Below are 143,654 nucleotides of genomic sequence, written 5' to 3' on the forward strand. Positions count from 1 at the left end.
TGACAGAGCTGGTCTTGCTTGGGTAGGTTGACACCATCGGGAATTCGCCGGACAGGCTTCCTGAGGGCCCACTCACCGAGCTCTGCTGTGTCCTCACACCCCTTTACAGTTCCATGTGGACAGTTCAACTCTGAGCTATCTGGAGAGAGGGAAGAGAGAGCTCCCATCCCATCCCCAGTCCTCACAGCACCAGGACTTAGCCTGCTGCCCTAAGAAACTCAGGTCTTTGCAGGTGGTACATGGTACCCCTTCTCCTCAGCTGGAACCCTCTAGGGCACTGCCCACTACCTGCAAAGGAGGCCAGGAGGGGTTAGGAGCAGCCGCTTTATTTACTATATGCCAAGGAAGCATCATTCTTCAGCTCTGTGGCTAGACCTGCAGTTCGCTGTGTCCCTGGGCTACTAGGGAAGGAATGTGTCCCTCTGGCTGCCTGGGGATTCTCTGGAGAGGGCTGTGTGCTCTGTTCAGACCCTGCCCTCTAGTGGCCAAGGGGGTTGGCCATGCAGCCCCAACTCTCCCAGTCCACCCTGCCAGCCTCTGGGAACCTGGTCCCTGTCCCAGCGTGGGTGAAGAGAGCAGAAAACACCCCAACAACAGGCTGGTCTTCCCAGGTCTTTCTCCCCATCTGGCTTTTGAAATGTACAGTTCACTGAAGGTGGGGTGTGGGGTAGGGTGGCACGGCCCACATTCTTAATTTTTGAAGTAAAGAACCAAACTAATGTCTGAGATCTTGAGAGGACTGGTCTTGGAGTCGCGAGCTGTGAGTTCAAGTCCTCCCTCTGTGTGAGCTATCTGTGTGGCTTTGGGGAAGCATGTTAACTGCCTGTTAACAAGCCTTTATTCTCTGTAAAATGGGGCTCTGAGATAGCACTTCCTCACAGAATTATCTTGGGATCTCCTAGATTAGGGATCTGAAGCTCTTCAGAGTATGTAAAGTGCTCAACAAACAAGGCACGCTCACGTTATTGTCAGGAAGGCCTCTTTGTGGCTCCTCCAGAGTGGCCCGAGGCAGCTGGGGCAGTGGGTCCCCAGCCCTGGAGGCTGTGCCATCAGTGGTAAGATCCTGGCATTGTTTTAGGGGTGCTTGACCCACATGTGGGATGGTGAAAGAAGCACCTACTGTGGAATAAAGAGCCAGGGTTTGGGTTCCAGCTTCACCACTTTCCTGGGCCCGTGGCCTTGGGCAGCTCACCTGACTCTGCAGGTCTCTGTACATTGAGGAGCAAGAGGCTGTCTGCAGGGGGAGGGTTGAAACTAGAACTCTGTGGCTCACTGTCTGCCCAGAAGTTCAAGTTGCTCCGTTTGGTGCAGATTTAATTTTTTATTCATTTATTGATTTTAGGGGTGAGGGGAGAGAGAAACGTCAATTTGTTCCACTCATCTATGCATTCACTGGTTGATTCTTGTGTGTGCCCTGACCAGGGATCGAACCCACAACCTTGGTGTATCAGGACGATGCTCTAACCGAGTTACCCAGCCAGGGCGGTGCACATTTTTAGAGAAGACTAGTATATGCTTTGAAATCAAGGGTACAGCCAGGTAAACCAGTAAGTGAAGTATGGCAGGAGGCTGCAGCCTGGGGGGAGGGCTGTTTATATTGGTTGGAAGGCAGGACATTTTTCTCTGAGGCAGGCTTTCCACAGAGGCAGATCTGGATTCGAGAGAGATCAAAAGTCTCAAAGGTAAAGGAAGGATCTGAGGACGCGGCCGCCCTGAATCACTGCAGAGGACAGAAGTCGGCAGAGAATTAATTTGGGAGGAAGTAGAGTGTGAAAAGCAGCCAGGCTTTCAACTCTGGGCGCCGGGGCCTTAGACACCAGCCTGGGAGCTGCCTCCAGAAAGCAGCTGGGGTTCCTGGAGACCACAAATTGCTGAGCTCGGGAGGAGTGACTGAGTGTGTAATTAAGGGGACGGTTGTATAACACTTGGGTAAGTAGAACTTGATGGGGTCAAACCAGCGGGGCTTCCGGGAGATGAGAGCAGTCCCTGGAGCTGTTAGCAACCAGAGCCAAAGTTAGACACAGCGTACCTGGGCCTCGGAGAGAAGGAGGGAAGAGGCCGGACGGGTGACTGCTCCCTCGGTCAGGTGTCCCACGTGCTCCACTCCTTAGCGGTTCCCTTCTAGGGGCGAGTAACACGGAGCAATGGGGGAAATCCTCAGAAGCTGAAGACCTGAGAGGCTGCGACTTGGCCACATACTGGAGCGAGAGGGAGGTGAAATGGATTCTGAGCCTGACTGAGTGCCCAGAGTGTCTTACTGTACGTACCCCACTGACGGCGACAGCTGGGGGCAACTGCTCCAAGTGTAAAGGGGCTTCTGGGTGTAGGGACCAGGAAAGGAAATCACTCATGGTATGTTTGTGGACAAGGTGGTTATGTGTAGGCTGGATACTGAGTCCGTTAGGCTTATTTACAACTTTGAATTCTTGTAGCCCAACGCCTAGTATCCCTGCGTGCACAAGGCCCGTGTGCTAGGCCCCTGCCCAGCTCCAACGCAGCGCCTATCGCACTTCCTCTTGCTCGTCCCTCAGATCCTGAGGTGCTGGCTCCTCGTCATTCACACCTCAGCTTAAATGTGACTCTGCCTCATGAGAATATTTCCTTATGTGTTTATGTGTGTGTTTGATTTATGTTTATTTCTGCAGAGACACAACAGAAGCCAGTGGTTAACACACACGACTCTGCAGTCAGATTGCCTCGGTCAAGGCCGCATCCTTCTGGATCTTTGTGACTTTGAGCAAGTGACTTAACTCCTCTGTGCCTCAGTGTACTTAGTTTATAAAATGGGAATAATGATAGTATTTACCTCCGATTTTTGTAAAGAATAAACATGTAAAGTGTTTAGAACATTGCCTGGCACAAAGAAAATGTTCCATAAATGTTAGCTATTATTATTACTTTATATTTCTCCGTCTCCCCCACTGTAATCAGCAGGAACCTCATCTGTTTTGCTCACTGCTGTGTACTTCTCCGGCACATGGGTCACGGCCAGGCACAGAGTAGGGCCTCAACACATTTATTGAATGAATTTGCTGAATTAAAGAAATTATTCAGTGCTCATCTGTTCTTCAGGGAGGTGTTGTGTGTTATGTGGTAGCCTCTGCCCTTTGGGACCTTTTCAATGGTGTGCATGAAAATACAGCTGAATAAACATACGGAGTACAGGCTGGTCACATTGACTGAGGACATAAAATGGGGGGGAATAGCTACTGAATGAGTGAGGGAGTGAGTGGTAAGCATGCTAGATAGTCCATGTCAATGTCTCTTTTTTGTATCTTGAGCCAAATATGAGATGAAACTTACTGAGGATAAACAGAGTTCTTGATCTCAAAGTCAATTGCTCACAACAGGATAGAGGTTGTAGTGAGCAATTTGTCCAGTGTGATGTGTTCCTCAAAACTCAGAATGTGCTGTGGCCGCGCCGGTCCCTGGAATGGGCGCTGGCCCTGCGCTGCGCTACCCGGCGGGGACACACGAGGGCGCTGGGCGGGACGCGCGGGGGCTGCGCTGGGAGCTGCGGGCAGGGACAGCCGAGCGTGCCAGCCGGAGCAGGACCGCCCAGGGGAGCGCTAAGGGGCTGCGGGCACATCTCATACTTTATTTCTGTGGGCCCCAGGCCGCTCGCAGACCAGTGTGGAAGCTATGGGGACATACGCACTTTAGATCAATATGGGGAAAATCTCTGAAATTGTGAGCCGGCCATGGATGACTTGGGCTGCCTCAGAGGTTTCCTGTCACTGGAGGACTTGGAGTTTCCTGCCATTTAGCTAGTGTGTTGTAAAGGGTCACACACCAGCCAGGTGGTGGAATAAGTAAGTGTTTTAAAGTCTCCACCCACCCTGAGAACAGTGGCTCTTTAATTCCACGCATCCTGGTTCCCTGTGGACAGTGAGTCAGAGACAGGCCTCGTTTTGCTTTTCATGTGGTCAGGAACAGGGCTCGGTCCTCTAATTTGACGATTTTGATCTCTAAAGGAGGAGGCAGGGAGCGCGGGGGAGCCCGGTGACCCCAGCATGACCCCGCGGGGAGGGCGCTGCCCCCTCGCGCCCGCGGGGCGAGACCCGGACGCAGCTTGAAAGCCGCCGCCGCCGCCGCCCCTCAGGCTCCTCCGCTGCCTCGGGGCCCGGGGAGCAGCAGGGGCCCCCCGGCCGCAGACAGGCGCCCGGCTCCGCAGGACCTTTCGCTGCCCAGCAGCGGCGCGCGGCCTTCCCTCGCGGGAGCAGCCGCCTCAGACCGGCCCGCGTGGGAGCCCCGGGCGGACCGGAAGCGCCGGCGACCAGCTCGGACGCGGCTTCTGCGCACGTCCCGGTCCCAGGCTCCCAACCCCCGGACGCCCGGATGTGCGGCAGCTCCGGTCGGTCGGCGGCCGGGAGCGGGGGCAGCGCGGGGTCGGACTCCACCTCCGGCCCCGGGGTCAGCTCGGCTTTCTCCCCCCCACACCTGTCCTCTGCGGCCGCCCCTCGTCTGTCTCCTTCGCCTTTTGTGGCGCCTTCCTTTCGCTTTCCAGGGCCTCCCTCTCTCCGCTTGCCTCCATGGTGCTCTGGCTCCTTTCCGGCCTCCTGTGACCGGCATCCTAGGGTGGCAGGAGCTACCGCCTGCCCTCAGTTTCCACTCAGCTGGTCCCTTCCACTTCCACTTTCTGAAACGCCCTTCGGCTTCCTTTCTAGCCATCGCGCCACTTCTCTCGCCTAGAGCTGCCAAACCAGCCGAGTCTATAGCCCGCAGCTGCTTTCTTCCACAGCCAGGCCCTTTCCCCCGACGGCTGCCCTCGCAGCCTGGCTGCCATTCCTTCTGCTTCACAAAAACTGCTCCGGGAGACCAAGGCGCCAGTCAGTCAATTTGGGGACCATTCTTGGCGTCCCCGCCTTCCTGATGCCTCAGGAGCACTTGGCCCTGTGGACGGCCTCCTGCTCCTGAAGGCCACCCTGCCACCCCCGGGTTATACAGCTCTGCACTCCTGTGGGCACCCCGCACTGATTCCGTATCCGGACACCCGTTTCCTTATCGGTTACACGAAGGAGGTGGGCTAGACCATGTCTAAAGCTTCTTCCTCCTCCGGGAATTTCAGTGTCTGTTGCCGGAACTTCCTCCCCTCGTCTGCTGATGCCAACCTGTCACGACTTAGCTCTGGGCCCTCCATTTGGCGCCCTCTTCTCTCACTTCCATGGAGCGATCGTCCACCCTCATCTCCATATCGCCACAGCTAGCCCAAGTCCCTGGTCCCCCTGCCCTGTCTCCAGCTGTCCACACGGGGGCCGCACCGCCACTGTGCACTCTGCCCCCGCGGCCCCCAGCGGGCACCTCCCCGCTTCCCCAGCTCCTACCAGGCGCTTGGATCAAGGGGCGGGCAGGGGAAGCTAATGAAGCGAAAAGTCAGTCCAGTGTCTGGGGGAAAGGAGTCAACAGAGGAGAGAGACAAAACCAGACTGTAGCCTCAGAAAGCCACGATACGAAGGCAGATATGCGCCTAGTTTTTTAAATCCACGAAACTGAAAACTCCAGAATCTGAACACCTAGAGCTACTTGTTCCTAGCGGAGTGCAGAGTGGACTCAAAAGTCTGTGGACACTCAGGGAGGAATAACCACGGGTTACATTGGGGTATCGTTTAGTCTTTCACTTTTTTTAGAGAGAAAGAGAGGAACACAGGTGTGTTGCTTCACTTACTGATGCGTTCAGTGGTTGATTCTTGTACGTGCCCTGACCAGGGACCCAACCCGCACCCCTGCCGTAAGGGGGTGACGCTCTAACCCACTGAGTTACCCGGCCAGCGCCTAGTCTTTCACGTTAAAAAAAACCAGCATCTTGTTTTTTGTTTTGTATATAGGGATTTTAGTTGTTGCTATTGTAAAAGCAAATCAAAGAATGGTCATTGTAGAAAGTAGATTCCAAATGAGGAAAAAGAATTGAATGATCGCCCTCAGGCGAGCCCGGTGACCACCAGTGTTAACATCTGGGTATATTTCCCTCGCGTCTTTGCTATTTCCCTCTCGTTTAGCTTCTGATGTAAAACAAAATAAAGCTCCAAAGTTCCCTCCCCTATTTTGGGCCAAATTAGAAAACACAAATAGGCAAATGAATGAATACAAATAAAAAGAAAAGTGGTCTGTTTGGATCGATAGACCAAGAGATCAGAGATTCCCAAGAGATTTGATCAGGTCTTTCTGGGTAGCTTGTTTCTGAATCTTACATGTCAGCGGGTCCCTTCTCTTTTGTATCACATCCGTGCTTGTGACCACTTGTTCAGTCTGACTTCTCCAGCATGAGCTTGGTGAGGGCAGGGCAGGACTATCCCCGACCAGCTCACCCCTGTGGCCAGAGTTCCTAGCTCTAGGTACTGGTGAAAAAGAATAAATAAAAGAATTAATTGCTTAGTGGGTAGATGGAATATGTGAGCTGGATAATAATAGACTTATAAGTGCATTTTAAAAATTAATAAATTGCTGTCACTAAAGATTAGTTGTAACTATAAAATACTTAGAAGAAAACATAAGGGAAAAGCTTCATGACATTGGATTTGGCAACAATTTCTTGGATGTGACACCAAAAGCATAGACAAGAAAAGAAAAAATATATACGTTGGACTTCATAAAAATTTTAAAACTTTTGTGCATCAAAGGACACAACAGGAGCCCATGAAATGGGAGAAAATGTTTACAAATCATATATTTGATAAGGGATTGATACCTACAATATATAAAGAAATCCTACAACTCAACATATACACATGAAACAACCCAATTCAAAAATGGGCAAAGGACTAGAATAGACAATTTTCTTTTCAATCCTCACCTGAGGATATTTTTTCCTTTGCTTTTTAGAGAGAGTGAGGGGGTGGGGGAGAGAGAGAGAGAGAGAGAGAGAGAGAAATTCACATGAGACACATCCATTGGTTGCCTCCCAAACGTGTTCCAACCAGGTCCAGGGATTGAGCCTGCAAATGAAGTCCGTGCCATTGATGGGAATCGAACCCAGGACCCTCCAGTCCCCAGGCTGACGCTCTAACCTCTGAGCCAAACCTTTAGGGCTGGAATGGACAGTTTTCTAAAGAAGATGTACAGACGGCTCATAAACACATGAAACGATTTTCAGCATCACTAGTTACCAGGGAGATGCAAACCAAAACCACGAGATAGTACCTCACAACCATTAGGATGGTTATTATTTTTTTAAAACTCGGAAAATAATGGATGTTGGCAAGGATGTGGAGAAATTGGAAAACCCTTGTATACTGCTGGTGGGAATGTAAATGGTGCAGCCACTGAGGAAAAGTATATGACAATTCCTCAGAAAGTTAAGCTGAGAATCAGCAAGTCCACTTCTGTAAAGAAGTTAAAAGAAAAAAGAAATTAGCCCGGCCGGGCGTGGCTCAGCGATTGAGCGTCGACCTGGGATCCAGGCGATCGGGGTTCGATTCCCGGTCAGGGCACATGCCCGGGTTGCGGGCTCGATCAATGACTCATCATTGATGTTTCTCTCTCTCTCTCCCCCTCTCCTTTCCTCTCTCTGAAATCAATAAAGATATATTAAAAAAAAAAAAGAAATTAAACAGGCTAAAAGAAGTTAAAGCCAAAAAAATAGAAGAAGTTAAAGCGGGGACTCAGGCAGATATTTGGAACCCCGCGTTTATAGCACGCGACTCAATAGCGAAGGCGAGAAGGACCCGAGGTGTCCGTGGACAGAGCAAGGCTGAGCCAACCCGGGAGATTCGGGCAGCGGAATGTTACGCTGTCTTTCAAAGAAGGAAACTCTGACACGCTACAACATGTGTGAGCCTTGCAGACGTCATGCTAACTGAAATAAGCCAGTCACAAGAGTCCAATCGGTATGACTCCGCCTGTGTGAGGTACATAGAGTGGTCATGTTGACAGGGACCAGGGTGGTGGCTGCCAGGGGACGGGAGCTGTTGTTTATTGGGTTCAGAATTTCAGTTCCGCAGGATGAAAGGATCCTGGAGATGGATGGGGATGGCTGTCGCACAACAATAATGCACTTCAGGCCACAGAACTGTACACTTAAAAATAGTTAAAATGGTAAATTTTATGTTACTTTTTTTTTAAAACACAATAAAAAGAAATGGGTAAAAAAAAGAGGCTCTAGTTGTGAGTTTCAGGGCTTTATTCTGGGCCTTTTCATCACTTGAATGAAAATCTTAACAGCTTTGCTTTTCATAGAAAAATTAGAACCAATACAGAAAATGTTAGAACTAGTTTCTAAGGACTTCAAGGTTTTGGAATAAGAGAGAGAAATTAAAGAGGAATAACCTTAAAATTCTGAATGCAAGATAAAAAAAAAATAAGCAAAAGTATAGAGAATTGGGGGAAGGACTTATTTCACATGAGAAATACGTGGGGGGTTTAGTTCCTAAAATTCCAAAGTAGCCCCATAGCAGAAAAAGAAAACTTTCACCCATTAGTAGAACCGCGTCCAGATAAAAGGAAGTAACGGTGTCACTGTGCTGATCAGACAGTCCTGGGGCACCGAACACTCTTCAGTTCTGGGGATCGTGCCTCTAAGGGGTTTGCTTAAAGCTGTGAGAAAGCGGGGGAAGCTGTGAGGCTCTTAGGGAGCCCAAACCAGCTCTCGTGCGTCTTGACGGAGGGCGCAGGACCGTGGCCCGGGAAGGAAGTTAAGGGACAGCTGCTTCCCACCGCCCGGGAGGCTGGCCTGTGACCCCAGGAGGTCCCTCTTCTGCACTGGCCCCTGCGTAGACGAAAAGCCAAAAGCGGCCGACTTGCTAAAAACTAGAACTGATGACATTCACAGGACAGCCTCCCACCCGGAGGGCCACCGCCGGGAAGGCGATAGCGCAGCGGGCTGGTCCCTTCCAGCACCAGGATTCTCTCGGTTTCTCCGGCCCGGAGCCCTGCCCGTGCTCGCTCGCTTCCCTTTCCCCGGTATCTGATGCAGTCTTGGGCTGCCCCCTCCCAGCGCCCCTGGCTTCGCCCCTCGCTCTCCATCGCCTGCTCAGCCCCGAGTGACGCCCTGCGCCCGCCGGCCCGCGGGCCCTGCAGCCTCATTCTGTAGAATGCTTAGCCCGCGACTCTCCTGCTCAAGACCAGAGTGGCTTCCCCCGCTTCCCGTATCAAGAGGAATTTCTTGGCTTTGGGGACAATTCTTTCCCTCTCTGTGTCACCCACCGCCAGCATTATAGTAGGGGCCGCCTCATGTACCACAGTCACCTCGAAATCTTCCCTGGCCACCCAAACCCACACATCCTTCCTTTCGTTCACTTACCCAACACTGACAGGCCCCCCTGAGAATGCAGGCGCTGCGCCGGGTGCCGGTGAAAGCGATGGGCAAGGGGAGTGGGATCTTCATGGAGCGGGTGAGAGAGAGAATCGCTAAAGGGACACAAACAGGATGTTGTGGCACAAAATGTGTGTGTGTCGGGGCTGGTGGGTAACAAATAAGCTGAGACCCGCGGGGTGTAAAGGAGCCAGCCACTGGGAAGGGCTGGAGTCGCGAGCGCGGGTCCAAGGAACCCGAGTGTGTGGGTCCTGACGCGAGAAGAGCTCGCACCCTGGAGGCCCTGGGTTAAGGAAGGTTTGGCTGAACAGAGCGGGTGGGAGGGCAGGAGGTGAGACTGGAGGGGGTGGGGCCATGTCAGAGATCTTGGGTTTTATATGAATTACATGGATAAGCCATGAAAGAGTTTTAAGGAGGGAAATGACTTAAGATTTATATGATCCATCCTTTCTAAGACCACTCGGCTACTATGTGGAGAACAGGCTGAGGGAGAGCAAGAGTGGAAGTAGAAGTTAAGAAACTAATGTAGCCCGGCCGGTGTGGCTCAGCGGTTGAGCATCGACCTAGGATCCAGGGGGTCAGGGTTTGATTCCCGGTCAGGGCACATGCCCGGGTTGCCGGCTTGATCCCCAGTCGGGGGCGTGCAGGAGGCAGCCGATCAATGACTCTCTCATCATTGATGTTTCTCTCTCTCCCTCCCTCTCCTTTCTTCTCTCTGAAATCAATAAAGATATATTTAAAAAAAAAAAAAGAAACTAATGTAAAAGGCTAGGTGAAAGGTGGTAACTTGAATAGAGTGATGGAGAAAAGTAGACAGAATTAACATGAATTTTGGAAATAAACATAAAAGGAGTTGTTTATGGTTTTACAGAGAGTAAAGAATTGATGGGGAGGAAATGAGCTGGCAGCGTAGGTAACAGCTGCACCCGCCGCCTCCAGCAACCGCATCAAAATTACAACTAAAATACAGAACAACCATCGCTCCGAACCTCCTGAAATCTGGCTGAACAGAAGCCCTACAACCAGGGAACTGGAAGAAGCACCGAGTCCGGTAGGAGGGGCGGAGATGCGGGCGGATCGGGGCTGAATCCTGAAGACTCGGCTGCGGGCCCACACCCGGTGCCACGGGTTAAACCCAGGAGGACATCTCGGCGGTGGAGGTTTCCCGGAGGAGTGAGCGGTCTCAGCCCCACACCTGGCCCCCAGCCCAGGGCTCCAGGGCCGGGAAGAGAAGCCCCTACAACTCCGGGCTGTGAAACCAGCGGGGACTGTCGCTGAGGGTCACGGAGGCTGCGGGAGCCCCGGCAGCTCCTCTTAAAGGGCCCGGCACCGACTCACTCGGACGCTCCCTCGGAGCCCAGCGCCGGGAGCAGCCGGAAAGGACCCGGGACACTTGGGGAGGAACTAACCTGCCTGAGATCCGGGCGAGAGGCGGAGGGCGGCTTCCTCCCAGAGAGAAGAGCTGGCAGAGGCCATGGCTCCTGTGGCGAGTCCTCCCCGCACAGCCGGCAGGCAGGCGCCATGTTTGAGTCGCCAGCACCTGACTCGTACCTTTGGCCCCGCCCCGTGACTCCCGGAGGCCCCGCCCCTCCCCACCTGCAGCTCATCCAGGCCACTTCCAGCGGCTTCTCTGTGCAAGTGGCCTCTCCAGCCCCATGCTTAGGACTTTCCTAAAATCTCTCAAACAAGCAGCAGCGGGCCCCATACGGCTGGATAAGTGGCCCCAGGCCTGGCACTAGCAGCAGCTGCATTGCTCATAGCTTGGCCTCTCCTGGGCACCTCCAAGCCCAGCACAAGGAGCAGCCAACTACAGTTTGCTGTGTAGCTCATGCTGGGTGGCCCTGGGCAAGGCACTGGCAGAGGCTGACTTTGCACATCCCCAGGAGGCCCCAGAGACAGTGCACCTGGTGCTCAGACTCGACCACGCTGGATTACAACCCTACCACATCCACAAGTGATACTTAAGGGGTGCACTTGGTGAACACCAAAGCCCCACTGAAGTAAATCCTGATCCATAGGGGTGTCTCCAGCACAGCAGCTCTCTGGCTGTAGTTGCAGCTGGTCCTCACAGCCGATTGGCCATGGGGTCAATTCCTCCCAGTGACGCCAACAGCAACCACAGCTCAACTACAACAAGACAGTACACACAGCCCACACAGGGGAGCACCTGGAAGGCCCAGCTCAGGGGACTGGGGAGGCTGAGCCACTGGACCCTACAGGACACCTACTACACAAAGCCACTCTACAAATTCCAGGAGACAGAGCAGCTCTACCTAATACATGGAAACAAATACCAGGAAGCAGCCAAAATGTGTCACAAGAAACATGTCACAAAGGAAAGAACAGAAGAAATCTCTAGAAAAGGAACTAAATGAAATAGATCCAAGCAAACTAACAGATACAGAGTTCAGTATATTATTATGAAAACAACTGAGAAAATCGATGACATAATAAAGTACCAATTTGAAATGAAGGCTACATGAACTGAAATGAATAATTTACAGGGAATCAACAGTAGAGTAGAGGATGCTGAGAATCAAATCAGCAATTTGAAACAAGAGGAAACAAAAACACCCAACCACAAGAGCAAAAAGAAAAAAGAATCCAGAAATATGAAGATAGTATAAGGAGCCTCTGGGACAACTTCAAGAGGCCCAACATTCGTATTTTTGGGGTGCCAGAGGGGAAGAAAGAGAGCAAGAAATTGAAAACCTATTTGAAAAAATAATTACAGAAAACTTCCCCTACCTGGGAAAGAAATAGACTTACAAGTCCAAGAAGCACAGAGTGTCCCAAACAAGAGGAACCCAAAGAGGCCCACAGCACGACAGATCATAATTAAAATGCCAAAGGTTAAAGATAAGGAGAGAATCTTAAAAGCAGCAAGAGAAAAGCAGTTAGTTACCTACAAGGGAGCCCCCATACGACTGTCAGCTGATTTCTCAACAGAAACTTTGCAGACCAGAGGGGAGTGGCAAGAAATATTCAAAGTGATGAAAAACATGGAACTACAACCAAAATGACTCTACCCAGCAAAGCTATCATTTAGAGCTGAAGGTCAGGTAAAGAGCTTCACAGATAAGAAAAAGCTAAAGGAGTTCATCACCACCTGACCAGCACTACAGGAAAAGTTGAAGGGTCTTCTTTAAGAAGAAGCTAATGAACAAAAGAATCTGACGAACTAAATAGATCCAGAGACATTGACACATGCAACAGACAATCATATTTCACAGGGAAGAGGGAAGGGGGGTGGGGGGTGGGAAGAGATTAACCAAAGAAGTTATATGCGTATCTGCATAACCCATGGACACAGTCAATAAGGGGGTGAAGGCCCGGGGAGGGGGGTGGGAGCAACGTGGAGGGGGTCAATTGGGGGGAAAATGGGACACCTGTAATACTTTCAACAATAAAGATAAATTAAAAAAAAAAAAAAGAATTAGGAATGACTCCCATGTATCTTATATGAGAACTAGGTGGACAGACATTTATTAGTTACCATGACGGGGAGGAGGGGTATGGAGATTAGACTTGGGGGAAATTCAGAAGTTAAGTTTAGGACTTGTTAAGTTTGAGGTGCGTGCAAGTCACTCAAAAGGCAGTGTCAACGTGCTAGTTGAGCAGGTGAGTCTAGAACTCCTATGACTAGGCTGAGAGGGAGATAGTAACTCTAGACTCACCAGCACATGGATAGTATGTAGTAATTTGTGACTGGATGAATTAGAAGTGAGCAGAAGGCCTGGGACCAAGCCTAGGGCATGCCATATGCTAAGGGGAATGATCTGGTGGAAGGGGAGAGACCAATGCAGGAAGCAGGTCAGAGGTCTGATCACAAGACCAATACCTTCATTCTAACTCTCTACATGGATGCGGCAATACTGAGTGAGAACTGAATACACTTCTGTTCTGCAGTCATTGCTAGTACACACACCTTTGTGTAGATGCGGGTTCCCTGTAGGCAGCTATTAAACCTTCCTTGTGCTCTCCTGGGCCAGTTCAGTGCTGGAGAGAAGGTAGGTGCTCAATGCTTACGTAACCGTGAGACCTTCTCGTGAAGGCCTGTGCTGGAACCATGAATTCTGTTACATGCTAAAGGTCTTCCTTTCCTGGGCCGAGTGATGCCTGGATCACACTTTGTATGGAATGTGATCCTTGTATTTCTTTATTGGTATTATTGTTTAAATAATTATGATTATATTTTAAAGGTTTTGCAGGCACTACATACATAGAAATGAAGACAATTCTGAGGATTTTCCAGCTTCATTGACAAGGAAAAAACTAACCTTCACGGCCGTGTGCTGACATTTCAGAACTGGCATTTAATTACTTGGATATCTTAGTATATTAAAGATACGTACACACTTGTATAAATAAATCTGTGCATATAACAGTTTTTAATCTCTCAACTGCACTGGCAGCTAGAGAATTTCACCAAAGCCTAGGAGACCTTTTGCAGTTTGGAGAACAAAATAAGTCACAGCATGGTCCCCTGTAACCAAATGCTGGTGGAGCGCAGCGGTGATGCCTCCCCAGCAAGGGGCCGGGCCCCGCCTCACTGCACCTGACGCGGCGCTGAGCTCGCTGGAGGCCAGGCCAGCACCGCAGCGCAGCTGAAAGCCTGGGCTTAGAGGGGCCGAGGCGCGGGGTTGGGCAGGAGTCCCCCAGGAGGGCAGCTCCCCAGGGAGCCGTGGAGTCTCTAAGTTGAAAGCTCCGGGAAGCTTGGTAAAGATGAGAAATAAACACAGGCTCCCAGGAGTCCTTAACAGAAAGAACTTAGGCTGTGGCAAAAAAATAATGATTTAAAAAATCTTGAGAACTTAAATCTACCCTCAACACTAATTAATTAGCTACCCAATACCATTGAGATTTAGGGGCTCCTTCTGGCCCCCGACCCTAGCTCCCACACTAGAGAAAGGAGGCCCTGCCTTGCACAAAGCTGTGGGTGGGCGGCAGGGGGAGAACCAAGGCCCCAGAGCCAGTCCCATCCAGTCCCGTGCCTCCTCCCCACTCGCCTAGGGCTGGTTTTGTAAACCTGTTCTTTGGAAGCCCCCGGTCCCTTGTAATTGCTTTGGGCTCTGGGGGCATTTCCCAAGGGGAGACTGAGCTCCTGTGTGTCTGGTGAACTAACTGGTTTCTTCCACGCTTTCAGTGTGTGAGGAAATAGTTTCTGAGCCTTCTTTCTATCTCCTCTCTCTGTGATCAGCACTATCTTTCCTCCCCTAGCAGGACTGGTTGCCAAGCACAGCTAAGCACCCAGCCAGAAGTTAACAGCAGAGGTGTGGTCACCTGTAGGCAGCAAGCAGCTCACGTGTCACCGTAACCCGGATCAGGAGCCTGTGAAAGAGGGAGACAGTTTTCATTTATATCATTCTCATCACATACCTTCTTCTTAACCTAGCTTATTATTTAACATCCTCCAATATGAACTGTTTGGTCACAAACCGTTTTTTTTGTGTTTTATAAACCATTTGCCTTAAATGTGTCATTCAAGTTTCACCACCCAATTAAGATTCCATGATTTTTCTTAAATACAGGGGTTTGTGACTTTGAAAAATATTACTGGCCTGGGTTAGAGAAACTTGGCAGTAGGGCTCACGTTATTTAAACAGCATGGGATATATAATTTGATGTATTTTAAAACAAAAGAGGTGAGTCTAAGGATTTTGTAGAATAAGCCAGTGTTTGGCAAGTGGTTTCCTGTGGTTCTCACCCCCCCAGCCTATCTTCCACACCCCAGTGCAGTAGGTTTCTGAAGAGCCAGCCTGATCACCCGATTCCCTTTCTTAAAACTTTGAAGTTCATACTCCTTAGAGGTTTCCTCTCACCTGAGGCTCGTTTCTTCTCCGCCTCCCTTAAGCCCATCCAGGCCTTTGCTTCTCCCACCTCCTGTTTAAATGCCCACCACCACCCCCCACCCAGGAAACATTCCCTCAAGAGTAAATTCACAACCCACCTTCCCCTTGGGCTTTGCTGTACCTGCCTCTCTGGCCTGTCGCACTGTCCGCACTTCCCCTGGAGGGCCGATCGCACAGCCCTGTACGCGCGTCCCCCTGGGAGCGTCAGCACAGCGGACGCAGGAGGCGCCCTGATGGTTGCTGAGTGCATGCGTCCTTGTGTGAAACACAGCTTTCCTCGGCTCTCGGCACTTTGAAAGTACTCAGGAAGGTGAAGGGAATGGCTAGAGTGCAGACGGATTAAATGGAACCCAGCGATCACGCGGCCCGAGGTAGCCCCCGGCCACTGGGAAGGGGAAAGCAACAGAGACTAGGATCCCAGCGCCTCCTTGTAGCTGCAGTGGTTTTGCTTGCTCACGACAGCCAGCACTGCTACATAATTTGTGGGACCCAGTGCAAACGGAGATGTGGGGTTCCCTACTCAAAGATTATTAAGAATTTCAAAAGATGACATCAGAGCGCTAAAGCAAACCAGGACCCCGTGCAGCGCAGGGCGAGCTCACAAAGCCAGCTCCAAGGACCAGAGTGGGGAGCCCGGGAGAAACTTTGTATCACTTTTTTAGAGTAGGTTTAAAATACCGGGGTGGGCAAAAGTACATTTACAGCTGTAATACAATAATCAATCCGTAATACAAGAATAAACTGTTTTGCATACTCACAACTGTAAGCCTACTCTTGCCCACCCCTACATGCAAAATTGTTTAAAAATTTATTTTCTCATGCCCGCCCTTCATAAGACCCCTACAACTGTTTGGTTGTTTTCATTTATAAGCGCAGATTCTTTTAAAAAGCCAATTATTTTGTTTCAAATTGTTTTAGGGAAAATACCACAAACTCCTCGTTAGTCCTTATGATCCACACCCCTGAAATGAAGAAATACATCATTATTACAGCTCCGTGCAGCACCAAAACTTGGGGGGCAGGGGATGGCTGGGCTTTCACAGGATTATGACACAACATCACCTTTTCACTGACTTTTTAAAATGTAGCATCATTAGTTCTCCAAGAAATAGCATCATTTCTCAAATCCGATTTTATTTCATAGCAATCTCAGTAAATTAGAAAGTTATATTTAAACCCCAAATAAACTTAAGTTTATCAGGTATCATCGTGATGAAATGTTGTTGGTATATGCTAATAAAGTACATGAAGGTTTATGAAGGGTTTTTTCAAACCTCAATTATTGGGGAAGCTGATTTGCACTGCTGCAGGCTCTCCAGCAGGAGGCCGCGCCGGGAGGGCCCCATCCCCAGTCTCTCTCAGTGGGGTTCACCAGCTGCCAGCCCTTGGCTTTTTGGAGACAGTAGCAACCGGGCCACACACCATTAGTGACCACAGCACTATTATGTGCAGCAGGGAGTGGGGCTGCCCAAGAAGCCAGACCAATGAGTGGAAAAAGGCCAGGTCCCAAACTTCCTTAGGGCTCATCTCATGCTCCCCAAACTTAGCTGTTTCCACTCTGTTCTATATACGTCAAATCCAGAGAACCTAGGAATAGAGCTAAATTCATGAAACAAAATCCTCACTTTGCTCTCCCAATTTCTCCACAGCATAACATTTTCACCACCTAGGACCATTTGAATAGATCTGATTGGGTCAGAATTCTTAAACTAGTGAGCTCAGTCTTCTCGTCTGCAAATGAGGATTACCACCTGCTTCAGAGGGCCCCTCGGAATGAGCAAGACGCACATAGAGGTGACTGGCAGAGCAGGTGCTCAAGTGGCCATCTCGCTTTGTTGTCTGAGTAGACAGGGCTGCTGAAGGTGAAGGAGAAACCAGCTCTCAAAGCCACTTTGTGGAGCCCTAGCCAGTTAAAGTGTCGGCCCGTGGCCTGAAGGGTCTTGGGTTTGATTCTGGCCAAGTGCATGCATCTACCGGGGTTGCAGGCTCGATCCCCGCCCCAGTCAGGGCGCTTTTGGGAGGCAACCAATCGATGTCTCTCTCTCTTCCTCAATGGGAAAAAATATCGAGTGAAGATTTAAAAACCAAAATAAAAACCACCGCGTGGAGAGAATACAGGTAAAGCAGACTGGAACACCAGCAGAGCCCAATTTGTCCGAGTTTGCAGATGACTCTGCACCTGCTGCTCCTCACTGAGATTCCCACCTAAGAACAAACATGCTCACAGCCACCCACTCACTCAGCTAAAAACACCTACAACTCAAAGGAAATGCACACGCGAGAGCAAATCTACCTGCCAGAAACGCAAACAACTAGTCCCCTAGACACGGCCCTCGCAGTGTGCTGAAGGCACGCGTGGTGGGAGCTGCAGCCTGAGTGGGGCTCGGACAGGGGCACGGCGGGCGGTGAGCAGCCAGGGAGGCGGGGACAGAAAGGACCCCAGAAACCCACGGACTGTGCAAACCCGTGATTTTCAAGGTATCGTAAGAGTATTTCTCCTAACAAGATCCAAGATGCAGGGACATTTCCTAACTCACTCAAATGACTAGACCTTTGGCCTTAATTACTTCACACCATTGAACTGGCCCTCAAAGCAATTCCTAGACAAGACCATTAGCAGCCTCTAGCTAGAGGTAGCTCAGCAGAGGGACCGGGGCTGCTGCTCTGCCTGCAGCTAGGATTTCGGGGCTGAGAGCAGCAGTGCGGGGTAAATCTGCAGCAGCAAGGCTATGCTTCCCCCGTGAGGCCTGCACAGCTCTCCCCTCACCTGCACCCTACCGGTCAACTGAACACAGGCGCTAGGCTCTGAGTCACATGGCAACAGGAATCCAAACAAACAAAAAGGCAGCTCACTTTTGTAAGAAACAATATATTTTATTTTTCTGACACCACAGCTCTGGTGAGTGGTTTTGTACCAAATTTAATGGAGGTTACACAGAACGTTTTACGCATGGGAGGGGGGAGAGGAGGAACCACAAAATTAAAAACAAAATCCTGGGTAGCTTTTAGCATCTGTTCCACTCTCACGTTAATAAAATTCACTTGGGGATTCTTAATAAAAGGAGAACAAAAAAACAGGTATATTGGGGAAAAAAACGACAAAGGGAAAAGAAGACCCTTGAGCATCCCAAAGACAGGCCTCTCCTTCCCGAAGCCAGGAAGATGCCCAGCATGGAAGGTGAGTCTTTGTCAGATTATTTCCCCAAAATAACACCATGTAATTGCAGCTGCCAAAGGGAAAAAGAGAAGAGGGAAGCAGGGGTCACCCACGGGGACACGGAAAACACGCTTAACCAAGGAGGCTGGGAAGGAGAGGGAAGGGAAACCGAGAGGAGCGCAACGGTGGGTTTGCAGACTGGGGGGGACAGTGCTGAAGAGCACTTGAACTGAAAAACAGAATGTCCTAAACGCCATTGTTTTTAAAAAGAAAAATTATTCCCTCCCCCCGCCCCTCACTGAACTTAGTTCCTTTTTTGTGCTTTTCATTAATACTCTGCTCTGAGGTCGTAGTTTGGTTTTTCTATACACTGGAGTTGAAAGAAAATAGTCCAAAGGTCTGAAGATGGATTCTCCACCTAAAGTAAACAGCCCAGCATTCCTGTTCTCCTCTCGTCCCAAAGACTTACGTCTCTGCTAAAATCCCTTTTACAATATAGTACAGTACACACAAAAAAATAAAGCCCAAAGCAAAAAACAAAACCAGAAAAGAATCCTGGGAGAAGCCAGTCCAAAGGACGTAAACATACAGAGAATGGTGCAACACATGACCGATGGCAATTCTCAAAGCACGGCTACAGAGTCCCAAAAGGAGGCGCCATCATGGGATACCCAAGTCCACAAAAATAATTTTTAAAAAATAAATCTTAAAAAAAACACACCTGTTGATTAAATGAATCATTTGTTTTCAGGTAAATCCATACATTCTCGAGTCCCCCCTCCCCCACAGCAGCCCTCGGGTCTCTGCCCTCCTATTGCATGACCGTCTCTGGGACTCCCCTAGAGCAGCCCTCAGGACCGAAATCTCTTCTTGACAAGGATCGGCATATCCAATCTTAGCAGCTTAAAACATCATGTTTCCTGGGTTGCCAGGTCCTTGACCAAATCCACCCATGCCCACATCAGCGGCCATGCCCCGGGGCCGCATCTGAGGGGGGATCATGATGTTCTGTTGGGGTCCCATCATGCCCTGCATGGACATCATCATGCCTGGAGAGCCCACGGGCCCCGGGTGAGGATAGAGCCCGGCAGGTCCCCGATCCTTGCCAGGAATCATGCCCACGGCAGCAGCCGGATTGCTCATCAGGGTGGGCTGGCCAGGCATTGTAGATTGTGCTGGTGACATCATCCGATGGTGAGGTCCCATCATGCCTTGCTGGAGAAAGGCTGGTGGTCTCATTGGATTGTGGCCTGGCATGGATGGAGCTGTGCCAAGAGGGATGTCTGGAGTTCCCACAGGCCCTGGGCCTCCCATGCCAGGTAACGCTAGTCCCATTCTGGGGCCTTGTTCGCCCATCATGCCCTGCATGTGCGAAAACCCAGGCCCGGGGCCCTGGGGCTGTTTACGGCCAGGGACTTCCCCTCGAGGGAAATATTGCAGAGTCTGGCTAGGCTTCTCCGATGGAATAATGCGAGACAGATCGAACTCGGGGATCCCGGTGGCTCCAGGCCGGATGACCTCCTGCAGATCTGGGTCTGTAAACACTGAAGGCATGCTGTTCCCCAGGACAGCGAAGGAGTCGGGACCCCCTGGGCCTCCAGGCTTACAAAGTGCTGCGTCTGCTGAACTCTGGGGCAGGTTGCTGGGGCGGCCGAGGGGACCTTCTCCTGGGAAACCCATACCTCCTGGGAAGTTGCCCTGCCCCCCACTGGGGCCATTGTGAGGGAAAGGAACCTGCTGTGGAGGAGACTGCACTGGAGGGAAGCCCTGGGGAAAGCCCAATCGTCCTTGAGGTACCATTGGAGGCTCCTGGGACCCATGCCCCATGATAGGATTGTGTGACATCAAGCCTGGCCCCATCGGGACGCCATGGGGAGGTATGTTGGGTCCCATGGCATTTGGAGAGGGCATCTGATTGGAGTGAGAAAGTGGCTGGGTCATTCCCATTGGGCTGAGGGTTGGCATCGGGACCACGGGGTTTGGACCTGAAATTCGAGGATTCTGTGTATTAATGCCCATTCCTAGAAAAAAAAAGACATAAAAGGAATCAACTTAAAGCAATTCAGAACTATAAAAAATCAAATTAACAAAAAAATTACTATGACTGTGCAACAATGTGCATGGTACTATGCTAGGAAAACATACACCAAACAAACCCTGCCCTCAATAAGGTTATAATACATTTGGGGGCACACAAACCAACAGCTCTACCAGGCAATATATTATCTTACACTGTACGACATAAGAGTATGCAGAAGACACTGGGAAGAAAGTCTCCTGTGTGAAAAGTTACAAATTAATATGCAAATGAGTATAGTCGTCTTCATTGGAAACATTTAATATAGAAGCAAACAATCTGCCTAAATGACTTAATACAGTCCATCCTCAGAAGGATTAAGCCGTCCTCAAGTCCAAGAATCAGAAACAACAACAGGAACCCAAGCAGGCTCCATGGACTGACATCTGGCACTGTCACTTCATACCGCCCCAGAGAGCACTCCACACCCCAGGTTACGTGAAATGTTAGAGAAATGGTAACTTTCAATGAACACGCATGGCAGGCAGGTTCTACTACAGTCTCTGGGACATGTCCATACTTGGTGTCTGTGGAATTAGCACTGAGGGTGTCATGATGCTGTGCTGTCCGCATGGCACACCTGAACCTGCTGATAAATAAGGAGCATTCCTAATACTCAGAATGGCTGAAAAGTCAGTCCCTCTGCTGATCACCTCACCACCCCAGACTATTTCCTTTGGGGGGGGTGCAGGACAGAGAGGGGTGAAGGAGTGCAGGAGTACAGAAGGAATTTTCTCTCTCTAGTCCCAAGGACAGTGCTTCTCTAGGAAATAGGGGCTTTCCACTGTCTGAAATCCTGTGGCTGCTTGTGGTTTGAGGCGGCCCTTTCAGGAAAACACTTCAGAACTAGAGACACGCCAATTAGCATGTAAAAAAGAAGCTGCATCCTCAGGTGAGGATTTTTTAAAAAAAGATTTTTTTTTTTAAAAGCTGCTTTCAGTGCTGCTCCAGGAGGACCACGCCTCCCCCCCCCCCCCCCCCCCCCCAAAATCTAGGTAACAGAAGCATCAGAACTTCTGTAAGCAGCTTGGAAAACCTGCATTACCTTCCTCTAGTCAAGACACTTTGATTCTGCTGAAACTTAGATGGAATGTATTTCAACTTGTGGAACCTCCATGTACTGAGGGCCACAGTTACCAAGGAAACATGCAAGAAGTTTCTCTTGTCCAGCACTAGCTCTGCGTCCCATCTTCCTGATTTCTCACCTGGCATGTTATTCATTGATGGCAAGTTGGGAGAACGGGCTGGAGGGGAGTCGTCGTCTGAGCTGGCCACGGTCTTGATGGCATCGTGGTATAATGGGGTAGAACTGGGCATTGCAAACTTGGACATTCGAGACATCATAATGGACAGTGGGTTCTGGGACAGGGTCGGCTCTGGAGGCATGGTGTAAGGTGTGCTGGACGGGAGACTTCCCGGGATATTCACAGAGGCAGACTGGCTGGCTGTAGGAGGTGGGGGGCCACCTAGGAGAAAGCGGAACAAAGCCAGGCAGGGAATTAGATTCCACCGGAAGGCCAGGGGGCCTCTGACTGAACGAGCAAGGCCAGGAGCGAGGCGAGGAACAGGACCGTGTTATTAGACCCAGGACGCAAATCATCCTTCTGGTCGAGCCCCGTGTGTGCACAGAGGGAGACGTGGAGGTGACAGATCCGCAGAGGGGACAGCACACACCAAGAGTGTGTTAAAAATATTAGTTCAAGCTTGGGAACGACATGGTTTACAGACAACTACTCACTGAAGAGAATGGGAAATAAGCGGATAGTTCCCTCGCCAGCTGCAATTTAGAATGCCACTCAGGGATTGGTATGTGAGGCCAGGCTAGTGCCCCAACCCCGGCTACTAACCCATCACCCTGCACCCGCGCCTGATTAATTTCCGCAAGACGTCCGAACGAGAAAGGTCCGAGGGGGCTGCTCCACTGTACGGCTTTTGTGAACTGCTACCCAACAGAAACACCTTGACTTATAGGGTGAGTCTCCTGTCTTATTCTGATTCTAATCTTTCTCAAGTGGAGACAGCTCGGACCCAGTATTTACAGCTCAGTGCTTATCTTCCACTGACCACCTCTGGTCTCATTCACAAAACCACCATCATCAGTGAGAGCTTCTCCTAGGAGGAAAATACCAATAAATTGTAGCTGATCTGCGAGAACAGCAGTCTACCAAGAAGGTTTCGGTAACCGTTTCTGTGGTCAACAGGTGTTTACAAGAACCACTGAGGTCCCTCAGCAGCTCTCCCCTTTGCTGACTATTTTCAGAATCTCTCGACACGAGGGCAGCCCCTTGAAGTGGGCAGGTCTTCTTTAAAGAAGCCACATTTATCCAATGTTGACCTTTTATTTGGCAAATGTAAATTATTCTGCAAAGTGACACAGATTTCCCATTTCCCTTCTCCTGTAACAGTCCTATCTGACAAGCACATTGGGCACTAAAAGCCCGAGTCCTTCACCAGGATCGGACACTTGTGCATAAGCCCCAGGAAGTACTGGTCACACACCTCACCAACAAATACGTCCATCTCGGCAAAGGCCGCCTCCTCTGGCTGCATAACCGAGTCAGGACAGCAGTTTTCTTAAAGCAAATAAAACTGGCCCTTGCAGTCCAGCTACAAGGTGCAACTGTGAGGCCGCGAGCATACTGACCTGACTCGACACTTCCCAGCATGGCTGGGGAGGCCATGGTGAGGGGCGCTTTATGGTTTGGAGGGATCCCAGGACTCTGAAGGGGAGGTTTCGGGGAGGAGGTCCATCCAGGTGACGGGGCAGGAAGTGATGGAGACTTGAGGTGAACAGGCGAAGCAGCGGCAGACCCCAGGACAGGGGGGGACTTAATGGAAGCAGCAGCAGCTGGGCCCGCCAGCATGCCTGCCAGCTGCGACGGAGTCTGGGGGGACTTGAGATTCCCGGAGGGCGAGCCCAGCATTGGTGACTGGACTTGGCGCATGGTGGGCGACTTCAAAGGGTTGATGCCTGGGGAGTGCACCTGGCTGCCTGCCACAGACACATCCAAGGGCTTCCGGCCCAGGCCGCGCTGGGCTGGGGGAGCGGTGCCGAGGCCGGTGGGGTTACTGGGAGGGTGGAGAGGTAGTGGCGGCATGTGACTGAGCCGGCTGCTAGTCCTTTGGTCGGGCCCAGCTGATTCTCTGAGATTCCGCAAGCCACTGCTGCTGCCTGGACCCTGAGACACGGGAAGGAACGGCCTGGGGCCCATGCCATACTCTTGCTGAGGGTGCTCCCCAAAAGGCAGGGGCACCATCTTCTGCTGAGCAGGCAGCATGTCTGCGCCGCCGGGGCGTAACTTCATCATCTCCTCAGGGCCCGCCCCGGCCTCTCTCATCTTCTGAGGTATCATCTGAGAGCCGGATCCCATGCTGACGTTGAGACTGACATCTCCCTTCATCCCACTTGGAACCATCCCAAACTCAAGTTCCCGACCAGGGCCCATCTGAGGGGGCATTCCTTTCGGAAAGTCCCCCCTGGAGGGGCTCAGAGGGCCCTCAACCGGTATCCGAGGGAAGATGGGATTATTCCCGGATTCCATGTGTCGCTGGGAGCCAGGGATCATCCTGTTCATGTCCAGGCTGGGCCTGATGGCCTCCATGCTCATCCCCGGAGGGAGGCCAAGCTGCTTCTCTGCCAGCTGCTGCTGAAACATCTCTTCAGACAGTCCCTGGGGGTTCGGGAAGCGCTCCCCTCGGCCCGGACCACTGAACACTCCCTGGCCAGGTGGGAAGTTTCGACCATCCGGGATTTTTGGCACATCATCTGGCCAACTGACTCCAGAAAGACCTGGTCTAGATGCTGGGTTGGGGACATTTGGCGCCTCCATGTCAGAGTTTATCATCCCTGCAAAGCCAGGGAGGCGCATCTGGCTCCCTGGCATATTGGGGTGGGGAGCCATGCCCCTCGGGGGCAGAGAATGTGGCATGTTGATCCCATCAGCAAACGGCTCCGTACCTCCAGGCCCCCAGCCTTCACTGGGGGTCATCTGGTAAGGAGGGGGAGGCCCCCGGACCACGCCCCGGGGCCCGTGCGAATGGACCATCATGTCCTGGAGGGAGCACTGCTGCACCACCACTTGCTCCTGCTTCCTCCTCTTCTCTTCGTAAAACTCCTGCTGCAGTTTCAGCCACGCGATCTGCTCGGGGGTCATATGATCCAGGTGGTCGGGCCCCATGGGCCCAGACTGAGAGTTCATGGAAGGTGGAACCATTTCATCTGGAGAAAAGGGCACATCTCTGTGTCCCTGAGGGCCAAATGGAGCTCCCACATCTGTTCGGGGCCCAGGTCCCTTACCTAGGCTTTGGGATTGAGCCATCATGGCCTGTATCGGCCCTTCTGGTTTTTTCTGAGGTCCATCTAATACCCCAGTACTCTGCTGGGGTCCCCCACTCTGTCCGCCTGTGAATTCTTTCTCATCAGGGAAAAGCATTCGTTGGATATCTCTGAGCGTTTGTAAGGAGCGCTCCCGGTGCTCCAGCTGCTCCTGGGACAGTCCATCGGGGTTCTCTCCCAGTGTGGGGGGCTCCCCACTGGACAGTGGTGCAGGCGGGGGGGCTTTGGGATCTGTTGAAGAGCTACTGCTCCCCTGCGAGACGGGGGTCACTGCTCGGTTGTTGGGCGTCAGGTTGGGCCCAGCACCATCTGGGGGCAGTGGAGTGGAGCTGGCGGGACTGCCTACGGAAGGAAGCAGTTTGTTTTCTACCCCAGGACTGTCCCGGTCCAGGGGCCGCGGGGGCGCGGCAGGCTTGGGTGCTGGTGCCGAAATGGGTGGAGTTGGCTGCAGTCTGGTGTTCTGGGAAGAATTCTGGTCCTGGTTGGCTGGAGTGGGGGGCTGCTGTGGGAGAGGTTTCAGATCGTTCCGAAGGGCAGATATCTGTGTGTTCTGAAGATAAATGAGATTTAAAAAATCATTGGTAAACAGAAGGGCAATTAAAAGAGCAAGATGTGCTATAAAGGACCTGTCCCAGTCACACGAATCTATACTGACACGTGCTGTAGGAATTGCTCACGTACAACCAACGCCACTTCGGACGTGGAGATGTTTGATTTTTTCTTCCACTTTGCTGTCAACTGGCACCCTCTTCCCCTCGCTGAAGGTTAGGTTTCCACAACTTACTGGGCATGCCAGGGAGAGCCACTCTGCCGCAGTGAATACATCTGAGTATCTATTTCGAGGAACAGGTTTGATATCACATGTCTACTATGTGTTTCTGATTCAGAGCAAGATTAGTTTCTTGGTGTGTGGGAGGCTGCACCTAACACCTTCTTCTTTTCACTGAAAGTACAACTGTGTATGCAGACGTCTCACTGTCAATCAAAAGGCCTGATGTTTCCCAGTGAGAGAGAAAGTGCTCGTCCCAGCTCCATCCCCTACCAGCCAGAGGCAGCAGGCAAGGCCGCCGCATTTCAGGTCTCCTCTGGCAGGGTGGTGACCACGTACTCCTCTCCTTGAGTTTCCAGGCAGCCTGGCATCTCTGGTTTCTGTTTTCAGTTTGTGATCACTGATTCTATATTTGATAAGAATTTGTACATTAACTGCAGTAAGATAATCTGTAGGCAGGAAGCATCTGTGGAGAAATCTGAGGCTATCTAGCTCGTGGTGTCTCCTGATCTGTTCTTTCCAATAGAAAGTAGACTGCCCTTTTTACAGGCTGATGGTCACCTAATTATTATTTAATAAGTACCAACGCTATGCTGAGTCCGGGGTGAAGGCGCTCACCCATAGCAGGTGGCATTGGTACTGTTAGTGTTGGAAGAAGGACATGTATGTTCCGGGCCTAACCCTTGGCAGTGCTGAAGGTGCTAAAGAGCAGAAGGCCCAGTCACAAACTGCCTCAGGGAGCTTTCCCCAGCCTCCAGGGAGCCACGTGGTCCCTATCTGATGTTCATCTGCTCCTACCTGTTCACTTAATCCAGTTTGTATTTCCAAAACCCTAAGGCTCTTATTTACCTCTCCACCTCCCTTCTGGAATGTTTACCTGTGTGCAAATTGGTACGTAAGTCATTATGTGTATCTGCATAGAAACACAACTGAATGTTCACACTGTGACTATGTGTACGAATGTTTCACTTGCAGGGGTCCATGCACATAGGCCTGCGGAGACTGGTGTGGGTCAGGACGGCTGAGCCTGTAGGACTCTGTATGTCAAAGTGCCTTCCACACCCCTGAATCCATAAGTGGAGTGTGGAGGTCTCCATTTCCTTCCAGTGCTGTTTTAAGTTTGGTTTTGTTGATCAGGTTTTGTCTGTTGGGGGTGGGCACTGATTTCATATAAGGTGACACTGACAGAAGAAAAGAATTTTAGTGCCATCCCTTTTATTTGCAATTTGGAGTGATGGTGATTCACTGCCAACTTCCTGCCTAACTCCTTTTCTGACTACATTTTACTATCAGAGAAGGTAGAGGTGAAACTGTATTAAGATCAGTCATTAAGTCAATAAAATGTTGGTCTGAGTTGCATTGTAGCCTGTGCATTCTAGGATAATATAAATTTAATATATACATATCTAAGTATAAATTTAAAACATACATACAGATGGATAAATACACACACAATTTAAATATTAGCTATATCTATCCTCTGTAATAGTGGAGATGCACAAGGAAGATGAAATTCCTGTTCTAAGTCTAGGAAAGCCCAAGCTCTGCTATGTCAGCAGAGAAGGACTTTGTTGAAATGTCATCTATTTTCTCTTAAATTGTCATTTGAGCCATTTACAGCCATTTAACTTGTCCCATGGTCAAGACTGCTCCCAGTAGCAGACATCGTGCTTCCCGAAAGCAGACTGTGTCTTAATCTCCATATCCTCACAGCACTTGGTGGAACCCCTCAACAATGCCAGACAGAAACATCTTTTGGTTCCATTTGGAACACTACCTGCATTAATCCAGCCACTGTGTGCTTCTTCCAATGTAGTTTTCTATTAGAAGCTCAAGTTCCAGACAGGAAACAGATGAACATGTATTATAATTTTGGAAATATCAAGCAATTAAGAGCATTCAATGGTCCTCCTCCTTTGAAATAAATAAGAATCATTTTGAAAGTCACGGAGGCTCTGATTTATTTATGACTCTGTGACTTCACGATTTATTGGCATGTACTCCACTATTGTAGTTTTAGTTGTTGCTTTTTTTTGCTCTTCAACTAATTCGAGAGATTTTTTTTTTTTTTTAATCTGCTCTATACACAGGGTCTGAATTCAGATTTTCGAAGAGACAGTTACATGAAGGAAATCCTAAGATATCCTTTTTTATTTTGCACCTTTGCTCTCCCAGTAATTCATTGATACACCAGCACGCCAGTAGGAAAGGCCAGTGCAGTGGGATAGGCAGGCCTCAAACCACAAAACACTGGAGTAGGGCAAATGCCCATAAAGCAGCTTATCACATCAAGACCATGGCCCTCTCAATGACATTCTCCATCTCCCACCTTTAGTCGCTGCAGAACCTTTAAACCACCATTCCAATTCCAAAACAACGTACCACAGGGGCTGCGCTTCTCTCGGTCTTGCTGCTCGAGATGTTCTGGATGTGGAAGGAGACGATGGTTTCAGCCTGGCCCTTCAATACAGCCTCTGCAGCTCTGCAAAGACAGAGATGCACACTGGGGCCTGTTTCTACTTCACTGACTGCAAATCCAAAGCACTTCTACCCTGACTGAACTTGTAAGATGAGGGAGAAGTACAAAGAACCACCAGAAATGTTCAATGAAAAGAAATCCACAGAATCAGGTTTTCATTATATGTCTATCACTTACCGTCAAACTTCTGAAATTAAAAGATAGCCATTAGCAAATCGCAAAAGAGGCATTAAAAAAAAAAAATCAAGATTTTACTGAGAACCCTAGTTCAAAATCCCAGCCTGAGCAGGGGGACATGAAATCCCACAACACCTGATGACAAACCAAGGCTGTCAAGGTTCCCTGTGTATCTTAATTTAATAATCTTAAGTGAAAAAAAGTCAGAAAACTGTATGTAGGGTACATTCACATTTGTTATAAGTAAAAATCCATTGATCCATCCATCCACCTGAAACACATGTACCAAAATGTTCAGAGTAGTTATCCTGGTGAGTTCCAGAGATATTTTTTCTTTTTTAATAATTTACATTTCTAATTATTCTAAAGTAGACATGTAATACTTATGTCACTTTAAAAAGAATACTGAGCTGTAGGAAAGCATATGACACCATCAGTCCCTTCTGTGTTAAAAAGGTATCACTGTATGTCTGCGTAAGCACATCTGGAAGATGCCCCAAGAAAGCAGCTGTGCTGCCTTTGGGGAGCGGGGGTGGGGGGGCTGTTGCTTTATTTTACCTCCCTCTATGCTGTTAACTTTAAGTCATAATAATACAAGTGGGGGGAGGGATCCATTTTCAACGGGAATAAGAACTTAGGTGCCCAGACACGTAAGCCAAGCCAACAGCAGGACGCAGCCATCAACTTACTTATTGGCCATCTCAGTAGAAAACACATACACCACTTTGGCTGGAGTCTTCTGAGCAGGGGTGGGCTCTGGGGCAGTAGTCTGGCCATGGGAGGGGGTAGAAGACCTGGGGGCCGTAGCATTGGACGGGGTCATCGAGTGTGGTGTGTGCTGTGAATCCTGGGACTTTATGTGGTCAGCAGAATTACATTCTAAAAGAATGAAAAACTCATGTCACAGAAAGAACCCCACTCTCTTCTGCCAGCATCTACAGCATCATAACAACACAAACCCACCTTGAACACGTCAAGGAGGAAGTGCCTTGCTAACAGGACGCCTCTTACTCACAGAGACTGAAACGCGTCTCCCAAGGGACCAATGAGAGAGCCCCCCCTTCTCTGCCCCACATCCTCAGGCATTAGCATACACGGCCCCTCTTCCCGGAAACCTTCCTGGAGCCGCTGGGACGGCCCTGCGAGTTGAACCCAGAGCCCCTTAACTTGGCTTCCATCAGCAGTGAGCATTTTACAAAGTTCCTAACTTGCTGTCGATGCACTCAAATCCTTGAGGACAGCAAGCGCCTGTCCCCCGGCCAGGGCAGCGCCCGCACCGGCAGCGTGGCCCTGCTAACAGGCTTCCCCCAATGCCTGAGGGAGGGGGGAGAGGGTGGGCACTCACCCGGGCTTTCATTTCTAACTCGGGCTGGGGAATACGCTTCTTGAATACTAACTTCAGGTGCTGGCCTGCGGTTCAGATGTTTGCTTCTATACCAGGAGGGAAAGGGCCTAAACCCACAGCCACCGGTCCCATCTTCTCCGTGGCTTGCTCCATTTTCGTGCCTACCAGGTTTCTACCACACGGAAACCAGCTGTGACCAACCCGGACTAGTGCAGGGCTTCCCCTAGTGCCCACAACCCTGGCAAAGTAGCAACCAGACAGCACAAAACCCAAGTCTTAGAGGGTTAATCTGATGGAGAAGAGCCACCCAGCAAACTGCTCCAGTGTGGGCCGCCCCCACAGAAAACTGGGGCTACAGCTCGATACTGAAGTACAAACAGCACAGAGGCCAGAAAGTCCATCAGGACGTGGTTAGGCCATGAACAGTGACCATAACCCAAACACCTGCATCCTCAAGAGGAAGAATTCCTCGACAGGCGGTTCCGAGCTCTTCTTTGGTACAGGAAAATGAGAAGGAACAGCCCCATCTTAAACCACAAAGTCCTGAATCTGACACCTGCTCTCCCCACCTGGCTATATTCAGTTCTCTGACATTCGCCAAGTCAGAGGCCTTCCCTCAGAGACCTACTTCCCTCTGAGTCTCAAAGATCTTATAGACATACCTTTAATGTCAGAGTCATCGTTTGGAGTCCCAGGATCTCTCTGATCAAAGGAGTCGGCGGAAATACTTCGCTCCCTTTTCCCCTTGCCCTTGGCACCATTTCCAGCCCCATTCTTCAGCCCCATGCTCCCACCTGGGCCAGGGAGCGCTTTAGGGGTATGGCCCCCACTCTTGGAGTCACAGGGGGATGGCTGGGATTGGCTGGCTGAGCCCCCCTGTTTACCCTGATTGGAGAATTTGGGATCCAGCTGGGGGTTTCCAGATGGGGACATCACTGTAGGGGGACGGACCATCACCTCCTGCTTTGACTTAGGGCTACTAAAAGAGACAAATAACAAAGGGCGATCAGACACTGGGTACAGCTGCTCAGCACAATCGGGGAGAAGCAGTTTCTATCATGGTCAAGAAGACCCTAAGGACTCAGGAACCACCCACGTTTCACCCCAGCCACTTGCTCGTTCCCTCCACCCCTGCTCCCCTCTCAGGGAGTATCAAGCAGAGTGGCCTGCCAGCCTCAGGAACCCTAGAGCCACATGGGGACCCATCTCTAGGGCCTCTGTCAATAAAGGACAACCGTTTCTATGTACACAGAGAAGTGACTTTACACTAAGACTAGCGCAGAGTAAACAAACAGGTATCGCGAAGATCAAAATACTACCCACCCCCACCCACAGCTGATGACACGGGACAGCTGTGCCGGAGTCCAGCTTCTGTGCTGGAAAATACGAGCAGGTCCCGGAGAGCAAGAGGCCCACTGTGACTGGCAGCTTAGAAAAACCCTCCAGGATCTAAACCCACCCCCGACAGGCAGCATCACACTGGGGCAGACACTGACCACTGCCCCAGGGGACTAAGAAAAATTCTTGTCAAATGCCAAATGAAGTACTGTGGACCAGAGGAAAAAGCTTCACAGCCCAGGGGTGGTTGTTTAATTCCGGGGCCTGAGGCCTCCTCCCCATTCCAGGCCTCAGCTCCCTCACTGGCCCAGCTTAGCGCCTTGTACCGTCTGTCCCTTGCTGAGGGGCGCAGCAAAGAGCGCAGTCAGGGGTGATGGACAGAGCGACCAGCTCTGAACAGAAACGTCGCCTGTTTACCATCCTACTGCCATTTGCTGAGTACGTCTCTTCCTTTCCCCATTTGGGTCTCATGTGCTTCTAGGTCCACACACTGTTTGTTCCAGCAGTGAGTGCTCATGGTCCCTCCGAGGAGCCCGCGGGCCGCCCTCACCTCTGAGTGTTTCCCGACGGAGAGTTCCTCACTTTAGGGTTACTGGAATGCATTGATCGGAATCCTGAGCTTGCAGTCACAGACAGGGACGGGCTCCCCGAGTTCCTCTCGGGCTGCAGCACAAACAGCTGCTCAGGGCAGCGGCAGCGGCCCACTGCTTGCGGGGTGCGGCCCTTAGCGCTGGCCACCTATGTGCCTTTTTCCTCTTTGTTTTCCTCTGCTGTGGACGTGGGTCCTTGCCCCTTGCAGCTCCGGCATTCTCTGGGGGGGTGCCTCCTGCCGCCAAAGGAAAATCTCGCATCTCCGGGCGCACTGCGGGGAAAAGGCCACCCAAAGAGAGTTGGGAGCAAAACAGAGACATAAAACACCCTTAGAGCGGGATCAAGGTTGGAGCAGTAGACACCTCGACGAAGCAGCAGCCAGATCATGCCTCAGCTTCCGTCGGGGCTACAGGAGAGGGCGATGTTCATACTCTGGCCAAAAGGCCATGGCGTTAAAGCTGCTGAGAGTGACCAAGGCTCTCTGCCAGGCATGCGAGCCTCCCACCCAAGCACCGTGTACCAGGCAGTCTCGAGAAAACATTTTCTCTTGAGCCACATATCCCTTGCATTTCTCTACTTCCAAATATAAAACCCTCAGAAACTTGAATTTTTCTGTTTTCAAAACAACGCTTTGAAAACCACTGGGTTCTCCAAATCCATGGCCACTATCTGGTGCTTCACTTCTGATGACAAACAACGGCACCGACATGGAACAAACCCAGCCCGACTTCATACCATGAGACAAACAAATCGAGGCTTATATTCCCAAGGCTTGGGGTGAGGGGACATTACAGGAGGTTCTTCTGAATCAGCTCCAGTCAATACCAAATACAATCAGTTCCTCCCCAGTTTCTATGATCTAGTAAATCATGCTGAGTATGTGTCCTGGGTTCTCACTGAGCAGTGACAGGGACTGCAGGCACGGGTGAGCACGGGAACGATCCACAATGCTGAAGGTAAGAGAACATCTTTGAAGACTAAGATATTTTTTCAGCCAATTTGCAAGGCTAATTTGAAGCACAAAGGTCAAGAAAATAGTCCCAAACCTCGCCAGAGAACAAGTGAAAAAGCCCTTCAGTTAGGGAAAATATGGTTTCTATGCAACCACCTCCCTCCCCACGTCCTGAGACTTTGCTGACGGGGACAGGGCTACAGGGGAGGCCATCAGACGCAGGATTAGTGGCTAGAGAATCAGAGGGGGTTAGAAGTGGCTCAGGTGGCAGCTCACACACATGACTAAAACTGGGAGGGTTAGCTGTCTTCTGGGTTTGGGCACCAGTAGGATCACTGCCAAGGGTGAAAGGTGCGCCTCTTCACTGGAGACGGGCACGAGTCCCGCTCCTTCCCCTGGGACACCGGAAGGGGTGCCTGGACATCCTGAGGCACACGGTCACTTCTCTTCTTACAGGGGTCAGGAAAAGAGCCAGAATAAAAGCCTATGGAATATTTCTATGCCAACCTTAGTAGAAAGCATCTCCCCAAACATTTTGGTCTTGATTATATTTTAAGGATGTATTTTTATCCCGCAACACCTCCAGCTGTGGTTTTTTCCTTGAGTTTAGGCTATAAAATTGATTGTGGTTGTCAAGTTCCACATGAACAATCATAAACCACTTTGTAACTTCTCACTACATATCAGGAATCACTGGTAAAACAGAAGTAGCAAGTGCATCTCCCATGGAGAAAGCCACCAGGAAACATTTTCCTCAGGAAAAGAAGGGCTGTTCCCACCTATGGAGTCCCTGCCCACAACTTCTTCTGGAGCCTTCTGTCCGCACCACACACTCTAACACCCAATCCTACGTTGTATTGAATAGTCTTATTGTACACTGCATCCCCTACAAACACTACGTTCTTTGAAGACAAGAACCTTGTTTTAAAGCTCTTTGGTCTTTCTATGCTTCTCAGGATAGTGTACTGAGGTGGTCGACCCCTCAGTGACTTACTCAGTTTCTGCCACAACAGAACCGCCTGGCACCTGTGCTGTACTCTTCCCCCAAAGGGACTCAAAACGTATTACGAATATCAAGTCACCTCAATATGTCAGGCATTTCTGATAAGCTGGTAGCAAAGATTATTTCCAATAATACTGTGAACATAAAACACTATTACTTTCAAAACACTTCTCCATAGTCTCTCAAATTTGGTCCAACCTGATCAACAGGCATTTCCCAGACAAACGGACAGAGCACACAGTGTGAGCGGCTTTTAGAGGTCTCCAGCGAGTGCTTGTTGACCTGGCTCTTTGCTCTTGGTCGCCTCCTTACCGTTACTCTATGGGTGGAGAGATAGCACAGAAGGCTGAAGCAGGCACGTGGAAAAACCCGGGTGTTTCAACCCCTAATCCATAGGAGTAGATGAAATAAATTACCTTCCTACACTTAGAACAATTGAACAAAAAATCTGCCAAGTATCTTATCACATAGTTTCAAAGAATAAAATCAGGCTCTTCAGCTCCTACATTTGTAAGTTAGCACTCAACTGTTTACTTTTAAGGATTGCAAAAGCTCTTCCACAGAATGGTTAATTATAGCCAGAGAGAGATTATTTTCCCCAAAATAAATCTCCTAACTCTTCAGATCAATATATACAATGTTTCCCTCTTTTCTTCTTATATGATACTTAAAACATTTACTAGGTGTCAGCCATCCTTCTGAGCATTATCACTCATTCACAACCACCCCAGAAGGCAGGAGGCACTGCTATGCCTATTTATAGATGAGGAAGCTGAGGCTCTGAAATGTTAAATGATTTGCCCAGGTAAGCTGGGTCATACCCTAGTAAGAGAGAGAGCTGGCACTCAGCCAGATATCACTATAATGCCTGTCAAAGCAGAGACTTGGGGACAAGGACATATGCAGTGCTTAGCAGCACAACACAGCATCCAGGTTAGCCATTCCTGTGACTACTAGCATTCTCTAGCAAGCTCACTTGCCTACCCACCTAATGTCACTTCATACCTTCTCCATCCCCAACTACCACTCTCCTCCCTCCCTCCCCACTTCCAGTGCATGGTCTTGCCCAGGCCTTAATAAGGAGAAGAGAAGCCACAAGGCAGGAAGTCCTCACCATACCTGCAAACCTATTCTCATCACTACCTAGTCCATCTTTCTTCTCTCTTATTGGAAGAGAAAATAGCCCACTTTTCCCGAAAGGCCAGTCCCCCAATGCTGGTCTATCCCCACCCTTCCAGCTTAGTGAGCACTCTCTCTAATTGGCCATCTCCTGCATCTCCTGAATATTTCCAATCAGCGTTCAGACATGCTGTAGGATCTTCCAGACTGAAAAATAATAACAAAACAATACCCAGCTCTAGTTCTCTTCTCCCTCAGAGCCAAGCTTCTCCAGAGAGCTGACAGGATACAGTTTCATTTACTTCCTGACTTGCTATTCACCCTTAAACCATTTTAAACTAACTTCTACCCACGGATCAGAGAAACCACTATTTTTGTTAAGGCTATCACTGGCCACCTTTCTAACCTCATCTTATTCCATCTCTAGAACTTGCCAGCTGATCACTTCCTTCTTGAAACTCTCTTCTGAGCCTGTCCACACATATTAGCCTATTTGCAGCCTCCCAGAAGGCAGGAGCCTCTGCTCTCCCCATTTCACAGATGAGGAGACTCTCTCTCTCTCTCTCGGTTTCCAACATACCACACGTTCCTAGGTTTCTTCCTCCCATGCCAGCCCTTCCTTTGCCAGCCCCTTCTCTACCCAATCTCTACAATTTTAGTTCCTCAGGACTCTCCCCTGGGTGCTTCTCTTCTCATTCTGTAAATTCTCTCCATGCCAACAACCCCCAATTTTCTATCTCCATCTGCAGACCTATACACGCAGCTGCCAACCTGACATCGCTCTCAATGTCTCAAACTTAACAAGACCAAAGATGAAGTCTCCTTCTCTATGTAGCCTCCCTCCTAGAAGTACTTGTCCTTCAGTATTCCACATTTTAGCAAACGGTACCATCATCCATCCACCTCATGCTAGAATTGGGGAGTCCTTCCTGACACCTTTCTCCCTTCTCCAACCTAAATACTCAGTTTGAGTACTTTTGCTGAATGACTGAGTCTCCGCCTCAGTACTTCTTCAGCGAGGAAGGCCACCTGAAGGCCACCCATCTCCATGAAATTCTCCATTACACTCTTCACAGCATCCTGTTTCACCTTCACAACACTGTCCATGTTTTGTAAGTATGTGATCCTACGTGTAACATTTACCTCTCTCACCAGGCTCCATGACGGCAGGGACCAAGACTGATATGTTCATCCCCATATTCCTAGCATTCACCACAGGGCCCAGCACATGTTATTTGGTCAGAAAATATTTGTTGAATAAAAATGGGAGTTTTTGCCCAAGATCGTCTAAGCCAGGCAAGCTTTCTAGTGGCATCACCCACCAGGCTACTCACCCAAACCCCCAGGGTCACGACACTGCAGTGCTCATCCTGGAGGTGACGAGCTGGAGTCCAGGGCCCTGGCTCAGTGACCCTCACCTGGACAAAGATGAGGAAAGAAGAAAAACTCCTAAGTGGATTTTAAAAATCAACAATATTATTTTGTTACTGAGTATCTTAAGAAAAGGACAAGCTTCCTACTTATTCTAGAATATGAGTTTAAAAGGAAGCTGTCATCTCCCACATACACAGAATGAGTATAAAAGGCGTCTTTCCCAATCAGTAGGCAGTTCAAGGCCCTGTGATCCTCCCTCCTTCCCAATTGCCCACTTTATTCTCAGAGACTGGGGAAACACTAAGACCAAGTAAAACTGATTTTTTTAAAAATTTTTTGGAGTTTAGTGGGAAAAAGACCTACTTTTGCTTCTGCACACTCCTTGTTAGTATAGACAACTGAGAGCTGACAGTAAAGGCGAAAGAGACAAAATTCCAGATACGCTTTTGAATTCACAAAATGAAAACCATTCACAGCTGCTCCCTACTCTCAACTGTAACTCTACTGGGCAAGCACTCAGCAAGGAAATTTATTTTCATGTACTTTAGGGGGAAGATGGGGCTGAATAACTGGACCACGTGATTTCCTGTGACTGAGTGCCTACTGGGTGCAAAACGTTACACTGAAGAGCTTGGGAAATCAACAAAACACGGAGGTTCTCATCAAGTGTCCAACAAGTGTCCCTGTAAATCAGAACTGTAACGCTGAGCCTCCCCCTTTGCCCACAATTTATAGTTTTCAAACTGCAAGGAAGAACCAAGTTCCAGAATGTCCTAAGGTCAAGTTACTTAGGAAACCTTAAAAGAAGACCCTACAGGTTGCCACAAAGTTGTAAATAAACTCACAAATTACCCTGACCAAGGCCAGAATCACCACTACGATTCCAAAATCAACTCGTCCAATGATCCTTTCCCACTTTCCTGCTCCAAGAAGTCAAGTTTATTACAACTATGTCATGTTTAACAAACTTTTCTAGGCTGTGACCACTGCTCCATAAAAGGCATAGTATCAGGCTTAGAATGTGGAACTAGAAGGCCTCAGGATTCCATTCCTCGCTCATTCTTAACTTCTGGCAGGCCAGCTACTGAAAGGTTCTGTTCCGAAGAAACACAACAGGAAGAACCGATCTTTCCCCAACGTGTGGCACAAAGGAAACTACACAGCGGGCATGTATAGAAAACCCTGGAGCAGACAAAGGACTAATATATGTTCTCATACTCGCAGGGGAAAAACGTACATCCATCGATCTTCAAGCTAACAAACTAAGCAAGCAAATCAAAACGTGTATCAAGCTAAAGCGTTCTGACAAAATTTAAGCATTCAAAAGTAAATTACAACTATCATCATTTAGAATAATAGCTACCCAAAGTAAAATTTCAGCACAAATGTTCCTGTTTTTGTGAAATGGTTTTTGATTCCCACCTACCCCAGGAATGTCCTCCGTGGCCGCACAGCAGTATGTTCACAACACTGATAAGACTGGATCCCTTCGACCCAGGCAGGGAACTCCCGGAAAAAGGTTCATCATCTCAGCACCCAACAGCCAACAGAAACTCAGTAACTGCTGGGTGACCCACGCAGGGTAACGAGCATGTGGCTCGTGCACTGCCACCTTGCCTCAAAGTCGCACGAACCAATGACGACACGACAAACACCCGTTCTAACTCCTCCCCACCTGCCTTTCCTACGAGGCGAAGTCCCTGCTCACAGAAATGGATAAGGCGCCTGCACTGGCAGTTCCGACTGGCACTGAACCTGATGGCCTCTGCCTCTGGGAACTGCTACAGCAATAAACAAATGCAGTTTTAACTTACAAGAGACCCTACAGAAAAAGACACAAAAATACAACCCACGCAGATTAAGTCACAGGAGGGACGGGCTGATCACCAGGCTCTTTACCTTTTGGGTTGTCCAATTTGCTTTCTCTTCTACATTGGGACGCAGGAACTTTCCAAGAGTGACTGGTCTCTGCTTCCCACACAGATGGGAACTTTTAAGTCAAAGTCGAGTGACACCAGTTAGTCCCACATTCAGTCCTACAGGGATGAGAGGAATGGAAAAGTTCATACCCCAATTCTCACCAAGTGCAAAGAAAACCCCCCACTCCCCAATGTGCTGAGGCCAAAACAGTATTTGGAAGAAAATGAGTAGGTCTAGGTCAGAAATGGGAAAGGAAGGCAAAACCACTAAAACTCACACTGTAAGCTGGAGCACTGGAGCCCACATCCATCCCGATGAAGACTTGGGGAGTTTAGAAACAGCAGAGTCCACCAGACTCAAAAACCTCATCCTAATCAGTTTCTGACTTTCTCCACAACCAAGAACAGCACCACCGCTTGCAAAACAGCCTTTTATTTCATATCTTCTTTATGCCCTTGTTCTTAGCATGGCGGAGATGCTGAGAAAATATCGCAAAGGCAGTGTGTGCGCAGATATGGTCACATGGTAGTTACACTTATCACTACAAAATTATAGTATTGTTAGAACTGCAGCTACTTTTTGCTATTTAATGCATTATAAAGCAGCACAGAAATGACTCTATCACAGCTGTTTAACATTTTACTGTTTGTATGCCATTTGTAATTCTACTTTATGCATTTAAAAAACACGATTCTCAGGAGTCCTAATGGGTCACTAGACTGCCAAGAGGTACATGGGACACAGATAGTTAAGAACCCCTGATCTAGAGCAAATCGTTTCTATAAACCCTAACATCATAGTCACCAAGGCAGATAGGCAAGTAAGGCACTCCATCAGCATTATTTCATATGAAGAAAATTAAGCCACCAGGAAACCAAGTGACATGTCCAAGATCACAAATTCAGGGTGGTGTCAGCCTAAGGTTAGCACTCGCAGCGAGGTTGTTCCCACTCTCCCAACGGGACCTCTGCTTACATTTCTGCAATTGGCATCACTATTTCTGTCTTGCCACTATATGGGGAAGGAGCATCACCTTTCAAAAATAATAAAAACAAAACCCAGACAACAGAACAAGACAGATGTATAAGCTACTCCTTTTTGTTCCTTAATCAAACGTGCCAATAACTGCTACAAAAGCTGAATTTGGCCTGTTCCTGAGATAGTTTTTTAGAAGTGAGAAAAAGGTTGAGCTATATAATAATCTCTCATTCGCAGAAGTGTTCAAAGCACTTTGCAGATAGGCACTAACTTGTTAAGCACTGCAATGTGTCATGAGTGGTCTGTGCAGTGGTATCACTACATCAGAAACGGGAAAACCAGAGAATAAACGAGATTTGTTCAAAGTCACAGAGAAGTCAATGGGAGAGCCAGCTTCCTGATTACTCTAACCACTAGACCAAGTCACCATGAGCAAATACTCATGGTTGATTATAAAGCTTGTGAAACCTCTGTCCTTTTTTCCCCCTACAAGCCAGAAAACATTTTCTTCTGATTCAGAGGAGCAGACACTCCTGAAGGCTAGGGGGGAAATATCCCACAGAATACATTCCAATGTACGTAAGTACTGTTTCACTTATGCTAGTCATCTAAGAATCCAGGTCAGGAATCCTTAGCTCAAAAGCAAAATTACATACAAACTGCCTTATATGAAGAGAACAGTATGGAAATTGTTCCTTTATCCAATAGCCAATCACCTTCTTATCTACCTACCATATCTTATGGAACTATTACCATCTTACACTCAAACCTGTTATTACAAAGTAATATTCTAATGGTTCAATACCATTAGATCCCAGGTCCTAAAGCTATGCAATGTCACCCATTTCAACTCTGCGTTAAATTTTCTCCTCTTATCCAAACCACTAGTTAATGGAATTTTCATCTCTCAAAGCATCCTTATGCCATCTAACTGTTTGCTCCTTTTATTAATCCATCTCTGTCTTTAATAGCCTGGGTCTTTGTCACTAGTTAGGAAGGAGGTCTTTCTAAAATTTGTATTTAGGACCATAACATCATTCACACTAACATTAATTTCCTGCTAAAACCTCCCAAAATACTAGTATCCAGTAAAAAAATAAAATAAAAAATAAAAAATAAAAAATCACCAGGACTATTTACATAATCTCCCTGAAGAATCAAAGGTTCTTAGGCCACACATGCGCCTTACCCACCAATGTCCTTCCCCCCAGCCCACCTCTCAATCATTTCACATCTTATCCTGAAACTGCTAAATCTGTACCATCACTTCGCGCTCAATGCACAAGAGCCCAAATCTCTGGCCCAAGAACAAACACTTAGTTCTTGAATATATCAGATGCTAACAAATGGTCAACCACACACCACCGATCCAATGGAACCCTACAGAGCCACTCGCCTTTTCCCACTAGTCGCTGGCAGGGATCTAGCATGTTGGCCTTAACCAAAGTCTAACATTCCCACCTCAGGCTCTGCCGCCAACAGATAGGCATGTCCATTTCTCTACCTTGTCTAATAACTTCTTAGTCCCCAAAGGGCTGCCATTTAGGCTCTAAGTCACTCCTCTCCATCACAGACCAGGCTCTCAGAGAACAGATTTCAGGCCTCCTCCGGGCTTGGGAGCCTTCGCAGGAGGCCCCGGCAACACTGTCAGGCCTCAGACTCTTCCCTCCCAACATGCAGCCCGCTGCTGTTTTCCTGTGGTATCTCCATTTCACCCGGCTCGCCCAGCACTAACCAGTGACATCTTAATAGTCTCTGCAACTTTCAAAGGTCAACGGCTGGGGCACCGCTGTGGAAATCACTGGTGTGTCCACGACCCCCACGATGACTCACTGACCTAGGCGTCACCTCACCTGCTGCCTTTGGTACCCACAGTCTTCTCAGCTCCCACTTTCCCCCCTTCAACAAGTCCCTGGCCTGCAGGGTCCCCTTTACCGCTCCACCCATCTGTGGGCTCTCACAGACCCAACCAGACGCAACCCGAATCCCCTTTCCAGCGCTCCGTCCCGCCCCTCCGATGCCCCGCATCCCGGGGCTCCGGGGCCGTCCCATCTCATTCAGCGTCCCCGAGCACCGACGGGGACTCAACCTCCTCGAAAAATCAAGATGCCTCCGTGTCTCCCCACCGCTCGGCGAGCTCGGGCAGAGGACGCCCCCCGCCTCCCCCAGCAGCTTTCTCCAGACTCAACTCACTACATCCGCAACCCCGACCCCCGCCTTTTCTCCCGTCCCCTCCCCCCGCCCCACGGCTTTCCGCGGCGGGGTACCCCTGCCCCCAGACCCGCGCCAAACACGCGGACGCGGGCCGTCTCCCCCAACCCGCCCCCGCCCCCAGGCTCCAGCCCTCCCCCTCCTCCCGCGGAGGGGCCGCTTACCCCGGAGGCGGGAGCGGGGAGAGGAAGGAGCAGAGCAGGGGAGGGGGCTTCGGTCCCGGGCGGCTCTCAGCCCCGGGGGGCCGGGGCCGGGGCCAGCGGCGGCGCAGCGTCTCCCCCCGGCGGCGGCGGCGCCGTCCCACTCCCGCAGGCACACATAGGCTCCATTGTCCACCGGCGCCTCCCCCTTTCCGGCTGCCCCCTCCCGGTACCGCCCCTTCCCCCTCCCCTCGGCCCTCCCCCGGCCGCGCCGCGCCACGAAATGCACCGCCGGCCCCGCCTCGGACGCCGGCGGAGAAGCGCCCCCTCCCCCCGGCCCCGACGTCCCGGGGGCGAGGGAAGGGGACTGCCCCTCCCCGCCTCCGCGCCCGGCCTGGCCGCCGGGAAGGGCCCACCCCCAACCAAGGGAATGTCACTTGTCCCCCTCCCGGAACGCGCTCGATGGTACCAACCCGGCCGCTTCCTCCTCCCCCTCCCCTGCCTTCCCGGAGAGGTGCCGCCCCGAGCCCCGCCCCCTCGAGGGCCCCGCCCCCGCCCCTCCCTCCGATATTTTACTATGGGGCCGCCCACGGCCAGCCCCCGCCCCCTTCTTTGCATGGACACGCCCATTGGATTCCCTCCCCAGTAAGTCATCCGGCCCGAGGTGACGCCCACTCCCTACCTTAAAGCGGCAGAGCCCTCTTTCTCACTAAAAGGACCTCCCCAAGGGCCGGCGGGGTGGGAGGTGCGGCCGGGGGGGTCTCCTCCCCGCACCTCCCTCCTCCCGCACACCCTCACCCGGAACCCCTCCCCGCCGCCTCCCCCGGCGCCGGGGAGCGACCCTCGGGGACTGGAAAAGGCGCGGAGGGGGAAGGGCGGCGTGGAATTTGGCCATCTTTGACAGAAACGAATTGGGAGCTGCTGAAAGGAGGGGGCTGTCCTCCCACGCGCCCGCCGCCCTGGCCGCGGCCCAGGCGTCCGTCTCCGGGCCGCCTCTCACCTGCAGGACGCAGGCCCCCGTGCCCGTCCGCCGTCCGGCCCCCGGTCCTCGCCCCGAACCTGCGCACCGCCGCGGCGGGGCAGGGTTTCTCCTCCCGGGAGCGCAGGCCCCGGCGTCGCGCTCCCCCCGGGCAGGGCCCGCCGCCCCGCAGGTGGCTGCCGCGGGGCCTCCCCTGCCTCGGCCCGGCCCCCCGCTCGCGCGGCGCCGCCCGCTGCCCACCGGGAACCTCTGCTCCGTCCCCGGGTCGTTGGTCGCGGCGGCGCTGCCGGGGCTTTCGGAAGCCGCTGCTCTGGGCAGCCCGGGGCCGGGCCTCCCGCACTGTCCCCTGCGAAGCGAGGGTAACCCATTAGATTGCACTTTTTCTCAGCAGGAAAAATGGGCGTCGTGGTGAATAAAGCTCAGCCCGTTTCTCCCTGTGGCCCTCGCTGCCGCGGCGACCAGCAGTTCCTACAGCCCCGTCTGCTCCACAGCCCCCCGAACGCGCCTGTCACGTCCCCGTGCCGGGGAGTCCTGATGCAGATGTTTCTGCAACTGTGCGCCCTGCTTTCCTGAGTCGGCTGAGAGAAGACTGCCTGTCTGCCCCTGAAGACAGACGGAGGCCACATGGCCAAGAGAGGAGATAAATTTTCTTCTGGTTTTGCTTCTGTCACCCACGGTTTTAACCAGGCTACTTATTTCTGTGTCAGTTTCTCTGTCTATAAAATAGGAAGTCTTCCTTGGGGCAATCTTTTAACGAATGGCGCTGGTTGTAAAAGATGATACAGAAGAGCCCTAAATGATAAGGAGCTTTGGAAACCATTTAAAACTCTTAACTGGTCATATAAGTATCTATAAAATGCCTCCCCAGCTTAGAGCCCATGAAAAAGCTTTTTTTCATAGCAAGATGTTTTCTCTGTCTTCCATTATGACTGAGGATATAAATATAGAAAAAACACAGTAGTGGGTACAAACAATATAGATCTAAGATAAAATGAAGAATTCCAAATGGGAAATAATTAAAATAAAATGCTTTTTTGGATCAATTTTTGGCAGTAACACGTTTGGTGTAACATAGGTAAGAACCTCTGTAAAAGAAGGCAGGAGGCGAAAGTCAGGTATGGACATAAGAAAAGAAACGAAACCCGAGAAAGACTTGGGATTGCTAATGTAGGTGGAAAGAAAGGATTCATGGACTGTAGCTATAAGAAAAAAACCACTACTAAAATAAGCTCCGGGCTGGGGTATTCCACACCAGATCACCTTTACTCAAACACTCAGAAATGAGCTCATTATAACAATAATACACATGCATAAACCAGTCAGAGAAAGGCAAGTATCACCCGATCTCACTTATATGTGGAATCTAATGGACAAAAGAAACTGACAAACAAAATAGATCCAGAGACATGGAGCATGGAAGAGACTGTCGAATCTTGGGGGGGGGGATTAACCAAAGGATTTATATGTGTATACACATAACCCGTGGACTAAGATAAAAGTGCAGTGAAGGCCTAGGGAGGAGGTGGGAGTGGGGAGGAGGGAGTCAGTCAGTGAGGGGAAAAAAGGGGACATCGGGAACACTTTCAACAATAAAGAGAAATTAAAAAAAATAACATGCAAACCATCTTAACCATTTTATTAGGCATCACACCCTCACTCCACTATATGTGTCAAAGTTCAAAATTATGTCCTGAGCCAGAAGAAAAATGCGAATGAATATTAAATGTGAAGCACTGGGGGCAGAAGGGCAATAATATCAATTTAAACATGCTGAAGTCATGATATCTAATGATTAAGATCTCCATAGTAATGGTAATTCAGCTACACTGCACACGGGATTGAAATGTTTTAAAATGAGATTTTTCTATCAAATATTTATCTATTTTACTCAAGTTTTTGTCCTCTGAATTTTCCAACTTCCGTGCATTTACATTTCCCTTGGGAAAAATTCGATTTTTCTGTATAAGGGTCAGGCACACCGTATATACATACACACCAATGGAGAGTGAGGACATCATTTTTTAAAGAATCCTATAAATGAAAAGCTTCAAATTGTTTCTGCTACTCGACAAATCTCATATAACTTGTTTTTAATCCAAATGATAAAATTGTTTTTGGAAATGAAGGCTTTTGCCCCACCGAAGCGGCTCCGTTGGTGGAGCGGGTCCTGGGCACCAGGTTGCGGTGGGGTCCTGGGTCAGGGCCGGCGCCTGGACTGCGGGTGTGACCCCCGTCAGGGAGCGCACAGAAGGCCACCGATCCGTGCTCCTCTCACACCAACGTTTCTCTCTGTCTCTCTCTCCCTTCCTCTCCCTAATCATGTCCTTGGGGGAGGATTTATAAAAAAAGAAAAGAAAGCTTTTCACACTAAAGAGGACTGAGTTTTATTTTTTTGCTTTCTGAAAGGTACTTCTCAGGATGATGAGCTCACTGCGATGCAAACAAGAATGATGTAGGACTGGCTTCTTAGTTCTTTTGCAAATCACAGCCTCTGCTATTTAAGTTTGCCTCCAGTCGTTTTTACCTGTAAACTCCACTTTCAAAATGCTTTTGTTCCCTTAGCTCTTGAAAAACTTAGACTGTACCTAAATTTTAGGGTTAGAGGAGCCCCCTTCAATGTACAGATAAGAATTCTAAGAAGTTGAATGACTTGTGAAGATGATGCCCATTTTTAGGGACTAGAATTGAAATCCACAGCACAGTTCTAACTTCCCAGGATTGTTCATTCCTAACAATAGTTATTGTTGGAAGAGGGAACATGAAGTTCTACGTTAGGAAAGGTGAAATTAAAACTCAGAAAGGTTGAGCCCATTTGGCCAGCTGGTGCAAGGGTTGTTAAGAGGCCCTAACGAATTCTCACCTTGGTCAAAGTTTGGCCATAATTTCCTGCTGCTTATACCGTTTCTTACCAATTCATTATCCAAAACAAACATGGTGAATTTCAACCCCAAAGGGGTATATCAAGAGAGACATTTATGACTGAAAATGAAGGGTTAAAATGGAATGTACCTTGATTCTCATAGTGCCGCTGCCCAATGCTGTGACAAGACAGTCAGGAAGTGATTGCTTTTTTCAGTTGCCCATGAAGGAGAAACAAATCTCCCCAGCCCAGCTTTCACCGGTCCACTTAAGTGAGTGGGGAGTCCCAGAGCTTTATTCCTGCTGGGGAAATTTAGGGCTAAGTGTCCTTTTTGTGAGGAAGAATCAATATCCCCACCTCCTTTCTTCCTGCAGCTCCACCTGGGACCACTGGCACTATGACGTGAGCCTGGGTCTTGTTCTGTGTCACCATGCATCTGTTTCCCAGTCTGGGAATTAGAGACACCATATCTGAACGCTCTGACAGGTTTGTAATGTGACAGCTCCCTTACGAAGCACCACCGATGTCTCCCCCTTATTTTCACACTCAAGCCTACATCGTTGTGCCTCCTACTTTTGTCTGCCTTCTAAAAGTCAAGTCATGTGACATCAAGTCCGCTACTTCTGAGCCCTAAATGACTGATCTATAAATGCTGATCCCTCCCCTGGTTTTCCAATCCAACCATAGTCCATCACGACTTAAGAAACAACTCGGGTGTTCCACGTGCTCTAATCACTTCTCCCCAATCTTTCGGTTTTCATGCCAGTTCTTCACAGCTGTCCTCATAGTCCCATGTCCCTTTTCCTCTTCAGTTTCCACTAATTCACTATTTAATTTCTTATTCTCCACCTCTTTCCCCACAATAATTCTGTGCAAGTATTTCTACTACTTCATTTTATTCTAGATATTTTTCCTAGGTATTTTTCTCCTAGATATTTTTCTAGGAGTTTTGCCCTTTAGAAACACCTATTTTATTTTTCCTGGGCTCTGCCGTCACTGTTGGCCTCTCCCCACTTCCCACAGTTAACCTCTCCCCAGCTTCCCTCTCTGGAGCTGCTGTCCAGCCGCCGCAGCTTTGGCCTCGCCTCCGTGGCTCGCATCCAGTTCGCTCTCACTGGCCACACTGCCCTTCTGGAATCCTAGACCACTCATTACTTCAGCAATGGAAATTCCTAATGCTGAGGTGTAACCCACATTTCTTTGTTTTCACTTCTGGGTTCCCAGACATTACTAGAAAAAACACACACCATGAAACCAAGAAAATGGACCCCAACCAAAATTAAGGCGATGAAACTTCAACTGAACTTTTGTACCTGTTATGTGGCAATCCTTTAATGTACTCCCGTTGCCTCCTGTAGCACTTCCCACAGCACTGATTCCAGTTTTTATACAGTACACCTACACTGGGAGACCAACCTTGTCATCTCATTTCACCTCCGAAGGCTTTCGCTCAGCTCTGTCTCTTCCATTTACTTACCCTTTACTCTAGTATCTTCGGTAAAACCTTTCTGACACCAATGTTCTTTTCCACCCTTTCTTTCTGTTCCCAGTTTATCCAGAGGGTGACATACAGTCTCTGCTACTGCGGTCCACTGTCCTACGCGGCAAGAACCCAACCCCTCTCTCCAGCCGAATCACCAAATCCACCTAACGAACATTCTGCTCTTTCTGGATCTCTTAGGGTTTGAAGTCCAAGACATAATAATATTCTGATGTTGTCTTCCTCCTCCCACCAATTTTATTGATATATAATTGACATATGACATTGTACAAATTAAAACACATGTATATATTGTGAAATGATTACCACACTGTTTAATTAACATCCATTGCCTCACATAGATATTTCTGTGTGTGATGAGAACTTTGAAGATCTACTCTCAAAATAAAATTAAAAAAAAAAATCTACTCTCTTAGCAACTTTCAAATATACAATACGGTACTGTTGACTATAGTCACCACGCTGTATATGACATTCCTGGACCTATGTATCTTATAACTGGAAGTTTGTACTTTTTGGACACCTTAACTCATTTTTTACCCCGTGCCCCCCGCCCCCCCCCCCCCGCCTCTGATAACCACCAATCTGTTCTCTGTTTCTGATGGAGTTGGAGAGGGCAGGGGGACACGGGACAGGACGGGACATCCACGGGAGACACATCCATCAGTTGCCTCCTGCATATGCCCCCAGCGGCCGGGGATTGAGCCTGCAGCCAAGGCACGAACCCGGGACCCTTCAGCCCTCAGGCCAACACTCTAACCACTGAGCCAAACCAGCTAGGGCTGTAAGTTTGTTTTTTTATATTTTACATGTAAGTGAGACCACACAGTATTTGTCTTTCTCTGTCTGACTTATTTCACTTAGCATAATGACCTCAAGTTTCATCCATGTTATTGCAAGTGACAGGATTTCCTTCTTTTTTTATGGCTGAATAATATTCAACTTATAAACACCCCACATTTTCTTTATCCATTCACCTGTTGACGGACACTTCGGTTGTTTCATGTCTTGGCTGGTGTAAACAATGCTGCAATGAACATGGAATGCAGATACTGTGTCTCTCTGAGATGGTGACTTCATTTCCTTCAGATAGATACCTAGAGGTCTGTCTTCTTTATTGACTTAAACTCTTCCTTTTGTCTTGTGATTTTTGTTTCCTTAAAGTCCTTGGTTCTTTTCTCTTTTCTCTTTCCAATCCTCCCTAGGTATCTCTCACTAACTTTAGTCATCACCTCTCTTCAGATGACCAACACATCTACAGGTCTAGCTCAGGCCTCTCTTGAGCTTAAACCCTGCATTTCTATCTGTTCAGCTTGCCCAACTAGAAGTCAACTTCACATGTCAAAAAACTAACTCAGCGTATTTCAAAATGAAGTCTTACTTCTAAATTCATTGTCTTTCACTTAGGCTCAAAACTTTGGAGTAATCCTTACTCCAAATCTCCATCTAGCTATGTATCTTCCCAGTCACCAGTGTCCACAAATTCACTGTTAAATCAATTTCTTATTTTCTGCTCCCAAGTTGAGACTCTTGTAATAGTCTCCAAATAGACATTCCTGTCTCCAGCCTCTCCCCTCATCAGTCAATTCTCCATGCTCTTTCCAGAGAGATCTTCCATAAAGACCTGTTTATATATATTATAGTTCATGCAGTGCCAATTTCTCTATAATTATTTAAACCCTACTGGCTCTTCTGGGCCCAACTAGGGCCCTTCTACCCTAAGATTGCAACAATGTGTTATAACAGGAACAATACTGACTTTAGAGTTGCCTGGACGTGGGTTTGAATATTGGACTGTATTTTACTAAAGAACATCTATTAATTTTAGAATATATGCAGACTTTTAATATCATCTGTGTTTTATTACAGTTCTCAGTCTTCTCCTATATCTTGAGAGCAGGACTTTATACCTCTTTGTGTTCCACATTTAGTCATTGCTATATTTACTGAGCATCTACTATGTGCAGAGCATTTTGGGAAGTTCAAAAAATGAAATCAGATATTCAGTTTTGTCCTCAAAGTGTAATCAGATTTATATGGAAGATTCATTCATTCATTCATTCAAAAAAAGAGTTTAGCCCTGGTCGGGTGGCTCAGCTGGTTGGAGAGGCCTCCCATACACCAAAAGGTTGCTGCAGGTTCGATTCCTGGTCAGCGCACATACCTACGTTGCGGGTTTGATCCCCAGTCGGGGCATGTACGGGAGGCAACCAATCCAATGTTTCTCTTTCATATTGATGTTTCTCTCTCTCTCCCTCCCTTTCTCTCTAAAATCAACGAAAACATATCTTTGGGTGAGGAATGGAAAAAAAAAAGAGCTTAGTAAGTGCCTCATTGTGTCAGGTATTGTACAAAGTACTGAAGATTCCAATCAGCATGAGACATGTTCCCTGCTGTTGGGATGTAGGATCTATCTAGTTAGGAATGCTGACAAATAAACATTTATAATCAGTTATAATAAGTGCTATGATATGGATAAATATCAGGTGTTTGGACTCACAGAGGAGAGGTACCTGATCCAGACAGGAGATTTGGGGAACACAAGAAGACCTGAGTGGAAGCTTGAAGACTGTGTAGGAGTCAGCCAGGCAAAGGACTCAGCAACGTATATAAATAACCACATACAAGATAGAAAGTAATAAATTAAGTGGCAGAGCAGAGGCAAAGAGTAAAACGGCAACCAGAGGAGATCCACCATTCAGGGGGTGGGCGAGGTGAGCAGAAACTGCTTGAAGGAAGTGGTGGCATTTGAGGCAGCCTGAAGGGGTCAGGGGTCAGGGGTCAGGGGTCAGGTTGATTTGGAAGACATGCAGCAGCGTCAGATGCCTCTGCCTTTTTAGTGTCCCATGCAGTGCCCTACACAGAGTGGCACCACACCTCATTTGCTGTGATGTTATGATGACGACGACGATGACGATGGTTTTTCTCATGAAGCTGGCTCTTCTATTTTCCCAGAATGCTTACAAGGGAAGTCTTTTCTGCGTGGAGGAGCTCTCAATCAGACTGTCTGGCTTTGAATCCCAGCTCTGCCGTTAGAGGGCTGTGTGACCTTAGAAAAATTACTTAACCTCTCTAGGGTTCAGTATTTTCCTTCCATAAAGTGGAGAAATGATAATATTTTCCTCACAGGGTAGCATGAGGAATAAATGAGTGACTGCATGTAGGAATAGTGCCTGGCACATAGTAAGTGCCCAATAAATGTTGGTTATTTTTATTACATGTGGTATCTCTGAATTATCTGCAATGGAATTGGCCCTAGGGGAGATTTTAGGAGCACTAAAAAGATCATCTCCTCAATACTTCACGTATTTTCACACCAAATCTCACTCACTGCTCTCTCTTCAACTCCCCTAGTGTGTTCCTTTAAGTTCTGCTATTACAAATTCATACCTTTGGATTTAAGAGGTGAATTCCCCAAGCCCTTGGGAAGGGTAACACAATAAAGGGTCAGCTCTGTTTTATTTTAATAAGTTATCTGGTCAGACTCCTATCCTCCTTAAACTGCTCACTGTGCTGAGGGACTCTTGCGGGGAAGAAAGAAAAGGCTAATTCTGAAGCTTGGAGAACCTTCCCCAGAAATTCGAGCTGGAGGGAAATACTCGGAGGACTTTCTGAGGGCAGCAGGTCCTCTGGGATTGGGGGAAGGGGTGAGTTTGAACAGAGATGCCAAGAAGTGATGAGGAAAAGGAAAGAAGTTGCTTGTGTCAGTAAAGACGAACAAGCTTTTACTAAGTTAACAAACAGTGCTGACCTTGGGTTTGGGACTGTCTATCCACTGCCCCCGGTTCCACTCCACGCTGTGTTTCAGAATAAATGATTTTGCTCAAGATCAGTCTTGATTTATATTAATAAAGGAAACTAACAGGGGATCCTGGTTTTAAATTTTTGTATGACATTTACTTTCTTAGTTATTGTTTATCAACCAAAAATGAATAAGCACCTAGTGTGTGTCTAGTGTTAAATTAAGGATAGGATTGGGGCAGTTCCAGGAGAGGAAGATGACCAAGGAGGGAGAGACAAGGAGCCACGCCAGAGAATGAAAGAACAGCGTATGTGCGGACAGAAAATGCTAATAGTTAAGGTGGTTACAAACACTCATAATGACAGCTGCCATCTATTGAGTATTTATTACGTGCAGGTGCCAAACTCTGTTCTAAGTACTACATTAATATTGTCTCACTTAATATACATAACGACTCGTGAAGTATAAACTGTTATTCCTGTTTTACAGTTAAGGGGCCAGATGTTTCAAGGGGTATGTAATTGTCCTTAAGTCATGCAGCTAAATAGGAGTTTAGATTAAAACCCAAGTCAATCTGAGGGGAAGGCTCTCCCGGCCCCACAGGACAGCCTCTCAGCGTGGGTGTCAGCCTCTCATACAGTGGGGGGTACAGCTGATTAAAGAAGGTGGGAATTTGTTACACAGGATATAAGCATGCAAGAAGGATACACTGTGTTAAAAAAAAAAAAGGCCACACTTTACTACACACCACTTAGAACAGGCACCTTACAGATCATCCTGAATGTGGTTTATAATTATACCCATTTTGCAGACGAGAAAACCAAAATGAAGAGGTGAAATGACTCGCCTAAGCCTCACAACTGTTACATAGCACGGTCCCGATTCGAGTGCTCGGCTGGTGCCAACGGCTGCGCCCTCGCAGCTTTCCTGCTCTGCTCCCTCCTTGAGCAAGGGAAACCTGTAAAGATAAAGCCGCTGCAATCTCACGGCAGTCTCCGAGGCATTTTCATACTCATAGCCACATGGGATCCTCACGATAACCACGCGACACGCTTGGAAGATACCTCCATCATAATAAATAACAATAATAGTCGTGATAATCACTGAAAGAATAATATTAGCCGGCACTTGCCTGAGGGTTCCCCATATGCCCGGCACTGTGCTAAGGACTGCACGTGGATTTTATGGTCACCTTGTAACAACTCTATAAAATAGGCTCTATTGTTATCCTTCCTTGCACACCAGGAAACTGGCTCAGAGAGGTTAAGGAGCTCAGTGAAGGAGGCTGGGCTTGGATAGATTAAGGAACTAATTCAAGGTCCTGTAATAACGAGGGTGCTTCCTGGGCTAGAGCACTGGTCCCCTGACTTCCACCCATGCCTACCCTTTTCATGTTGCTATTCTGACAATTAATCTGCAGCTACAGGAAGGAAGGTTTGAATTAAGAACTCCAAGCAGAAGGGAGAGCAGCTGGAAGGCAGCAGGCTTTTGGGGGGGGGGATAACGCAGACCCAGGTGGGGAGCAGGAGGGGGACAGACGTGGCAAATCCAGGTGCTACCTGAGGAAGGCTACTGCCGCTCCCCCGGGCAGCATGTAAACATGCGAGGAAGGAAGAACAGCTTACGTTTGGTTTCTAGCCGTACAATTGGTGGAAAAAGGGACATTGTGGTCAGAAATGGGAGTGGTTCAAAAATAACCCTGGTTCACAGTGAGAGGACACTACACACCAACTCGGAATGACCGGGATGGAAAAGGCAGAAGACGGAAAGCCCAGCATAGGAAACGTGGTCGACAACATGTACCAACCATGTACCGTGCCGGGCGGGTACTAGAATTATCAGGGGGATCACTTTGTAAATTATATAATTGCCTAACTATTATACTGTACACCTGAAACAAATGTAAAATTTTAAAGGACAGACAGTAGCAAGAGTTGTGAGAAGGGGAAGGAACTAACTTTCGTACATTGCTGGTGGAAACGTAAAGGGTGCAGCCACCTTCAAAAACAGTTCAGTCGTTTCTTAGAAAGTTGAACGTAAGTTTACTATATGACCAAGCAATTCCACTCCTAAGAGATATAAAAACATATGTCCACACGGACTTGTATGTGAACATTCATAGCAGCATTCTTCCTAATAGCCAAAAAGTAGAAACAATCCAAATGTCCATCAACTGATGAGTGGGTAAATAAAACGCGGTGTATCCATACAATGGAATATATTCAGGAACAAAAAGGAATGAGGTACTGATACACGCCGGAACACGGATGCTCAGAATTACTGTGCTACGCGAAAGAAGCCACGTACAAAAGGCTATACAGTGGTGCCTGGGTTTTCCAACATCTCCATCCACGAACATTTTGGGTTACAAACGCCATAAACCCAGGGTTTCCAACCTGCCTCAGAAATCGAACAGGCCTCACAGCTTCCGCTGAGGGCAAGATCCTGAGGCCCAGCTGTCGGCTGTGGATCCCTCGGTTTTCGAACGTTTCAGAACTCGGAGGGTCTTCGGGAATGGATTCCATTCGAAAACCAAGGCGCCACTGCGTATTGTATAATTTCATTTACATGAAAGTCCAGAAAAAGCAAATCTAAGGAGACAGAAAGCAGATTAGTGGGGGTGAAAATGGGAATAGACTGCACATGAGTGTAAGGGATCTTTTTGGGGTAGCAAATGTTCTAAAACTGGATTTTGGTATGGTTGCACAACACGGTAAATTTACCAAAAAAGAGAAATCACTGAAGCACACACTTGAGGTGGGTGAACTGATGCTATGTACATTGTATCTCAGTAAAGCCAGGTGTTTTTAGAAAGGTGCAGTTGGTTTGCCAAGGAAGAGAGTTGAGCTTTAAATGACAACTTGACCCTGAGGTGGAGACGTGGGCCAGGTGACCTGCAGGCTGGAGGCGCAGCAGCGACAGCTGACCAACGAGAGTGAAGGAGCTCGCCCAAGGAACAGGCAAGAGAAAAGGAGGGAGTCATGGGCTCACCCTCGGGTGTCCCTACCCAAAGGGGCAGGCAGGATGATCGCCTGGGCTGAGCAACGTGACGGTCGCCCTGTAACAGCAAATCGGCCGGGATTCAAATGTACCTGTGTGCGCCAGGCTGACCCCACTGAGGGCAGAGGTCCGTGCCCTGCAGCACGGCCAGCGGGAGGGCGAATCTGCGGGGGAACTGCCCGAGTGACCAACGCACAAGCGCCACCGGGCACCGGCTGAATCTACTCCTTGTATTTTTGAGGCTAAAAAGAGAACCGCGCACTTTCACCCGTAAGAAACGGCATCAACATCAGGGAGTGCGGCGTTTCAGGAGCAGGACATCTCACGCAGGGACTCTCCACCGAGAAGGATGGGTGCCACGCTGGACCACCCCGGAGTCGGGCTCGCTGGCCCCGCACTGATTTCTGAACTTGGAAAGAGCCTGCAGACGCGCGCGTTCACGGCGCGGCGCCTTTCCCACCTCGGGCGGCGGCGGCCGCTCCTCCCCCAGCCTCCACCCCACCCCACCCCCACCCCACCTCCAACCCCCACCCCACCCCCACCCCACCTCCAACCCCACCCCACCCCCACCCCACCTCCAACCCCACCCCACCCCCACCCCACCTCCAACCCCCACCCCACCCCCACCTGCGCTGAGAACCCTGGGGGAGGGGCTCCTCCTGGGCCAGGAACTAAAGGTCCCCTCCCTCCCCCAAGGCCCGACAATCCTTTTTCCCCCACATTTCTGGGGAAACGAAGCAAATGTAGACTACTGTCCATGGCTGGGAAAATAAAGCGTAACCCCCCTCAAAAAAACAAAGAACCTAGGGGCTCAAGATAGGGGCAGTGCGTGCAGAAACCGAGCCCAGGGTCGAGCAGCACTGGCTTCCAGACCACCGACCACCCACATCACGCGGGGGAGGGGATGTCAGCTAAGCGGGGTCTCAGTCCCAGGCCCGGGGTGGAATCCAAAGCCAGCATTTGGGGGAGGAAAAACCAGACCTTGAGTTCATCAACTTCTAACCGAAATTTATCATTTGCTTCACTCATGAACGAAGGCAATAGACTGCAGCCGCCCAAGACCTCTCATCAGTAGAGTCGCAGTTTCCCGTGACCTTCCCGCGGGGCGATGTCCCTGGCGCCGCTCACACTCTTCGCCACGGCAGAACTACAGGGGTTACCAGATCCGCCAGCGGGCCTTCGATCAACGGGCCAGTAAAGTACTCACGTCACTATGCCACAAACTGGGTGCTTTCCGTATTTCCATCCTATTTCACTGTAACTACTTTTGTAACTCTATTTCTTTTATTATATGGGTTTAAATTTTTTATTCTGTCCTTAGGCTTCACCAGGCTGCCCGAGGGGGTCCGCGTCACAAAAATGTTGAAGGGCCCCTGGCTGGAAAAACAACTTTCTCCAGTTCCCTTCCAGCACCACCCAAAAGGCGCCTCCCTACAGCCCCGCAAACCTGCAGTTAGAGCACACTGCCTTCGGGGTTTAAGAACCCCATTAAAATGCAAATGCCCCCCAAGCAGAAGAACTTTTCCGAGTGTTATCAGTTAAACTCTTAACTGGGTTGTTTAGCAGCAAGCTGAGCACAACACCCTACGATTGAATTAAACAAACATTTATTGAGCTCCCGCCACTGGTGAGGAGCTAGGGTTGGGGAGAGCGAGCGAAATCCCCCCAGGTTTCTCCCCTCGAGGGTGCCTGCGATCCAGCAGGAGGGGTACAGACGGCGCAGAAAGGCGGGGAGGAGAAACGCTGCGGGAGGCGAGCAAGGAGCAGAGCTCGCCCTGGGGCGGGTGGCTGGGGAGGGAGAGACTCCTTCGGGGGTGCGCTTCAGGACCCACTGGCCACGGACTCTGCGGGTCCTCAGCACGCAACCTCAGCCAGGCGCAGTGCCGCGGGGGAAGTTAAACTGGGGAACCTCGAAGTGCGCCGCAGCCCTCGGGCTCTTCACTAGGTTCTCAGGGCCGAGGAAGCACCGACGGGGGCGTGACTTATGCCCGTGGGGGAGGGGGAGAGTCTAGAAAGACTGGGTTGTGATGAATGTGGCGCGGAGGAAGTGACATATGAGCTGAGCCTAGTGGGGTAAGTTCTAGAGAGAGAGGGAGGGAGAGAGAGATGGGGGAGGGGGGAGAGAGGGAGAGATGGGGGAGGGGAGGGAGAGATGGGGAGGGGGAGAGGGAGAGGGAGAGATGGGGGAGGGGAGGGAGAGAGGGAGAGATGGTTAAGGGGGAGGGAGAGATGGGGAGGGGGAAAGAGGGAGAGGGAGAGATGGGGGAGGGGAGGGAGAGATGGTTAAGGGGGAGGGAGAGATGGGGAGGGGGAGAGGGAGAGGGAGAGATGGGGGAGGGGAGGGAGAGATGGGGAGGGGGAGAGAGGGAGAGATGGTTAAGGGGGAGGGGGAGGGGGAGAGAGGGAGAGATGGGGGAGGGGAGGGAGAGATGGGGAAGGGGGAGGGAGAGACGGGATGGGGGGAGAGGGAGAAGTAGAGATGGGGGAGGGGAGGGAGAGACGGGGGAGGGGGAGGGAGAGATGGGGGAGGGAGAAGGGGGAGGGGCGCCGCATTCCTGCCCGAGGTGTGCCGGAGGGCCCGTCGGGTGCCTGCGCCGCGGTGGGGGCTCAGGGGCGGCGGGAACCAGGCCGCAGACCGGGCTGGAACCGCCGCGGGCTGCACTGTGGGAAAGGCCCTTGTATTTCACGCTCAGGACTTTGCACCCTGCTCCTGCGGAACAGGCAGAAAAGGCTTCACGCAGGAGGAGATATTTGAGCTGGGACTTAAAGCCTGAGAAAAATTTCAACAGGTGGAGATGGGGCGGGGCGGGGAGGGCTCTGAGGCTCCGGGAACCGCCGAGGGGCACCGGCGAGGACCCCGCTGGCGGGTGCTCCGGCGGCGCGGGGGGCGGGCCGTGGACCCGCGAGGTTCCGCGCGGGGGCAGACCCGCTCGGCCGGTGCCTCCGCGGCCCAGGCACCTGTTCCCCAAGGTCCCGGGGATCTGGATGGTCACTGGCTTAGGAGAGAAGACTGAGAAGGAAGGCAGGCTCTGAGTGCCGGGTAAGCATTTGCACTTAATTCGAAAGGCAGTGGGAGCTCCTGAGAGGCCGCAGAGGGGACGGTGTTTGTCACAGCCCCGCGTGGAGGAGATTTACGGACAGCAGCGTTTGCCAAGGAAAGAGTGGGGACCCAGGTGAGGCCAGCACAGTAGTCCAGGTGGAGAGTCATGTGGGCCCTAACTGTGGGAGGGGAGGGGGAGGGAGGGGACACATGTGAAGACATTTGCGGGACAAGGGTCTACATGGCTCCTGGCAACTGAAGTGGGCGGAGGGGCTGAGTCACAGGTGATTCCAGGGATCTGAGCTGGGTGGTGGGAAAGCAGGGCCTTTAGAAGAAAAGCTGGGGAGTGAGGCGCCTCTGTGGGGAAGGTGATGTGTTTGGCTCTAAGGAGCCCGCTTAGGATAAAGGCCAAGAACAGTAATACTTTTTATGTTGAGGGGCGCTCACTGTGGTTGGTGGGACACAGGGTGCAGCGTAGGTGGGACCCCTGGACTGGGAGGAGGGCACAGAGGAAGCACTTGCCTTTTTCACCATTTTGTTGAGGATCCCCTAACCAAGTGATGGGAGCTCGGAACTGCCAACCCAGGCAAGTCCCTTCTCTTCTCAGGATCTCCCATTTCCTCCTTGGAAAAGCAGGTGATAATAAATCTTATCACCCACTTATCTCCTGGGAGAGCTGCGGAGAGCCTCCAATATACTTACATAAATAAGCTGAAGGCACTCAGCGGGAACAGTGTGCTGGAAATGCTAAGCAGTAATAAATTCACCCACCTCCTTTGCCATGATAGTAAACAAGGTGTCGTTCTCAAAAAGCAGATTTGATTAACCAGATACTAACTTTGAGGCTGTCTATATAGTCCCTAACAACAGGTAATTAATTCTAAACTCTTGGTTGCCAAGAATTTCCTCATTAGAGAGTCTCAGAGTGACCCTAACATCTCCATCAAACCGAGGCCTGGACCAGACAGTGGTTAATCAACATGAAAATTACTTAATCATCTCCCCTCCACTCTTAGTACCAATGTGTGGCTAATATCAGGTCCAAACTACAGGCAGTCCCCGACATCCCCCTAAGCTGTACTCTTTTTTCACAGCCCTGAGTTTTCTCTTTTGTCAGAATGGTGCCATATAAAATATTCAGATCCTAGGTGGGATGTGTGCAACCTGCACGGGAAAGAAGGCTGTCAGACAGAAACACGAAGACAAAAGGTAGCACTCCTAAAATGACAAAGACTGAAAATCCACTCTAAAGAAACACGTCTCTAATTATATGTTACATGCACAGTAAATCTCTTAACAAATCCCACCACAGTCTCCACTTCCCTAAAGAGCAGACCTGATAGGCTAGAACTACCCTCCTCTGTGGTAAAATCCAATTTTCACACCTGGTAAATGAAATAACTCCACAGTGAACGAAGGTCGGGTTGGGGTGAGCGGATAACAGAAGGTTAGGGGCTGTGCATCATGTAACAGCTCTTCTGGGAACCTCTTCCAGAGATTTGCTCTTTTTATGCCAGTTGATACTGTTTCAGCCAGAAAACCTCCAACCTCCTAGGTTACAAACGCTAAAGCCTCTGTCACCTGCAGTGGTTATGAATGAGCCGCGCGGTTCATAGGCCACATATACGCAAGGCCTGGCCCTGGCCCTTTATCTCTTGTTTGGTAGGAAGGTTCTTTGCATTTGTGCACTTTTAGGAGATAAGCTTACAGTGCATTCCTGGCAAACTGACCATGAGAAGGGGCGATGCTACCGAAATTTACAATTGTAAAGGAGTAATACACTGCAGGAAAAAAACATATAAATTCAAAAGTCCAGCCACAATCTATATACTGTACAGACCTAATCAGGAACAACAGTGGACATCCACAAGGAAGCAACAGTGAAACACACACACAGTTGTGCACACAAGTGCCATTCAAGAGAACTGGAATGTGGGCCAGGAACATATCCCAGGATACATAAGACTTTAGTAAAGGTAATGTCACAGATAAGTAGGGCACAAAAGGATTACTCAAGAAATAATGCTGGAATAATTATTTGGAAAAATTTTAAGATCCTCCTCTCAAATCATATAATAAAAAATTCTAGAGAGATTAAAGAGGTAAATATAAAAATAAATCAGTTAAAAAAAAAAAAAAACTCTAGAAGAAAATATAAGTGAATATTTATCAGACCTTGGGGACAGGAAAACATATTCTAGGATAACGCCCTGGCCAGGTAGCTCAGTTGGAATGGTAGCTCATCCTAATACGCCAAGGCTATGCGTTTGATCCCCAGTCAGGGCACATACAAGAAGCAACCAATGATGCATAGATAAGTGGAACAGTGAATTGATGTTTCTCTCTCTCTCTTAAAATCAATAAATAACTTTTTTAAAACCAAAGGATAAAAATAAATAAAGATATTTGATTACATAAAAATGTGAAATTCTGTAAAGTAAATTATAAAGCTAAAAGGCCAACAATCTAATGGAAACAAAATATTTCCAACAAATAGGATCTCAGCAAATATGACTGAAAGAAGTTCATACTCTTCGTCTATAAAGAGCTCATGCAAAGCAATATGAAAGACATAGATATGTGAGTTGAAATTTAACATTTCACACATAAAGAAGGTTAATAGAAAAAAAAATCACTTCAACTTATGAAAACATTCATCTTAACTAGGAATCACAGTAATAATAAGTAAACTGTACTTTTTTTATGAAGCCCTAGCACATGGTAAATACTTGGTAAATATTTGTTCAAATTAACAAAGAATAAGAAAATCCCAGTGTTCAGTGTGTGGTCAAATGAACACACATGTGCAACTTGTGGGATTACATACAAAAGCGGGGGTCAGCAAACTGTTTCTGTGAAGGGCAGATGGTAAATATTTTGGGGTCTGCAAGACAGTCTCTGTTGCAACTACTCAGCTCTGCCATTGTAGGGTGAGAGCAGACACAGACAATATGTAATTGAATATGACCGTGTGTCAAAAATACATTATTTGTGGAACTGAAATGTGAATTCCATATAATTTTAATGTCATAAAATATTCTTCTCTTGATTTTTCCCCAACCAGTTAAACATGTAAAAACTATTTTTAGCTCCTGGGCTATACAAAAACAGGCCATTGAACAGATTTGGCCCATGGGTCATGGTTTGCCCTACCCTAGAGCTACATTTCTGGGAATCAGCTTGGCATTATATATCCAGAGGCATTATATATCAAAAGTTGTATGTAGGCTGTCAGTATTAAAATAATTAGGTACAAATACTTTCTTTAATAAAAAATTTGAAGTATATACTATTTTCCTTAATTGTTCTAATAATTCCCTTTCTAGGGATTACTTATAAAAGGCAATGTGGAAACTGAGATAGAAATATATACAAAGAAGCATCCAGACATCCAGCTGATGGGAATGGTTAAATATGCCCTGGTACATGCATGCAGTGAAGTGTTATACAGTCATAAATCTTTTGCAAAATATATTTTAGTATGTGCAAAAACTGCTCATGATATAAAGTTATGTGAAAAAAGGCAGGATACAAAATGTGTACATCCTAATTTTGCAAAACATAAACGTACACATAATTTATACAGACAGAAACGCACATATGTATAGGGAAAAGATGGGAGAAAATGCATTAAACTGTGACTAGTGCCCTGGATGCTGGGTTCATACGTGATTCAATTTTTCTTTATTCTTTTGTTCTAATTCTTGACATGAGTAGCTATTACTTTTCGTAATTAGGAAAATACACTACTATTATATTTAAAATAAACTGGGGGGAAATCCAGAATCTGAAGCTCACACACAATAGTCAGAGAAGAAAAGAAAAACCTTTCCAATGCAACCTAGATGTAAAATCTTGACAAAATCCACAATGGAAAACAGACCCGAGCAACTGAACAACTGAAAGTCGCCAGGCTCTAAGATTCATGCAAAATCACAGGAGCAGGAAAAAAAAGTTCTGATCAAAAGCAGCTGAGACCTGGAATCTGTGACTGACCTTACACTGAAACTATCCAGAGAAAGAAGCATGAGCCTTCGGTCCTGTGCCCTGTGTGGCTGGGGGACTCGGATGGCTTCTTTTTATTCCCCTCAGCACTCCTGCCATTCCACAAACAATAAACCAAGAAACAACCCTTGTCTCAAGCTTCAGAAGGGCAGAATTCTACAACGCTTGCTTCTTTTGTTTGTGTGATTGAAGAGGTATGGCTTCTCTTTCTCAGGTAGTAATATAGCCATTTACACCTGGAGGTATCTTTGGCTAGAGAAAGAGAGATGTAAGTTGGAGCAGTTCAAGGAAATGGAAGGTTCCCTCAAGCAAACCCCGGCTCTTTCACAGTTTGGTCTGGAACCTGGCCTACACACAATGAGCGCATGACTACTCTGGGGGAGTTTGTACGCCAGTTCATATGCTACGCTTTACTTCTGCTTCATTTAATTCTAATAAGAGACCACTAAGGAGGACTTTTCCCAACATTACCTAAGCAGTTGTCATACAAGTCAAGACATACCAGGTAAGGTCTAGAGGGGTCAAATAACGTGCCCAGGGTCATTAGGCAGTAGGGACACAGCAAGGTTTCAGATCTTCAAGTGTGTGGCATCAGTGGCTGAAATACTTCTCAAATCAGATTTTAAGGAGAGGCAGGGGAGAGCGCAAGGGCTACACCCGAGTTCAGGCTCCAACATCATAGTAGGAGTTGATTTTCCTTAGCTTCAGTTTTCTCATCTATAAAAATGGAAATAATAGAATCTGTCTCTCAGGACTTTTGGAAGTTCAAGAGATAATATAAAGTCTTCAATAAATGGCTGCTATTAGGAGAACACAATTACTAATCATTGTCTTTGCTAAGTCAAAAGTTAGAAATTCTCTTCCAGGAAAGCAAAGGAGAATTAAAGTCAAGTGGGGAAATTTCTTGGGTGACTTGTGTAGGTTTTCCTTCCTTCATATCCCAGAGGGCTTGAATTCTAGGCTTTTCTATTTAAGATAAGGGAAGCATGTTTGGGAAAACAGATTCGGAAATGGGGACACTTTACGGCATATTTATGCTTTAAAAATCAAGTGTAAGCTCGTTAAGACCACAAAGCACAGGGCCATGCTTTTCTAGAAGGGTGGGAGCAGTAAATTCCCGCAGGAAGACAGCCTCTCGGCCCAGATGAGCCAGAGGAGGGCCCTCTGCCCACAACGAGGAGGTGGTAACGTCCTCCGCTTCCTTCGCGGTTTCCACCTAAACCACAACTCCTCCCTGTCCGCTTCCAGCCTTTTCTTTACACGCACTCAGATACGTGCTAGCTTTCTTCCACCTAATATGTCACCCCTTTCCTGCCATATGGGAAACTATCACGCTTCTCTCCCTCGGGGGCAGCTGCCAGCTCAGGGCAGGCCTGGGGCGGCGCCCGCAGCCCATCCATTCCCTCCACAGCTGTCTGCGGGGGCCCGCCCCCAGGCCCTGCCCATGCCCCTGCCCCTGCCCCTGCCTGTGCCCCTACCCCTGCCCGTGCCCCTGCCCATGCCTCTGCCCGTTCCCCTGCCCATGCCTCTGCCCCTGCCCTGCCCCTACCCCTGCCCATGCCTCTGCCCCTGCCCTGCCCCTACCCCTGCCCATGCCTCTGCCCGTTCCCCTGCCCATGCCTCTGCTCCTGCCCATGCCCCTGCTCCTGCCCGTTCCCCTGCCCATGCCTCTGCTCCTGCCCATGCCCCTGCTCCTGCCAGTTCCCCTGCCCATGCCTCTGCTCCTGCCCATGCCCCTGCCCGTGCACCTGCCCATTCCCCTGCCCCTGTCCATGCCCCTGCCTGTGCCCCTGCCCATGCCTCTGCCCATTCCCCTGCCCATGCCCCTGCCGTTCCCCTGCCCATGCCTCTGCTCCTGCCCATGCCCCTGCCCGTGCACCTGCCCGTTCCCCTGCCCCTGTCCATGCCCCTGCCTGTGCCCCTGCCCATGCCTCTGCCCATTCCCCTGCCCATGCCCCTGCCATTCCCCTGACCCTGCCTCTGCCCCGCCCATGCCCCTGCCCGTGCACCTGCCCGTTCCCCTGCCCCTGTCCATGCCCCTGCCCGTTCCCCTGCCCCTGCCGTTCCCCTGCCCATGCCCCTGCCCTTTCCCCTGCCCATGCCTCTGCTCCTGCCCATGCCCCTGCCCTTTCCCCTGCCCACGCCCCTGCCGTTCCCCTGCCCCTGCCTCCGCCCCTGCCCATGCCCCTGCCCGTGCACCTGCCCGTCCCCCTGCCCCTGTCCATGCCCCTGCCTGTGCCCCTGCCCATGCCGGGCCTGTGGCTGGGAGGCAGGGAAGGTCACTAACTGTCCTGGCCGCCCCTTGGGCAAAAGAGGAAGAGCTTTCTGCCCTAAAATGAATGAGAACGGCAGGGTTTCCAGTTGGAGACAAACGGAGGAAATACAATGCCTTGTTTTGGTTTTGCTTTTTTTTTTTTAAGAGAAGAGAAAGAAAGATGAATGAAAGGAGAAATAAGCGCGATGCCCAGGCCAAGGAAGCGGTGCGCTCGGGGAGGGGGCTGGACCGTGGCCTCCGGCTGCAGCCGCCAGGCTCGGCCTTCCCGCCGCCGGCCTGCTGGGCACCACGGGAGCCCCGCCCGGCCGGGCCGGGATTCAACCGTATCGCACGCAGCTCTCCTGACTTGTAGGGAAGTGATCTGACCGAGGAAGGCAGCGCGAACCATAAACACATTTGCTTACAAAGGCAGAGCTGCTAGGCGGACCCCTCGGCTGCATGACCGAGGCAGGGTGCTGGTCCGAGCTGCTGCAGTCCGAGTCCAGGCCGCAGTTCCCAGAGGGGTCGGCCCCTTCGGGGGCTCCTGGGCTCCGAGATCAGGGGGCACTCTCAGCTGTAGCTTTCTCACCCGAAGGGATAGCATTGCAATCATGTTCTAAGAAAGAATTTATTAAGCACCATCCATGTCGAGCCGTGTAGCTATTCCATATTGTAGAAACAAGAAATTCTTTGCCTTTGAGAAGTTTATAATCTTGGTAGGGAACCAATATGCTCCAAATCAGAATTCTAGGCCTAGAATCATTTAATCCATCCTCACCTTTTCCCTCCCTCTACCTTTTAGATTAAACAACAACAACACTGAAACGTAGGAGGTTGAATGACTGTCCTTGGTCACTCAACTAGTAAATTAGCAGAAAGACAGGACCTGTTTCCTAAGTCCAAGCTTGGGCACCTTTCCCTTTTGCTCTACTTATACTTCAACAGAAATGACTGGAACAAATAGCTGCACGAGTTGGTATGACACAAGCCATGTGCACAGAAGTACTGTGGAATGCAAATTAGAGGAATGCAATGTCTGAGCTAGGTCAGTCCAGAAAGGTTTCAGTGGGGGAGGGTCTGAGGGATGCTATGGGGAGCAATGGTCAGAAATTCCACCACTGTTTTCTGGATGCTTCGTACGTGCCAAGCACTTGGCACAGAGAGGGGGAAGCCCAATAAGACTAATGTCACCTGGTCCCTGCCCTAAAAGAGCAGTATTAACTAAATTTATTAACGGCGGGAGGAGAAAAACTGAAGTCAGTCGCACAGTTATTAGTCAGTGGCAGGAGAAAGGCAGAGCCTTGGAAATGTTGTAACGGCAAAGAAGAGCTGCCAGGAGCCGGGGAGATATACCTGGAGAGGGAGAGCTCACATTGCATTAAGATTTCACAGAGGGGGAAATTTTCTAAATTTAAGCTGGGTAAAAGGAAAACAATCAATTAACTTTTATATTTCAAAAATATTTGGAGTTTATCCTTATAGACATAATGTTTTGATTCAACCTATGGATTGTGGCCAGATTCATTCAAGAGCTTGATATCATAAAGACATTAAAAAAAAGAAACACACGCACACAAAAAAGACAATCGGTGGGAAATCTTTGGAAGCACTGCTCCAGAGCTCATAGTGGTAAAATGCCAAAGACAAAGGGGGCCTTAGGGATCAACTGGTCCAACATCTCATTACAAATGGAAAGGCTGCGGTCTGGAGAAGCAAAGCAAAAGCTTACCTTTCCACTAGAAACAAAAAGGGCTGGAGCCCAAACCAAAGCCACTTTGTTCCAGCTCTAGTGCTTATATTTTCTAAGCCAAAAGTTGGGACGCAAAATACAAGTGCATTTATAGATGTAATGGAACAGAATATTTACAATAAAGACAAAAGGTTACTGTGGCTCTAGATAATGCTTCCAGAACATTCCATCGCATTGGTCCTTTTGTTTGCGAAAGGCACATTTCAGAAGAGAATCACACTTTACTTAGGGTAATGGAAGCCTCCCATAGTCATAAAAGGAGCCTATTTCCATCCAAGGTGAGCCGTTGGTGACAAAGCCACAGGGACTCTAGGCAAGTCTTTGATAAAAATGAGAGGATAAATAACTTAAGACTAGTTCCCAAGGCACCAAGTTTTCTACAGAGCCTACCATGTGCAGGGCTCAATAAATTCTAAATATAAACAGTAGTCAGCTCATGATGACCTTGGCCAGTGCACTCCTTGGATATCATAAGACACTCATACTACAACAGTTTTAACCTGGTTTATTTTCTACTTGTATAAAAGCAAGTCCAGTTATTTTAATATCATGGTTAGATCATTTCTGGTTATTCAAAAGCCAAAAAAAAAAAAGATCCCAAATATTAGTGTAATAACAGCAGGAAGCGTTGTGGATTTTCTTGCACTAAAATAGTCATCCAAGATATGCATCAAGCCCTGCCCATACAAATAACGTAATGATGAAGTCCTTTATATAAATCAAGGGCAGAGAACCTTTTTTCCTGCCAAGGGCCGTTTAGATATTTATAACATCATTCACGGGCCATACAAAATTATCAACTTAAAAACTGGCTATGAAAGAAGCTCCTAGATTTATTGAATTTTGAGTCCCACCTGCGGTTGCCTTGGCAGGGCCAGGCCTACACTTTCTTTTTTTAATGGTACTGGATTTGCATGAATTCCTCCTCACTTTCTTGCTTAACTCTTCTAGTGACTGAGACCAGCAGGAAGTTAAGTTGTCCCAGCGACTGGAACCCATCACCTCTGCCTCATTATGCTGGTATTAAATAAAGAGCCCTATGGAAACATCATCCTACGAGTTAGAATAGAAAAACCCAGGAGGACTGAGGACTCACTTGATGACGTCATTGTTTTCGTAAGTCAAGCAGCTTGTCTCATTCATTAGCACCATATTTCAAATCTCAATCTAGCATCACAATGTTTAGGAAAAGGTTTGTAAGAAAAGAGACTTCCAGAGCTTTGCACATTTGGTTTCTACCTATTGAATTTCTCATTCTCACTTCCTATCTTTGCCTCGACTAGGAAGTAAGCTAGTTCACCTTTACAGCTCAGTGTGTACTCTGTTGTTTTGTCAAGAAATAATATTTTTAAAGTGTATATATTTGCATATGCATAGAATATCTCTAGAAAGATAGATGAAAAATTGGTTATCTCTGAAGTGACTGAGGGATGGGGCAAGGTGGAAGGGGACCTTTTCATTTACACCTGTTTGTGAATTTTATACTTTAAGTTTAAAATTTGTTTTAATGAGTAAACAAATATCCTTGTTGAGCTTCTTAATCCCTGTATGTGACATCAGTGACCAAGATTAAATAGCAGTTGGATTCCAACATTTTATAGGCACTGGATCCACTCTGGCCTTGCTGGCCTCTTACTCTCCTCAAGGTATTATGTGCAACACTGCCTTTTAAATATGTAGCCAAGCTAATTTAAAAAGATCCAGAAAAGTTTATGTCGCTGTCCAAAATAAGTGGATATTCTTGGGGTGTGCCAAAACCACAACTGGGGACCAGTGAAATACAGGTTCTGAGTGCTAGTTACATTTAAAAATTTGGAGAATCCAATGATATATAAATGCACATAAATTCTATCTGATTTACTCTAATTCCCTTGGGTTCATTAGATCTAATTACCAATTATTTGTGTATGGGCAAAAATTGCTAAATTATAACATAAGGCTGCAGCATTAAATAGATAAATATGGGGAATAAGGGATCTATTGCAAAATTATAATATAGCATTTTGAAGTGAGAAGAAAATCAATTCCCCTATCCCTTCCCAAAACATGTATTCCTTGTACTTGTGCTACCTGAAAAAAGGAAGCATGATGCGCTGGAAAACACAGGCCACAGAACCACACAAAGCTGAGTTTAAATCACTCGAGTTGGGTGACTTCTGACAATTCATTTAGCTCTTATTTGTTAAACACCCGTTACATGGCTGGCACTTTGCTAGGTTCTGGGCACTGCAACAGAGCAGTGAAGGAGGCACAAACTAGTTAATCATGGGGAAGATGGACAATAAAGTTATAATTAGGTGTGTGAGGATAAGTGACAAGGAGCCATACCAGGAGCTGACCTGGTCGAGGGGTCAGAGGTGGCCTTCGGGAGCACTGAGGTTCAAGGGGAGACCTGAGGGATGACCTTGGACTTAGCCTGGCGAAACCCCTCCCTCATCTTCAGGTTCTTCTGTAAAACAGAGCTTAGAATAGCTATCGCAGAGGTTTTCTCTGAAGATTTTATGAATTTTTCTGTTTAAAGCACTTAGCACAGGACCTGGCGCATAGTAGGTGCTCAATAAATGATAGCTGTAATTACTTGTTCTTTTCATACAGTCTCCTCCAGGTTATATATGAGGCAGCCCTCAAAAGTATAACACTTACAAAATAACCCTTTGGCCAAATACTTATGTTTTAAAATTTTAAAGTTTTTATTATCTCGCGCAGGCCACATGGGAGTGGAAGAGATGAGTAGACCCAGTGCTCGTCCTCGCGGCAGGAGTGCCCTCAGCTCGGGGCTGCACACTCTCCACGACCATGGAGGCAGGTCTCTAAGCGTTTCTGTCACAGGGCTAACATGTTACATGAGTCAGATCTGAAGTCCTGGCCCCCAAAGGCTGATGGGTCTCCCTGTTTAATCAGACATAAAACAAATCACGTGCAGCAGCAGAGGCGAACAAACACGCTTTAATTACAATATTGTAACACCAATTAGAGATCTATCTAATCGAGGACTCGGCACTTCCTGCTTGATATTACTCCCATGTTGGGATAATTACTGCTAATTAAGCTTGGAACTAATTAGGCTAAATGATCTCATTTATACCAACAAAGATGACTTCTAGGAGTTCATGAGAAAAACTAGGGTGATTTTATCATTCCTGAACTCTTTGGCACTTCACACTGGAAATAAAACACCATCCCCTGCCATCAAGGTGTACAGACAGTTTGTTCTTCTGTAATCCTGGTCCCAGATGGCAGTAGGACCTTCATTTATCTACAGAATCTCCTATACGGTGAAACACATAGTGGGAAAACACTGTCCACGCGAATCACACTGTGGCCTTCCACAAATGACAGTCAGTCTCGTGAAGGGGCAGCCACTAAGAGCAGTGGCAGAGATGAAGGGTGACCCACCAACAGCCTGTCCAGAGGCCCTTTCCCCCTCACTTCACACTTAACCTCCCTCGGATTCTCACCAGTCTTCCCAGCATGCAGGAAGGCATGGGTTTGGGGGCCAGGCAGATCTGGCTGGGTAAGTCCCTTACTCTCCCTAAGCCTCAGTTTCCCATTACTGCCATTCTGGCTTAGGAGTGATGACGATGCCGTGTAGTGTTTCTCAGGGCTGCTGTTGACGCGCGTGGAAGGCAAAGTGGCGCTTGGTACACAGGAGCCCTCAGTGATAACAGGAATACCCCTCCTGAACTAAACTTACATCCTACCTGTCCTGCTGCTCTTTGCTGGCTCGGTGCAGTGGTTGTAGGGAAAAAGCACATGACAGGGAGTCAGGAAAGCTAGTTATTTTCAGGTTGATCTCTAACTAGCTGTGTAACTTGAGCAAGTCACTTTTCCTTCCATGTTGACTGTTTTACATGAATTTTCTAACTTAACCTTCACAGTAATACTCCCCATTTTAGAGATGAGGAAACTGAGACCTAAATAAATGAATAATTAAAACAAACAAACATAAAACAGAAACCCCTCACTGTTATTAAAGGATAAGGTCAGGAACTGAGCCCACGTCTTACTCCAGAGCCTCCCCCCTGTTGTAAGTGGTATAATCACTGTTACACTGAATTACCTTGCCCCCTGCCTCCCATCTGTAGCTGAAGGAACTGGAGAAGACACAAGGTCCCTCTGGCTCTGAGAATCTGTGGTCCTACTCTATGGGTGAGCCTCTCAATCTTGCTCTTAGCCGGCAACACTCATCAATTAAGAAGTCTTCATTGTGTGTCTGATACATCTCCATTCTCAGGAGAGTAAGATGCTCCCCTGCACCCCAACACAAGCACCCCGAGGAACTTACATTCATTAGACTACCTGCCTTAGAATTCCTACATTGGGACAAATATTTGCCTCTATCAGAATTATGTATTTTAACTTTTTTCCATCTTGTGGAAAATCTTCTCTGGATTCTAGCACTTGGGTGTGTTTTGTTTTATTTTGTTTTGTTTTTTTTCTGTGCAAAGAGTTCTAGGGACTCTCTGGTTTTCTTTAATTCCCAAAGTCTAAAAAAGAGACTCCACAAATATGTGGGCATGTGCGCGCACACACACGCACACACACGCACACACACGCACACACACACACAACTATTCTTCGCTGGATCATTCCATCGGGGGAAACAAAACCCAACAAACAAAGCCCAAGTTTCTGTTCTTAAATACTGCAGAGAACTGGAGCCTTCAGCCTGCAGACACTCTCTGGTCCTCTTAGAGAAATGTGAAGGGGACCATAGTGCAATAGTGGCTGGTCACCTAGGATCAGCTCATGTCAAGAGCTTCCTCAGCCACCTGAGCTGCAGCCCATCCTGGAAGTGGTTTCTACTGATTCCTGAAGAGGCTGGAAGAGAAAAGCATGGGTCCCTGGCTCTTAGGGAGGGGACTTTGCAGCACAAGCCTGGTCTAAGTGTGGCCACGAGTCTATGCTCCCTTGGACTGTAAACTCCAGGACAGAACTGTTCCGTATGGCGCCTTATCTCTGGTGCCCAGAACACAGCCGGGCATAGGGTAGACGTTCAATAAATGTATGTGGAGCAAATGTGCACAATTTGGGGGCAAAACCAAGGAAGCTTATGCACCTCTTCAGAATCGTGGAGCCTGGGAAGGTGCATCTTCCCTGGAAGTGCTTCCTGTGGCACTCACTGGGGGGTCACCCTCAGCATTTGGGGCTGTCCTCTGACTCCTCTGGAGGGCTGCCCACAGCTGCACCCTGTGGTGAAGGCAGCTCCTGGGTCTGTTTCCCATCACACCCAGATTTCTCTATGGCGGACAATGGGAGTGAGGTGCAGGGAAGAGGTTGCTCTCTCCCTGCTGAGGAAGAACCCAGGGACCTCAACATCACCCTGGGGGGGGGGGGTAAACCCTGGCCAGATGCTCAGATCAGTAATCTCCTCCAAACCAGGGGCTTGGCTTGGATGGGAAAGAGGACTCTGCAGCTCGCTCCGGGACACTGAGAAACACTGAATACACCGCCCAGGGGCGTGCCGAGTTGGTCCCTCGCCTGCAGGGTGGCAGCATCAGTGATGGTTGGTCAGGAGGCACAAGGAGGAGGAAGGAACAGTGAGTCTGGAATCAGAAAACCCAGGTCTCGGACCAGGCGGCCTCACTTTCCTCCTGCGGAAAGTGGGTTAATAAGAGCAATCCTCCCCACCTTGGAGCTGTAAGGACAAAAAGAGATCACGAAGGCCACAAGCGACCGCACGCTGCAAACGTGGGGCAACACTGAGCATTGCCTCTGGCCCACTAATTAATTGCCTCTAATTATGACAGAACATGCCTAGGCATGTCTGTGACCCACCGTGTCCTCAGGGTCATCTGGGTGGGCCCCATGGTGTACAGCCTGGTGGGTGGAAGATGCACAGGCAGGTTACCTGAGACCAAGTTCAAGTCTGTCTTTGCCAGGCTGGTTCCAGCTCCTCATAGGCAAGAAGGCTCAAGAGCTTCAGCCCTCAGCAGCGGACACACGCACACGGCATCCCCGGCCTCCATCCCTTACTTTGCTGGCAGGGGGTTTTACGGTGAAGACCTGCGGGAGCCAAGGACTCCTTCCTTACCATTGCCAAGAGCATGGGCACCCCGGTGAGGGGGGGACTCAGCGACAGGCCCTGGGCCGCAGGGAACCCTAGTTTGACGCATCAGAAGAGCACACTTTCAAGGCATCCTGAAAGAGAAGGAACCTGCCTCTTAGGGGAAACCATAAAACAGAATCTAATGATTAGTGATTAATTTGAGAGGGTGAAAAATGAATAAATATATTAATGAATAAATAAATGCTTTGGCAAAATGAAGAAGCCCTTTACAAGAGGAAGCCTCGTGCCATTCTAATCCTCATTCTGTCTTTTGTGTGAATAGTTTTGATTAATCATTTTCGGTGCTACCAGGGGGACAGCTCCTGTGACTAGGGTGGTGAGGAAAACATTTGGAACCCCCAAATCACGCAGGGCAGGTCCAAGGGAGAGTGTGGGGAAGCCAACCACCCCCTTCATTTGAGAGATGAGAAGACTAGGGCCCAGACAGCTTCCACTATGTGCCGAAGCCCACCAGCTGTGCCCCTCTGGGGACAGCCGTGCTGGGATACATGCCCGAGAAGACATACTGCTTTCCTCATCCGAGGCAAAATAAAATTAAAAATGTTTTGCACTTGTTGGTTAGGGGGAACAGTCAATGAAGTCAGAAAAATGGCAGGGCGAATATGGAACTCTGGGCAATCCCAGACCGACCCCGACAAATGGCAGGGCACCAAGAAGCTGCCAGGGACCCACGCCTGTCCCTCTCCCCCACCTGGCCAAACGGGCTGACGCTTCAGGACTGTGCGTCCACTCAGCCCTCTAAGGAATATGCCGGCCCTGACACTGTTATCTTAAGTGTCAGTTAATAAAAATGTGATCACACATTTTGGGCACTGAAGGCCTAGACTCTCCCTAGCAAGGACCTCACCCAAAGGCCCAACTTCAAACAGGCCATAGCGGCCCGTGGAGAGCATCCTCCTGCGGGGCAGAGCGGTGCTTCTCGGACGCCGGTCTGACTCACGCTCTCCTGGGTGTCAAGCTCTTGCTCGTTCATTTATTCATTCGCCAGCTGGCACCTGCTGGGTTTCTATTCTGAGCCAACGTTAGGGTCTCTTTCTGTGGCGACTAGCTGATCTATCACTCTCCTTGTCTGAGAAAAATTTTCCTCCTATGCATGGGTAGAGGGAAAATTCATAACTAGTTGGTTTAATGCAGCTGATTTTCTTCAGGCAAAGGTCACATGTCACCCAACTAGAGCTAAAGTGAAGCAGGTAAGTTGGCAGGTGGATCAGAAAATAGAAAGGACAGAACCACGGAGAGAGAAAGGCTTCCATAAGCTTTCGGACAGCAAGCAAATGTCAGATCTGAAAAGGTCCTGTTTGTTCATTCATTCAACAAATACTGAGCATCTGCCAGGTACGAGGCACTATAGGATTAAATAAGGAAAACTTATTCTCAAGGATCTCAATTAGAGGAGGAAACGTGAGCACATACAAGATTGTGATGAAATGAAATAAATCCTAAAAGAAGTATGTACACAGTGCTAGATGGGTAAAGAAAGCGCTGAATTTTGAGACATTTTTAAAGGCGGACTCAATAGATCTCATGACTATTTGGATGTAGGAAGTAAGGCAGGAAAGTAATTCAATGAGTACAAGCTTCTAGCTTAGGGGACTGGATAAAAGGTTGGTCTCATGCGCCCTGGCCGGTTTGGCTCAGTGGTTGGAGCGTCGGCCCGCGAACTGAAGGGTCCCAGGTTCATTCCGGCCAAGGGCACATACCTCAGTTGGAGGCTCCATCCCCGATCCTGGGCAGGGTGCATGCTGGAGGCAGCCGGTCCATGTGTCTCACATCAATGTTTCTCTCTCTCTCTCTCTACCCCCTTCCTCTTTCTGTAAAAAGCAATGGAACAAATACCCTCAGGTGAGGATGGAAAATAAAAAGTTGGTCTTAGTTGACTAGGAAAGGGGAGACAGGAGGAGAGTCAGCCTTTTCAGATGAAAGGGAATGTGTTTTGGTTTCGTCCAAGGTGCGCACGAAGGTGTCCGTGAATGGCTGGAAATGTGCCTGAAGTCAGGGGGGAAATCAGTCAATGATGTACCAGGAGAGTGGCTGTGGGCAGGCAAAGGGATAGGGAGGGGAAGGCGCAGAAGGTAGAGAGGCACCCATATGAGGATTTGGAAACATGGCCCCCTAAGGCGACAGCGCAATGCTCCCACCCGCCCCCTCCGTGGAAACTGCTTCCCCGGTTCACAAGAGGCTTCACATGGGCAAAGGCAGCGGGCGCGTTGCAGCCTCGGCCGCCCTTCCCGCCCCTCGTGGGGACCTGTGCAGCGATCCTGGCCGCCTCCCGCGGTCCCTGCGCCGGGGCTCCTTCCTGCTTCCCGCCCCTGTCGCTTTTTCTCCGCGTCCGTCCACCTTTTCATTAAGGATCGAGGACCCCGCGTTCCACCCCAAGGCTTCTCTTCATTCAACACGCTCTCCCTGGGTGATTTTTCATAGTTTCGGTTGCCACTTACAAAGAGATGGCTCTCAAGCCAACATCTCTAGCCCAGACAGCTGTTGGACAATAAATGTGGGCGGGCTGACCCACGCTGGACTCCAGCCGGAGCTCTGCAGCCACAGGCTCCAGCAGGCAGCACCCTCGGGATGCCCAGAGAGTCCTTGGGGTCAGCATAAACAGAACGAATCTTCTCCTGGGGCTGAGACCCCTTTTTATTTTATTTTCATTCAGAAAATGGCACCTTTAAAACCCAAAGCCAGAAACCAGAGTCACCTTAGACTTTCCACTCTCATATCACCTTAGATTGCCCCTCCAAAATACTTTAAATATTCCCCTTCCCCCCCTCGCACTGCGCACGGCCTCACCACCTCTCAGCATCCTCGGTTCCCGTCTTCCCGATCCCAAAGTACTGTCGGGATCTTACAGGATAAAGTTCAATTTCCTCTCGTGGGACAGTTCCTTCCTTTTCTGGCCCCTCGCTCATTTTCTTCTAATCTCTCCCCAAAAAATCCTTTTCAAGAAAGTACTTATTTCCTAGAAGGCTTGTTCTCAAATGGCTGCATGGCCTTGCGCGCGCTGTTCCCTTACTGGGCGCCTCCACGTGCCTCTTTCCCATGTGTTCACCCCAAAGACTCCTCTGGAGCTGTAAAGCTCTGCCTAAGAGTCTTCTCCTTCCTCCAATTCCCTGGGCCACCTGGTGGTCACCTTCCCTCCTCCAGGCTTCTACTAATAACTTTTGCCACTTCATATTGGCCTGTTTTTTCATCACTACCCACACAGTATGCTCCACGGAGGGGGACATTTATCTAGGACTCCTAGCACCCGGCACAGTGGTGGGGACTCAGGGAATGACTGAATAAATGAATGAATGAGAATGGCGGGAGAAACAGGACAGAAATATAAAAAGAGCCATGGGGTCCTGGCCGGTGGCGCAGTGGTTGGAGCGTAGTCTTGTACACCTAAAGGTTGCGGGTTCTATCCCTGGTCAAGGCACATGCCTGGGTGGGGCACGTACGGGGGGCAACTGATCCATGTTTCTCTCTTACATCAATGTTTCTTTCTCGCTCCCCTTCCTCTCTCTCTGAAAAAAAAAAATCAATAAAAGCATATCCTCGGGTGAAGCTTTAAAAAAATAACCACGGGGAAAATGTAAGCACATATTCAATGGTACATAAAGAAATGCACCTTCTCTTGGAATGCCCTCTGCTAGGACTCCACAGAAGGCGGCCTTCCTTCAAGACGTCCTCAAGTCTAATTATTTCATTTCCTATGTCTTTTAGGAAGACCCGTGGGAAAGAGGGAATCAGGTAAGAGATTAATAGTAGTCCTCTTGAGTCTGCCTTCTTATTTCATCTGATCCCTTTCTATAGTTGAAAAAAGTAAAAGATTTCCCCTGGGCAGGTGCATAGAAATCACAAATTATTAACTTCTGTTCAGATTGGTTGCGAGTGAAATCACTAAGAAACTGGTTTGTTTTGCTTTACTTCCCAACAACCTTCCTGGTTCAGCATTGCCCAGGTATGAACTTGAAAGAGAGGCAGGACTTAAGCGTTCAGTTAGGAGTTGGACCAAACTGTGATCCCTTACAACTCTGAAGTTGTGTGATTCCGTGAAGCCCAGCATTCTAGGTGGAACTGGTCAACAAGGCATTTGTTAGGAAGTTTGCTCCGCTAGCTGTTCAAGCCCCTCAAGGCTGTGGAACTCATCTCTTTCGAAATAATTTGACCACAGTCTTTCCCTAAAACACTTCAATCCCATGAAGAGCCCTATTGGGAGAAGTAATACAACTAAAACTTTCTTGGGATGAGTGGATAGCTTGAACATCTAAAAAAATAAGCTGCTGACTACAGAGGTAGGTGAGTACATCCAAAGCTTGATATGCAAGAGCCTCCATAAGAAAGGAGACGTCGTGCTTTGTCAAGGAGAGTGTATAGGGTTTGATTGTGTTTGTGTATGCAAGTGAGTTACAGAGCAGGGTGCCCGCATTGGAAAGGGTGATTATTAGAGCTGAAAAGGAACACAGAATTTGAAATGGATAGCCAGCAGCTGAGTGGAAAGGCAGTCAGATCTGCTGGGTCACTAGCAGTGGTGCCCCCTTCCAAGTAGGCAAGGGAATCTCTGAATTAGGAGGGAGAGACTGGTTCCTGAGGTTGGTGGGAGTCCCAGGCAAGCATGGATTTAGGCTTCATTATGCAGGAACACTACTTGCCTTAACTTCTTATGGCCTCGTTATTTCCTCATATATGCTCTTTCAACAGAGTTAGGCATTGCTCCCCACTGAGGGCGGCTACAGGCCAAGCTTGATGCTTTAAAAATATATTGATTTTTGAGCATATCTTGTTTTGTTTTGTTTTTAATGAAGTATTTTCTCCTGGCTTTTACTTGGCTCAAAATAAATAAATGGGTTCCATTTTGGTTTTCCCTCGTAAGTACCAAGTGTGTGTGAAATGTCAACTCAATTAGAGTATTTTGGAAACAAGTTATCTGTGGCTGTGAAAAGCAGGCCAGAACAGAATTCTCTTCATAAACATATTGATGATGTTGCTATTATAATAGCACCATGTTAAGGAGGTTTTTTAAAAAGTCTTTTCTGAAAAACTTAGCTTGATTTCCTAGCTTCTGTACAGTCCCAGAATTCACTCTTACAGGAAATGGTGGTCACAGCCAACGGATTTGTAAAATCCGTGTGCGTGTCTGTCAGAATAGGGGAGGCTGACAAAGAATTACTTTCTTTAGAAAACAAGAGAGGAAAAAAGGGTACAGCGTCACTGCCTCAAGTCCAATAAGCCTGCTCACAGGTAGTGTTGGTACTGGAGCAGCACCCCTTCCCCCTCGGAAGAGGTCCTTGCCCATGTCCCCTCAGACTTCCTGGCCACCCAGACTCTATTTCCCACAGAGTCCAATTCAACCTTTTTTGTTGTTTGTAGCTTCCATACAAGACTAGATAATAAAAGATTCCTGATGAAATAACCTCATGTACCTAGAATCATTCAATGATTACTTCCGCCTAGCACCCCCCTGCACCTCCTATGTGGGACTTAATTTTAAACAAAGAAACACACAGGTGGAAACCCCTCCACAAAAGCCAAAAGCCAATGAGGCTTTAGCTTCAGGGCCCCTCACATTCGCAGCCCCCTTCCAAGGTCCTGTACCTAAGGAATTCTGAACATTATTTTCTTTAGGAAGGTCCCCCAAATGGAATAATCTTTGGGATCCACAAAACTGGGGCCCAGCTCTGCCTGTATGCATTTTGTTCTAAAGTATCCAGTTAAACCCTTTCCCAATAAGGCCCCAAGAAGCATTTCACCTGAAGAATGAAATTTTCTCAGAAATTTTCACGCTTGCTCAGTCCACACACATATGTGGAGGGGTGGGGTAACTGCACAGCAGAGACTTTCTGGCACATTTCATACTTTAAATGTATCTTCTTGTCTCCAGAAATGCTCTATACCACGCAGATCCTTTGTCTTGATGATAAAATTTGAAATGTGCCTCTTCATAACTTTACAACTCTTAATAAACTGGGCCCCTGATTGTAGGCACTCAATGAGGATTAATCACAGGGATAAGAATTTTAAAAAATAGTAGTTTGGGGTCTAGCAACTTGGGAATTCAAGTGCTGTCTTGGCTGTCTAGGAAAGGGCTGGCAGCTGGGGAGAGGATGGGGGGACATGGGTGGAGCTGCAAGGGAATTAGACATCCACTAGACACCTACTAGGTACCAAGAGCTGTTAGTATTTTACACACATATTGTATATAACCTTGCAGAACAGCAATCCCTATTCTAAATCTGGCAGTTTGCTTAAAAAGCCAATATTTCATGATTTAAATGAGTGTAAGGAGGAAGTGAGGCCAACCTCACGGAATTTGAGCTGGTCTGGGCAGTTGATTTAAATTCTGAATCACAGAGAACTCTGGTTCTCAAGTCTTCTAGGGCACTTGTAGCCTAACAGAAGCAGCTGTGGAAGGGTGCGCTCTCCAGCTTTCTGCATATCCTCACTGTGACCTAGAGAGAGGGCTCACCGGCAGCGCAGGCCAGGCTCGAGAAGGATGCGAGTGACAACCGCAAGCAACTTGTAAATTCTGTCTCAGGCATATTTTTCTTTCTTTCTTTCTTTCTTTCTTTCTTTCTTTCTTTCTTTCTTTCTTTCTTTCTTTCTTTCTTTCTTTCTTTCTTTCTTTCTTTCTTTCTTTCTTTCTTCTTTCTTTCTTTCTTCCTTCCTTCCTTCCTTCCTTCCTTCCTTCCTTCCTTCCTTCCTTCCTTCCTTCCTTCCTTCCTTCCTTCCTTCCTTTCTTCCTTTCTTCCTTTCCTTCTTCCTTTCCTTCTTCCTTTCCTTCTTTCCCCCTTCCTCCCTTCCTCCCCTTCCTCCCCTTTCTTTCTTCTTTCTTTCTTTCTTTCTTTCTTTCTTTCTTTCTTTCTTTCTTTCTTTCTTTCTTTCTTTCTTTCTTTCTTTCTTTCTTTCTCCTTCCTTCCCTCCTTCCTTCCCTCCTTCCTTCCCTCCTTCCTTCCCTCCTTCCTTCCCTCCTTCCTTCCCTCCTTCCTTCCTTCCTTCCTCTTTCTTTCTTTCTTTCTTTCTTTCTTTCTTTCTTTCTTTCTTTCTTTCTTTCTTTCTTTCTTTCTTCTTTCTTTCTTTCTCTTTCTTTCTCTCTCTCCCTCCCTCCCTCCCTCCCTCCCTCCCTCCCTCCTTCCCTCCTTCCTTCTTTCCTCTTCTTTCTTTCTTTCTTTCTTTCTTTCTTTCTTTCTTTCTTCTTCTTTCTTTCTTTCTCTTTCTTTCTCTCTCTCTCCCTCCCTCCCTCCCTCCCTCCCTCCCTCCTTCCTTCCTTCCTTCTCTCTTTCTCTCTTTCTTCTTTCAATTTTTATTGAATTTATTGGGGTGACATTGGTTCATAAAATTATATAGGTTTCAGGCATACAATTCTATAATACATGATCTGTATAGTACTGTGTGTTCACCACCCAAACTCAAGCCTTCTGTCACCATTTATCCCCCCTTTACCACCCTCTTCTGCATTCCCCCGCCCCCTCGCCCCCTGGTAATCATACTGTTGTCTGTGTCTATGAGTTTTGTTTTTGTTTTTTGCTTAATCCCTTCACCTTTTCCACCCAGACCCCAACCCACTCCCCTCTGACAGCTGTCAGTCTGCTTTCTGTATCTGGGGTCTGTTCCTGTTTATTCTGTTCATTAGATTCCATGTATAAGTGAGATCATACGGTACTTGTCTCTCTCCGACTGGCTTATTTCACTCAGTATAATGCTCTCCAGGTGCATCCATTCTGTCCCAAAGGGTACGATGTCCTTCTTCACAGCCCAGTAGCAGTCCATGGTGTGAATGTGCCACCGTTTTTTATCCACTCCTCTACTGACGGGCACTTGGGCTGCTTCCAAATCTTGGCTATTGTAAGTAACACTGCAGTGAACAAAGGAATGCATGTATTCTTTCGAATCAGTTTGTGGGGTTTCTTCAGATATATTCCCAGAAGTGGAATTGCTGGGTCATAGGCAGCTCTATTTTGAATTTTCTGAGGAAAATCCATACTGTTTTCCACAGTGGCTGCACCAGTCTGCATCCCCACCAACACTTGTTTGTTGTTTGTGGATTTGTTGATGGTAACCATTCTGACAGGTGTGAGGTGGTATCTCATTGTGGCTTTAATTTGCATCTCCCTGATGACTGGTGACATAAAGCATCCTTCCATATGTCTACTGGCCACCTCTTTGGACAAGTGTCCCACCAGGTCCTCTTTGGAGAAGTATCTAGCCAGGTCCTTTGCCCAGTTTCTGATTGGGTTGTTTTTTGTTGCTGAGTCGTATTAGGCATGTTTCCTTCTGAGACGGGTGGCGTTAGTAGCCCCGCAAGAGGGATATAAGCCAACTCTATTACGTGTTCAGCTACACTGTGAAAAGACAATGGGAGCCCACTGAGGAGTTGCATGGGCTCAAGTAAACGATCTCAGTTCTTTTGGCTTAAATTTTCTCATGTATAAAATGAGGAAGTTGAAACAGACGATGGCTAACATTCTCTCATTTCTTCATATTCTATCATATGGTCATTGGCAACTCCTCCGTCTCAGTTTCTTCATCTAAAGAGCAACTAGCTTCGTCTTATGGTGGCTGAAGGGTTATGAGGAAGCACGGGACTCAAGGAGTGGGTGGCGGTGCGGCCCAGCAGAACCGCCCGGGAGGTGCAAATGCCCTTCATCCGCACTGTCCGTTAGCCACAGTGGCTGCTGAGCACTTGACATGAGCTAGTGTGACTGAAGAACTAAATTTTTAATTTGATTTAATTATAATTAATTTAAATGTTAATGGCCACATGAGGACAGTGGCTGCCATACTGGGTAGGGCAGGTCTCAATTTCATTTAAGCCAGAACTTTAAGGATAAAGATAAAGGGTAAGGGGGTAGCTTGAGAGTTGTTTGAATAGAAGAATAAAGGGAGGCGTGGTTTCAACTTTATGAATTACAAATAGAGCACTATTATTGTTTTAGACTCTCATTTTGTAATGATGGCGATGATAACAATAGCCTACAATTATATACACCTTTTTGCTCTCCGTAGTTATTTCATGGCTGCAGTTTGGTCCTTGCCACAACCTTGTGACACAGAAGACAAGTACCAGCGCCTCATTTGACAGACGAGGAAATGGAGACAGGCTTGCCCAGGGTTTCAGCTTAGCACAGTGACGGGGTAGTAACTTAAATCAGGCCCTGCGGACTCCCTTTCTCCAGTTCCTGTCACACAGTTCAGCCTCCAGCCTCCCTGCCGCCCGGCTTCATCGGGGAAGGTAAGAGATGACGCGGTGCTCCTAAATATGGTGCAGACGAGGGGAGCAAGGGATTTCATAGCCCACAAGCAGATCGACCCTCGGAAAGAATCGAGTTAGTTGCATCTCTTATGAGGAAAAGAAAGGAGTAAGCCCTGGCCCGTGTGGCTCAGCTGGTTGGGAGCGTCCCGCGAGGGGAAGCTTGCTGGGCCGATTCCTGGTCAGGCTCAGGCGGGTCGGGGGTGCAGGAGGCAGCTGATGATGTTTCTTCTCACAGCAATTTCATTTTCTCTCTCCTCCCTTCCTCTCTCTCTCTAAAAATCAATTTTAAAAAGAAAGAGAAAGAAAGAGAAAGAAAGGGGAGGAGAGGGCAGGGCAGGGCAGGGCAGGGCAGGGCAGGGGAGGGGAGGGGAGGGGAGGGGAGGGGAGGGGAGGGGAGGGGAGGGGAGGGAAGGGAAGGGAAGGGAAGGGAAGGGAAGGGAAGGGAAGGGAAGGGAAGGGAAGGGAAGGGAAGGGAAGGGAAGGGAAGGGAAGGGAAGGGAAGGGAAGGGAAGGGAAGGAGGGAGGAAGGAAGGAAGGAAGGTCCCACATGAGCCAGGCGTGTTACAGATTGCACTTGACGGGCCGATCCTATGAGACAGCATTCTCAGTAGCGTTTTACTGTTGGCAAAGTTACTAGGCTGAGATTACACACCTATCAAGTGACACAACCAGATTCTGTTGTATAGCTCCTGGCTGTTTTCAAAAGTCATGTTCACGTTCAAAGGAAGAGAAAGATTCTGCCCTCCCACAGCCACCGCCACTGACACACCCCATCGCGGAGGATGCTGCACGGTGGGTAAGCACGCAGTCTTTGGAGTCCCTCAGACTGAACTTGAACTTCAGATCTAACCTTGATCAAGGGATTCAATGTCTCTGAGTCTGTTTCCTTGACTGCTTTACAAGGTTTTGAGGGGGATTAAACGAGATAATGTGTGAAAACTCAGTACAGCGCCTGGCACAAGTGCTTAGCGAACAGTAGTTATTGATTTTTTACATATTATTAAGGCACCGCAGACTCTGTGGGCAAGTCTAAAATAGGAATTTAAAGACTATTTCAGACAAGGTAGCGTTTTTCTTAAGTCCACCAAGTAGACAATCTCTGGAGGGGAGAAGACGCCCACTCGGACACGCCGGTTAAGCTGGAGAATGCAGGCTTAGCATTCGGGATTGAGGCGGAACAGTGAAGGATGCCCTTGCTCCGAAAGTCCCAGGAGTGAAACCTGTCCGACCTTTCATCTCCTGCAGGCAGATATCAAGCCTGGCCCTCTCTGCAGCTCTAACCCCACATATCAAAGTCCTTGCTGCCTATCTCTACATGACTGTGATCCCTAATAAAAAGCCAGCATTCCCCAACGAGAACCCATTCATTCATTTCTCATTCATTCATTCAACAACTATTTACAAAGCACCTGGTGTGTGCTCAGCTTGGTTCCAATAATCAGGATACAGCGATGAACAAGACACACTCTTTTATTTATTTTTTTAAACCCTCACCAGACGATATTTTTTCCCATTGCTCTTCAGAGAGAGTGGAAGGGAGAGAAAGAGAAACATCGATTGGTTGCCTCCCGCACACGCCCCAACAGGGGTGAAGCCTGCAACCAAGGAACCTGTTTGAACGGGTTGGCTGGAATCGAATCCGGGACCCTTCAGTCCAAGGGCCAACACTCTAACCATTGAGACAACCGGCCAGGGCAAGAAACACTCTTAAAGCTCGCTTTTGATAGAGAGAGGCAGACACAAAGTAAACAAATACATAAGAATTTCAGGTTATGTAATTACAATAAAGAGTAAACAGCAGGGTGATTGATAGAATGGCTGTGAACTAATGGTTAGGAAAGGCCTCTCTGAGACGACACTTAAGCTGAGACTTGACTGACAAGAAAGGGCCAGTCGAGAGGGCAGAGTGTTCTGGGCAGAGGGTACAGCAAATGCAAAGGCCCTGAGGTAGAAATGAAGTTGGTACATTTGAGGGACTGAAGGAAGGCCTGTGTGGCTAAGCTGAAGCACTGGAGCGTGGAGATGAAGTTAGAGTGGATCAGGGGCCAGGTCATGCAGAGCTTACGCGAGGTCATGGTAAAGAGTGTGGATTTTATTCTAAATGCAGTGGAATGGCATTTAGATATTATTAAGCATGGGAGCAATGAAATCTGATTTGTCTTTTAAAAAGATTACTCCTAATCCTGGCATCCCCTTGCGCAAACACATGAGTGTAAGTACACAGGTGCACACACCAGTTTCTCTTAAGAGCAGTGTCATTTTGCCGATATGTCATGCGTGAGCCTCTTCCCACCCCCATTCAATCTGCTGCCAAATCCTATCCAGTCTGCCTCAACCTAGTGTCCCTGAAGCTCAGCTCCTCCTTGGCATGTCCAGGGCCATCCCCCTAACTCGAGTCCTCCTGCTCCTCACGGGAAGTCCTCCCATAGCTCTCTTCCTTGCCTGACCTTCACCCCCCATGCCACTGCCAGATAAATCTTCCAAAAGCAAAGTTCTGCATATGGCACTTTTCTACTCAAGAGCTTGCAATGCTTGTCCCTGTGCGAGAAAGTAAATTGTGATTCTCTAACCCGGTGTTTAAGATCCTCCGTGGATCCTGAACTGCTGTCCTCTCAGTCGCCTACGCTCACCCTGTGCGCTGGGCGAATGCGGCCTTGCTCCTCTCAGACACGCCCTGCTCTGCGCGTGGGGTCCCCTGGGCCTGGACGGAGCTCCCCCCGATCATGCCTGCTGAGGTCCGACACTGCTCGGTCTCGGGCGCTGAGTGATGCCGGCTCCATGAGGCTTTCTCTGCTCTTTCTGACTCGGTGCGAGCCTCCTGCAGGATTTCGCCTGGACCTTTTAGCAGCATTTATTAGATTGTTCCCTGTATTCCAGTTGCCTGTGTGCATGTCCTACTCGCTACTGACGACTGAGTCTTACTCATTTTTTATGCTTGTTAGTCCCTAGCAGAGGACACAGTGTGCAGAAGGTGTTTCAGAAATATTTGTTGAATGAATAAATGAACACATAGATAATTAGACTTAAATTCCTCTTTAGGTGGTGTTGCTTGATAAGATGATTTCAGAAAGTTAAGAATAATCATGAGAGGGGCTAGGAAGGGTCTAGCTCTTTCATCGTCACTGTGGCTTAAAAGCTGCTGGGAAACACAAATAAGCATGGAAATAGGTTTCCATTGTTTTACATGGAATGGATGTTAGAAAAAGCCACTTGGGGGTTGCTGAAAATCATGTACCATGTTAACAGTGCCTTAGGACACACATTCCACGCTGTGGCTCCCCACTACCCACAGTCCTTCAGTCCCCAAGGTAGGCTTATGGGAAATAATGCAGAACCATTTCCCTTAGCAATTAATTTCGAGTTGAGCAGCTGCTTTTCAGAAAAAAAGAAAAGTTCCAGCTAATTCCCTAATTCTTCACTGTACTACATTGGCCGTCTGAAAGACTGCATCGGTGCTGGGGTCTGCCTCAGTCAATCGTGTTGGTGAGGTCACTTATCTTAGGTGACTGCTTTGGAAGAAGGTACCAAGTGGACTCCCCCAGGGAGCAAAGGCTTCCACTCTGTAGGAAACGGGCACAGTGGGAGCTGGGGAGCAAGCACCTCTCCTCACTTCGTGAACTGGCCTTGAATCTCTCTGAAGGAAGACAGCTGGGCGCCCCGTTGGTGTTTAAATTATCCGCATTGTTAGGACATTGTTTAGTTGCAAACCACCTGCTATTATGTCTGAGAATCACGAGGTACCCATTGAGTAACAGCACCTTGTTTGTGTTGCATCTTAATAGTTAAAAGGCTCCTCCAGGAAGAGTGAGGGTCCTCTGGTCTCTGGGCGGGACATGTGGCCCCACACTTCTCCGCAGGTGGCTTACCTGGTCCTGGGCTGCAGCCTTCCCGAGTGCCACCTGCCACAGGCTGGGTACCCGCTGTGGTCTGAGTAGCAGGGGTGGTTCCCCGCATCACTTATGTTTGTTTTCTTTTCCTTCCTTTTTTTCACTTTCCAACAGTGATTTATTCTGAAATAGAAGTCCCCACACCATGTCCTGAAGAAGGGAGTGAAAGTAAAGCTTTCTAACTCAGAGAGAGAGACAGAGACAGAGACTTTGTTACCGAGAGTTTAAGTAACTAGCTTTCATCAGCTTCTAAAATTCTCTGTTTTCTTTGAACTTAGGCAGTCCTGGCCTTTAGGACCAACTACTGTTCCACTGCCCCAGGGTTCAGGAAATAATCTTTTTTTAATTCTCTTTTTTAAAAATATGTTTTTATTTATTTTCTTTAGAGAGAGAGGAAGGGAGAGAGGGAGAGAGAGAGAGAGAAACACTGATGGGTTGCTTCCCACAGCCTGGGCATGTGTCCTGACTGGGAACTGAACCGGCAACCTTCTGGTGCACAGGCCGATGCTCAACCAACTGAGCCACACCGGCAAGGGCAAGAATATTCTTCAAACACAAACGCTTGTCTGTTTCGAGGAAAGGTGAGCGGGAAGATAGAGGTGTGAGTGCTAGCCTTAGCGAGGAGTGTGGCGTCTACTTCCCTGCCCCTGGTCCTCTGGGGACGGGGGAAGAGAGCACACGTCTCTTATGACATTTGGCTCCTTGAGGTCAGAAGTGCTAACATGTAGCTCAGGAAAATGCGGTAAAAACACCATCTCTGGATTTCAGCAAAGTAAATCACAATGGGTACAGCCACTGTAGAGAAGGAACATGAAAACTGGCACAAACCCCAATTCTGCTTATAAAAACAGGTAATCTTGGGCGAGCTGCTTCCCTGTCCTGAGGCCCGGTGTGTGTAACTGTAAATGGGAAGGATACTATCTGATATGTGGAGGTTTTGCCCAAGTTAAATGGGATGGCATGTGGAGCCCTGATATTCTTACAAACAAGGCAGGGAAATAGAGGCCACGACAGAAGGATCTGGTGGACTGGTAGCCGAGCCACTGAAAGATTTCCTCCCAGAGGGCTGTCTTTCACCCCGTCCTGCTTAATCTGTAGAGAAATGATTTAGTTAAAGCTATAGAAGCCTTTTTTAAAAAAAAAACACCTCACTTGTGGATGTTATAAAATTGGAAGAGATGACCACCAAATGCGGGGGGACCCAAAGTAAAAAATCCTCAAAGTGTCAATTCTAACAAAAGGAATTTTAAATTCCAGGTCGCCTACATAGCAGCACGTACTTAAAAAAGAAGAGACGGAAGAGAGCGGAGTACAGAGGGAGAAAGCAGGGGAAGAAGGGCCCTCTGGACGAGGGGCGGGAAACCAGGCGCACTTGTAAGCTGTGCCAAGAGAAATGTGGTGCCTAAAGCAAGAGAGGTGACAGCTGTCTATTCTGTATGGAGCAAAAGAACCAATTATGATGCCTCTCTTTAAAGGGACAGACACTGGAGTGATTTCGGCATAGCAGCCAGAGAGACTTCTGTACCACGCCCTACAAGGCACGCAGAATGTTCACCTTGGAGGAAAGACCTTAGAGGAACCCTAATAGTTGTCTGCAAATATGGGGGGGGCCATGTGGTGTTAAGACAGTGAAACCAGCTCTACATGTCTCCACAGACAGAACTAGGGCTGGTGAGCAAAGCCCACAACAGGAGCGCAAGCTGCCGAGGGGCCCTGATCTGCATGACTCTTCGGGGGAAGAGTTATCACTAGGGCCCCAAGCACCGGAGACTGGACCAGAGGATCTCGGTTTCCTCCGCCCCTAGTAATCCTCAGCTGTCACTGACACCGATGTCCTTTACAGTCCCTCCCACCCAGCCCAAGGAAAGAACTTGGGGGATAAGTCCAGAGATAAATACTTTTAGCAGAATACAATGTTTTTATTATTTGTTTTTTTAATCTCTGAGTCCCGGGCAAGCACGGATTTCCATCAGCAGCACAGTCTTACGGAAAGGACAGAGGATTTGGACCAGGCTCCTTTGGGTTAAACTCCAGCGCAGACACTTACCTATCTGACTTGAGGCAAATGAGTTGGTCTCTCTGAGCCTCACTTTATTCATCTGGCAATATTAATACTTAGTTGATGGGTTGTTGGAAGGGTTGAACGAGACACGGTATCTCATTGATTCCAAGATGTGCAAGTGGTCTTTCTTTTTCTTTCATAGTGGCACATAAAGTAATGCAGGTCTCACAAAAATCAACTGCAACTTACATTCAAAGGAATACCTAACACATATTAAACACTTAGCATACTAAGTGCACACGATGGATGCTCAGTACAATGTTAATTTCTTCTTTTTCTACACAATGGCTTCATAATCTCTTGAGGAACAAGGAGGTCCTCAAGAATTATTAATTAGAACTGGCTTACAAGTTTTCAATATGAAAAATTAATGAGAAGGTTTACACCGGATCCTGTGGAGGATGACTTCCCTTCTACACACACACACATTATATACATACATATATATACGGATGGATGTGTGTGTGCGTGTATATATATATATATATATATCGTGTATATATATATATATATATATTATATATATATATATATATATATATATATATAGTTTTTCCTGTCCCACTTCCTGTGGTCATGTAAAGTTTCTGTAATTTTCCGTCTCTGCTTGCTCCGTGTATTTAGTCCAAACATTTATTGAGCACAAGGATAAATGTTTTTGCTTGCTTTATCTTAGGAAAGAGGGTGTCCTTGCCGTCACCAGCACTCTACACCCATCTCCCAAACCAATCAACCACCACAGAATATCTTTGTCAAGTTTAATATCCTTCAGATATGACTTCTTTCCTCTTCTGGTGCTCAATTCAAAATGCTTTACTTTGTGACAAGAAGCACAGAATAAACTTAGTGCTGCGAGGATATTATCAGTAAGGGAAATTTTTTCTTGACCTGGCTGGCCCTGAACATAGTCATCACAGAGTCAGACATTGTGGTTGTAACTGTAGATTTTTTTCTCATGTAAGAGCATATCTTATCCTTTATAAAACTATCAAGCGTGTTGTCTCACTGTTATTTTGTGTCAGTGAGTTACCTAGGTTAATTACACAAAATACACTTATTTATGGCTGCCTGACATGTAACTATTTAATGGTATATATATACACACACATATATATAAGTACATATATCTTACAGATATATGTGTACATATATCTTACAGATATATATGTGTATATATATCTTACAGATATATGTGTGTACATATATATGTGTGTGTGTGTGTATATATATATCTTATTTTATAACAATATTAGAAATTCACTTCCTAGTTCTTTTTGTCTTCCTAATCCACCTTTTCTGGACAGTGGATTGTTGCTAAGAACCCCACCAGAAGATGTGCCCTGGTAAACGTGAATTTTGCTTTTGTTGGTATGGTCAGGTAGTCAGTCAATGTTTACTGAGGGCCCACTAAATACCTATCACTGCTAGGTTCTGGGACCAACTAGAAAGATAAAAGCTAGACCTTTAAGGCATTTATCTTCTGGGCCAGACAGGGAACAGAAGTCATACTGAGCAGGGGCTCTCTTAAGTGACCGACACTTACTGATTAATCTGTGGTCTCCATTTCTCAGTAAATGTGAAGGCATAAGGCCATGGCATGCTGAGTGATCACAGCGAGTAGCAGGCTCTTCGAGGATGCCTGCCCTACGCTACTCCCACCAGGGGAGTGGTCTGCTCACTGGGAGACAGTGTGTTCCCAAACCTATGTATGCTAGTTCTTCCTCTCGTCGTAATTACACAGTTTAATTAAACTTACTTACAGTAATGAAATATAAGTGCAAAAGAGAGAAGCTGTATCTACAAGATCTAAGTTGAATTAAAGGTGAGTTGGTAAAAAAATGTGCTGTCACCCTGGGCATGAGAGAGCCAACTGTAAAACATCATGAAACCTGGAAAAATCTGATTGCCTCACAAAATGTCTTTGAGATCTTGCTCCACTTTAAAGAAACCAAAACAAAATCACTATGGAGCCTCAAAGGTGTGGCTTATACAATAAACAGGACACAGGGTTGTAATCGGGGGAGGCCTTCCACTCAAATGACAAGGCCTTGGCCCTACATCAAAAACTGGAGGGATGTTTTCAGTTGAAATAAAGGATTAAGGGATGATTCGATCATTTTGTATGATTCCTGCTTTAACTAACTTGTTAACTGAATAGGATATAAGGGTTTCTACTGTTGTTAACATAATAACATGTTAAGAGCTACAACACAGGGTGCTAAGGCAGACAAGACGACTTCTTCCAGGTCAAGAGGGGGCTTAGGACAGGCGGCATGGAGAACTGCAGGCCGAGAGGACAGGAGTTCCGGGGAAATGAGGGGAGGCCCGTCAGTCCCCGGGGAGGATCAGTTAGTCACATAAGTCAGCTTCTCCAGACTTCGTAAATCAAGAGAGCGTGGGTTTAACTCTTTATTCGGCCATTGCTCTGTGTTCGTAAGTAAACTGTCTGTATCTCAGTGTCTGAATCCTCACGATGAGGATAACTGCAGTGTGCACCTCAGAGGACTATTGGAAAATTACAACAGATGACCTTTAAATAATCATGCATTAATAAAAATATGTGCAGAATTATCGTAAGGCTTCCTGGGAGCAGGGGATAGGCATGCTGCAGGTGATTCTGGAGATAGGGGAAATGTTGCCTACCTCTTCTCAAAATCTCCTGCCACGAACATAAGCAGCAGAAGATTCAAGAGAAGGGACGGAAGGCCTGGTGTAAGCCCCCCAGGGGCTGGGATGGGCAAGCCAAACGGGAAGCAGGCTCTGAACAACCAGCTCTCAGTATCACACATCACAGCTCACCAACTACTTCCAATGAGCTCACTTAGTTCTCCCAACAAACCCATGAAGTAAATATTACTATAATCTCCATTTTGCAGATGGGGGAACGGGATCTCAGAAGATAAGCACATCACTCAAGGTTGTACACATGATAATTAGAGAACAGGGGCTAGCACTCTGGTCACCTCCTTCCAAATTCGCTGTGCTTCCCAATACCCCAGGCTGTCTTTCTCATGGGCCATTTAGTTCACAGACTCTGGGCTGCGGTGTCTTGCTACTTTTTATAGGACAAGATGCTTCAACTAATAGCTGAAATGAGGGCTGGAGATTACCAGGGATTTCAATTTCCTGCCTACCTCTGACCTCCGTTACAAAGGATAATCAGAAGTAGCTCCAGCAATTTTCTGAAACTTTCATTAATTTTAAATAAATTCATATAATGTAACTGCCCCCCCCCCCCCCCACCACCAATCCAAATCAAAATGCCCTTGTCTTTTCAGTTTCCCATTACAGGCAAATCCTCTGTATGTCTTGGAGACAGTCTGTTGTTTTTCTCTGGATCTTTTGTATTCTGCTTTGTTTTATTTGAAATGAAAGGGCCCAACACCGAATTCTGATTTTAAGGTGAAATCATAACATCAATGTATACCATTAAAATGTTTTATTGTAATTACAGAAATAGTCAATGCCAAATTATGTGCACTGTATTATTTTCTGCATTATTCTTTGTCCCATTCTCAAAGTTAATACGGCCCATTATATCTCATTCATTCTCTGACTGCGGCTGCACAGCGAGCAGGCGTCTCCATCGAGCAATCCACAGCGAATTCCAGATCTTTTTCCTGAGCACTTACACGAAGAGTAATTCAGAGCCCATCAGTGAGTATGAGCTGCTTCAATTGTTCCTTCCAGTATACATTAGCTTGCACTTGTCCACATAAAATTTCAAAGAATCATAGATATTAGAGATGGAAAAGACTAGTTAGTTTATCAAGCCTGCCCACTCTGCCAGCAAAAGCATGCAAAGGAAGTAATTCTATCGCTTCATGCTATTTTAATGATGCTTATTAATAATACTTACAATTACTGTTTATATTATGTGGTTTCATCCTAAAATCAGTTAAGATGTGTGGTTTTATTTATTTTAATCCTCAGCCAAGGTTATTTTTTCCATTGCTTTTCAGAGAGAGGGGAAGGGAGAGAAAGACATCGCTGTGAGAGACACACCTACGGGCGGCTCCTGCACGGGCCCTGCCCGACCAGGGCGGGGGATGAAGCCTGCAACCAAGGTACAAGCCCTGGGCCGGAATCGAACCGGGGACCCTTCAGTCCACAGGCTGGTGCTCTAACCACTGAGCCAAACCTACTAGGGCAAGATGTGTGCGTTTTCAAAGCAACGTTTCTTTTCCAACTGGGGCCCAGACAGCAATGTGACCGCACCCGAAGCCAATACGAAAAAGCTAAGAATCCAATTCAGTTCAATAAACATCCCCGAGCATCGACCGCCGGTAAGGCAGGGCCCTGCTGGGTGCTCTGAGGGACAGGTGAAGAGACTGTGAAGTCCTGTCCTGTTTGTCGCCGACTAAGATATCCATGACAGTGAACACACGGGCTATTATGATCATTCCAAGAAAAGTACAAGATAACGTGGAACAAGAAAACATAGATTTCTTTGAAATGAAAGGCCCCAATGCCAAATTTTGATTTCTAAAGTGAAGTTATAACATCAACGTATATCATTAAAACTTTTTCTTGTAATTACAGAATACTCAATGGCAAATTATGAAGCTGGATCTAGGCACCGAGAAAGACTTTGCGAGGAAAGTGACATTTGAGCCAGGCCTTGAAGGAAAGATGAGCGTAATGTCCACGGATAGAGACTGAGAAAAGGAGACCTGAGCAAAGAGCCAACTCAAACAGGACCAGAAGCCTTAGCTAGGTTTCTATCTCCAGCGTGGCGATGAGCGTGCATGTTCTCAGTGCGAGCAGAAAAAGCCCACGTGCAGAAGATGTCTTTAAACAGGGTTAGGCTGTGGAACTGCTAATTAGTCCCTGGAAATAACCATTGGAATACATAGACTATCAATCATGAACATAGTTATGGACACGACAGAATGTTTTAAATTAGGACAGTCTCAAAAAAATTCAGAAAGCCTGGTATTGGTAATTTCCCAACTACAGAGCACAATCTCCAACCAAAGTGTAGACGGAGAAATGACCCACCGCCCAGCACTTTAGCGCTATTTACTACCACACAATGCAGCTAAGGGCTGAGACCGGCAAACCCTGGGCCGCCGGAGGGATCTGAAGGCCCTTTGGATTGCCAGACAGCTAGAGATTCCTGACCCACGATGCACAGAACAGAGGGTTCTAGTTTATTCCTTCAATAGAACATGTATACGTGCAGACTAGGAAAATGCCAATATAGTCTTATGATTAATAAGAGTAGATATTTCTCCATTTTTAGCCAAAGAATCTAATCTTAGAAAACACCATTATCTGCCAACATATTACCGCAGTAATTAGCTACCTAATACTACCCGTTATAAAACCATCGGTGAAAAACAGGGAGACTATGGAAGGCTTGTGGTCCTTCTGTCTTTGTCCCCTCAAAGGCCACTGCAAATGCCCTCTCCAGCATGAAGCCTTCCTGTCCCTTCCACCGCCGCTCCTTTCGCCGCACACTGCCCGCCTTCTCGCCTCTCCCACTGTTTCCTGATCCACTGCTACGTGCTTTACAGTTAGTTGTGTGAGCATCTGTCTCCCTCCACCAGGATGAAAGCGCCTCACAGATAAGAATTTAGTCTGACTCGTCTCCCATTCTCTCAATGCCAAGCTCATTTGTCATTGCCTGACACACAACAGACATTCGACAAACGTCAAATTATTTCATCAGGCCTGAGAGACCTTATTTTGATGTATTTTAATTACCTTTAAGAAATTTTCCTTTGTACCTTTTCCAAAATTTGCCCTTGTCCGTCCAACCATGGCAGCCAGGTGCAGATGCACCACAGCCCTCGGTGAGCCACACGCACCCCCAGTGGGGACCTGCAGCGGCACCGCTGTGAGCCGGGCCGAGGCTCCACCGGCCGCATTCGCCTTCATCGACGGCTTTGGAAAGCTTTCGAGTCAGATTGACCTACGTTCAGACAGACTTATACACATGCTCTGAGGGTCACTTTCTAGTTTTATGACTTTGGGCAAGTTAAACTCTCTAGTCCTCAGTTTCCTCAACTATAAGATGAGAACATTGATAGCACCTGTCTTGGGCTAAATAATACAACACATGAAAGGGTTTAACTCAGTGCTTTGCACATAGCAAATACAAATTAAATATTACCGTATCCTAGTCATAAAGTAGAAATAATAAGTCCTTCAGGGTTGTTATAAGGAATAAATGATATAAAAATTTCCCCAGCACATTGTTTAAAGATTCCTTCATTCCTATGGGCTAGAATAATTGTTGGCTGACCGAGTACCTATTATATCCTAGGTAATGTGTACCACTTTGTGTGTGTGTTCAAATAAATATAATTTTATTATTTTTTATTTTACTTTTATACCAGTCACTTTAATATAGTATCCCATCTAATTTAATTGAAATAAGAATTATTATGCCTATTTTATAAATGAGTAAATTGAGTTTCAGAGAGAATAAATAACCAGCCCAAGGTTACATCACTAGTTGGTGACAGATTATTCCAGAAACTAAAGGTAAGAGGGACTGAGGAAATAGAAAGCAGAGGAAGAGCATACAGGAAGAAAGAATAGGCAGAAACGCCTTAAGAAGCTTAGTATTTCTATTTACCCTCACCCTGGTCCCTAACTCCAGGATTACGCTTGCTTTTTAAACTATTCTCTGCAATCCATGTCAATATATTCGCACTTCAACTCTTCACCTGCTCTTGCTTTTTAATAAATGTATGAAATGAAGTCATCATCTAAGAACTACCTGCAATACACTTCGCTCTCCCAGTTTCTTTCCTGGTTATGAATTTGCTCTGTTCCCAGAGTCTTATCTCAGTTATACTAATCGTCTGCCATGAAACATTGTCATTTTTAGTCTGGTTATCCTTAATTTCTTACACCTCCATAATTGACTAATATTAGATGTGTCTAATGCATTTGCTGCCAGCTACACAGAAGGGAAGATGGCCCTTCTGTAGTTCCTACTGAAAGGTAACCCAGTTTTATACCAAGCGACAATCACCCTGCCCCTACCCGCCTCCCTTTGCCACAGCAAACTTGACTGGAGGTGTGCTTCTGACCCTTGGGCAACGCCCCCCGTAAGCTGGTTAGGGACCTATAAGACAGGGCAGTGGAAAGATGAGTTGGATTAATTTGATTCTTTCTTGGGAATCTGAATTGGGGAATTCTGAGAGAACGAAGCAATTATCAGGGGAAAGTACAAATGACAGAATATAAGGAAAGCAGCCATGAAGGGAGTAAGGTAGCCAGGGTACAGTTCTGGATATGGGGGTCTTAACAAGTCACAGAGCTGGGTGTAAGCAAAAGCTACGAGATTGAGAGAGGTGACTCACAATAAAGTTGGAAGACCAAGACAGCAGGAAGCAAACAGCCCAGGTAAGGCAAACACGATGAGAGAGGAGGCTGGCCTAGAGCTGCCTCAGTATCTGAAGCATTTCCAACCTGATTTCAGGTTCCCTCTGCGAGCATCTTCACAATCAATTCCCCTTTTCTGGAGGAAACTATAATGAGTCTGTTCTTTGCAACCAGAAGGCCCTTTTCTAGAAGGGTCAGCACTATAAAACCTTTTTTAGAAGATGGAAGTTAAGTTGTATTGCCCCATCTTTGTTTCAGATGAGTCACAGTTGCAGATTCCGGGAACTCAGTCACTTATCTGACTGTGCTCTGATTGTCCAGACTTCCTGAAAGATCTCTTTATTTTCCCAGTTTCCGAGATAGAAGCAACGTCTCCTCTCCTGCTCCTACCTGAATATCAAGACAAACTTCACCAACTCATTTCTCATCTGTGATTCTTTGACATAAAAAATAAACTTTTAGATAGGGAACCAGAGGTCTAAGGATGGAAAACAAGACAAACTTTAGGGTAGAAAAGGTGGGCATAAGAAAAGCGAGGATTTAGGGATACAGAAAATGCTTCGTTATGAATGTGTAATTTGTACTTTGCAAAGGGGGACAAGAGTGAATCCCCGACTATAAAAAATTCATTTTTTTTGATGTGGTACATAAGGTTGTATAATTTAAGATTAACTGTTGTTCTTTCTGTTCTCGGTTACATTTATTAATAAGCTCTATTTCCATGTGAGCTGTTTACTCATTCAACAACACTGTTGATCTGTTTTGCCCTATGATAGGCATTAGGGGTACAAAAGCTAAAGACAGTCCCAACCCTTGAGGGGGCAACAGCCCAGAGCAGGAGGCAGATGAGTTCAGGACAGTGTAATGCGGCCACATGAGTACAGGCCCAGCCCAGGAGCAGCGGAGCAGAGACAGGGTGGTTCGAGTCTGAAAAGCATCCCAGGAGAAATGCCCAGGGAAAGTCTTGAAGGAGTCTTAGAAAAGACAAGGCAGAAGGATGTTCCGGGTAGAGGTGGCAGCCTCGGAACTGGCATAGGAGCTAAAATCCTGCGTTCTTTAGACTAGTGCTGCCTTAAACAGCCCAGGGTGTCACAGATTTCTATACAATAATTCACCAATCCAGGCATCCTTACAGCAAGTTGCCTTCAACCCGCATTCAAAAAGTGCCTTGTCCACAGACCCTTAGCAATTTTCCCACCTCAAACATATACTAACTACACATGCCCAAAGGATAACAGAAAATCCAATATGTCTAGTATTAGGCAAAAAAAAAAAAAAAAAAAAAGCCACCTCAAGGTTCACAAGTTTCTCTTCTGAGCAAATGATGGCTTGGCTTCTTTCAACTGCCATTACTGTTAATTTTGTGTCTGTGCGTTTAGTTTTCAAGAAAAAAAGTGATTATGGTTTTTATGGAAATTAGCATAAAACTACGTTTGAGCCCTGGCTGGTGTGGCTCAGTTAGTTGGGCGTCGCCCTGAAAGGTTGCTGGTTGTGCGTAGATCAGGGCACATGCCTGGGCTTTGGGCTGGATCCCCAGCAGGGGGCAGGCAGGAGGCAGCCACTGATGTTCCATTCTCACATCCATGTTTCTCTCTCTCTCCTGCTCCCTTCCTCTCTCTCTAAAAATCAATAAAAACCTTAAACACTACTTTTGATAATTACTTAGATCACTAAAAATTAGGTTGGTAGTAATAATAATATATAGAATATGCTTTTCTTTCCCTTTATAGTTTAGCATTCGTCAATAACCAAACATGTTACATGTTTCTACAGAGTATATTCTTACATTCTAAGAAGTTCGCTGGTATACCATTTCACAAACCTAATTCCCATCTTTACAGTTAATAATCATTTCTCTTATGTATCTACTTCCTAGGACTGTTATGAAGTTAAGCAAGAATCCAATGTTAGGAATTTTAAGCAACCAAGAATAAAGAAACAAAATAAGTTAAAAAAAATTATTATATACCGTCTTCAAAATTCTCTTCCCCAGTTAGAAAATAATTATATCTTATATACATTTGTTTGTGGGTTTTTTGTTGGGTTCTTTTTGTCAGATAGAAGGAAGACCAATTCAAAGAGTCACTGATTTGCTAATTGTCAAAGCAGCCTTGAGCTGGTCTCCCTTGCCATAACATACTTCTTAAACATGGTAAAATAACTTATTCTGAGTATCTAAATATTGTATTAAGAGCTACCACATGAACATTTTTTTTAAAATATACTTTTATTGATTTCAGAGAGAGGAAGGGAGAGGGAGAGAGAAACAAAAACATGAACGATGACAGCGGGTCATTGATCGGCTGCCTCCTGCACACTCCCTACTGGGGATCGAGCCCGCAACCCAGGCATGTGCCCTGATGAGGAATCGAACCATGATCTCTTGAATCATAGGTCGATGCTCAACCACTGAGCCACACTGGCCATGCTACCACATGAAGTTTTAAAAATTATATCTTTTCAAAGGTTTAACCAATTTCAAATGAATAGTCTACTCATACAAAACATGATTAATGAAAACATCGTTCATTTTCTACCCTCTTTGTCGTACTCTTGGCCACATTTCAGAAGCAGTTTATTACTCACATCCTAAAGGTATATGTAATAGATATATCATCATATCAGCAAGTCTTTGACAATAGTCTTCAGGAGTTGCACATCACAGAGATTGTCAAAAACCCTGTCATCCCAAAAAGCACTGTTAAACACACCACATATATCATCAGCACTACAGCTGCTTAAACTGGTCCCTTGCAGCCTCAAAACAATATGTAAACATAATACAAAAAGGAACAGCAAGATTTCCATGGACAATCAGTGAGAATGGTGAAGCTAAGAGATGAGCCCAGTGCCCTCCATTTTAAGTGCATATTATTACACAGTGAGACGTGCATTCGCAACAGCCTCTTCTTTTGAAAATGGTTCTTTAGTCTCCTTGCACATGTGCCTGCCTGCTGACTGGCAAATTTTCTAAAAATCCATAAATTAAAACCCCACTTTTTCCTATTGCACTTTCACTCAAAATACCAACATAGTTTGAATGTATAGGAATGGATCCCATATACCCACAAAACGCACAATATTTCCCCTTTGGTAGCCATAGTTCTTTAACAGGGCCTTGTATAAGGTGACCAAAAGACCAGGTGCATAGAAGATCCCATTCATAGAATCAGCAATACTGAATGACAGAGTTGGTAGGAAACTTGGAGACGATTTAGTTCAATCCCTTCATTCTGAAAGAGGTCCAGAGAAATAGAACGGGAAGTCCTGGGTGATAGACTGGCAAACCCAAACCAGAAATTGGTCCAATGGACTTTGTAAAAAATGTAGGTATTAAATCAGAATTGAGGAAATACCTCTTTTAAAAAATCAACACTCTAAATCTTAGTCTTTAAATAAAGGGGCAAACATAAGAAAATTGTTTGTTTTTAAATATGTTTTTATTGACTTCAGAGAGAGGAAGGGAGAGAAGGAGAAACATCAATGATGAGAGTCATTGGTCGGCTGCCTCCTGCATGCCCCCTACTGGGCATGCAGCCCGAAACCAGGGCATGTGCCCTGACTGGGAATTGAACCCTGACCTCCTGGTTCATAGGTCAAGGCTCAACCACTGAGCCATGCTGGCTGGGCAAGGCAATTATTTTAATACCATGTCAACACAATACCTTTCACCTGAATATCATGGTGATTGTCTTACTTCTCTGCTTCTCATCTCTTGAGGAGATTTGGCTTAAAGGGGAATATTAATCAGCTAGCCATCTGCCCCTTATTTTCTTGTGAGTCCCTGAGTGAGTCATTTAACCTTACTCAACTATAACATAAGAGTAGAAATATTACTTCCTTCACAGGGCTGTTATAAAAGAGGGCTAAGTAGACGTCATTTTAAAGTGCACTGACATGTCCAGGCTTAAAAGAAATAGAGAAAATTTCCATTTTACATTTTATACTTATGTCTCTTGGAGGGGAAAAACTCCCACAAAATTTCCTTCAATAAAACTACATGCAGGCCCTGGCCGGGTAGCTCAGTTGGTTAGAATGTCTTCCCTATACGCCAAGGTTGTGGGTTTGATCCCCAGTCGGGGCAAAAATACAAGAATCAACCAATGATGCATAAATAAGTGAAACAACAAAACTCTTTCTCTCTCAAACCAATAAATAAAAATAAAAATGCAAAAACAATATTTGTAATCAAGGAATTTGAGGGATATCCTGCACATTGTGTCGATTTTACCTTCAGTAGGGCTGTCAGCTCTAGCATTTTTACTTACACACTATCCACACACTACACTTTTTTAAATGTCATCACAGCCTTCATTCTTATTCCCCTAGATTTAAGGGTGACCTGGATCATCGCCATCTGGCTCCCCCAGTTCTGTTAAATCTTCCCCAACCACATTCTAGTTTTATTCACTTTGTGACTCCCCACTCAGATTACTCCTCTCCTAGGATTACTCTTTCTGGGAGACCCACAGGCCTCCCCCACAGGCAGCTCCCCAGAGAGTAACACATTGGGGGGCAGGTGGTAGAAGTGATCAAAAACTTGCAAATGAAGTTAGCCGCTCACAGGAGAAGGCAATGGCTACAGGTGCCAAATGCAGATGGATGGCAGGCTCTGGATAAAATTGTCGCTACAACGTGGGCAGACTACTTCACTGCTTAACAACGCTGGGCGCTCAAAAATTACTCTTATTTTGCTCATCACGAGGCTTTTTTTTAATCCCAGAGTATGATTTTATTGATTTTAGAGAGAGAGGAAGGGGGAGAGAGAGAAAAACAACATTGATGTGAGAGAGAAACAACAATCGGTTGCCTCCTGTGCATGCCCCGACCAGGATCGAACCCACAACCTAGGTATGTGCCCTGACCGGAATGGAACCCACAACCTTTTTGGTGTACAGAAGACGTTCCAAGCAACTCAGCCACCTGGCAAGGGCTCGTCACAAGACTTAATCACACAACCTGTGTGGGTTCCCAGAGTATAGACACTAAACCCATGATTTATGTGTGGGTGGGCACGTCTGTTTTCCTTTTAAACTGCTAAATTAATCTAAAAAAAAAAAAGATGGATTGATAACAATGAATACAAATGAATATACCTCTAGGTACTAGAGAAAGACAATGTTGAAAAGGGTGATGGAAGCATTAACACAGATCTGCCTCCAAGGAAGTGCCTGGCATTTCAATCTTACATTCTCTCCAGACCACAAATTGGGGGGGGGGGGGGGGGAGGAGGGGACAGGAGGGGAAGGTGCTCCTGCCTTTTATCTCATGAAACCAGTAAGATTTTATTTTTATTTACTTAATTTTAATCCTCATCTGAGGACATGCTTTTTATTGATTTGAGAGAGAGAGAGGAAGGGAGAGGGAGAGAGAGAGAACCATTGATGCGAGAGTGAAACATTGTTTGGTTGCCTCCTGAATGCCCCCGGACCGAGGATGGAACCTTCAACCTGGGTTTGGCCCTGATGGGGAATAGAACCCGTGACCTTTTGGTGTACGGAAGGGCGCTCCAACCAACTGGGCCGCACTGGCCAGGGTGAAACCAGTAAAATTTTAATAACTCAGCCAAAAGGAAACCCATTGAAGAGGTTTTAAAATGTTTTTCCCTTTATAGATATGTGTCCTTGTTGGGAGGAATGGGAAAAGCCATTTCATTACACTATTGTCTTTGGAATTCCAAGATGACAGTGACGCTGGTGGAGTTTCCTGCAGTTAAACCTTTAGTATCAACTGGAAGAACTATGGACTAAGTACCGAGCCGAGAGCCTCACCGACCACACGTCCCTTCCAATGCCCATTAGGGTTTAAGGGCACATGGAGGCTATAACGCGAATCACCCAGATAATGACTGTTATGTAGGCCAGTTCACCAACAAGTGTGAACTTCTTTAATGGTACCAGGGTAAAGGGTTAGCAGATGTTATTTGTGTCTCCGTTGTATTGTGTAGAGAGAGAAGAGGGGTTTGGGGAGAAGGAGAGGGAATTTTCTAGAGTCTTTGGAAATGCTGGACTGTGTGAGAGGAAGTTGGCCAGGGCAAGAACTCAGTCACCAAGAGGAAAAGACAGTTTATGCTACAAACTTCAGGTCAGTTATTTATACAACTTTATGCCTGCATTATAATACCTGCATGACGTTCCATGTGTAGTATCAATATTATTGTCATTTGTTTAACTATGTGGTTAGTGTTGATTCTACCACCAAGATGGCAAGCTCCCTGAGAACAAGGGCACACGGGCCTTGCTCTTTCCTACATCCCCAGTGCCCAGCAAGGTGCCTGGTGCATAAGAAGTGCCCCTAATCTATGAGTGGAATAAACAAATGGATATAGGAATTACTTCCTGAAAGTTCAGGTTGTGATGTACATTCGCCACGTTTGTGTCATGGGCCCTGAGCGGGGCCAAGTGCTGCTACAGCCAGCACCGGAGGCAGGACTCCAAAAGGGGTCTGTCTTTGGGGCCCAGGTGCTGGGTGCACAAAATCAAGTGTAGAGGTCAGGGAGAGGGCAGCTGGTGTGAGGACCCTCAGGGCACCCTGAACCCCAGGTGTCCAGCTTCACTGAGCCCCCTCAGAGCACTGCTGATCTTTTCTGGGCTTTGGTGACTTCACTTAAAATTCGATGAATAACCTTTCTTTTCCCTCGCAGTTCTGAAATTCTAACATTTTTGGAAGATATCTGGACCCTGAAATCCTGCCAGAGACACACCATGTAAGATGTTCTGCTTACAAAGTAGAAAACAATTAAGTTTTAAAATATGAAGTTCAGTTCTATTCCAATGAAACATTATATGGAGGCCGGAGCAGGAGAGTAGCTTCTTGCCAGACCCAGCCAATAATATCCCTTCCCACACCCAGAAGTCAGGTTCCCGGGGCCTCCAGCATAAATGTCCTCAACCAGGGCTGCCGCTCTGCCTCAGTCTGGCTCTCACAGGGACTCAGTGTGACCTGCAGGTAGAATGGAAGGAGGCACGGCCTCCAGACTTCCACAGAATTTTTGGACAAGTAGAGTCACAGGAAACCCAGAATTAGATAAGAAGGGACATTCCCCCAGAGCATGCAAAGAGAGCCACAACTGAGAGCCTTGAAGCAATCGCTGTGTAAGATCAGAAGAAAGGAAAGCCACAATTCAAGAAAACAAGCAGACATTTTTTCTTTAGACAAATTTTAAACATGACTATTAGGCACTGATTTGAGCCCTCTACTCCGATACCTCAAGATGTCACTTTAAAAAGCAAAGGGGTTTATCCACAAAACCACCAGTGAGTAAACGGCCGTTACATTCCTACCCTCACACACACAGTAAGGCTCCCTGATAAACAGCAAGTGTAAATAAATCTCATTTAATCTGTAAAAGCACAATAAAAATCTTTAACCCCCAAGGTAGAGTTTACAGACGTGACTACATGCCCTGCCTGTGTCACAAAACACAAGGTCTTGAATCAACTGCTAGAACAGGCGGCACATTTTCTCTCCCAAGCATCTCACTTTGACCTTCTTTTAAAAAAATATGTACAAGTGAGGAGGAAAGGGGAAAACCCAGCCCCTCCCACCCCATTCTCTGAACAAATCGGCCAATAAATCTAATGAAAAGACACAAGAGGGAAGGACAGAAGCCAACAGGTGGAAAAAGGCTTTTTGTTCCCTTAGAAATGCTCGGCACTTGATCTGCGTCCCATCTACTCGTCCCCGGGTGTCTAATGATGGTTTTACGACCGCGATGCTGAGGATCGAGAATAATGATAACCTCCGGCTTCCGACGCCCGCGTCTCCGGCTGGAAGGCTTCTCCCCGCGCTTTAGACACAATCATCTGTCCTCTTCCGCCAGGTCCCAGGCAGGCGGACAGCACCCCCAGGCAGCTCTCTGGGTTTTACAGATGGGGAAACTGAGGCACGGGGCACCCCTCGACTGCTCGGCAGTGCCCACCCCCGGGGAAACCCCCGAGACTGGAAAAGTTTCTGGGTTGTCTTGCGCGGAGTTCGCCTGCTCTGCCTCCCCGCCGGCTCTGCGGCTCCGCCGGGGTCTGGGCTCCGGACGAGGCCTGGGGGACCCCCCCCCGGCGGTCGGGCAGGGTGGGAGCCCGGGGCGCACAGACCCGGCGCGGGGCGCACGAGGCTCCCGCACCCTCTGCGGGCCCTCGGCGGAGCCTGAGGACGCGCAGCCCCGAGGCCTCCCCGCTCCGGCGGCGCTGCCCGGCCCGGGCTCGGCCCCTCTCCCTCGCTCCCGCTCCCCGCTGCTCCCCGCTGCTCCCCTCCGCTCCCTCTCGCCCCTCCCGCCCCCTCCATCCCCCCTTCTCGCCGCCAGCCCGGAGGCGCAGAGCGTGTTCCCGGGGTTCCCTGGAAGAGGGGCCGCGGGCGGCCCAGCCCGGGCGGGACTCGGGGGCCGGCGGGAGCGCCCACGCAGCACCCCGCTCGCGAGCGGCGCAGCGACCAGACCCCGCTTCCCGGCGCGGCGGGCGAGCGGCCTCCGGAGGAATCGGGGGGCTCTTACCTTTTTTATGAGGAGAAATTCTGGAGAATCGTTTCAGAAACTGGGGAAAGTGAACGAAGACAAAAAAAGCCCCTTTCCCTGCAATCCCTGGCCTCCCGGTATCAAGACACTAGGACAACATCAAAGCAACTTAGGGGGAACACTTTAGGGGCCTATTGTCTGCTCCGGCCCGAGTGCGCGCCTCCGGCTCCCCTCGCCCGCCGCACTTGGTACGGCCCGGCATTCATGCCAAGTAGCTTTCACACATGGAAGCTTGTCTCGAGCAATTGCTGACAAGCCACAAACAAGACGTTCTCCCTCCTCCTCGGCGCCCCCTCCCCTCCCCTCCCCTCCCCCTGCCCGCTCCCCTCCCCCTGTCCCTGAATCAAACCCCAACTCTCCAGTGACAGGCGGGCCGGCCGCCCGGCCGAGCTGCGCACGCAGCCCCCCCTCGGCGAGGCCGCCGCACCGGCCGAGTTCAGAGCCGGGAACTGCCCGGGCCGGGCGGGGGGCAGGGCGGCGGGGAGGGAGCGCGGAGGGCGGCCCCGGCCGGGAAGACGGCGGGGAGGGGGCGCGGGAGGCCCGGCGGCGGCCGCGCACGTGTGCTCGCACACTCACACTCACACACGCACACACGCACACTCACACACACTCATGCACACACGCACATACTCACACAATCACACACAATCACACACACTCACACACATGCACACACGCGCACACACACAATCACGCGCTCACACACACATGCACACACAAGCACACTCACACATGCACACACGCACACAATCACACACGCGCGCACACTCACACACACTCAGTCACACACACTCTCTCACACACACACACACACACACACACACACACACACACACACACACACACACACACACACACACACACGCTGGGAGGCAGTCTGAGCTCCACGAAGAGCAGAAAACGACTCCACAAAGGGGAACGCGGCGTCTCGTCGGCGTCTCGTCGGCTGGGCCCGGGAGAGGGGGACGAGCGGGCCGCCCGGGGCTCCTGCCGCGCGGGCGCGGGCGCGGGCGCGGTGCCGCATCCGCGGGGAAACCGCGTCCCCGCCGCCCCAGCCCTTCCTCGCGGGGTAGCCGAGCACAGCCCCGCGCCTCCGTTAACACAGACCCGTGAAACGTGAAAGCCTGCGAGCAAACTTAGCAGGGGCCCCCACTCGTACCCAGGATATTTTTTAACTGGATCTTTAACAACAACAAAATTTTAAGCAGAAATCCCAGAGCAGCCGCCAGGAGAGTAGTGGCAAGTGGTGGGAACTCGGGGCGGGGAGCGAGCTGCAAAGTTCCCCGCGGCCGGCTGCGGGCTTCACGGAGCCACGGTGGGCACGGCCAGGAGGGCGGGCACGGGCAGGAGGAGGGGCACGGGCAGGAGGGTGGGCACGGGCAGGAGGAGGGGCACGGCCGGGGGGGGGCACGGCCGGGGGGGGGGCACGGGCAGGAGGAGGGGCACGGCCGGGGGGGGGGGGGCACGGCCGGGGGGGGGACACCGGGGGGGGGCGCGGCCAGGAGGAGGGGCACGGCCGGGGGGGAAGGGCACGGCGGGGGGGGGGGTACGGCCGGGGTGGGGGACAAGGCCAGGAGGAGGGGCACGGCCGGGGGTGTGGTGGTACGGCGGGGGGGGGGGGGCACGGCGGGGGGGGGTACGGCCGGGGGGGGGGGCAAGGCCAGGAGGAGGGGCACGGCCGGGGGTGTGGTGGTACGGCGGGGGGGGGGGGGGCACGGCCGGGAGGGGGCAGGGCGAGGCTCCCCGAGCTGTTTTCTAGGAATGGAGGGCCGCCGAGGTAGGGTAATGAGTGTGCCAGAAGTAAGCAGGAATTTGATTGGTGTGGAGGGAGGAGGGCGGTGGGAGTGTGAAGGTGGGGAGGGGAAAGGAAACACCAAACACTGCATTAAAAGGAAGAAGAAAAATGGAAGGCCAGGCACGGAGCGTGCGGGGTGCGCGAGGCCCGGGGAGGCCGGCACGCGAGCAGAGGAGCACAAAGGCCGCGCACATCTGAAGACGCATGAAGTCAGGGGGCCGGGGGACCGAGAGGAGCCACGGGCGACCGCGAGACACTCATGATTTTAGCATGTTGTGGAGGCACCGACCTGACGGGCCTCCTCTGCCACACCAGGATGGACGCCCCTCTAGGGGCAGGATCTGAAGGGAAGCTGAGCAGCTAACTGGAGCTAAACCACTTCTGGATTTTTGCATGGAGGTGGCTTATAATAAATTCTTCAGAGTCTTCCTCTACAAAATGCAAATTATGTAAACACACATTTCTCGCTCCTTGGTAGGGTGCAATGAGGCATACGGGGTGACTTTTCCCATTTGATACTAACTAAATGGCTTGTCACCACATCCAAGACACACCCTTGTTCCTGCTGCCCTTTCTCCCTAATGCCTCCATCGTGGCCGACCCCTGGAACGGCCTGTCACCACGACTGCCATTCATGATGGTGGTGGTGGTGATAATAATGTTACTTTTGATTAGCTGTTTACTGGATTCTCAGCATTATCCCAAGCATCTATACCATGAAGCCATTTCTATTAAGACCATCTTCATTTTCGATGATAAAAAATGAGGCACCGAGAGGTTAAATTACTTACCTGAGGTCGCGCAGCGAGGTAGAAGTGGAGCTGAAATCAGACGCAGGTCTATGTGATCTGCTCTCTGACCTGAGTAGCCCAGCTTCTCCATAGCACCCCAAGTCCAGTTAACCATAAAAGCACACTGTTTCTGTACCCCAGGGCTGGGTTTGGATCCTCTCGCTCAGCCAGGGGACCTCCTGACAGTCCCTTTATGGGCTGCAGACTCGCTGTCCTCTTCTAAGTGGCAGGGACTCACTATGCACAGTGAGGCCTAGGCAAGGATGCTCCAAGGGTCGATGTAACCTTTAATGACTGCACAATTTACAGATTGCTAGGCACTGGGTTACAAAGACCAAGAAGGCTTCCCTTCCTTAAAAAAATATAAAAGGCAAGCTAAAAGCACCCACAAGGTGTTGATGATGATGACGATGACAGCAGCTAACATTTATTAAGCACATACATATGTTAAACAAACCCATAAGGTATAAACTATTATTGCTCCCATTTTCTAGATGGAGCAGCTGAGGCACAGAGGCTCAGTAATGTGCTAAGCTCACTCAGCCAGGCGGTGCTGGCTCTCCAGAGACCATGCTCTCCACCACTGTGCTGTCCTGCTGAGGGGGTGAAAAGGGTGGTTCCAGTTATTGGAGTGTGAACCCGAATGCTCAGTGAGAGGAAAAGGAGAGCGACAATGATAACCCTAATATTTTTACTTGGATTGTTTAACCATATGATATCTCCCATGAGTAGAAATGAAGAAGAAAGCATGTGCCAGGGCCCCCAAACAGCCTCAGTTTTCCAAGCCCTCCACAGTCACAGAGGACAGCTGGCAGAAGACAGAGACTCCCCGCCCTGGGGCAGAACCTGTTGGTAGGAACAACAGGTCAGACTATCTTGCCTCAGTACTGATGACTTCCACCTGCCAACCCCAAAGAGAAGAAAGAAAATCCAAGAGGATAAGTGAGCAAGGTCAATGCATGAGTGTGTCTAAATTTATTTTACACCATTTCTGAACACTAAGCATGGAGTGTAAAAGACAAGGCCCTAGATTCTTGGGCAGAAACCTGGTCCCGGTGCCAGTTCTAGCACTCACCAGTGTGTGAACCAGGCCCTGCTCTCTGAGCCTTGTTTCCTCAATTATAAAACTAATGACATTAATTCTAGAACTCTCTCCAGCACTGAAATGCAATCGTTCTAATAACTGTCCAGTTGATGAGGAAAAGACGAAAAGCCAAGGTGGAAGATGCAAGGTGTGTTTGGGTGCGTGAGTGCTGGAGAGGGTGGGAGCAGGAAGGGAGCAAGAAAGACACTGGGTGGGCTGGCCTACCCCTATTTGGCACATCTCTTCCAAATAATTCTACGTAATAGCTATTTTTCACTTTATTTTGTTTCACTGCTAGAATTGCCACCAATAACAAATTCACTTGCATTAGTAATAATCATTTTATTTATTTATTTTTGATTTGAAAGAGAGAGGAAGGGAGAGAGACAGAGAGAGAGAGAGAGAGAAACATCACAACATTGGTGCGTTGGGAAGACACTCTAACCAACTGAGCTACCTGGCCAGGGTAGTAGTAATCTTTTCTAAATGCAAACACCTCTAGAGGGGATAAGGGCAATTGGTCTCTCATAACTTAGTGTGAATTATTTCATTAGGCTTCTTTCCTCCAAACACCTAGTTCATATCAAATAACCACTTAGATCAGAGGGTGAAGTTTGAAAGACTAGGGGAAGCAGGTAGATAGTTTTAGAACTTAGAAGACTCTCTGGTGTAAGGTAGGCCTGATTTGGGGGTTGATTGGGCGAGAGAAAGATAAAGGGCACTAGGAAGTAGCATAAACTATGAGGGGGTGAGGAGATAACAGGGGCAAATGGTCTGCTTCAGAATTTTATCAGGGGCAAGCCTGGAATTAAATGAAAAAGGACCCTGCTTCACCTTCCTCCGCACTCTTTCCCCATTCCCTTTATCTAGCTCATGCTCTTGATAGGCTCCTACAGGGTCTTTGGAGTTTAAATTCTATTTAAAACATGTGTTTTTGTTTGTTTTTGGTGTGTTTTTTTTAATGAGGGGGAAATGCTCAGCTTTCCAAATATCCAACTTAAAAATTAAAGTTAAAAGACCCAGCCCATTCATAATTTGATATCTATCTACTCATATATATTTAAGTGTGGAGAAAAATGTAGGAGTCAGACAAAGGTGGCTTCTCTCTCCTCCACATTTCTAGATGAATTGTCTGACATAAAGAAGACAATCAGGCAGAAAGTTGAGAAACAAGTTTCAAGATTTACCAGGATAAAGCAGCAATTTAGAGGCAGGCAAGATTAAAACTCATCTAATCTGAAAACAGTCTCCTCTTCTAATAATAAATAAATTATATAAAAATATAGCCACCCCTCAGTGATTAAAGGCAGGGTGAAGTTACTGGGGTATGAAATTGAAAGATCTAGGTTCCGATACCAGTCTTTTAAGCTAATGACCTTGGCCAAGTCTCTAACTTTTTGAGCCACACTTTTCTGATACTTCCCATGACATCATGAAGTATTGAGTTACTGTGTCGATGAGCTTTGTAAAGTGCCGTACAAATTTTAGCTGGTAACATGATGACGTGTCATAAGAATAAAAGCTCTAACTATGTGCTAGGCATGCTCTTTATGCCCATTATCTCATTTAACCCTCCCACTCACACTATAAGAAGAAGGCTGCTACAGGGACCTGGTATTATATGGCGTTTATGTACTTGGTCTCCAGAGCCAGGCAATCATGGCATCGAGTTACAGGATTTGCCGCTCTGTGATTTTGGACAAATTACTCAACCTTTCTGAGTTTCAATTTATTAATTTGTAAAATGAGGATATTAATAGTGCCTTTCTCATGGGATTATTTTGAAGAAAAAATGAGATACTGAATGCATGTGACATAATTAGCACAATGCCCAGCACATAAAAAGTAATCAACAAATGCTAGATGTCATATTTGTTCTCATTTAGAAGTGGTGAGATTAAGTGCTTTGCATAAGGCCACACAGCTCATAAACGTAAGTGTCCCCAACCTGGTTCTGTCTGATGCAGAGCCCCTGCTCTTTAATGCTTTCATATTATCTATCTTGCCATCGATTTTTCTGAACCACAGATAATTGAAAGGGCATACTAATTGCATTATCGTTTGTTTTACCTTTATTAGGTTCCACCTGAACTGTTAGTCTGTAAACATAACCACTCAAGGAAAATATTTTCCTTACAGAGCACCTTAGGAGAAATGATGTCGTTATTTAAAAATACTACTTGAAAGGATCCCTCAAAATAATACAAGGTAGAGTTCAAGTATCTCAGAACAGCGTTGTGACAAACTCATGTTTTAGAACTTAAAAATTATTAGTTTGAATTTCATCTTGTTCTCTTCCCAGATAAGTTTCAGGTCAATAAATCAAGTGGCCAAAAGCTAGAGTATAAGAGAAAAAAGACAAAGGCATCTAGGTAACCCACAAACTGTAATGTGTTTCCATCCAAAGCTTTAAGAGATGGGTAGAAAATTGAGAACTACAATTTTTATAGGCAAAAAAAAAAAAAGTTTAAGGAAACACACCTGACTTTAAAAAATGTATTAATAAGAGATTCACATTACTGAACTCTCGTAAGAGATGACAGGTAAAAATAGACCATCATTGTAGTGAGACGCAGAAACTCCCCTCCTTCAGAATCAATGAATACAGCTTCTTCATTGATCTTAAACTACAAGAAATCAGAATGGGCTCACAGTGGCCTGAGGCAATAAGCATTCTGGGAGTGGCCAACAGACTAAGTGCCCCAAAGTCTTCACATGCCATTTTTTAAAGTGCATTTATTATTTTTTTCTTTTTCCAGGCAACTTTCTGAAAAAGCTCTAATTGTTGTGAAAGACCTATGAATGTTTTTAAAGGAGTCTGATAAAGGATAATCATAGATTTGCTTAAGTTCATATGCATTCAAGTCATATTTATAATTGTTATTTAAGTTAGTTAACTAATGATAAATGGGAGGCCTATGCATTCCATGGGGAGACTTAGCAGATGTGCACTGCACACTCACACGCAGTCCTCTCGGGAGAAAGATCAGCCTTGATCTGCATTGTTAAGTACCCTAACCATGAAAGTCTTAGGGTGTCTATTATGAACAAGGTATATGTGGAATAATACAAGTGGTGTTCTAGTGGCACCAAAAGCCAGTTTAGCTTTTCTCCCCTCTCTTCCAGTCAGGATGTGGAAGGGAGCTTAGAAGACCTTCGAGTCAATGTTGGCCAAGGCAAGGAAGACACAAGCTAGAGCACAGTGCATTTGCCGTGGCCTGTATCTGTATCTCCTTCCTGGAAAGCTGCTTCTGTGTGAAGTTTACAGCCTATGAGAGCAGAAAGAGGCGGCAGGGCCACCGGTGGGAGCAGCTGGTTTTGGTAAACAATGAGCCAACTTCTCCCCCAAGGGAGCAGATCAGAGGAGCTGTAATCCACGAGGGAGAGGCTCTCCAGCCGTTTCTGAGCAGGCCAGGGAAGGACTGCTTCTCCTGACTGACCTTGCTGGCTGCAGTGGCTGAACAACCCCAGCCTTGGGTAGAGGGACTGAGGTATGATCCGGGCACTCAGCTGCTCCCAGGCCCGCCTAGAAGCCAACATAGGGAGCCGCCACCTAGGCCACTAGCCACAGCTAGTAATTCTCTGCTCAAAGGGCCTTAAGTTCACTTTGGGCTGACTCTGAGAGAGGTACATATGAAAGGATTCCTTACTAGCCTAGCTCCAGAGTTCGAGTTGTTCTGCCTTGCAAAGCTGGAAAGAGATAATTGGTCTGAAACTATTAATATTGCATTCATAGTACATCTGAACCTGAGGTTGTATGGCCTCTGAAAACCTGGAATGGAAATAATGCAGTTATCTGAGCTAAAGACAATTGAATTTTAAAAAAATGCTGAAGCCAGGAAAAGGAAATTTATCTTTTATGCCACATGTCTTTGCCTAGCAATGGAACATGTGCCCTTTGTAAAGATGAAAGATGCATTAAAGACTGAGTAGAAGGTGGTGTTTCCAATTCAATTCAATCAGGATTTGCTATTACCTGCTGTGTGCAAAACACCGCTAGGCCTGGAGACACCAAAATGAGTAAGACTGTGTCCCTGCTCTAAAAGAGCACACGGTCTAGACTGTGAAAAGAAGGAGCTGCCCACAGGTAACCACAGTACAAGCCACCATGAGATAATTGAGACCAGCGAGTTTTACAGGCGTTTTGAGGTGCATGCCCAACACATTCCCTCCATTCTTGGACAATAACCCCTGGACTACCCATTCAGATAAGCTCCAGCACTTATGTTTATCCCATGCAACCAGTTCCCCTGGGCCTTCAGATTCTCTTTCCCAGCCCTGGCTGGTGTGGCTCAGTTGGCTGGGCATCACCCTGTACATAGAAAGGTTGCCAGCTCGGTTCCTGGTCAGGGCACATGTCCAGATTGTGAGCTGGATCCCCAGTAGGCGGTGTGCAGGAGGTAGCCAATTGATGTTTCGCTTTTACATTGATGTTTCTCTCTCTCTCCCTCTCCCTTCCTCTCTGTCTAAAAAAATCAATTAAAAAATCTCTTAAAAAAATTCTTTTTAGCCCGGCCGGGCGTGGCTCAGCAGTTGAGCGTCGACCTAGGATCCAGGCGATCTGGGTTCAATTCCCGGTCAGGGCACATGCCTGGGTTGTGGGCTCGATCAATGACTCTCTCATCATTGATGTTTCTCTCTCTCTTTCCTTCTCCTTTCCTCTGTCTGAAATCAATAAAGATATATTTAAAAAAAAATTTTTTTTTTAAGGATTCTCTTTCCCAGAAATTTAAAATTAGGATCCAAAGAAGCTAGTTGATCTCTAGTAACTCTTGAATTGAGTGGACTGCTGAAGGGAAAAAAAAGTAATGAAATCAACCTACTCAGAGAGGTCGAGATGAGAGTTCATGAGAGTTTATGTGGCCTGAGAGAGAGAGAGAGCGAGAGAGAGAGAGAAAGAAAGAAGATTCTTTGTTGTCATCTTTCCAAATCTAGTCCTGGTGGAGGCTTCCTGAATTTAGGTCCCTCAAGATCTTCCTGATTCTAAATATCCCCCGAGACTAGTTCTAATGGGTTCCTTTTTCTTGCAGCCAATAGAGTGATAGGGAAGCTCAGTTGCCAAGCACATCAAATAAACTGAACGCCCACTGTTGGGGCCTAGCAGGGATTCGGGGGGGCCTAGTACAGCATACAGCACCACAGGAGCAGTGCCGTGAGAATCTGAGGGGGAACAGCACTTGTTTCTTCCGGGGAATTTGGGAAGGCTTCGCAGAGGATGTGGCATGTGATCTAGACCTTGAGTAAGGTTTAAACAGATTTGGGGGGATAATGCATTTCAAGTAAATGAGAAGGTACTTCCGACTGAGAAGGCAGAAAGTTTGTATTAAGATATTACTTCCACCCTTCACCGCATCTCTGCTTTCCAACCAGGCTCCAGAGTGGCAGTCTGGTTTGCTCCCTGTAGCCCGCGGGCCAAATCTAGCCTATAGCTGTTTCGTGCACTACAGCCTGCAACCTAAGAGTGGTTTTCACAGTTTTCAATAATGGCTGGGAAAAATCAAAAGAAAGATCATATTTCATGATATGTGAAAATCATGTAAAATTCACACTTTGGTCTCCATAAATACAGTTTTATTGGAACACAGTCTCCGTCATTCCTTCACATATTGTCTACAGTTGCTTTCAAACTACGGCCACAGAGTTAAGTAGTTACAACAAAAAACACACGGGCTACAACGTCTAAACTCCTTTTACCTGGCCCTTTGCAAGAAAAGGCTGCTGACCCATGCCCTATACTTCAGCCTCCAGAGGTTTCCTTTGAACACTTGGGATGTGAAGATCCATTTATAGACAAAATGGTATATTAATATGTACTTTGTAGTGTTGTTTTGAGAATCATTCATAATATTTGTGAAGTTAGCATAGTATACATACTCTGGATCCCATATTATAGGGATATAGAGATATAAAGATATAAATATAGATAGAAAAACTGAAAAATATGGAACGAACTATCACTATTGATTACTTCTAATATATGAATGATGGAGAACTTTATTTATAAAACAGCAACAATAATATCAATAATAACCACCTTATATTAACTGCTTACTGTGTGCCAAGCACTATGCTCAATGCTTTATGTATTTTTCATCTTATTTAAATTTCCCAAGAACCATATGATATAAGAACTGTTATTGCTCTCCTTTAACAAATGAGGAAACTGAGGCACAGAAGACTTAAGTGACATGTCCAAGATCACATAGTTATCAGTAGAGCCATAATGTGAACACAAGCAGTCTTTATCCAGAGCTTTTCCCCTTGCCAGCGCACCACACTTACAATCCTTATGTTATGCTTTTCCTGTTGGAACTTTTTAACACTAACCATCTATTACTTTTTAAATTAGGGAAAATACGCGCTTTAAAAATAAACATATAAGTACATAGCATGGTGCCTGGGCAAGTAGTGATGATGGGGAGGAGGGGGAGGGGGAAGATGGTGACAGCTTGCATTTGTTAACCTCTCCTGTGCCCAGGCCCTGGCGCAGCGTTCCGGGTGCTTTGCGTGCTCACTGGGGGAGGCATTTGGTAACTTGTTGCCCTGTCACCGCCTGAGTTTCCCAGAGCCCCAGAGGTGGGGTGCACCGGGTGCTCCACGCCTGTTCCGAGGGCCAGGGAGAAGCAGGGGTTTTGTTTGTTTGTCTGTCTGTTTTATAAGAGAAAGCTTATTTAGAAAGTCACAGAGGTAGAGGAAGTGAGCGGTAGAAGAAATGGGCTGAGGGAACAAGTTACAGAGCAAAGAAGGGACCCTTGGAGCTTAGGAGACAGAGAGGCAATGGTGACAGCCCTTGGGGGCAAGAGGGGGGACGGGGAAAGGGCAGGCTGCTCCCCGGAGGGTGGTGGGAGAGCACTGAAGAAGCTGTTTTGTTTTACTTTTTTTTTTTACTTTTATCAGTATTGATTTTATGTTGAATTTACTCCCGGGCCATAACTTTTTGTTTCTCCAGTTTCTCCTGGGCCATCTTTTCCTTCTGTGCAGCCTCCTCTTCTGGGTCAGGAGCAACCTGCCCTTTCTCAGTCGGGTCATCTCGGTGTGGCAGGGACAGCTCATGTGGGTCAGTCGCCAGGAGCTCTGTAAGTTCCGCGCCCACTCTTGGGACCTTTGCTCAAGGACCAGAGACTCTCCATCTAAACCCTTAAGCTCAGCATTGCTCTCTGCGTTTTTAAGCATGTGCAGCAAAAATTCAGCACTCTTTTTGGGCCACCAACCCTGTGCCCAGCTCTCCTGGGCACACCTACCAACTCCCCATTGTAACGATGGAATAACACACATTGCTTCTGTACAGTGACATCCTCAGACACTTGGTGGCTTTTTGGACATGCATACCCTTGACGGCCTGGGCAGTTTCATGAGTGTCCTTAAAGTGAACACAAAAACTCGAGCCTCTTGATTGGCATGATTTCATGGGGTTTTCTGGATCAAGTGACCACTTTCAGAGGTCACCTGGAAGGGGGGCACGGAGTGATTCTCTGGCAGCTTTCTGGAAGAGGACAAGCTTGTTTTAATTTTTATTTATTGATTTGAGAGAGAGAGAGAGAGGAAGGGAAAGAGAGAAACATGGACTGCCCTGACTGGGGATAGAACAGACAACCTTGGCATATCAGGACGATGCTCTAACCAGCTGAGCACCCAGTCAGGGCTAAGAAGCTGTTCTTAATACTTCCCCCACATCCTTCAGTTTTAGGTGGTTGGAGCTGAATGAGATGGGTGGGCCAGGTGGCTGCTGGGTAAGCTGAAAATGGTTCTAAATCTGTTCTGGGCACTATTTAGTAGCTCTGAGACCTTTCTCTAGGCCTTATATTGTCACAGTGGGACATATGTGTCCTGTTTTTCTAATTGTACCTTATGTAGCAAGACGGTAGGTGTCCAAAGTGCCTGGGGAGGCCCCTCTGCCCCACTGGCAGGCCTCCCATAGCCTGAGAATCTCTCATGAAAGATTCATGTCTTTGGGTTAAAGCTTTGCCAAGGAGAGGTGACATATTAAGCTACTGACACTGTGCAATTTAACTTCATGGAATCATAAGAGTTAGAGCTACAAGTCACCTAGAGTCTAACGCTCCTTGTTTCTGAATCTAAACCAAGCCTTTCCTGCTCTGATTTACAACGGCAGAGGTGTCCCTGCTCCTGCCGAAGCTAATTCCTCTCCCTGTCCTCTGAATCCTGCCCACCCTCCTCCTCAAAGACCCCCCCCCCCATCCATTGTATTTTTTCCTTCCAGACCATCACTTCTCTCCTTGGCTGACTTCTTTCTTTTTTTTTTTTTGGGGGGGGGGGGGATGTAACCAAATTACTTTATTTGAAGGAATGGTACAAATGAAAGACATAAGGGGATGATTTGGTACAAGTTATAGGAAAGGAAAGGAAACTCCAACATGCAGGTACTGCTGTGGTGACCAGGGACGTCACCCCCGGGCGGGCTATGGGGAGCCAGCCTAAGGCTTAGCTGTCATCATTGTCTCCCAGGGTGTGCGTGTCAGAGATACTCCGCCAGGCCAGTCTCGGGGCCCCCAACCTGCACAAGTTGGTTATGTGGTCACTCAATTTTTTGATGGATTTCACCTGTCACTCAGGTAGTGAGTCTCAGTGAAGTCACACAAATGAGGGTCATTTTGTTAGTGGCCAGTTTGTGCAAGTCCAGTAGTGACTGGTCCACACTTTGTTCCAAGTGTGACGCACACCCCATAGCATCCAGCCCTTCTCCCGGTCGTCAGCCTGGTTTCCTGGTGTCCTGAAGGAGGGTTCGGCCACCTCGGTGGTTTCGCAGCTCCACCAGCTTCGGGGAAGGAAATATCTGGCAAAGTTCTTCCAAGCCACATCATCGTGGCCTCGACAGGTACACGGAGGAAGCGTGGAGCTGCAGGTTGACCTGGTGGTTGCTGGCGGGCTTCCAGTCCTGGTGGCAGCTCTGGCGCACCTGCGCGGGGGACCTGTCACGGTGGGTGGCTAGGGAGAAACGCTGCTGCACTGGAGCGGTGGCGGGGCCTGGGGCAGTCCAGTGAGGAGACAGACTCGGGTTCTCTACGGGCAGGGCTCCACTGGGCACAGTCACCCTTTCTCTCTTCCCTGCACAGGCTCCGTCTCCCAGCCTCTCCTGTCCAGAAGCCAGAGCGCCCCTCTCCTCCCACCTTCGCTGCTTGAATCCCGGGTGGTATCTCTTTCCCTGCCCCCCACCAGCACTTCCCCTCCAAAGCCACCCCCACGCCTGCTGCAGATGAGAGGTTAGCTATAAGCCGCTTCGTAGAGAACCGTTCCTGCAGCGGCTACGGATCCGAGCAGGGTCTTATTCAAGGGCCTGGGGAGCCACACCTGCCCTTGGGCTCTGGCTGTGTCCGGGTCTCCTCAGCCTGAATGAGGGGGTGGGGGCCACAGCCGGCCTCTCAGGCTCAGCGGTGAAGTCCTGGGCATCGGGCTGACTGGGCTGGAAGCGGCGCTCAGCCGGAGGTCCCTCCACAGCCTGCGGGATGCTTGGCGGGTGTGGCCGCGGCTCCCAGTGGAACCTTCCAGCAAGATACAGCTTCCAAAGGCACTTAGGCTCTGAGGTCTAGAGCGCCCGTTCCTGTAGAGGCAGCTTGATGTGGGATGTGCTGTGGGTGGTGGAGCCGCAAGGACTCCTTTTCTCTTAAAAGTTTTCATCAGGCCCGGCCGGGCGTGGCTCAGCGGTTGAGCATCGACCTGGGATCCAGGCGATCAGGGTTCGATTCCCGGTCAGGGCACATGCCCGGTTGTGGGCTTGATCAATGACTCTCTCATTATTGATGTTTCTGTCTCTCTCTCCCTCTCCTTTCTTCTCTCTGAAGTCAATAAAGATATATTAAAAAAAAAAAAAAAAAGTTTTCATCAGAAGACCCAGGTTTGAAGCCCGAGCTCCTCTATTTGCTATCCAGGTGATTTTTGTCTAGTTTGTTTAACTTCTCCCAGTGACCTTATCTGTAAAAATAGGGATAATAAATACCAACTGACAGTCACTGTGAGGATCAAATGAGAAGGGAAAGTGCATTATCCACAGTCCTGTTCAACACATGTGACTATGGTGGCTCTTCACTGGTCTCCCTGTTCTCCTGTCCTCACTCCATTGGACCCAGTCCAATGCTGTGAACTGGTTTCCCAAAATATGATTTTTATTATGTGACAGGATAATATTTCAAGATATGACCCTGGCTGGTGTGGCTCAGTGGTTAGTGTGTCGGCCCGTGCACTAAAGGGTCTCTGATCCGATTCCTGGTCAAGGGCAGGTGCCTGAGTTGCAGGTCGATCCCCGGTCCCGGTTGAGGCATGTTCAGGAGGCAGCCAATTGTTGTGTCTCTCTCACATGAGTGTTTCTCTCCTTCCCTCCCTCCCTCTCTCTCTAAAAATCAATGGAAAAAATATCTTCAGGTGAGGATTAACCAAAAAAAAATTTCAAGATATTAACATTTCCCACTCCATTTCAACTCCCAACATCTTTTCCATCCATTACCTTTCAGTCGTGAGGTGTTAAGAGGAACAAGAACAAGAAGGGCTGCGACCCGCGTCCAGGCTAGGAGAGACTCCACAGTCCTGACAAGGAGCAGATGGCGGGAACCCTCGTGGAGCGAGCCCACAGGTGTGAGGATGTCTCAGGGGCCCTGGCACGAAGGGTGACAACAGCCAAGGACCAGCTCCCTTCCCCAGTGCTGACTGAGCCCCACAGAACTTGGCCTCTGCCCTGGGCGGAGGTGCCGGCTGATCCTTACCGAGGTGTTATTTTCAACAAAGAGTAGAATGGGGGCAGAAAGAAAGTTCCGTTGGGGTCCTTGGGTATTTCAGTTTGAGTCTTGACATTTCAAAAGCTGTTACTGACCACGTTGCTTTCCTAATCAAAGAGCCTCAGTGAGTCCTGACTGTCTTCCAACTTAAGTGCATATGTCCTCTAGGAGCTCTACAGGCTCATCAGCCCCACGCATCCCAGCCAGATATCCGATGTCCAGTCTCCTCTCCAGCCCAGGCCTGGCTCCTAAGCTCCTGCTGGGCCTCCTCCCCTGCCCACCAAGGTCTCCACCATGATGTCCCACAGCTACCTGAACTTGTTACCTCCACACCCACTTCCTTCACTTCTTGTAGCTCTTCCCATTGTTGACAGCACCAAGAGAAACATGTCATAGAGCAGAAACACGGGAGTCATTCCTGCCCTCCCTCTCCTCTAATCTACACATTTCATCAATGGCACACCCAGGAGAGCCTATTTCCTAAATGTTTTCAAACTCTGTCTCTCTGCATTCCCTCCCCCACCGCCTTAGTTCTGGTCTCATTACCTTTTATTCTGACTACAGCTCTGCCTGTTCCCTCGCAACCCCCTTCCCATTCTCCCCATACTGCGGCCAGAGAGAGGTAGAGGAGGGAGGGGTTAAGGGTTTGACCTTGTAACAGGAAATCCTCTTTCTGCTCTCTACTACTTGAGTGACCTTGGGCAAGTTTGCACATCTCTCTGGAGATGATAAAGGTTATTATGAGGTTAAGCTTTATGAACCACAGCTGACCCTAAATCCTGGAAGAAGACATTGTTATTATTATCTTTCCCAAATGCAAACGTGGTACCTCACTATCCCCAAGTCCTCTCGCTGCCAGCCCAGTCTTCTGAATAAAGCTCACAGTCCACAGGCTGCCCTTTTAGTGCGCTCATGATCGGTCTCTACCTGCCATTCCATCACCACCTTACTCTCCATCACTCTTCACTCGTCCTGGCCTCCAGCGTGCCTTCTAAAGGGGCTTGGCACAGGCTGTCCCTTGTGCCCTCACTACCTTGGGTCCCTTGTCACTCACTGAGCCCTTACCTCATTACTCTTCTGCAGGCTGCTTTACACATGCCTCAGCTGTTATACTCATCACACTGCAATATACTGTTTTTCTTTATGTGCCTGACTCTCCCTTCAGACTGCAAACTGTCTGAAGGAAGGAATGATGTCTTATTTGTCTTTCAGGCACATCCCCTGCTTTTACAAAAGACCTACAATAGTGCCTGTTTTCCTTAACCAACAGAAATACAAAGAGGGTGCTTTGAGTCTCTGCCTGATCTGCTTCTGGACTCGGGCCTTAGAAAAGCAGACTTTAGTGTTTATCTTGGTCCTGTCCAAGTGCACCCAGCCCCAGCAGAGAAGACCTCAAGCTGAGGGTTCTTGATAGCTCCAAATAGGGTACTCAGGGTCAGCCACAAACAGTATCTGATATCAGGCTGCACCAGAGACCCTCCAAAAAGACTGAGAGTCCTAGATCTACCTAATACACAGAAACAAACCCAAACAGGCAGCCAAAATGGGGAGACAAAAAACAAGCCCTAAATGAGAGAACAAGAGAAGTCTCCAGAAAAAGAGCAGAATGAAATGGAGATAAGCAACCTATCAGATATAGAGTTCAGAATACTGATTGTAAGGATACTCAACAGCATGAAAAAAGATATGGAAACTATGAAGGAAATAAAGAATGACAGCAGAAATAAAGAATATATCAGAAGGAATAAACAGCAGATTAGTGGAAGCTGAGGATCAAATCAGTGAATTAGAAGACAGGGTAGAAAAATCACTCAATCAGAGACCCAAAAAGAAAAAACAATTAAAAAACAGGAGGACAGTTTAAGGGAGCTGTGGGATAACATGAAATGTGACAATATTCGCATTATAGGAGTGCCAGAGAGGTTGAAAGGAAGCAAAGATTAGAGAACCTGTTTGAAGAAATAATGGCAGAAAGCTTCCCTAACCTGGTGAAGGAAAAAGTCACACAAGTTTAGGAAGCACAGAGAGTCCCAAGCAAGAAGAATCCAAAGAAGCCCATGCCCAGACACATCATAATTAAAATGCCAAAAATTCAAGACAAAGAGAGAATCTTAAAGGCAACTAGAGAAAAGCAATCTGTTACCTACAAAGGAGCTCCCATAAGGCTGTCAGTTGACTTCTCATCAAAAACTCTACAGGCCAGAAGGGAATGACATGAAGTATTGAAGGTAATACAAAGCAAGGATCTGAAACCAAGACGACTCTATCCAGCAAGGCTATCATTCAAGATGGTGAAATAAAGAGCTTCCCAGACAAAAAAATTGCTAAAGAAGTTTATCACCACCAAACCAGCATTGCAGGAAATGCTAAAGGAACTGCTGTAATTAGAAGTAGAAATAGAGAGAGGAACATAGCCATAAAGAATTAAAATGGCAATAGATAAGTATCTATCAATAATTACCTTAAATGTAAATGGATTAAATGCTCCAATAAAAAGACATAGGGTGGCTGAATGGATAAGAAAAAATGACCTAAATATATGCTATCTACAAGAGACCCACCTCAAAACAAAAGACTCACACAGGATGAGAGTGGAGGGATGGAAAAACATTTTCTGTGCAAATGGAAATGAAAAAAAGGCAGGGGTAACAATACTCATATCTGACAAAACAAATTTCAAAATGAAGACCATAATGAGAGACAAGAAAGGTCACTACACAATACTAAAGGGATCGATCCAACAAGAGGATATAACCCTGATAAACATATATGCACCCAATATAGAAGCACTTAAATTTATAAAAAAAAAAACTTCTAGAGGACTCTAAGGGAGGGATCAACAGCAATATAGTCATACGAGGGGACTTTACACCATGGAATACTGTGCAGCTGTAAAAAAGAAAGATCTCTTATCCTTTGGGACAGCATGGAGGGACCTGGAGAGTATTATGCTGAGTGAAATAAGCCAGTCAGAAAAAACCAAGTATCACATGATCTCACTCATATGTGGACTGTAATAAACACAATGAACTGATGAACAAAGTAGATCCAGAGACATGGAAGCATGGAACAGACTGAGGGATCTCAGGGGGAAGGTGGGGGTGAGGGAGTGGGTGGGGAGAGATTAATCAAAGAACTTGTATGTTTATAAACATAACCCATGGACACAGACATTGGTATGGGGAAGGCCTGGGAGTGGGGTGGATGCAGGTTGGAGGGGATCAATGGGGGCAAAAAGGGAACATCTGTAATACTTTCAACAATAAAGATAAACTTAAAAAAATAAAAATAAATAAAAAAGAAACACAAAGAAGGTTTCACTTTTACAAAAAAAAAAAAAAGGGTGAAAATAGTGAAATAGTGTCCAGCATTTGTTTTGTTGTGAGCCATCCCTATAGAAGTGCTGTGCACCCCTGGCCCCAAAAGTGTCCTCTCCAGGCTCCTTCTCTGGGGACCACACTCAGCATCTTAGCATCAAGTCCCATAGCTTTGAACTCTGAGCACTTGTGCTTTACCTCAATTTATTTTGTGTATCTGTTAGCAAGATGTGTGAGGGTGATATGTATAGCATCAAACTGGTTGTAGTTGAGTGTATTTGATACGATTTAGTAGGTAGTGTCTTAGGTGTGGAATGCTCAAACATTTTTCCATACAAGTTAATGGTAATTGCTTCTTCACCCTGCCCCATTTGGCTTACAAAGGTTTCATAGGACCTCTACTTTCAGGGGACCTACAATACATATTTCCCAAAAAAGTTTATTCAATGCCTTGATGAATCAGTAAAATAAAAGCCATATTTCTCTGCTTTTGGGAGTGTATTTCTGCATGTCCCCTCCATCTGTTTAGAGTCTACCAACCTTTCAAATCAGATCAAGTCCCACCATCCTCAGAAAGCTGCCTGAGGCTGCTCAGTAGAGTCCTCTTATCAGACTAACAACACCAAGCGAGCTTCTTACACAACCTTCTGCCGGTACTGGAGCAATTCTCCTGCAGATCACCACCAGCTCCTCAGTAAAGTGCACGTGCCTTGAGGGCAGGCACGTAGCTCCCCCAGGCCATCCTTTATGGCCTTCAGCACAGCGGGTGCCCAGTAGTGTCTACCAAATAGTGAATGTATACAAGAAAGAACAAATGATGAGGATTCATTGCAGCAGTGACCTGTTTTGTCCACTTGGGGTCATATCTACATGTGATCTTGGTTTTTTTGTCTAACATTATTTTCTCTTCAAGAGATTGTAAGCCCAGGGGACAAGGCGGCCATTTGATGCGTTTCTGTTTCCCAAGATCCTGAGTGTAGCTGAAAGAAGTAATACCAATTTTGTAAATACTTCTTGAGGAATTGAAGCAGCCCCTCTGGTGTGTAATGGAAGCTACAAGCTACAGAAGAAACTGCCTGGCGTATTACAAGCTCTACCCAGTTCTGTGCTTCTTTCTCTGCTGCTCCCTTCTCCTGCTCTGCTCTGCTCCAGGCCGTGTCTGCAGCCTCAGGCTAAACATTTCAACCAGCTCCCTTCAGCTACCCCCGGCTCATTCACTGCCAGCAGCAGTTTGCCCGGGGATCCTTCCTCGGTAAGCCTGCCATTGCTTTTCCTTTTCCAGGCTGACCCTGAAGATCACCGGCCTGCAGGCCCAGGGGCAGCACAAGGGCTCCCTTATAACAGAAGTGGCGATCGCGACAAGAATAACAGCGAACATGCGTGAGAGCTCGCAGTAGAGCAGGCGATGCGCTGCCTACTTCATAGTTAAAAATATTTGATAAGAGGACCTGTTATGAGAGAGATGAATAGTTCAGGAGTGTACAGAATCAAACGTGAAACGCTGAGTGCTGTTTTCGGGATTTTCTCACTTAATCCTCATAACACTAATAATAGCTACCAAGGATATAGCCAGGCACTGCCGTATCCAACTCACGTATACTAACTTGTCTGCGGCTGCACCGCAACCTGTTGAGGTAGGTGTCCTCCTGTCCCCATTCCACAGATCGGGGGACTGAGGCACAGAGAGGCATAGAGAGGCCCACTCGCGTGCCGTGGGCCCCGGAAGGGGTGGGGGCGCCTGAGTCCGAGGAGGCCGAGGCGCGGGACTGAACGTGCATGCGCTTTGTTACTGTTCTATTGCCTCCGGAGCAGTGCTGGCATCATTCCCGTTTTATAGCTTTATTTAGTCACTCAGCAAATATGTGTTGGCAGGTGCCCCCCGAGGCTCCAGGGATATTACCGTGAATACAGCCGAGTCCCCGTCCTTATGGGGCTTCCATTCCAGAGAGGAAACTGAGGCTGGAAGGTCCTTGTCAAGTGAGGGTGGTGCACCCGCTACAGTCCTGGCCAGCGGGTCGGACGGCAGCGCCAGTGGTCCCGCCCTGGCCACTGTGTCCCAGCAGCGTCCATGTCAGAGGCCCCGAGGCTTAGGGTGACTGGAAGGGGGCACCCTGTGGTGACACTGAAGTGTTCCCACAGCAGCTACTGTCACCTTTCCTTCCCACCGTCCTCTCTGCTCCTCCCTTGCTTATTACTCCCTGTCCCCTGCAAGTGCAACAGGGCGGCATCAGCCCTGACGGGGCGCACGGGCCAGAGAGACGCCTGAGAACAAGCCGCCGCCACGGCTGACCCCGGCGTGACTGCTCATCCCTGGAGCCCCTTAACTTCTACGTAGCAGCAGAAACACTGGTTAGCCGTCCCCTCCTCGGCCTCCCTGGCCATCCTCCCACCCCTCCTCGCCAAGTCCAAGGCCACCCCAGTCCTTTCAGGGGGAAGCTCTGGGGTCAGCCTCTCACACCGTCCACTCCTCTGCCTGAGTCTGCCGGCCTCGGTCACTGGGACGGTGGGCGGCCCTGTGCCGCTTTCCTTTCACCAGGTTGCACCACCTCTGCTCCCTGGGCACTGAGCCCAGGTCTGTTTCTCACTCACTCTCTAGGTTCCTATTATCAGGCTTCACTTGTGAGGCTACAACTGACCAAAGAATCAGGCCCATTGCCAAGTTCCAAGTGAGCTGCTCTGACCACCCTTCAGAGCACGCTTGCTGGCGGGGACACTGTGGGGCCGAGGGGTCGGGGGAGCCTGGCTGTCTGCCGCCTGAGCAAGTACTGATCTAGATGGGCTGGGGTTCTGGGGAGACCCCAGCTTTCTTCCCGAGTGCTAGGATCTGGGCTCTAGAGGGGAAGTATGTACAGAGTCTCGCAGAGGGTGTGGAAGGCAGACCGAGGTTCAGCTCTCTCCCTCCCCACAGCCCTGGGCCTGGGAGTACAAGAGCCCCTTTCATATTCCACAGGCATCTGGGAGGAGAGGAAGGCACAGGGCTGGGCTGCTTTGCCCTCAGTGTCCCCTACCACACAGATGTGGGATTCCCCGTCACTCGGCCCCAGGGAGCTCCCTGAAGACCCTTAGTGGCTGTAAGTAAAGTCCCCACAGGACTCACTCAAAAGAGGAGGTTGGTCAGAAGCCGGGGAGGTGTGGTATCTGCACCCCCACCCCTGTGTCATATTGCACAACTTCCTCCCGTCTCTGGAACACCTAAAGCAACAAGCTCACTCTTTTTATTATTATTATTAAATATGTTTTATTGATTTTTAGGGAGGAGGGGAGAGGGAGAGAGAGAAAGAAACATTGATGAGAGAGAAACATTGATCCAGCATGAGTCCCGACTGGAAATCGAACAGGGAACTCCTGGTGCATGAGTTGAAGCTCAACCACTGAGCCATACCAGCCAGGCAACAAGCGCATTCTTGTTAATCAGCTTAACAATAACCCACAACCTTCGGACCAACTAACAAGTGCATTCTTAACCTTAGTCTAGACTCTCTCCAAGATGAGGGCTTGTGTGCAGGTGGTTCATTTTGGAAAGTGATGCCAAGGAATAGGTTTGGGGCATTTGATGTCCATGAAGTTTGAAACAGGGCAGAAAGAGAAGCCAATCCATGATTAATTTATTTATCTGATCATCCCCGCGGGCAGGCAGAGCTCAGGCCTACTCAGGACCCACCGACGAGCCCTTGTGTAATGCACTCAGACGTGGCAGCCCGCAGGGTGGAAGTCGCAAGTATTAGTAGGCCAGCTCCTGCTCCCTTTGACCAAGCATGTCTGGTGGGTGCTAACGTCCAGGATGACATGGGTATCAGAATGGCTGAGTAGGTTCCTGCAGGTAAGTGGGTACGGCCCGGTGCACAGAGAGCTACAATGATGCCAGGTGTCACTTGCTCAAAGCTGGTTGCCTGTAGCCAGCTAAAGAGAACACTGGTGAGGCACTGGATTTAGAAGAGGACACCTCTCTCCACCCCCCTCTGCCCTCAGATCCCAACAATCCTTCAAATTCCGTTCAGTCCTCTCTCAGAAAGCTTTTCCAAAGGAACCCGGTCACAGCCAGCTTTCCCCCTTGCGCTCCTAGAACACATTTCCGAATTGGCACCCATCGTTTCTTGCTCCGAGCTATATGCTACAGTGCTGTCGCTCCCTGGATGATAACTTAAAGGCAGAGGCTCCATGCGCCCTCCTCCTAGGGCCTTGTGGAGCCATGGATGTAAAACAGGTCTGTCAATCAGTGATCAGGGAACTGAATGGTATAAACATTATTATCAATAAGAGCTCTGCAGTTTTCAAGTGTGTGTGAAAACATCTGCTTTGTTGGCACGATAGGCTAAACTGTAGAGATGGAAGAGGTGAACTTGAGTGAAAGTGTTGTTTAGGGCTCTGGATTTGGAATTTAGCCCCTGGAACCATGACACTCTCCTACTCCTCACAATCAAGTTATCTCTAGCAGAAAATGTACCCTGTCACCTTCTTTTTGAAGGCCTGACATGGGCTAGACTGGATGTGCCAGCTTGTTATTTCTTCCTGTGCCCTTCCTTTCACTTCCACCTGGCTCATCCCCTCCTTCGTAAAGCTTTTTGGAGTTAGATCCACTCAAGTCACTGAATATTGACCCAGAGCCTTCTGTGGGTAATTCCACTGATTCCCTATCTCTTCTCCTGGGAAAAAATTAAAATAATAAAGTGGACTTCCTCGCACTGCTTAGAATTAGAATTAGTGATGGATTTGCTCTACTGTGTTCAAATTCTTTTGCCCATTTCTTGCTGATTAGGGGAGTGGCCTGTGTCACTGGAACTGAGATGATTATTTTTGACATAAAGGTAACTGATTTTTTTGAGAACTGAACCAATGACCTTGGCCTCAATGGCTCAGTGCTTTATCTGACACAGACACGCCCATCACACACGCCTTGTTAGCCATACTAAAGACGGGGGGCACTGGACATAAATAATGGAAGCCATGGGTAATTCAACTCAACAAACAGCTATGAGGGCATATCTTATGCAAGGGGGTGCTCTGAAAATCCCACTATATTTGGCATAAGAACTCTTGGGTTTGAATTGTGGCTCTGCCACTTAATAGCTATGCGGCCTTAGGTGAATTGTTGTATGTTGTTTTGCTTAGGTGCAGAATCTATAAATGATGTTAAGTAAGAACTAACTGTACTTTAAAATATCCTGAGAAGAAGGCATGGGAGGAACATTATGGAGCAGCAGTCAGAGTCATTGCCGGCGTGTGAGAGACCTCACAGTGAGAGACTTTCCACAATCACAATCCCTCTGAATCTGCATCATGGTAGTTGCCAAAAGCTGACCCAGGAGGAAGCCCCTTTCTTGCTGGGACCCAGGCTTTGCTCCCTTTTCACCAGAGTTGGCCTCAGTTTAAACAAATAGCACAGCTTCGATGGCATGAAAGCTCTAAATGACCTCTGGCAAAATTCTCAAGAAAGGGTGGAATCATGACTCTTGTACAGATTCAGAATGAACACATGTTAGAGAGTGTATTTAATTCAATCAGCAGGAGAGCCAGGCAGATGTCACACCTGGTTCTAAAGCAAATCTCAGAGGCAACAGGCCCATTTCTAGATCAGGAATATTTAAAAATAAATGTGCAAAGGCAAAACTGGCTGCTTCGACAGGGGTCATGAGAGTCGATCAAAACTCCACCAGAAAGGACAGCATTTTTTATTAGATTCAACAGACAAGAAATTGGATTTTGAGGCAAGGTCAGATTCCTGTTAAAGTTTTCAAATGCTCACTCTCAGTTTCCATGCTTGGTTTCCACGCTGTGGAACAGTGATGGTCCCACTAGTCCTTGGCACACTTTGAGTAGCCCTGATAGATGATCCTTAAGCAGCTCTGAGAGTCCCGGAGTCTATTTCCCAGGAAGCAACACTCCCTCCGCGGCCTCAGTCAGGGGGCTCACTGAGACTCCCCAGTGGCAACAGGAGGGAGGCACATCCCAGGAGCCCCTGGCAGCAAGGGCCTCACGGTGAGTGGACTGTCACATGAGCACTGGACGGATCTAAACCCTGAGGTGGGCCTTCATCCCAACACTGTTGCCACAAGCATGTCCACGCTATTATCTCAAGTGCTCCTCTGTGTTCATCTTCTTGATGGTTCTCATATACTGATTGTTTCCTTTTGGAGTTTCCTAGTTCAGATTCCTGAAAGAACCTTATTGTCCCATTTAATCACCACTTCTGTTACTGCGACTTGGTGCACTGCTGGGGCTATTTGACGAAGTTCAGGTGGCTGCCTTTATATGAGGAGTTGACGAGGCATCTGGTCAGCAGGCTCTCATGGTAGAGAACGTGTCATCTTTGTTTAAGGAACAACCCAGGGCCTCTCACGTCAGCACAGCAAGGAATGGCATGAGGCCAGCTGTGCTTTGAAGAAAAAGCTGGCCCATCCAAAATGCATTCTACAGTTCTCCATTCCCAAACCCTGAATAATACTGAGATGTTGCTCCCGGGAGACCTAGGAAGGGCAAAGCTGTCTGTCACAGCAGCAGCTCAAATATAACTGCAGTTACAGACCCCTCTGACTCCACACTATCCTTCCCTAGGACTAGATTAAAGAGAGACAGTGGAGAATCTACCCACACCCAATGGGGCACGTCAACATCTCTAAATTCAGGGGACCCTTTGCCTCTATGAAGTAGGCGTCTTCAGATCTTTGCAAGTCTTCAATCTCTGAGTTAAAACAATAGTTTATTCTGTCCCTCACAAAATGCAGTAAAGCATCATTTCAAAAGAGTGATGACAAACTCAATGAAACATATAGATCAATGAAGTTTTATTGAGATGTAGACAGTAGGCAGTGAACAGTTTTCTCCCAAAAGCTAAGAGAGTCATTGCCCACCATAAGTCATTCTCTTATCTGAAAAATTACAAATTAACCCATGTCCTATACTTTAAAGGCTGCTCATGAATAGTCACAAACTGTTATGTCAAACCCTTGAATGCTAAAGTCTGTTTTTACACCTCTGCTCCATATCCTTTCATTCATTTTATTTAATGCCCAAATGAACGGACATATTATGCGATGTTTAGATTTCCTTGGCTTGTCCATATTTCTCATACATACGATGTAATGTGTATAAAGTGCTTAATACCATACCTGCTGCATAGTCAGCACTCCATTGATGTTAACTCTGACACACGTGTGTATTAAAGCTGTACTATCGAGATTGCTTGAGTTATACTCTGTGCTTGGGGTTGTATTGCTGCCTACTTAGGTTATCGCTGTGTTTATTATTTAATACTGTCCTGCTTTCTCCTGGGTTCGCAGAAGCACTGTTTCCCTGCGGTGGCCCGTCTCCTCCACTAGTTTCCCAGCTCATCCTGGAGGGTGCGGTGCAGCCCGGCCCCGCAGTTATTAGCACCAGGAACGGTCCGTGCGGGGTGGGCCCGAGCAAACGCTGCCGGCTGGCTGGCTGATGGGCTGACCCTGCCACCCCCCCGCATCCTAGGTAAGCACTCGCCCCGCAAACATGACAGCCTCCCGTCTACAGATCCCACCTCCAGAGCGGTCTCCCTAGGCCTCCCCCCACCCACCCATTTCACCCCTTCTTCCTCTCCTGGACCTTCTAACTTCGTTTTTCTCCCCAAACTCTCATTTGAACCCAGTGCACACATTGGTTAGTTTTGGAAAATGCTTCCCATTTGCCCGCCTCACTCTGGCTGCCCCCGTTTCCATGGAGCCCACCAGTGTGCATGGGACGGCGGCACAAGAGCCCCCGCGAAAAGCCAGGAGCTCCGCACGGGCTGTCAGGGAGACAAACCGCACACGCCGGGGCAGAGGCGAGTCTGCGGGAGGGCGAGCTTCCTGAGCTCAGCTCCGTGGAGCCGCATTGGGGGGACGTTTCTGGAGAAAGCCTCTGAGCAGGGAGGGGGCTGGGGTGGGACGCGGCTCCGGCCGTCTGGACGGAAGGACTCAGATGCGAGGCAGATCCCGGGGGTAATGAATTTCACAGTCCTCTGCCCTTGTTGTGCTTCAGTCTCTGCCTAGGAAGAGACACCCGCTTGGAGCTCATTAAAGGCAGGGACAGGGAGGGAGTGAGAGAGGCGAAGCAAACTTCCACTCCAACCCTTCTCCCCGCGACACTGAGCAGGTAGCTCTAGGAGCGCAGGTGGCGCATCGGCCTCTGGGCTCTGTGCTGAGCGCAGCTCCAAGGTTGGTGCATATTAACACACCTACAGCCTTTTTTTTTTTTTTAAACAAGTCTTGGTTAATTACAGGATTTCATTGTATTTTCATATATATAATAACCTAGTTTACTATGTAAACGATTCATTTACAATTCTTTTTAATTGTTTTTTAATTTATCTTTATTGTTGAAAGTATCGCAGATGTTCCCCCTTTTTTCTCCATTGATCCGCTACCCCCCGTATCTGCTCCCCCTCCCCCCAGGCTTTTACCAAACTATTATCTGTGTCCATGGATTATGTGTGTATGCATATAAGTTCTTTGATTAATCTCTCCCCACCCACTCCCCCACCCCTGCCATCCCACTGAGATCCCTCAGTCTGTTCCATGCTTCTGTGTCTCTGGATCTATTTTGTTCCTCAGTCTATTTTGTTTATTAGATTCCACATATAAGTGAGATCATGTAAAACTGAATCAGGAAGAATTAGAGAACCTGAATAGGCCAATAACAACTGATGAAATTGAAACAGTAACAAAAAATACTCCCAGCAAACAAAAGCTCTGGTCTGGGCAGCTTCACAGGGGAGCTTTCTAATTCTTTAGGTTGTAGGGTTACATAGTTTATTAAAATTTTTTCTTACTTTTTGAGATAGGCCTATAGTGCTATGAACTTCCCTCTCAGGACTGCTTTCACTGTGTCCCATAGATTTTGGGTTGTTGTGTGCTCATTTTCATTTGTTTCCAGGAAGCTTTTGATTTCTTTCTTGATCTTATTGGTAGCCCATGCAATGCTGGTTTGGTGGTGATAAACTCCTTTAGCATTTTTTTTGTCTGGGAATCTCTTTATTTCACCATCTATTTTGAATGGTAGCCTTGCTGGATAGAGTAGTCTTGGTTTTGGATCCTTGCTTTTCATTACCTTGAATACTTCATGCCATTCCCTTCTGGCCTGTAGAGTTTCTGATGAGAAATCAGCTGACAGCCTTATGGGAGCTCCTTTGTAGGTAGCAGATTGCTTTTCTCTAGCTGCCTTTAATATTTTCTCTTTGTCTTGAATTTTTGGCATTTTAATTATGATGTGTCTGGGCATGGGCTTCTTTGGATTCTTCTTGCTTGGGACTCTCTGTGCCTCCTGAACTTGTGTGCCTTTTTCCTTCACCAGGTTAGGGAAGTTTTCTGTCATTATTTCTTCAAACAGGTTCTCTAACCCTTGCTTAATTTTGATCTCTTCTGACACTCCTATGATGCAAATATTGTTACATTCATGTTGTCCAACAGCTCCCTTAGATTGTCCTCCTGTTTTTTAATTGTTTCTTCTTTTTGGATCTCTGATTGAGTGATTTTTTTTCTATCCTGTCTTCTAATTCGCTGATCTGATCCTCAGCTTCCACTAATCTGCTGTTTATTCCTTCCAATGTATTCTTTATTTCTGCTATGTCATTCTTCATTTCTGACTGGTCGTTTTTCATAGTTCTTTTCTCATGCTTTTGAGCATCCTTACAATCAGTATTCTGAACTCTATATCTTATAGATTGCTTATCTCCATTTCATTTAGCTCTTTTTCTGGAGACTTCTCTTGTTCTTTCATTTGGGGCTTGTTTTTTCTGTCTTCCCATTTTGGCTGCCTATTTGGGTTTATTTCTATGTATTAGGTGAATCTTCTAGGACTCTCAGTCTTTCGGATGGTCGCTGGTGCAGGCCAGTGTCAGACACTCTTTGTGAGTGGCCCTGAGTACCCATTTTGGAGCTATCAACAGACCACAGCTTGTGGTTCCCTGTGCTGGGTATGGGTGTTTGGACAGGACCAAGATGTATACCAAAGTCTGCTTTTCCAAGGCCTGGGTCCAGAAACAAATCAGGCAAAGACTCAAAGTTCCCAGATGTCCACCTCTGCCTGCAGGCTGATTGATATTAGTCTCTTTATGAGCCTCAGTCTGTAGACAACAACAAGGGGTAAACTCTACAGGGTGGGATGAGAGGTGTTCCAGTGGGTGGGGCAATTGCTCCCCCCCCCCCCCCCCCCAGGAGGCAAAACTGCTTGGCTGGCAAAAGTTGCTTGAGAAACATGTCCTCTTCAGTATGGGGGAATGACTGAGCAAAGTAATCCAGATGGCCACCTTCTGAGCTCCGTCTCCAGAGCCCACAACCTTAGGTTCTCCTCACACAGCTCTAGTCCACTCTGCCGTCCCTCTGCTGGACCCCAAAGTGAGTGACTGCACACGGAACTTTGTGTGTTGGCCCTTTAAGAGGGTGCCTGAAGTTCTAGCCGTCTCTCCCTGGCAGACAGAAACCCTGCTGCTTTTCACAGTCAGATGTTATGTGTGTACTTTTCTCAGTTCTGGTGCTCTTGGCTGGGAAGCCAAGCTTGGGGTTTAGACCCCAGAGTCCTCAGTGGGAACCCCCCACAGCTGAAATATCCCTTTGGACCTTTAGCTGCTGCGTGTGGGAGCCCAGCCAGCCCTCTCTCACGTCTGCACTTCCTACCAATCTCTAGGTGGTCTTCACTTTAGGTCCTTGGTTATGAGGGTGCTCTCCAGCTCGTCTTTACTTGATTTTTCAGGATAGTTTTCTCTGTTTAGTGTTTTTTTTGTTTTGTTTTGTTTTTACTTTTGTTATTTTTTAAATAAATTCTATTTTATAGTTTTAATTCCAGTTTGGACCTGGGAGAGTGTCAGTGTAGCTTCCACTCAGTCTGCTGTCATCTTGAAATCTTACAATTCAATTAAACAGCCAAGGAGGGCAAAACGTTAAACACGAATTTAAATAAGACACAATATGTGCAGTCAGACATAACACACCCATATCTCAGTGTTCGATTTTCACAATAATACAAAACAGGTCATTTAAGGCCATGCCAAATATCAGGGATTAGGCAACCTTTAAATTCATGCCAAGCTGGGGAGTCTACGATTTTGTGATCTGAATGAAAAATGGAAAATTCAGTGCATCATCCACATGTTTATGAGAATCCAGCTGTTTGATGTCAGGTAGACAAACACCCAGACAAGTGACAGAGGCATTCCATTTTCAGCCAGATGTTGTTGCCTTGTGTTCCTTTAGCCTGACACATAGCAAAGTTAAGTGACTTATTCAAATCTGTGACAAAGTCTTCTGAACACACTGGCAGTGGAACCGTTTGGAGGTTTCCCATTTTAGTATCAGTAGCAACAGTGTTTGGCTACTGCCCACTGAGAGCTCCTGGGTCCACGAGATGAAAACAGTCAATTCAGTTCTCTCCATTTCAGGCTATTTGCTCTCCTCTCACTCCCCTCCTCCCCACCCACCCAACCCAGCTAAGGTCTGTGTTAACCTGGACTCTGACCCATGACAGAGTGGCCTCTTCCACCTCAGGACTGTGCACTGTGGCCTTTGTCCCTGAAGCCCTCCTGTTCACGGTCATCACTGTGCCTCTGGGATGTCATTATCTGGGCCATGGGCTGGTCAGGTCAAAATTTCTAGCCATTTAAAATGTTGATTGCAGGATAGACAATCACAGCCTCCATTCATGCTCCCATTATCATGGTCCATAATACAGCTCATCTAGATTTGGCTGTGATTCCCGGGCCTGGCTGAGGTGACGGATGCTGATCAGAAGTTCTATCCACACTCCATAAATCTCAACGCTGCCCTTGAGTTTGCAGCTGCAGCTTCTGTATGCAGAGCCCTGTGCTGCTTGCAAATCAGCCTCTTTGACTCAGCCTCTTCTGGTTTCCTTGCCTTCTGCTGAATTTCCCAGGGCCTGATTACTGTCCATTCCAGGCCCATCTGTTCCTCTCATGCCCAGATGTCTCAAGCTTGACCATTCAGTTTGAAATTGTGCTTCTAAAGCATCTTCCTCTGCGACCTTTCCTGGCTCCCTTTCTTCCAGCACCCTGCACCCTCACTCCCTTCGCCATTGCCTCCCTCCAGCTCTCTGCACAGACCCTGCTGTTGCTACTCAGGCCCTGCCTGAGTCTGGATAGTGTGGCCCTGGCTGCCCAGAAGGCTGGTTCTAGACCAAACTCCCTATGTGACCTTGAGCAAGTCACAACACCTCCCTGGGCCTCACTGCCCTTATCTGAATATGAGAGCGTTGGACTGAATCAGGTCTGAGGCTCCCTCCGGTTCTAAAATTACATTCTCTCTCTAATACTCTTAGACTGGCTGCCTTCCAAAGGGTCACTGCTCGTCAATCTGCCTGGTAGTTATGCAGGGATTTTGGGTGGGGGCGGGAGTTAGGTTCTTGGACTAATATACTGAGAAATTATAAATGTGTCCGCTACCCTTCTCATCTTCATGAGACCCCTCCTTTCCTTACCTGTCCAACTGAAAACTCAGAGACCTAAACATACCCATTATGACAGTGTTGTCACTTCCCCAAATTGCACAGTGAAAACAGAGAAAGGTGCAGGTAAGCTCAGCATCCTGAGTGTTATGCCAGCATCGCCGCCCTGGGCCCATGGTGGGGGTGCATGGTGGAAGGAGGTTCTGAACAGGGGAAGGAGAGGGAGTGAGAGCAGAACGGGGGAAGAGAGGCCTAGAGACTGGGGGCCGGTGCCTGCATTCAGAACACAGGGGAGTGCACACCGGAGCATCCAGTCAGCACTGTGCGCTAATTCCAAATAAACTTGGCACTTAAAAAGAGTAAATTAGCATATGCACAGTATTTGTATGTCTCCAGTGTTTAGACTTCCAGATAAATAATCATCTGTGATATTAATAGCTTGTCTGTCCCTGGTATGGATGGTCCAGGGCACATCAAGTTAAGTGCTTCATACGTTTTTACAGGTAGCACCAGGGCAGGATTTTATACAGTGAGCACCAGGGCAGGTTTTTAGGTCACAAAGAGTTTGTTAGTCTAAGGAGGGGGGTCAAAGTCAGAGGAGGGCATTTCTACACCCTCCCCTTATGTGGATGAACCAGTGGACATTTTGCTGTTGTGACTGGGATTTTTAGAATTTAAAACCAGCAGCTGATAGAGTGATGGACTTTTCCACAACATAGTCCTGGTGGTGATTAAAAAGTCAAATCTCTTGAGATTATCCCAGATTTTGGCCTGTAAGCTCAGGAATGTTTCTGAATAAGCACCTCTATTTCCAAATGAAATCATAAGCTATCAAGTGCATGTCTTGGGTAAGGTTAACACAAGGTGAGAAGGGACCCCCACCTCTGTTTGGAGCTGGCCAGAGGTGCCATCCTGCTCTGGTGAGATGCGCTGCTGTCAAGGGAGCAGATGCCCCGGGAAAATTCACTCAGGGTCCTGCTCGCCCAGCAGCTGCTTTGCCCTCACATATGCTCCTGGCTTTGCTCTCCTCCCTTCCCTGATACCCTCCAGTGTCTCTCCCCTGTAATCCGCTGGCTGAGAGCTTGCTGGTAACCCTTTCGGCACCCCATTCCCCTTCGAATCAACTTCTCATCGGCCAGGAGAGCCTTAGGTCAGGATATCCCTGCTCCCAAAGTTTCTGGAGTGAGTGAAAGCAGGAGGGACCACCAGAATGTTTGGGAACCAAGGTGTTAATACTTCATGAAAGGACAGTCACTAGATTGCTTAGGGTGGGGAGAATTAGTCTAAAGAACTGGACTGGATTGGATCCGAGTTGAGCTGTAGGCATGAAGGGGTGAGTATAAGGCTTTGACAGCAGCTGCTGGTTGAGCGACACTGAGGACAGGACAGCGCTGATTTGGAAGACACCCTGAGCAGCTCCTGGATCAGAAAGGAGCCTCCAAGTGGGAGAACATGGGGCAAGTCTCAGCTGGAGTCACCTGATGGTACTTTGATAATCAGGATCTTTTTTTTTTCTTTTCCTGGCTCAGGTTTATTTGTACAAATAGCACAGGAGGAGACCAGCTCCATGCAGACAGCAGCTCGGGGGTCGCATCAGTCCTTCTGTCCTCACATCCGCAGACAGAGGCCTCTACTGTGGAGCCTTCGTGGGGGCCTGGGCAGCTTTGGGAGCTGAGGCCTGGGCATCTTTGGGAGCCGGGGCCTGGGCAGCTTTGGGAGCTGAGGCCTGGGCACTTTTGGGAGCTGGAGCGTGAGCCGAAGCTGGGGCTGCACCTGCACCCGCAGCCTGGGGCTGGGTTGGAGCCTTGGCCTTGACCTTGGCCTTTGCCCGGCACAGCCTGAGACCCTCGGTGATGCGGGCATGAGCACGTTTCCCAAGCTTGGGGTGAGGGATGTGGGCAAGTCGACTGGGCTTATGGCTGCCGCCCTTTGGCATCCGGGCCTTGACCTCCCCGGGCTTTATGAGGGCCTTGAAGCCTCGGCGCGCGCACTCATGGCCTTGGCGCTGTTGGCCTGCATCTTCTTCAGGCCCTTCTTGTTGTGCTTCTTGGCAAAGTGCATGTTCCTTAGGAACTTGGGGTCTACCCCCTGAAGAGATTTGTACCTTTGTGATCAGGATTTCTTGATGCCATTTCTGTGCCATTTTCGGGACTGGTTGTGGTTGGTGTGGTTCTTGGACTTGGCCATCTCTGTGCCAAAGCCCGCGTCCACAACATGATCTCTTAACTGCTGAGGAGATGGTGGTCCAGGAAGAAGATGAGGAATCTGGAAAAGGGGGGAAATCAACCAGGTATAATATAATATTTTTATTGTTGTTTGGGGTGGTGTGGGGGGTGTTCTACAATTTTACAGCTTGCAAATACAATCACAAATACTATCTCATGTAATTTCTGCAATTACCTAATATAACTGAGTTGTTATAATTAACTCCATTTTGCAGTTCATTCAGTCATTTAGTATATTCTGAGAGCCTTTTATGCACAAGGTGCTATGTTAGGTGCTCAAGATACTACAACAGACAAGACTACATCAACAGTTGAAAAGTAATTGCAATGAAGTGCGATTAATTATGTTTGGGGGAAATAAGGGTGCCAGCAGGAAGATTTAATCTGGTCTAGGGAAGAATTTTCAAAAGGAGTGACATTTAAATTAGAGCTCAACAGTAAGTAAGGTTGAGCAGGTGAGGGACAAGACTGGGAAATGCTACAGGTAGAGGCACAGCTGATAGGAGACCCAGAGACAGGAAAGAGGGAAAGCACGAGCTTGGCTCAGCCGGGAACTGCAATGGGGTGGCCACAGCCAGGTAAAGCGTGTCAGGGGGTGAGCTGGAAGATATGAGGCTGGAGAGAGAGGCAGGAACCGAGCCTTGGAGGACCTTGGGAGCCGTGTTCAGGAGGGTCAATGAGACATAAACAGATGGCAGTTTCCTGACCTGGGCAACTGGTGGATAGTCATGTGTTTTTACTGGGGGAAGGAGTCTGAGAGGAAGAGTAGGTTTTGAGAAAAAGGTGGCACATCACGCTTACAACATCATGTGTTGCTGTCGCATGGGCACCTGGAGAAAAGGCCTGGAGCTCGGGAGAGGAGCGTGGGCTGAAGCAGCAGCGTGGTAGTATTTCCATGTGGATGGTTACTAAAGACAAAGAAATGGGTGAGGTTGTCCAGGGAGAATAGGCAGAGAGAAGAAATAGGCCCAGGATAGAGCTTCAAGGAATTCCAAAAATAAGGAGAACAGTAGAGCAAGAGAGCCTGTAAAGGTGATGGAGAAGTATATTGTTTCTGTTGAGAAAACATGCTTTGCAATCAGACCACGCTGGCCATATGCCTCTGGGCAAGTTATAAGCCCTCTCTGAGCCTTGGTTTCTTTCTCTTCGAGGGGGCAATAGTAGTACCTACACTATAGAACAGTACCTAGGGAGTTTAGCATATCGTGGCACATAGTTGGCACCAATTAGTTCTCATTAGTATGTTAATTATTTTAATGAAAATAAGGATAATCGAGGAAGCAGCTGGGAAATGGGAAGGATATCAGATGAAGGTGATGTCATGAAAGCTGAAGGAAGAGTGTTTAGGAAACACTGGTCAATTAGCACGAATATGCTGAAATGGCTGAAAATGGTCTACTGGATTTAGCTGTAGGTAGGATGTGGGTGACCTTTGCAAGATACCTCTCAGTAGCATGGCTCCGGAGGTGACAGACCTGGAGACTATAATTTTGGGAGAAATGGGTGCTCTGAAGAGTGGTGGCTTAGCCAAGGTTACATGGCCAACAAACTCCATCATCATAGAGACATGAGACTCCAAGTTTGGTTTTCTTTCCATCTGCAGGACCCAAGTAGATGATTTAGCAGGTAAACTTGACTCCATGACTTGTGCTAAGTTAGCTGAGAAGAGGAAGGAGTGAGGAAACAACAAAGGATGAGGCAGGGGAGATGGGAGTATCCAGCAAGGGACAGATGTGTCGAGAGGGAATTAGGCAGACCCACTCCCAGGAAGGGGAGGGAATTGGCCAGAAAATCAACAAATATTTATTGAATACCTACCTTATGTCAAGCATGTGGGAACTGCAGATAAACAGACATAAGATGTGATTCCTGTTTCCAGGAACAAGACACAAACATGTGAAAGATTTAAGGGCTAAACAGTTGTCAAAGGCAACGGCAGAAGAGCTGCCACAAAGCAGTGTGTGCTGTAGTGTCAAACGAACTATAACCTGCAACGAATGGACAAACCCCTTCAGACCCTGCCAAAGAAGGCTCTTGGGTGGAGGTGCCCTTCCAACTGCTAGGCCCATGTAGATGAGCCCGTCCTGTTCAGCAGGGGACAGGGACTGAGGTTTCTGGGAACTGTGCGATGAGATGGGGCTGGGAGAGGAGAGCAGGGAAAGCATCTTAGTGGGGCAGGGCCCACAACTACTGGCTGCCCCATAACTGGGCTGTAGGGATGAGAGCGCTGTTCACCTTGCTCAGTGTGTGTGTGAGAGTGTGTGTGTGAGAGTGTGTGAGAGTGTGTGTGTGAGAGTGTGTGTGTGAGTGTGAGAGTGTGAGAGTGTGTGAGTGTATGAGTGTGCGAGAGTCTGTGTGTATGAGTGTGTGTGTGTGTGTGTGTGTGAGTGAGACCAGAGAAAGACATAGAAAAACAGACACACAGACACAGATATAAGATGAGACAAAAAAAAAAAAAAAAAGCCTGGCACATAGTGGGTACTCACTGTATAAAGGGACAGAAAAGCCAAGGAGAAGCCATCCGAAGTATGTGGGGAAAGCTGAGTAATACACTGGGAAAATTTCAGAGTCAGACTCAATGCTCATCATTTTCACCTCTATAAAATTTCGACAAGTTTACCTAACTTTTCTGGGCTCCACTTTCTTTGCCAGAGAGACAGGGATGGCAACGCCTTCTTTACCAGGCTATTGTGAGATTTTATATATCTATATTATACATATATTTAATGTCCAGTGCACAGACTGGTGCCAAGTTGATGCTACACAATTATCAGGTGTGAATGACAGTTGGAGGGTCACCTTTTGCTGAAGTCCAAAGTGCTTTATAAGTAGACTGTGAAGCCTGGTAAGACATGGAAAGTGGTGACACATGCTTGCAGTCCTTTCCACTCAGAGCACCTCAGCGCTGAGAGTCGGGTTTTGCCAGAGGAATGAGTGGTTCCATGGGAGGCCGGGACCGGAGGCGCAGAAACTCAGGCTGTACAAGGACTCCGAACGCTGGCCTCCCTTCCCGCCTGGTGGCAGCCCTCCAGCCCGCCGAGGGATGGGGCCGGATTACAGCTCTCTCCCCCGCCAGGCTCTAGTCTCCCCGCCAGCCTCTAGTCTCCCCGCCCAGGCTCTAGTCTCCCCACCAGGCTCTAGTCTCCCCGCCCAGGCTCTGGTCTCCCCGCCCAGGCTCTGGTCTCCCCACCAGGCTCTAGTCTCCCCGCCCAGGCTCTGGTCTCCCCACCAGGCTCTAGTCTCCCCGCCCAGGCTCTAGCCTCCCCGCCCCAGGCTCTAGTCTCCCCGCCCAGGCTCTAGCCTCCCCGCCCCAGGCTCTAGTCTCCCCGCCCCAGGCTCTGGTCTCCCCACCAGGCTCTAGTCTCCCCCGCCAGGCTCTAGTCTCCCCCGCCAAGCTCTAGTCTCCCCGCCCAGGCTCTAGTCTCCCCGCCCAGGCTCTAGTCTCCCCGCCCAGGCTCTAGTCTCCCGGCCCAGGCTCTAGTCTCCCCACCAGGCTCTAGTCTCCCCGCCCAGGCTCTAGTCTCCCGCCAGGCTCTGGCCCCACTGAGGCCGAGGAGTTTGCCCGGAGGAGGCCGTGCAGCCCTGGGAGCTTATTTCCCAGCCATCAGGCAGTGTTAGGAGGACGAGCTCCGATCAGGCCCTGCACTGGCTCCTTCCGAGAGCACTGTCTTGGCAGCCTTTTCCCACCTCCTCCCTGACAGCTTGATAATAGCCTGTCTTGGTGGAATATTCTCCCCCAGGATATTCCTGCAACTGAGTCGCTTCACCCTTTCAAAACAGGAGCTGAGCGGAGCCGAGGAACTGAAACAGCCTTCTGGTCTCATTAGCGCTGCGTGTCCCTGTTGTTTGGATTTGCTTTTGTGGTCCCCGTGTGTGAGTATGATCACTCATTAAAGTGGTCTATTTATAAGCTTCTTCTCTTTAATTTCCACCCATTATTCAGCACTTGAGAAATGGAGAGAAGTCAGTGCCTGCACTAATGATTTCTGGGGCTCGGGTTGCTAGGGGCACTTGGGGACCCAGCCGAGGAGGAGCTCTGGGTGCTGAAGCAGCCTCGCCACCTCTGCCAGCCTGTCCTCAGGCACAGCCACCAGGGAAGCACGTTGCTGCTAAGGCTGACTTGAGCAGTGCCGCGGGCAGAGGTAAGCTCCTGGAGAACACACCAGAACTGAGGCTGACTGGGAACTGCACATACATGTGCACGCACATGTGTGGTGCATGAGAAGGCACAGCAAGGAATAAAGCCTAGGATATAAACAGGGAGAGGGGCCTTGAAGGGTGCTCCCTTCACTGCAGGTGCTCAGCAAGTGGTGGCTGAATGCGGACAAATACAGCAAGAGCAGCCACAAGAATGGGCCCATTGCTCAGTTTTTAGGACTGAGACTTGGAATGAGTCATCTTCTAGTCACCCCTGGGCCTGGGTTAAGCCCTTACTTCATCAGGATAAGAATGTATCTGTTTACATTTTAAAGCTCCTCCTTTCGAACTCCACACCCAAGGCCTTATCAGGAAAGTCTTCCCTCCTGCCTGAAGCAAGCTTATTTCCTCTGGGTCTGCCCTCAAACGAGATGGAGAGGGACCATTTGAGGTGGAGAGGGGCCGTTTGAGATGGAGAGGGATTGTTCAAGATGGAGAGGGACCGTTTGTGGGCTCTCCTTGAGGAGTATGCTTACACACACACACATGCAATAGCTACACCTTGACATTTCTTCTTCACAAAGGCTGTCTCAGCTCCTCTCGTATTTGCTGGGGATCTGACCGACTGACCACATCACCCTGTTGTTGCTGCCATAACTTCCATCAAGGAATACTCAGGCTGGACGGGAGGGAAACGCTGGGAGGCTACTTGTCTGTCTCACACCAGTGTGGGACTAACACCATTGGCTAAATTCATAGAGCTCTTTAACGCGAGCCAGGACTACATGTGCCTTATCTCACTTTATCTTTCAGCAACCCTATTGTGGTAGCTTTCTGTGACTTTCTAAACTTTCTCTTATAGTTTGAGTCTTGGCTCTGAATAGCGAGACACCATAGAGCAAAGATGACTGACCAGGTACTGAAGGTCACAGGGCAGAAAGTCCTGGGTGCCTAGCTATGGGCAAAACTGGGAAAACAAGTTTTGGCCCCAGAGTAACTTTCCCTCCCCTGTCCTGTTGCTAGTCATGTGGGTTAGACCCCTTAGACGAGGAACAAACAAGGGGGACAAGAATAACCCTTAAGCATTACACTCCCAGGACAATGAGGTCTGACCCACATCAGATACATCTAGGCCTTAGTTGTGTTTAGCTACAGGCCCAGGAAAGCAGCAAAACCAGACAAAGGACCCCATAGCTGACCTTAGGACCAGTTGCATTGACTAATGACACCCTGCCCTGGCACCAACCAATCAGTGGAGACCAAGACCCTGCAAGGACACAACTGGAAAGCTGATGAATATTCTACTGAGATCCTCCCCTGGGACCACCCCTAAAATCTCCACCCTTAAAAGCCGTTAGGACAAAGGACCCATCGCTGCTCTCCCTCTCTGGAGCACGCCTTTGCCTTTCCTGTTTCCCCTCGTCTTGGGCCGTTACCTTCACCTTTCTCTCTCTCCTAAGCTCCAACGACCCCTTCTTTTACTTCAGTAACTTGTTTCCTGAGCCCATTTCTTCTACCACAAGTTCTTCTACCTCTGTGACTTTCTAAATAAACTTTCTCTTATAGTTTGAGTCTTGGCTCTGAATTCTTTCTTAGCCAGAACTCAAGTACCGAGGTTACTGAACCCAGGTCCCGCCTGACCCCACCGATCTAACACCTGGTACTGTTCTCACGGCCAAGACTAAGAGGAAGGTACTAATAGTATTTCCAAATTACAGACAAGGTAAACAAGGCACAGAGAGGTTGGGGGACTTGGCCAACCCTACAGAGGGCTGCAGAGCCTAGATTTGAACATGAAGTATTTGATGCTGGAACTGGCCATCCTGACACCCTACCATGAAGCCTGAGGATCTGTGTCTGTGTGTCAGCCTTCCTCCTCAGCTCTCCCACTGGCTATTGGTCATGAACTATGCTTTTACTTTCTTTTTTGGTATTATGCGTGGCATCAATTTTTTTCCCATCTGTGAGTGAGCATTTTATATTTCCTCTACAAGTATTCACACATTCATTTTGTTCAACAAATAGGTCTTGGTTATCTCCTGAGTGCAGGTTCTGTGGCACCAACAGTTGCAGTTCCAGTGGTACCTTCCAAAGGCCTGGTGGCCTTATTTTTCTGTCTTTCATGTCTCATCTTTTGCCCCACCTTGCTTTATTTCCTAGGAAGTAAAGTTAAGAAAGATTTTCAGGATTTAACATTGAAAAGATCTCAGAAATGACCTATCAACCACTCATTTTTCCCCATGAAGACCCAAGACTACAGTGGTAATAGATGGCAGAGTCTTGTTCTGATTGAAACTTGTCTTCTTTCGTTCATGCCTTGCTCTAACCTTAGTACCAGGTATATCACAATAATATTACTTGGCCATCTGTATCAATCTGTGATTCAACTTTTTTAGTCTGTAAAATGGGAATAGAGCCTCTTAGGGGTCTAGTAAAGGTCAAATGAGTTAATACATGTAAAGAGCTTAGATTAGTGTATAAACTAATAAAGTTAATTTTTTAAAAAATCCACTTTTCCATATTTCATTATTCATTTATAAGCCAGTATTTCTAAGTACTTGTCATATCAAACTTTTTGTCCTAAACATGGACTTCAAATATGAACTTCCTCAATTGATCTTATGCTGCTGTTAATGAGCTAATAGGAGATACTATGCATAGCTTAAAAAGCACTGTGAACCTGGCTGGGCATGACTCAGCAGTTGAGCATCGACCTAAGATCCAGGAGATAGTGGTTCAATTCCCGGTCAGGGCACATGCCCGGGTTGTGGGCTCAATCCCCAGTCAGGGGCATGCAGGAGGCAGCCAATCAATGACGACTCTCTCATCATTAATGTTTCAACTCTCTCTCTTCCTCTCCCTTTCTCTCTTTGAAATCAATAACGATATTAAAAAAAAAAAAAAAAAAGCACTGTGGTCTTCCCAGCTCCTTTCCCTACCCAGACTTTGGCAAAGTCCTCAGGTTGTGCCTTTTCCTTTGCTTCCAAATACCCTGAACATTGGATCATTACTGTTTCCCACCCCTACTACATTGTGGGAAGCTGAACGCATAGCCTAGTCCTGTTTATCTTTTTTATTGTCAGCTCTAAGCACATAGTAGCTGCACATAGTAGGTATTCAGCACAAATTTATTGTTGATTGACTGAATGAATGTAGCACCCGCATATTCGTGTTCTCCCCTTCCTTCTCTGCATTTCTACCATCATCCTCAACTTCCTTCTACTCTCTCTCTCTCTCTCTCTGTGTGTGTGTGTGTATATACATATATATATATATATATATATATATATATATATATATATATATATATATGTATTTTCTGGCCTGACTTTTTGTTTTTAATACTCCACCTGAGGATATGTTTACTGATTTTTAGAAAGAGAGGAAGGGAGAGAGAGAGAGGAACACTGATGTGAGAGAGAAACACCAGTTGGCTGCCTCCCCCACGTGCCCTGACTGGGAATCAACCCAGAACCTAGCTCTGTGCCCTGACCAAGAATTGAACCCGTAACCTTTTCTGGTGCCTGGGACGATGCTCAAACCAACCGAGCCACTCACCGGGGCTGACTTTTAATTCTTCTTCTAATTCACCACAGCTTTAAAACAAAAATTTAAGCTGTCAAGTGCAACCAGATGGGTGGCTTACATAGAGACCATAAAAAGGAACACATAAGCAAAAATCAGAAGTCTCCACAATAGCAAGATTTTGGAAGCCAAGTGTCCACGAGTAGATGAGTGGATAAAACAGCTATGGTGCGTTTATACAGTGGAATACTACTCAGCTGTAGAAAAGGAAGAATATTCTACCCTTTGTGGCAGCATGGATGGACCTGGAGAGCATTGTGCTAAGGAAATAAGCCAGTCAGAGAAAGACAAGCACCACATGATTTCACTCATATGTGGAATCTAATGGACAAACTGAACTAACAAGCAAAATAGAGTCAGGCTCATAGAGAGCAGGCTGACAGTTCTGGGTGGTGGGTGGGGGCTGCGGGTGGTGAGGGACTGAGCAAAAAAGAAAAAAGCAGGACAGAGCAGGTGGTTAAGAGTGGTCAGCTTTGTGGTCAGACACACCTGGACTCGAGTGAGTGTGCTGACCTCTCTAAGCTTCTGCTTTATGACCAGTAAAATGGGGATGGTAACTGGTGCCCCTGGGCTCTTGCAAAGACTGAAGTCACTCCTGTCTGGCACCTGGCTCATTGAGAGACCTTGATAAGTATTAGCTGTAGAAGAGAGGCTGGCCCTCCATAGTCCCCACCCCCACCCAGGCCAGTGGAATGGTTTCTTGAGAACATCCAGCATCCTTTATTGCAAATCTGTGATCACAAAGCATTCTGTCTCTTGACAATTAATTTCGGGGATTGATGAGGGATTGTTCCTTCTCTATGTGATTGTGTTTGCACTCTGGTTTATCAATCACTCATAAAAGGAATTTCTCACTTGAGGCTTGAACCTGAACTGACAAGAGTTCAGGCACAGACCCCAGGCCTGTGGGGACTTTCCCTGTCCCCTTCCTCCACACACATGCTCGACGCAGTCACCTAGAGAGAACCTGTCGGAAACAGCCGGCAGCTCTCACCATGTAGAGAGCAGCAGCCAGTAATTTTCATCATCACCATCGTCATTAACAGGGCACATGCGCTTTAAGGACAAATATGAGCCATAAATAGAAGAAGAAGAATTTAAAGAAAATAAGATCATTCATTTTAACTCCATTCTCCATCTCCTGAGCCTCGCTGAAATTACACAACCAAATAAGCAGCAGACAGACACTGGTTGAACATGGTTCCCAGAAAAACTCCCTGCCTTTGCTTCGTGATTGGTTGAGCGTCTCCCGAGGACCAAACGCTTTTCAAGCAGCTGGTGCAAATGGACGCCTTTCCGAAATTAACCAGTTGATGGATGTCACAGGCACCAGGCTCCGTTCCAGGGGGCAGGCTATGCTCAGACTGCGTGTTTTCCTCACAGCCTAACAAGGAGATGAATGGTCCAAGGCCAGTGGTGTGAGATGGGGCCTGGGGGAAGCAGTTAGGGGGGAACTGTAAGATGCTCAGCCCTGGGGGTTGGTGCTTCTCCCCTGGTACAGCCTCGGGTCTGGGTGCAGGGCGGCCACATCCACAATTTCTCAGAGAGAGGAAGGGAGAGGAAGGGAGAAACAGTGATCGGCTGCCTCCTGCACGCCCCCCACTGGGGACTGAGCCTGAAACCCGGGCATGTGCCCTGACTGGGAACCGACTGGCAGCCTCTTGGTGCATGGCGCGGTGCTCAACTGAGCCACACCGGCCAGGGCCAACGACCCAGTCTTTTGAGCAGAATTGACCCCCTCTTGGGTACTTGTTACCTGTGTGAACTTGCACAAGTTATTAGCCCTCTAAATCTGAGTTTCTCATTTGTTTACCTAGAAAATAATACCTGCCACACATGGGCACGAAACGGTGTATAAAAGCGTGCTTCGCATCTCCTGGAACACGCTGGGTGCTCAGCACCTGACAGGCTGATGGCGTTACTGCTGTTCCCGAAGGAGTCAAGGTCTCCTTGTTGGGTTCTTCCCCTGGGGGGTCCCCTATTAAAAAGTGGATATGGGTTTTGCATGTACTGAGATGTTAGTAATGTATATTGATCACATATCAAAGTATTTCTAAGTTTTTTCTTCTTGACCTGAAAGGGGTGATTGGTTATAAGACTAGCTTTGCTTACATCGTGATTTTGCCCAAAGTTGGACCCAAACCCAAGGGCCACTAAAATGAGTCAGTTATTTAAGAAAATGAGTCTGGCAGCTGTGAGTCGCTCTGCTTGGCCTGAGGAATGGGACGAACAGGTGCAAATGCTTCACCTCGGGTTGATTCTGTCCTGACAGAGCGCTGGGGCGGGGCCAGGAGGCTGGGCTG

At 47.9% G+C, this 143,654-nt stretch overlaps 2 protein-coding genes and 1 pseudogene across 12 annotated transcripts; all 3 read right to left on the bottom strand.

Moving 5' to 3' along the window:
* Positions 1-17,952: 17,952 nt before the first annotated feature.
* On the bottom strand, positions 17,953-31,475 carry BCL9 (BCL9 transcription coactivator). Of its 4 annotated transcripts, none has more exons than XM_016202385.2 (7): positions 31,328-31,475; positions 30,102-30,415; positions 28,784-28,973; positions 27,821-27,920; positions 22,978-25,219; positions 21,539-21,799; positions 17,953-20,277 (listed from the first exon to the last, which is right to left on the bottom strand). In XM_016202385.2, the coding sequence occupies exons 1-7, from the start codon at positions 31,378-31,380 to the stop codon at positions 19,160-19,162; spliced, it is 4,278 nt and encodes a 1,425-aa protein (XP_016057871.2). In that variant the 5' UTR covers positions 31,381-31,475; the 3' UTR covers positions 17,953-19,159. The 4 variants fall into 4 exon arrangements, with proteins under 4 accessions (XP_016057871.2, XP_016057872.2, XP_016057870.2 ...); XM_016202386.2 differs by having other exon boundaries at positions 30,324-30,418; XM_016202384.2 differs by having other exon boundaries at positions 30,102-30,418.
* LOC148090957 (uncharacterized) lies at positions 31,404-101,506 on the bottom strand. 8 transcript variants are annotated; one of them, XM_087827933.1, is made up of 5 exons: positions 101,271-101,487; positions 38,014-38,214; positions 37,716-37,852; positions 35,777-35,860; positions 31,404-31,639 (listed from the first exon to the last, which is right to left on the bottom strand). In XM_087827933.1, the coding sequence occupies exon 5, from the start codon at positions 31,626-31,628 to the stop codon at positions 31,404-31,406; it is 225 nt and encodes a 74-aa protein (XP_087684059.1). In that variant the 5' UTR covers positions 31,629-31,639; positions 35,777-35,860; positions 37,716-37,852; positions 38,014-38,214; positions 101,271-101,487. The 8 variants fall into 8 exon arrangements, 6 of the variants coding, with proteins under 6 accessions (XP_087684059.1, XP_087684057.1, XP_087684060.1 ...); XM_087827931.1 differs by lacking the exon at positions 38,014-38,214 and having other exon boundaries at positions 101,271-101,470; XM_087827934.1 differs by lacking the exons at positions 38,014-38,214; positions 101,271-101,487 and adding an exon at positions 41,090-41,175.
* Positions 101,507-133,004: 31,498 nt separating this feature from the next.
* Positions 133,005-133,591, bottom strand: LOC148090958 (large ribosomal subunit protein eL29 pseudogene; annotated as a pseudogene).
* Positions 133,592-143,654: the final 10,063 nt, after the last annotated feature.

The sequence above is a fragment of the Miniopterus natalensis genome, chromosome 19, assembly GCF_054644295.1.
Source record: "Miniopterus natalensis isolate mMinNat1 chromosome 19, mMinNat1.hap1, whole genome shotgun sequence".
Lineage (NCBI taxonomy): Eukaryota > Metazoa > Chordata > Mammalia > Chiroptera > Miniopteridae > Miniopterus > Miniopterus natalensis.

Coding starts and splice junctions, on each gene's coding strand:
- BCL9 (XM_016202384.2), bottom strand. CDS start 31,380: ATGCATTCCAGTAACCCTAAAGTGAGGAACTCTCCGTCGGGAAACACT. Junction 27,921..28,783: donor TCTACTGAGATGGCCAATAA/GTAAGTTGATGG, acceptor CTGTCTTTGCAG/AGCTGCAGAGGCTGTATTGA. Junction 25,220..27,820: donor AGAGAAGCGCAGCCCCTGTG/GTACGTTGTTTT, acceptor ATTTATCTTCAG/AACACACAGATATCTGCCCT.
- LOC148090957 (XM_087827936.1), bottom strand. CDS start 31,628: ATGCGAGATTTTCCTTTGGCGGCAGGAGGCACCCCCCCAGAGAATGCC.